This window comes from Labrus mixtus, chromosome 11 (genome assembly GCF_963584025.1).
Source record: "Labrus mixtus chromosome 11, fLabMix1.1, whole genome shotgun sequence".
Taxonomy (NCBI): Eukaryota; Metazoa; Chordata; class Actinopteri; order Labriformes; family Labridae; genus Labrus; species Labrus mixtus.
In genome coordinates this window covers 21,075,285-21,214,170 of record NC_083622.1, presented here as the reverse complement: position 1 = coordinate 21,214,170, position 138,886 = coordinate 21,075,285, and the positions used below count along the sequence as shown (strand labels likewise).

Sequence of the window (138,886 nt, the reverse complement as noted above, 5' to 3'; positions counted from 1 at the left end):
TTGAATATAGCCTAAATGTTTTAAACTGAGACTTAAGGGGAGCACACATTAAAGGTGCACTATGGAGCTTTGGGAGTGAAATTTGAAAGTTGGAGAAGTGAAACAATTCTATTCTATATTTTAAGTAAATACACAAACTTTATTCAAAGGAAAAAAATGGTTCCTTTCCTGGAACACTGTTTAGAGCTTAAAAGCTACCAGGAGAGTTGCAGTTTAACTGTTGCAGACCCACCACCATAACTTCCCACGTAGCATTTTATTTTCAAACAGTGATCCAGGGACCAAATTTTCCTCTGAGGAAAGTTTGTGTATAGAGTTATGAACTTATGCCACAGAATCTGTACCCTTCTCCAACTGTCACATTTCTCTACCAAACCTCCACAGTGCACCTTTAACTGTCTCCCATTAGCAGATGAATTTAAAACAGATTTTTAATATGAAATACTTTAGGGTTTGTGTATGAGACCCAAGGGTCCAAAACTGAACGTATAGCTTTGCTGCTCACATGCATTTTTAGGAAAGCTTTAAGTTGAGTTACCTTTTGTGTTTTATGAAACAGAAAACTCCAACGATAATAATGAGGATCACAAGTGCAGCAACGGGCACACAGATGGTCGTATACATTTGTAGTGAATTATTCTCTGCAGGAGCTGCGAATGAGTCAATGAAATAAAGGAACTTCATTACCATTTGTAATATAAAATATGAGCCTGAAACTGCCTGAAAAACAAACTGTGAACAATAAACATACTTGGTGTTGTATCGGCTTCTGATGACGTGTTATTCCTATCTGAAAAACAAATACATCTGTGACAGTTTTCTTTAGATGCATTTCACCTTGTGGTACTTTGGTTGATCTAAATACATTTGTATTTTGGAGGATAAAATACATCCTGCTAGAAAAGTTAGGCACAGAAACAAATCATATAAATGTGAATGGGATTAAAACTTAAATATATTCTACTGTAAGAGAGAATGGCATTATTTTACATTTTTTCAAGCACACAATTACAAACTCCAAATAATGAAATGTTTCACTGAATGACTTACCAACCACACGAATAGCGACTTTGTTATTGTAGAAACTGTATTGCTCAGACGGTGTGATAATTCTCACATAAAGTTCTGAATCATTTTCCGTGACATTTTTGATCTCCAGGGAGCAGTCTCCACTGCCTTCATTTTTGAGCTCTGTCCTTCCTCTGTATTTCTCCAGCACATATGTATCATTCTTGTGATAAATAAATGCATATTTGTCATTGTCTTTGGTATTAAAGCTGCTCATCTGAAACTTCTTCCAGTAAACTTCAACCTTGCCATCGCATTGAGTAGATGGACATTTAAACGTACAATCTATGGTCACACTTGAGCCTCTTCCTACTTCAATGTGATCATTGACATTTACTGTCCAGTTTCCGATACCTGTGTCCAAAACAAAACAACATTTCATTTATTAAAATGTTCACTATGAGGCCAAACAAACACATTAAGTAAAATGATGACCCACCTTCTGCACAAGAGGTCAGGATCAATAAGAAAGTGAGTTCAATCAGGCCACTTAGCTTCATCTAAAAAAACAACAACAACAACAACTTAGTTTTATCAACATAATAATCGTTTGTAAATTGTCAGTAATCTATTATTGTACAACAGATTACTGGATGCTGCCTGTTTTCTGACATTTGCTGTGAAAAGTAAATACTCACTGTGAGAGAGATCTAGGTGAGCTTGTAGAGCTTCGTTGTACTTTGTTAATATGTCATAGATCTCAACAATGATGTGAAGTTTTTGGGTGTGTTTCCTGTTATCAGGGGCAGTACATTCAAAGAAATAAGGAAGTTAGGACAGAGAAGAGAACACTGACCACATTATGACCTTCTCATTTAGTTTGAGAGTACATTTCTCAGGCCTACATGCATCGAGAATGTTGAGGGAAAACACTGTGACTGACCCTTATGCTCTGTATCACATCAGCTGTACAAATACTGTACAAGGGTTATTTTACACCTCTCTCTAGCAACAATAGCTCAGAAGTGTGAACAGAGGAAGTCTTTTTTAGCGAGTTCTGGTGTCACATTAAAGTTGCAGAATATGAGTAAATTTCTGTTGTCTACTCCATGCCAACAAATAATGAAGAGCATGTTGAATATATTGGCATAGAGGCTGTGTTGAAGCAGCCCAGTGGATTGTCAATGTCTGACACTCTGGAGCGCCCTCCTCAGACAACATTGAGATCACCTCTGTAAAATTGAAGGGTTAGTGTGTCGTGACCTGAGAGTAACTGTCTCTTGTTCAACAAAAGGCTAAAAAAAATCCTCAAACTGTGCTTTTTTTGTGCTGCAACTTATTTCAACGATTAAGCCTTAATTTCTTTATTTTTACAGTGAACTCAGTTTGACAGGGAAGAGTGCATGATGTCTGCATGTTGTTGTTCATAGGACAAGGACATATGTTGGAACTTTTCTTCTAGGATGTTAAAGTTAAACTTTTAATTTTACGTCAAAATGGAAAATTCAAAAGTTTTAGAAAGATGTATTATAAGTTTTACCACTCACGACGTAGTTTAATAAGGCATGTTTTTTTAGGTAACGACTCATTAAATGGACCATCACATATCCTTGCTCCCTTTCAAAGGTATTCATGCATGCAGGAAATTACTAGTAATTATAACTACTAACTGAACAAGCACCACGTTGTAAAAAAAAGAGTAATCCCTAAAATAAAAGCTACTCTTAAATTGAAATTAGATATTTGTTCATTAATCATCTACCTCGGCAACCTTCATCCCCTTATTGTTTGTTTGCCAGCGTTTAGGCAAATGTAGAATCTTTTGTTCCCCTTGCGATGACAAAAAAAGGCTCTATGTTACACGGAAGAATTCAAAGGTGGTAAACTACATGAACAAAGTTTTCCAAATACAGACATATCTTATTATACAGCCCAGTTCTGTTCATAGTAGAAAGTATTAGAGAAGTATTATGACATTAGAGTCCAAAGAAATTTCATAATTTAATGAAAATAATAAAGAAGACTAAAAAACAAGTAGGCCTGCCTCAAACTAATTATCCTTGTTCTTATGGATCTGTTATTGAGACAAATATTATGTTAAGGTTGGAAATTGGAGAAATTAATTATCCAATTGTAAGGTAAGGCTTCTCTGGTTAAAATAAAAGTTTGAAAAGCTAGATTTCTACAATGGATCATTTTAAGAGTTAAGGGTGGTTACCTCCAACTACAGAAAGTATCAGCTTGAAATTGCACATGGGTGCTTACCTATTAATGAGTGTGTGTGTGTGTGTGTGTGTGTGTGTGTGTGTGTGTGTGTGTGTGTGTGTGTGTGTGTGTGTGTGTGTGTGCTGTAAAATTGAACCACTAGGTGGAGCGAGACATGCTCCCAAATCCAATAGTGGTGAACTTTAGCACTGAAATCCAGACTCCACCTGGAATGTGGGCCAAACTCGGATCTGAGGGTGCAGTCATATGACTCCCAGACGGCTGAATGAGAGTCAACACGGCTGGAGTTGGTTCACTGAAACGTATTCAACATAGTTTTTCATCTTGGACGATTTGTTGTAAGTAATCGCTCGTGGCTGGTTTGAACTCCAGTCCGCACAGGGAGATGGGAAGCGACGCGTTGTTTTGGCAGCTGTAGTCTGCAGGAGGATGACAGCTTGTTGTTGTTGTCTGTTGAGGATTTGTGGATGCAGCTCTTCTTCACCTGTGGAGGTGATCGCGTACTCTGCAGGTTCAAATGGAAGAACTTAGGAATTGGCGTCCACTGCAGACAGCAGGAGAAGGGACGAGCTCCACAGATCGTCAGCAGTCACATGGCGGCTTCCAGAGACAAGTAGCAGTGGTCAATTCCCCTGCTCTGTCCGCCGCACGACTCACCTTACCTGGAGTCATGGACGCCGAGGGGAGGGTGGACGAGTCAAGACTAAGGATGCATATCTTCAAAAACGGTATCTATCTATCTATCTATCCATCTATCTATCTATCTATCTATCTATCTATCTATCTATCTATCTATCTATCTATCTATCTATCTCTGTCTACAAATGATCTATGCCAGCTTTGCACATCAGCAAGTTCAAGTTTTTTCCCCTAAATACAAAGAACAGTGGAGTATTTAGATAGCTTGACTTTACATGAGCATCATTGTAAAATTACAACTTGCATTTGTACTTGTTTGTGGCACACTTTTAATGTAATGCAGTAGAAACTGTAGAAACAGTTCCTGAGGTAGAAACAGGCAATCCAGAAATCTTAAATAATCTTATAATGCCCATTCAGAAATATGATCCAGTGAATTCATGTTTGAAAGATTAGTATTTCAGCATGGTATGACAAAGAAGTCCTATGTTGTTGTTTTAACACTGAACACTGTTTTGATGAGGCCCTATACTGTAACTGAACTTTATTTTTTTCCACATTTGTTAGAAAATGTGTTTTTCATTTAATCTTTTAAGAAATTTATCCTAGTGGATAAAAGGGATTTAACTTGACTGAAAATGAACATGTGCCTCAGGTTTCTAGAAACGGCATGCCCATAGATGCAATACTTTACTTTCTGGTCAATAATTCAACACATATAATATGTTGTGATGCATCAAAGCCATCAATGAATAGAGACCATTCCTACAAGCTAAACAGAAAGTCCAGTGATGCTCTGCTGCAGGACATGAGCAACAGTCAAAACAAGAACGTTTCATTGGGCAGCACAACGCCTTGAGCAAAGAACTCCAGCGTGACTTCTGAGATAAAACAACAGATACTATTTGAGAGTTGGTAAGATTCCTAAGAAGCTGAATACAATCACATGAGATTCATTAGTCAGAAGAGAAAAAGATATTCCATTTCGTGTGCTAAGAAATGAGAATTATCTGACTGTATGCTTCAGAAGTATGTCCTAAAACACAGTCCTCAAAAGATTGTTTATCATGGCCTGGTACTGTAGGCTTTTCTTTATATAGCTGACAATTCTTAAGGTTTCAGCAGTGAACATCTACACACAGGGCCTCTCGGGGGTAAAATGTCTCACTAAATTTGATCTTTGACCTGGAAACCAATCGTTAAAGACCCTACAGTACTGCGGAAATACTTACATAAGACATCCCAAATCCTCATCTCAAATTCCAGGAGATACAGAGTAAAGGTGACCAATTTTTACATAAGATGTCCAGTTTCTCAGCTGCAAAGCTAATTTTTCTTGCATGTGTTCTATTCTATAACGGTTGGGTTTTTTTTGGTCCTGCAGTGATGGGTTTGACTGAATGATAACCTCTTGTCTTGAAACACTGGTAAGTCAGATAATTGACTTCTCAATGATCGAAAGGCCTTTAATCTTTTATAGGTGGCGTGTCTCCATCTGAACGTGGCCTTGTGTGGCGTTTCCTGTTTGGGATGTACCCGTGCAGCTCGACAGCCTTAGAGCGCTCACTTCTGCAGGAGCAGCTGGTTGTACGTTACAGTGTCATGAAAAGAAAGTGGCAGCAGCTCCTTCCTGCAGCTGTGCACATTCACCTCAACGGCACTGATGGTAAACTCCAACAACACATGCACAAACTTTTCTCTCTCCTTTTCTTATTGCAATTTGTTATTTTATCGATAACAAAATATCAATGACCATACCATGACCTTTTATACATTCAAGCTGAGTTAGTGGCAGCAGTCCGTTACTTTGACCAGAGGCAGGCACGGGCCCAACAACAGACCCAGGACCAGTCTGGGGAGGTCTGGGAAAGACTGGCTTTCTTGGAACTTCAAGCACAGGTTAGATAAGTTTTGTCTATTAAAGAGAAAGGATTTACTGATTAATGTATGAGCTGTGCAGTATGTTTAGGAAAATTACAACAGGATCTACTTTTGTTAAACAAACTTTTATTTACACATGACATCATTTTACCTGTTTGCACTAGCTGAAGTGTTCAGCACCTCTGTCAGGCGGCCATGTGTACCTAGGAAAACCTGTTTAAATTGTACATTCTAGTGAGACTTGACAAGCAGCTTTAACAGAATCATGCTACTAGATTCAAGATTCAAGTTTTTTATTTGTCACATGCTCATACAGATGTGCAGTGAAATGTAAAGACTGTTCCACAAGGCCATGCAATAAACACTCAAAAAATTACTAATACACATATATACAGTAATGTAGAAATATAAAGTACAATTAAAAAAGAAATATTTAAATATACAAAAATGTAGAAAATGTAAACAGTGTAAAGTGTCAGTGTGTAAAGTGTAAAGTGTCCTGGGTGTCAAAGTGCAATGTGCAGATTGGAATGTGTGGTGTGTGTGCATCATGTAGTCACAGTTCTGTTGTTTTTGTTGTTTTTTTGTACTTAAACTACTCAGGCTAGTTTACATCTTAAACAGTGCTCGTGCAAATTCTGTGAAGGAGAAGGATAGAATTCAAATGGATTTACAAATTTAGGGACTCTTCATATCCAGTTAAAAGTTAAACCCAAACAATATTGGTCAAATATCTTTGTCTTTACATTTTATTCTCCTCACCAGATACTGTTTGAGCGAGCCACATTTGACCAGGAGGAGCTGCGGGAAGCAATACGAATCATTGACAAGGATGTGCCGAGAACTAACAGAGACCTGAGCTATTACCAGTGAGTGACTGGGAGCCATTGTTATGGGTTTATTTTGCCACACTTAGGATATGAGTCAACATATGTGTGTCAACAGACGGAGTGTGGAATTTGATCGGTGATCCATGAAATTAAGTTGGTTCGAGTAAACATCCATACATTTAGTCGTCTTCCCCTCAGTTGACCCAGAAATTGTAACAAAACAAGAGCTTGGATTGGATTATTTTACAAAACATCAGAATTCACTCTAGAGCTACATCAACCTTTTAATATTCACAAGAAACAACTTCAATCGGCATATGATTGATTGGTGGTTAGCGTCAATTTCAAGATAGTGTCTTTTTAAAAATAATTTACCATGATCTGTTTAAAGATTATCAGATAGCTGTGAACATAAGGAAATTATTTTATTCAAAGATTAAATCTAGGTAGCTGGATTGCTCATTTCGGACAACCTGATTTAGAGTATTGGCTTTAAATTTACCTTTAAACTGGACCAGACTAAACTTGATTTGGACCTACCAAGATATTTTTCTCTTGCTGCTCTGGGCTTCAACCTGTTTGAATGCTACTTATTAATAAAGCTGTGATGGTACAATATGGAAATAAATCATGTCTATTAAAAAGCAAACAAAGATGAGCTAAAAATGAACATTTTGGTTGGAAACTATGAAATGTCTGCACATATCTGTTCCTTAAAACAATATATTAATCAACTGAAAGTAGATTACTGAGTCAAAGCCATTCCACTAAAATTACATTACTAATTTAGTGTTTTTAATGAATTCAAATATATAGAATATCTAAATTCATTGTAACCTGCTCTTCGACAAACTGATCATATATGTTCTATAACTGACCAGGCAAATTATCACTTATGGGGTTGCCAACTTGAAAGAGCACATCAAATAAGCTTTTGGACTGACTCTGATCACTTTGTGTTTGCAGGGGCGAAGGTTCAGCCAATCTGCTGGTGTTAAGAGATATCCTCATCACATATGCTGCTTTTCACCCAGGTACTGTGAACAACCAACAATAAGCCCTTTGTATTCTTATTGACACTGACTTGATCAGAAAAGCATCAGAGGCTGTGTGTGATGGGAGACACTAAATGTTTGTGTGTGCATTACTTATCTTGATTGTTGACCCAGAGGTCAGTTACGCTCAAGGCATGAACGACCTGTGCAGCCGATTCCTTGAGGTTCTTGACTCGGAGGTGGACACTTTCTGGAGTTTTTCCTGCTACATGGAGAAATTCTCCAAGGACTTCAGGGCTGATGGTCTTCACAGAAAAATAGGTACGATTAGCAAACAGAGATGTTACTTGATGTATATGTTTCATAAAGAGGATAACAAATATATATGATGTGACATCACTAATAAGATTGCCAACTATGATGAGAACATCAAATAAGCTTTTGCAGTGTTGAACTCACCCTGCTCACTGATCTGTTAGCAGCGACCAAGTTTCTGCCAATCTTAAATGTAACTGTAAAAGAGTTAAGAGACATCTAGTGGTAAAACAAGGGTATTGAATTCCTTTTGCAAGCAATCTGGTAGATGCAATCAACTGTAACATTACACATTCAAATGTTGAGAGTATATTTAATTGTTGTGTATTGATCTGATAAGATTACTAAGAAATGTAAGGTATGTTTTTTTGAATTTCCAATGTGATGAAGTTTGATGCTGGGTAATGAATGAAGACAAAACAAATAAAATAGAAATAATATCACTTAACACAAACAAAACAAACCAAAAACTTCTACATAAAAAAAGAGAATCCCAAACTCATTGGGGATCAAATGCTAGGTGTCATATTTCACAAGTATATTTTCTTTTTATAGAAAATTGTACTTTCTATCTTTCAGAGTTGGAGGCAGCGCTGCTGAAAGAACTGGATCCTCAGCTATATGCTCATTTAGTCACAGACAGTATGGAGAGCTTCACCTTCTGCCACAGGTAAATCTGCACAAATCCTCTACATTTATCCTCTAGACTTCTTTTAGGTCTGTATGTGTTTTAGTCCACATGTAGATTTCATTTGTGTGTATGCATGTGTTGTTCCTCATTTAAGGTGGCTGCTGCTGGGTTTCCAGAGGGAGTTTGAACACAGCGACGCTTTACGTTTGTTTGAGATCCTGAGTTGTGACCACCTCGAGCTCATCTCCCAACAAGTAGACCGAGCCCGTTATCAGGAGAGACTGGCACGAAAATACAGCACAGGTAAAAACAAGAATAAAAAGGCAGAATATGTAGAGATACTATATGTTTATGTTTATGATTTGTTAAATACTGTTTGGCTTGTGGTTTATGCAGAGGAGAATTCAGAGTCAAATCTTCAGGCCATCAACACTGACTTCACCTTTGAGCTCTTCATCTGTGCGGCCATCCTGTTGGAGAACAGAGACGCTCTGCTCAAGTGTCGAGATGATGTACAACTTATCCAGTTTACTAGCAGGTGTGTCTGTATGCTGAGAAAAGATCATCTCAGTACTAATCAGTTGATCCTGTATGTATCATTCTGTGTGAATGTCTTGGTTCAGCCTTTTGACTTCTTTTTGACAGCCTTCAGGGAACACTGGACCTGAACAGCACGCTGAAGAAAGCAGAGCATCATCTGTACAACTACTGCAAGCGCTGTGCTTGGGACTATATGAACGGGCACTGCAGAACACACAAGAGCAAAGAAGAGGACTTTCTTTGTCAGCTGCGGAGTTTACTTGTTTTAAAGTGATGGTTACTATTTGAATATCTGACATCAAAGACTGCTATGATACTGTAATTTCTAGCGGGACATAAAATCCCTATTTTTTAATTTGATGGAACATATTTTTTGTCTTAGTTTTTATTGCTGAGGGAAACACACTACTGTAGTGATTGCTGCTGACCTTAAGTTTGATCAGTAACTGCTGGTCATTTCAAATGTACAGTATTTATTATGTGAAAGCCTACAAACACCAACTGTGACAATTTTTGGTTTTGAGTAGGTCAGAGTCAGCACTTTTAAGGACTTGTTTTCCAAGTTATGAAATATTCAACTTCTTAAAAAACCCACCACTGAATACTGATCTGGTGTCGCAACAGGTGGTGTCTGAAACGAAACACAGTTATATGTAATGCCAGATGGCCTATGTGTCAGAGAGGCCTATGTAACAAGAATAGATATGTCCAGTTCTTGGGCTCTGGCAGAGGGACCATGCACGAAGGGGAATGATGACTGCACAACTGTGTCTTGAAAAGAGAATGAAATTTCACAATAGTTGTCATGAAAACGATACCTCAATAAAACCACTGATGATTGTTTACTATGTGGTGTATTTTATATCTAGATTTGGTTTTTGCGTGTTCCTCAAATGATGTATGAGATCAAGATTAGTCAGGTTATTGGCAAACCGTTGCAAGCAGGTAATCGGATCAACTGGAAAAACATAAAACACTGAATTTGAAATGTAAGATTGCAGAAGAAAAAAGTTCATTTTGAAAAAAGACACCTCAAAAATACACAAAAGTTTACAACATGGTCCATTTGAAGTTGTTCTGTACCCTCAGAAGTTAAATACAGAGCATATTCTCTAAAGCCATTAGTGTGGGCAGATTAACTGCTCTATGTCCTGAGCTGAATACATTATGTACATGCCCATGTATTGCAAAAGTCAGTTAATAGAGTAGATTTTTCTATTACGGCTTTAACACTGCAAATGGCTTTTCTTTTTAGTTTAACATTTTTTTGGACTAAGTTTACGCTGCTTGCTGATGTGATTATGATTCCTGGAATTTAGAGTATTACAGAGATGTTTTTAAAATGTTTAAATACATTTGAATAAATCTAACCTGTATCACTGTGCGTTGTTCACTGTCCCAGCCATGTGAACAACATGATCCACATACATGATCTGGAGAATCTTTTGTTTCATTCATCTTTTGCTCCACTAGCATATGGCTACTGAGGAAACTAAAGCACACTTTCAATGAAGTCCATTCCATGTTTAGACACATGGGCCTAGAACTTTCCTTGATGGAGTCACCTGACACCCTGTTGGCTCTCCCTGCAGGGCTCTATATACTCTCAGGAGTAGAGTCACTCGCCCTCTTAGTCCGCCTGCCAGGAGAGGGTGAGGAGCGTTGTGTGCAAGGCGAAGGCTTGCACAACTTTAACTCAGTAAACTCTCAAGTCTTGAACATCTGACGGCTCAAGGTAACCCCTTCCATAAGTAGCATTGCACTCAGCCTGGCTTCATAGAATGTCTTGATTGCTGCTTTTAAAACCTACTACCAAATGTGAAAAGTATTTCCATATAAGGGAAGCTTGCATGGTTACTGTTGAAAATGGCATGACAAGCAGAAGAGTAGACTGACCCCACAGACAAACACCGTTCAGTGAATGTCTTGCAAATAAAACAATACAAGCAAATTCTTTCCACATTACAACAGTGTCAGGTCGATGGTCTTGCCTCTTAAAGAACAACTTAATAGCATTAACTATTCAGTATGGCTTTGGTGGATTCTGATATTTAAAAAAATCCTCTATGAACCCTGTCGTGCTGTTATTATCAAGTTCAAAGATGTTTTTTTCCAAACTTAACATGCTTGCAGGAAAGCTTCTATGGGTGTAGGACAGGCAGTGAAGCAACAGAGCTATGTCAACATGTTCTGCTCAGTGTTACACAACTTGATAAAAACTGAGAAGTAAATCTTCTGCAGTTGAAGCAGTGCTGGGTTGAAATAAACAAAGTTTGCACTTCCTCTGTAGCCATATAGAAGAAGATCATTTTAGTCTTTAACTTTTAGTCAAAGCAGTGATCTACTCTATGATTTAATGGAACAAGTTACCGTTTTTTCCTCTGACTCTAAAGAAGTTTTATTAACTGCACCACTGTGCTTGTTTTGTCTGCTGCTCACAGTCCAATGCAATAAGAGGCTTTTGCTCAGTTCACTTCTCACATTAGCTCGTTACGACACCTGATACTTTATTTTCTCTGCAGGTTTTTGGTGAATAAGCCTCTTTTAATTTGAAACAGGCAATGCTTGCCCACTTAGCATTGTTTAATGATCACTTAGTTTATAGCCACCTTCCATTCATTGCTATGTAGATACGTTGAATCTTATTATAGTAACTGTAGGCTATTTGAAACCAGCTGTCGGAAAATAGACCCTCCAATCACTACTCCTGGATCAGTACATCATATTTCATCAGCCTGACTGACACACTGTTGAATCATGTTTCCATGGGAGGGAGAGAGAGGCAATGTGCAGAGGAATGAAAGGAGAGTGTGATATAGTACAGTATTTTGGTCTTTAGTCACTACATCACAAATGGCAACTGCACAAATGGCAGCCACATATTGCCATGGCCCGTGCTTCTGGACCTGGGTAGTCAACAGGTAAAGGCAAACCTTTGTAGAAACACCTGCAGAAGGTGTGTGTGGGACAAAATAGTATGCAGGTGCATGCACATTGTTGAAATGATAATAAGAAACTTTTAAAAAGTATGAGTACAAACATGGCCAACCATGACTATCAGACAGAATATAAATCCTTTATCAAGTGTGAGAAGGCAGTATACCAGGATTACTTTCCAAAATCAAAAGGAATTTTTCTCATCTGCTCCTTCTTTCGTCTTAGATGTCTAAAGGACCAGCAGTAGGCATTGATCTGGGTACCACATATTCCTGTGTGGGCATCTTCCAGCATGGCAAAGTTGAGATCATTGCCAATGACCAAGGAAACAGGACCACACCCAGCTATGTAGCCTTCACAGACACTGAGAGACTGATTGGAGATGCTGCCAAGAACCAGGTTGCCATGAACCCTGCTAACACCGTATTTGGTAAGGACCACAACACCTAACAGACAACAGGCTTAAAATCAGTCATCCTATGTTATTATTCTCTCACATTTCATTTGCAGGAAAGGAAACAAATGTAAACATATTGTTCGCATTGCCCTTACATTTATCCTTAAATCCTTTTCAGATGCTAAGCGTCTCATTGGTCGAAAGTTTGACGACACTGTAGTGCAGTCAGACATGAAGTACTGGCCCTTCACTGTTGTGAATGACTCGACTAAACCCAAGGTGGAGGTCGAATACAAGGGTGAGAGGAAGACCTTCTATCCTGAAGAGATTTCCTCCATGGTCCTCACCAAGATGAAGGAGATCTCTGAGGCTTATCTTGGCAAGGTAGACGACAAATATTGTACAACACTTCAATTTGCTTTCAAGCAGAAAACATGGCTACAAATAGTACATCAGGGAGCTAGTCTTAACACCTGCTACATTTCTCAAACCCTTATCTTAAATCTAGCACCTTGGAGTTGTAGCAAGCTGTAGCAAGCTGTAGCAAGCACCTTGTGGCCTCAAACTAATTTTTTCTTGACAGTGATCTGACAGATTGTGCTTTGTGGCTGCACGCTGTACACCAGGGAACTAGTCTTAACGCCTGCAACACTTCTCAAAACCATATCTTAAATCTAACACCTCAGAGTTGTTGCAAGCACTGTGCTGTGTGACCTCGAACTACTAAACAGTGCTCAGACAGAAATTAAAAGCAGAACTGTTTTAAAACATTTTTTGTTATGACTCTATGTCTGATTTCCTTTACAGCCTGTGACCAATGCAGTTATCACGGTTCCTGCTTACTTCAATGACTCCCAGCGTCAAGCCACAAAAGATGCTGGAACCATTGCTGGGCTTAATGTGCTGCGCATCATCAATGAGCCCACGGCTGCAGCCATTGCCTATGGCCTGGACAAAAAGGTTACTGTCTAATAAAATCAAAATCAACCATATGAATGAACCATATGTATACAAAAAAAACAGCTTTTAACTTCCTGTAAGTAATTAACACCATTTATTTCAGGTTGGTGGTGAACGTAATGTCCTGATCTTTGACCTTGGAGGTGGTACTTTTGATGTGTCAATTCTGACCATTGAAGATGGCATCTTTGAGGTTAAGTCCACAGCTGGGGACACTCACTTGGGTGGGGAAGACTTTGACAACCGCATGGTTAACCATTTCATTGCTGAGTTCAAGCGCAAGTTCAAAAAAGAAATCAACAACAACAAGCGAGCTGTGCGTCGTCTGCGCACAGCCTGTGAACGTGCCAAGCGCACCCTCTCAAGCAGCACACAGGCCAGCATTGAGATTGATTCACTCTATGAGGGCGCAGATTTCTACACTTCCATCACCAGGGCTCGTTTTGAAGAGCTCAATGCAGACCTGTTTCGTGGAACACTTGAGCCTGTTGAGAAAGCCCTGAGAGATGCCAAGATAGATAAGTCCCAGATTCATGACGTTGTCCTGGTGGGTGGCTCCACACGTATCCCCAAGATTCAAAAGTTGTTGCAAGACTTCTTCAATGGCCGTGAACTCAACAAGAGCATCAACCCTGATGAGGCTGTAGCCTATGGTGCAGGTGGGTTTTTCTACTTCAAGTTTATGTCATATTATTGTTTGGAGTATAAAATCACTTCTTTCAAATGGTTCGTATTTGTGCTGCCTTGTTGTCATGGTATTGGTTTCAACAAATGAATCTCTTCACAGCTGTGCAAGCAGCCATCTTGGCTGGTGATAAGTCTGAGAATGTACAGGACCTGCTCCTGTTGGATGTCACGCCCCTCTCCCTGGGAATTGAAACTGCTGGGGGAGTAATGACTGTCCTTATCAAAAGGAACACCACTATCCCAACCAAGCAAACCCAGACCTTTACCACCTATTCAGACAACCAGCCTGGTGTGCTCATTCAGGTACAGAAACCCCTAAAGTAAAGTTTTAGACAAACAGTAGTCCACTTACTATATTGCCAATGTATCAAAATAAGTCCAGAATGAATTTAATATTGTATCAGAAAATTATAAGCATTATTGCATTGCTATTTTCAGGTTTATGAAGGTGAGAGAGCCATGACCAAGGACAATAATATCCTGGGCAAGTTTGAGCTGACCGGTATCCCACCCGCTCCAAGAGGGGTTCCTCAGATAGAGGTGACCTTTGACATTGATGCCAATGGTATTCTTAATGTGTCTGCAGCAGACAAAAGCACCGGAAAGGAGAACAAGATCACTATCACCAATGACAAAGGTATATTACTGTATTAAATACTAATCAAATAACAAGCTTTCAAAGGCCATTCAGAGAACCTTTCAACCCCTGTCAGGTGGATTTCACCTTTTGTTTGTCTTGTTTTTATGAGAGCTTGCTTAAATCGTTAAATAATTTTCACAAGGCAAACTGAGCTTTGTCTTTTATCCCCTCTAGGACGATTGAGCAAAGAGGACATTGAGCAAATGGTGCAAGAAGCAGAGCAGTTCAGGGCTGAGGATGATGCCCAGAGAGAAAAGGTCACAGCCAAGAACTCCCTTGAGTCTCTGGCCTTCAACATGAAGAGCACTGTGGAAGACGAAAAGCTCCAAGACAAGATAAGCCCAGAGGACAAGAAGACCATCGTGGACAAGTGCAACGATGTCATTTCCTGGCTGGACAGAAACCAGGTAAATATCTATCGCCAAAGGTGCCTGTTAGACTCATGTTCTGAAATCAGAGTGGTAGCCTTCTGAACATATACAGTGTTTATAATGTGATTCAATTTTCCTTCCTTTCCTATCAAAAAAACTGCTCTGTTTCTTGTGTTACACAGACAGCAGAGAAGGAAGAGTATGATCACCAGCAGAAGGAACTAGAAAAAGTTTGCAACCCCATCATCTCCAAGCTATACCAAGGTGGTATGCCAGGAGGGATGCCTGGAGGAATGCCGGGAGGAATGCCTGGTGGCTTCCCTGGTGGAGCTGGAGGTGGCTCCTCCTCCGGTCCCACTATTGAAGAAGTTGACTAAAGCTTTCTTCAACAGCATCTTTAGCTCAGACCCCAACATTCACATACCGTCTTTAATAACTTAACCAGAATACATATCCAAGTTACATAAATACACATGTTTATTTAGATTTTAATTCTAGCTATATTGTTTCTGTCAAAATGTGGTGTCTGCAACCTTGGGTAAAACCACAATAGCAAAATTATTTTTAAAGTATATAGAGAATAAAGAAAAAAGTGCCAATGACAAAAAATGTATTTTAAAAGCAGACTCCCATAACTTTAAGATTTCAATATTTAACAAATGTGAGAAACAAATGTATATTCTGTCTAATAAGACTCAATCAAAGCGTTCTTGTTGTCTGTTTAATGTCTTATTATCTATCTTCCCAGGGATTATTTGCATAAACGATAAAAGGTAATCTTGCTTAATCTGTGTCAAAACATTAAATCAATAAAGCTCACCGATGAGATTCTGATTCTCAAATTGTACGTGTCATTTTTTTGTGTGATGGTTATTGTTTGATGCTGCAACAGCAGCTGCAGCTATTGAAACTTGTAGATAAAACTAGTTCCTGTTTGCGCACCTCAACGGTTTAGAGCAATATCATTTCCCCTGCAGTCACAGAAAAAAAGGGTCTTGTAGTACAAACATGCTAGAAAAGGATAGCTAGCTTGACATATTCAATATGGTGCAAATCCTCAACATTTGGTCAAAACTTATGGAGGGTTAAAACATTGAAAGTAAATGATCCTTTTTTTAATGATAACAAGGGGTAGTACTGTTACTTTTTAGAAATGGAATAAATGCCAACAGCCCTGACCCTTGTGCAAAAGAACACGTAGCACGCTAAATGGATGAATTTTCCAGGTATGTACAGTAAGTCAGTAAGTGCTTATCAACAGATGGTCTGCTCCCAGACGTATCAAAGCACATTGATTCACGTGTGTGTGTGTGTGTGTGTGTGTGTGTGTGTGTGTGTGCTTGTGTGTGTGTGAACATTGGGAGCACCTGCAATATGGAGTGCTGTACTCAGGGTTGCGTGTGTGACACATATAAACCAACTCGTTTGAGCCCTCAGGGAAGACTATCATTGTTGAGACCTGACCATGTTCTTGCTTGTCAGTTGTTTTGCTCTTGTGGCCTCCACATTGGGTGAGTGACTTGTGGTTGACCTGAATATGATGCATTTATCAGTTGTAAATCTATCAGTGGTTACATTTTTTGATATCCTTCTGAATGTTTTGATAAATAAGAAACAAAAAATAAATAAATATATATACAGGAACCTTCCTTAGTGAATAGCCATACTTTAGGTCAAGCAGATTTTCTTATTGCATGATTTGGATGCAGGCTGTGGAGTACCTGCTATCAAGCCCCAAGTAAACGGATACAACAAGATTGTCAATGGGCATAATGCTGTATCTGGGTCCTGGCCCTGGCAGGTGTCACTTCAGGTAGGTTGAGTACTCTCCACGCCCATAGTAACTTTGATACAATTTGAATGATATTGTGTAATTAAGATTTAAAAATAACTTACTAGGAAGGGTCTCTTAATATTCAAATTCTCACTTGTAGGATGGTCGTGGATTTCACTTCTGTGGAGGATCCCTGATCAGCCAGTACTGGGTTGTCACCGCTGCTCATTGCCGTGTGTCGTAAGTCATTTTTAAACTGTCCCACACCAACCCATGAATAATCTAAACATTTCTATCAAATTATTTCTGTCTGTTTTTATTCACACCAGTCCAAGAAGCCATCGTGTTATCCTTGGAGAGCACGACCGTCAGTACAATAGTGAGCAAATTCAGGTCAAGTCAATTAGCAGGGTAAGTAAGAAAAACATTACAGTTTCCTGTTTTCCATTAAACTGTTTGTATGCCATTGAAATTCAATTATTGATTTACAAATACAATCACCTCTCTGTCCAGGCCATCACTCACCCCTACTACAACAGCCAGAACTTCAACAATGACATCACCCTCCTGAAGCTATCCTCCCCAGCACAGATGACATCCCGTATCTCTCCTGTGTGCCTGGCCTCCTCCAGCACCAGCATTCCATCTGGAACCACATGTGTGACCAGTGGATGGGGCAAAACCGGCCAAACCTGTAAGTGAGAGGGTTTTACAGACAGTTTTATATCTATGAAGGGAGATTATAAACGAAGGATTAAATATCCACCATACCTCAGCAAGAATGACGATGAACGTTTATGTTGCTATCTCCATCTCCAATTTTCTTAAATTCCAGCAAGCCCTCGCTACCTCCAGCAGACTGCCCTGCCTCTGCTCAGCCCTGATCAGTGCAAGCAGTACTGGGGTTATAACAGAATCACTGATGCCATGATCTGCGCTGGTGCTTCTGGAGTGTCTTCTTGTCAGGTAAAGTGTTTCTGATGCTGAATCGTAAGGCGTTTGAAAAAAGTGCCCACCTGTTGCGAGTCAGTATTTCATGATTGTTCATGAGGCACTAATAATTATGATGTTTACAAACCTCAGTTACAGTTGTTGGAGTATATTTCATAAATGTAGGTAATCTTTTAAGCTTTGGAAAATGATTCACAAATACTTTACAGGATACTTGAATTAAGGTTTGTTGATAACAACTGATGGATGAATAAACTGTTAGAAATAAGTGTTTATAAACAATTTGTAAATAAATACTTTTATTCTTAAATATTTAACACTTATCCTAACTGACAGCTAATTATTTCTTATTCCGAGTATCTCAACAGGTAATGTCTACTGGCCGAGCCATTAAGAATTTAAAAAAAAACAAAAAAACTACTGACTCAAAACATAACTGACTAAAGCTCTGTAGATAAAGCTAAAAGCTCGTACTCAAAAATGAACTGCTGCATATCTGGTTTCCTGTTTTTGAGTTTTATGAAACTAACCAGCACTCTAACCAACATCCTTTGTGTAACCTGATTGCATAGCTTTGTGAGCTGCAGTAGCTCCGTCTGTAGGGACTTGGGTTGAGAACCAGAGGGTCTCTCTGGATCATGTCCCAGTGTAGACCAAGTCTTGAACTTGGTCCGGGAGCTGGGGGGTCGCCAGTTCACTTCCGGAGCACTGCAGAGGTGCCCTTGAGTAAGGGACAGACCCCCACATAACCAGCTGAAAAGCCCTCACTCGGGCATGTGTGTGTATTTCAGTCTACGTGTGTGTAGCATGTTTAACAACAGAGCGTAAAATTTCCCCTTGCAGGTATAATAAAGTATAAATTATTGAAATCAGTATTCAATTAAAATCAATTTCTGTCAACTATAATGTCATATTTTACTAATTTCAGGGTGACTCTGGTGGCCCTCTGGTCTGTGAGAACAGTGGAGTGTGGTCCCTTGTGGGTATTGTGTCTTGGGGAACCTCTAACTGCAACGTGCGCACCCCTGCTGTGTATGCCCGTGTGTCCTACCTGCGCAGATGGATCGACCAGACTGTTGCTTCAAACTAACATGCAGACACACTGATCCTGATTCCGACTTTGATCATTGAGTGATGCATGCATAGTCAACGTCAGCGAACACCAAGACGTTACCATTTCTGTTGACTCTGTACAGCAGCAAAAGCTCTCTGTACTTTGTTTGGTGCGTTTGTGAGAAATCATGCATAAAATATAAACTCTTAAAACCTCAAATGTTGGTTGTCACATGTTACACTATTTTCAGACGAGACTGTGTGTGGTGTGTATGTGCAGGAGAAGAAAGTGTGATTACAATGAGTGGGATGATGAGTGTATTTTTGAAAAAAAAAAAAAGCATTTCATTCTGTGTAGAATTAGAGGAAACGTTTAGGTAACAGAGGCTTTTAGAAATATATTAATAAAGTCAGATTTAAAACACAAGACTAGCAAACACACTGCAATAAATACTGCACTAGTGAAACTGTTTTTTTCTGATGACTGTATGAGTAATTTTGATGCAGCTCAAGATATTTGAAGATTACTCAGGACAGTGTGATTGCGTTTTTTTCTATTGTGATTTTTGTTCACTCCCTGTGAATGTCTGAAAATAAAAAGCAGTAGCAGAAGTAGTGTCTCACTGGTAACTAATAGGAGGAGTAACCGAGTGACACAATGAGTGAAGGCAGGACCAGATAGAGACAGATGAACTAAGACATCACATCGGAAACATGGGGACCGGTAAGACACCTAAAATACATTCTCCATCCCTTTTATATTAAATGTAATGTAAGGTGTTCTACTTTCTTTTCAAGCTAATCTGAAAATAGGCATGCAAAGATATTTATTTCAGGCATGTTTTACACATCAGAATAGAAATAGAAAGAAGTGGCTGCAAAGGTATGCTTGCACTTCACTATAGAGTATTTTGGAACTACTTTAACTGCTGGTAATCTGAGAGGCAGTGTTGCATTGACCTAGGAGAGAACATAGATTGTAAATAATAAACAGTCTATGAGACAGACAGAGGCATTGTGTATTACAAAAGATACATCTAAGAATTGAAATACAAAAGGTTATAATTACCATTATTTCACATGTTAAAAATGTGAAAATAATGTTTCCTCTGTGTATAATGAAGATGGTATTAGTAACTAATCTCTAACATTTTTTTTTATTAGCTTCCAATTCTACTGGTGGTCAACCATCCATGGGTGAAATTCTCAAAATTTTGAATATAGCCTCCCTTGTCATCTACAGTATCGTATTCATCCTGGGGGTTTTGGGCAATAGCCTGGTCATCTATGTGACTGGCTTCAGGATGAAGAGAACAGTCAACTCCGTTTGGTTTCTCAACTTGGCCCTTGCTGACTTCCTCTTTCTGGCCTTCCTGGTTGTCTCTATCATCTCTGTTTCTAAGAATAATGAATGGCAATTTGGGTTGTTCATGTGCAAGCTCAACAACTTTGTTAGTGTTGTCAACATGTTTGCCAGCATCTTTCTTCTGACAGCCATAAGTCTGGATCGTTGCTTGTCAATCTGGGTGGTGGTGTGGGCACAAAACAAACGCACAGTCTGCAAGGCTCAGGTCACATGTGTTGTCATCTGGGTGACAGCTGTGGTCTGCAGTATACCTTATGCCACTTTTCGTGATCTTCGGGAGTCGATGGGGAAGACATTCTGCAGTTACACAGAATCTTTCACAAAGGAGAAACATTATATACTCATGATTTTCCGCTTTGTTATGGGCTTTCTCATCCCATTTCTTGTAATATTTGTCTCCTATGTGGCCATTGGTGTTAGGGCAGGGCGTCTACAGAGGACAAGGAGAAAGAAATCCCGCAAAATCATTTTCTCCATCATTCTTGCATTCTTCATCTGCTGGTTGCCACTCCATGTTATGCAGTTTTTGCAGTCCAGTAATACCCAAGGTCACAAGATTATTGTAAAAATTGGAGGACAACTGTCAGTGTGTCTGGCTTATCTCAACAGCTGCCTGAACCCCATTCTCTATGTGTTCATGTGTGAGGAATTCAAGAAGAAGCTCAATCGCTCCATATGCTTTGTCCTAGAGAGTGCCCTGGCAGAGGACCATTTGTCATTCATGTCCTCTCGCTCACTGTCATCACAACTTTCTCGGATTAGCCGGAAGTCTGATGCTGCTGCACCTTTGGAGGAGAAAGCTGTAGCCACTAGCTTGAAATACACAGAGTGCACCGTGTTCAGCATTGAAGACAGAGAGTCTGAGCACTGATAATAACTGCCATACCTGACAGGAAATGTAACACGAATGAAAATGATGTGCTTAACTGGTTTGTAAATGTGTTCATATTATAATAAATATTTGATTGAAGGGTTTAGTTTTTTAAGTTCGATTGTATTTTATTTTTATTGATGACTGAACATTCCCTTGTAACAATTTGCTTTTTTTATTGCTTGTTTTAACCTGTTATTCTAAAAAAATGTATTGTGTGTAGTTTAATCACTCCTGATATGTTGTGTGATTAGAAATAATTCATAAAACAAACTGTTTGCTGATTATCAACAAATGTTTTGCATTTAACATTTAACCTAAAATGTAATTAATTAAAGGACAAGTTAAATAATTGAATCTGATCTGAATTTTCTTTCTTTCTGACATCAATGATTGATTGTTGTTCTATGCTAATGTCTCATTTTTTGAGAAAAACTTCAAGTTGGGTTAAACAAATATTCACTTTTTTGTAACATTTCTAAAGCTGCATACAGAAAGTGCCACCTTGACTACTTGAATAAGCATCTTAATAGTGAAGGGCTCAGGTTGCATTAGAATAAGTGCAATCTGTCGTGTTTTCACAAATGTCCATTAGAGGATAATGCTGCTTGTTACCCAAATATGATTTTGCATTCTAAGCATCTAAAAAGCTTTTGATCCATTGAAAACTATTCACTGCCCAAGTCTGTCTTATGTCAGCAAAACTGATCTGCCAGTAACTAATGCATACACACAAGGATGAGCCATAGCCACACAGTAATGACTTGAAAATATAAACCTTAGGATAGACATAGATGCATTCTTACCCAGTTCATCATTTGTATAGTTTGACAAATGAGTTATCCATTTAATGATTATTTGATTCTTGATTTAATACAATCTAAATATTATATAACTATAAATATAATGCCTGTTTGAACCATTGCTAACTGTTTTTCTTTAGTTTACTTTATTTTAGTAAGAGCAACCACTTTCTAGTCAACAATTACATTTTTAACTTGACTTTAAATTTTAAGTGTAATTCAAGTTGTTTCAGACAATATTTGTGTTGGACATTCGGAGAGTAAACAAGTAAAAAAACATGAGGTTTTAATCCCTCACGTTAAGGATGAAAGGTTCATGATGTGTTGAAAAAATACAACTAATGAGATGAATCATTTTAATACAAGAAAATCATTTACAAATCCCAGTAGGTTTGCCAGTGCAAAATACATTGCAGCAAACCCAAACATCCTTCAATATGAATTGTATCAAACAGTGGATAGAACATGTGATTTTGCTTAAGGCTCAAGGTTCTGTTAATGCTTTCCTATGAGACTTATTATGAATATGGCAGTTGTTTTATACTTTGACTTGTTTGCCATGGCAGCTTTCCAAGTCCATTCTGTGGTAGAGAAGAGCTGTGAGCCAGTCAGTGATCATAAAGCTCCTTCATCTCCTTAAGGATCTTAATACTCTCGCTGTATCTCAACTGGTTCTTGTTAGAGCACTCCTTCCATCTGAAAGAAAAAATACCAATATGGGTCACCACAACTTATTCCAAACTAAAAGATGTTTCAGTGGTTGAAGCTGAAACTTACAAATCAACTCGTGCTGAAAACACTTCCCTCTTACTCAATATGCGTATGTTCCTATCTGTGTCTATCTGAGACACAAAAACAAACATGGTCTACAAGGCGGGTTAAGTGCAACCTTATCTTGCAAGAGAAAACTTACTTCTGTCTTATCTTTTTCCATCGTTCCATGTGGTCAAATATGAGAGAACCTGGTACAGGAACTGGCTCTGTTAACTGTGCAAAGAAAATATTAAGGTTGAGCTACGATTATATTAATCAGCTTTAATTAATTCATAGATTTTTCAAATTAAATGCATAATAGATCATAACAACATACAAGTATGAATAGTAAAAAAGTGTTATAAACACATTATACAGAACCTTTGTAACAGTGGGTTTTTCTGTCTGCGGGATCCTGAGATTGATGAGTTCACCAGTTGGGCTTAACGGACAGGAGGTTGGAGGAGGGAGTCTGAACACATTCTGATCTTTACCATTGATCAAGTCTGTAACCTGGCAAAGAAAAAAAATATTAAGTTATAAATAACATGTTGGACAAAAGATGCTACATTTATAAACAGTAAGGGTGTGATCCTAACAGCAGATAGAAAGTAGCAGTAAAGGTTTAAGACAAGGGTCGGCAACCTCTTATTATCAAAAGAGCTATTTTTGTCATCTGTCAACAGCTCTCTCACTCCTCCGTGCAAACGGGTATCAGTGAGTTACTTTGGTTACCCCTCTATGTTTGTCAATTTTTTTCTGACACCTTTACTAAAAAAGAAAAAGAAAATCAAGATTCCAAAAAAACTTAAATATGGTAACTTCTTCACCACATGACCATGTGAAAGAAATAAATCACATTCTGGAATGTTTAAATTTGTATATTCAAAACTAAAAGGAAAACTGAAGTAAATCCAAGATTTCATACAAAACTGCATATGGACTATACATAAGGGTACTTTTATACAGCTCAGTGCAGAAACACAACAACTATAAATGTCAATAAGTATAAAAATGGATGGATTAATCATTGATGTGAAAATGATCCTGAATAACTTCAAATCCTGAATTCAAAAGACTTGATCATGATAATAATTTGCACGCACATTTTAAGTGAAATTTAAACATGTTATACATTTTTGTACATCATCGTCTTCAGTAGGCACTGGGACAACAGCACATACTCCTTCCTGTCTTGATGGAATGTCTAATTTTGCTTAGCCCCATGGGAGCACCTTTATGTCATAGAGACACTTTTCTTTTAAAATGTTATCCATCCAATTCCCAGACAATTGTGCTGAGCGTCTAACAAAGACCTTGTCCATATTTTTGTGGCACCGGTAATAGGTGTGTTTTATATTAACAATATTGCCGAGCCTAAAATAGTTGCAGTCTACTATTTACTGTTTGTTCGGTTTGATAAATTTTAATTACAAATCAGTACAAAGTTGCTTCCCTGCAAAGTATGATTCCAATTCAGGTTGACACTCTTATCCATAATATTTTACACCACAGTAAGGGTGGCTGTACTACTTAGCAAACGAACAAAAAAGAAGATTTTTAAAGTCACTATTGTAGTCTACAAGGGAAAGTATATTATTTTTGGAGATTCATTATTATTGTTTTAAGAGTGGATACTTAAAATAAAATGTAAGTTATTTAACAGAACTGTGTAGCCTCTTACCTCTTCCTCTATCATGCTGTGTGGGGGGCTCGGAGAAGAAAGTGGCTCTCGAACAGAAGGATTGTTTCTCATCCAGGCACGGCAGATAGGATACAGAGGGGTGCTGGTGTTAAATTGAGCCAGATCAACACTGCGATCAAACAACTTAATAATGTAAGAGTCTAGAAAAATGGAAAATACAGAAAAAAGCAAGAAGGCATTAGGTGACAGGGAAAGTGATCACACAAAATGTCAAGGAAAGTACCATGATGTTATTAGTTATAGTTATCTAGCTGAAATATTATAAAACATTAGCATTTAGTTTACTTTGTTTATGCTGGTTGGTTTCTGGTATGCCCTCATCCATCTCTTTCCGTTTCTTCCTCCGATGCTGTGGGAAGCGAGCTGATGGCCTGGAAAAATCAGATCAAGGACAGGGACTTTATAGCATACTGAGAAAATTCACCAAAGTTATTGCATTTCATTTCTGTTATAGTGTTCAGACATCAAACAAGTCAATGTGTAATTTTTTATTTAATGACATGGCAGGCCTTATGTGAGGCTTTTTCCAGCCATTATGGTATGAAAAACACAATATATGGAATTGTTTATTGTTGGCATCTGGTGGAAAAAAAGAGACACTTGCCTTTTTCCAGCAGATGATGGAGACAAATCCCTACAGAAAACAAGTAGTACATGGAATATGAAACACGCTTTTACAGTATATAATGGTTGCTGAAATTAACCGGCAGGTTTTAAATAACGTCACCGCACGATTATATCGCACAATTTCCAAATTATGTAGAGATACATACTTGTTTAAAGAGTCTGTTGAGATTTTTCCAGTGTCGCTCTCGTTTTGCTCCCTGCTCAATATACAATGATATTAGTATGACCGGAGAGTGACCATATTTACATAGATTTGAAAAACATTTTAATTTCACAAACCTCTCATTTTCAGTCCTTTCAACCAGTCCCTTCAAAACAGCATCCAATCTACTACGTGCACCAGCCCCTTCCATATCTGCAGTGGTCACAACAGAAAATAAATAAATGGGTGTTTTGTTGAAAGAATAATTTATGACAAACTTAAAATAGAATAGAATGTCTTTATTGTCATTATACAATATGTACAACGAAATTATTTGGCTTCACCTTAAAGTGCACACACATACAAGCATCCACAGCTAAAAACAACAAAAGAAAAAAAAAAAAAAAAGAACTCTCATTCAGGTAAGATGGGCAATGGTAGGAGTTATTTACAGGTAGTAGCATAACAGAATATAAATAGATACTGCAGAAACATAAAATAAATATTGCACAGTATGAAATGTAAAATATTGCAGAAATATAAAATAAATATTGCACAGTATGAAATGTAAAATATTACAAAAATATAAAATAAATATTGCACAGTATGAAATGTAAAATATAGCAGAAATATAAAATAAATATACACAGTATGAAATGTAAAATATTGCAGAAATACAAAACAAATATACACAGTATGAAATGTAAAATACTGCAGAAATATAAAATAAATATACACAGTATGAAATGTAAAATACTGCAGAAATATAAAACAAATATACACAGCATGAAATGTAAAATACTGCAGAAATATAAAATAAATATACACAGTATGAAATGTAAAATATTGCAGAAATATAAAATAAATATACACAGTATGAAATGTAAAATACTGCAGAAATAGAAAACAAATATACACAGCATGAAATGTAAAATACTGCAGAAATATAAAATAAATATACACAGTATGAAATGTAAAATATTGCAGAAATATAAAATAAATATACACAGTATGAAATGTAAAATACTGCAGAAATATAAAATAAATATACACAGCATGAAATGTAAAATATTGCAGAAATATAAAATAAATATACACAGTATGAAATGTAAAATACTGCAGAAATATAAAACAAATATACACAGCATGAAATGTAAAATACTGCAGAAATATAAAATAAATATACACAGTATGAAATGTAAAATATTGCAGAAATATAAAATAAATATACACAGTATGAAATGTAAAATACTGCAGAAATATAAAACAAATATACACAGTATGAAATGTAAAATACTGCAGAAATATAAAATAAATATACACAGTATGAAATGTAAAATATTGCAGAAATATAAAATAAATATACACAGTATGAAATGTAAAATATTGCAGAAATATAAAATAAATATACACAGTATGAAAAACTTAAGTCTACAGTACGGAGTTCATTAAAGGCAGATTATATTTTCAAACTGTGTTAATGAATTTCAGATGTGTAAATATACCAAATGCAATGTGCTATGTGTTAAGATTCTATAAATCATAGTGTAAGACTTTAAGGTTAAATCATCTTACCTGGTCTTTCCGTCTTGATTTTGACCTGGTGCATTATCTCCACTTTTTATGTTTATACAACGGGGAAAAACACCAGGTCGTTCAACTATACGCTCACCGTCGAAGAAACAGACCGAGAATCCAGGTTGTGTGTTTGATATGGAGAGCTGACTGGAGCTGAAGCTGACTGAAGAAGGCTGAAGCTGAAGCTGACTGAAGCTGACTGGAGCTGAAGCTGAAGCTGACTGGAGCTGGAGCTGAAGCTGAAGCTGACTGGAGCTGAAGCTGACTGGAGCAGGCTGAAGCTGACTGAAGAAGGCTGAAGCTGAAGCTGACTGAAGCAGGCTGGAGCTGACTGAAGCTGACTGAAGAAGGCTGAAGCTGACTGAAGCTGGAGCTGACTGAAGCTGAAGCAGGCTGAAGTCTAACACGACCGGGCTGGTAGCTAAACGTTAGCTTGCTAACTGTGGTAAGCTTATGGCGGTTGGCAAGCTATGCGTTTAATAACGTTAATACTACTTTATGAGAACAACCTAATTGGTCTATTTGCCAACTAAGAACTCACCCTAATGTTTTTCAAAAATGGATAGGGGAATAGCTCTCTAGACTGAGCGTTAAAATATTGTTAAGCTTAAGTGACGGTTGCTTAGCTAGCTTATTTTGACCATCGGTCTTTCCTCTTCCGCGCGCTGACGCGTCACTATAACCTGATTGGCTCTTGTGTAGGGAGGTCCTTCTACGTGATTGGGTTCAACACATGTCAATCATATTTTACTTGCTTCCTATTGGCTGCATGTGTTGGTGTAAATAACGATCGCCAGAACAGTTTGTGGCTTGCTTCTGGTTTAGTCGATAATGGTGTATTTATAAAAAAAAAAGAGCAAGGTAATTGTGTTTCATTGACTAAGTTGAAATGTCGAGTAAGTAGATCCGTAAAATCCCTACCGTAGGAGCTTAATTAGCTTTTTCAAAGACAAATTATGCCGAATTGGCGTTTAGTACCATAGTAACTTTCTTTTGTTGACATGCCAAGTCAAACTCACTAAATCAACCTCTGCTGCGTATCCTCCCGTGTTCTGTATAAACCACATGTGGTGTTCTAAAGCTGTAATGAAATCCAGGTAAGATCGTATGGACAACATTTTGATAGCACCCTTAAAAAAATGTACGGCTGGTGAAAATGTATTGTTTTTACAGTGGTCCCGTCTTCACAAGGCAGAATCCCTTTGAACAAGCATCCAAAGTGGTGAAGACAAACTACCACCCAGCATCCAACAAGTCCCTGTCACAGAAAGAGAAGCAAACTGTAAGTACACGCTACATCAGGGATGGGCAACTTTGGTCACAGCAAGGGCCACATTCATTTAATTCTCACTGCCAGGGGGCCAAATTGTAGAATACAAAAACGATTACAGTCAATTTTGTCTTCAATTTAACTCAACATGTGCCAGTGATCAAATATTATTATGGACATACTTCTGGTTTTCATGATTTCATGGCAGATTTAGTCAGGTTTTCTTCATGTTCCCGATTAATTGATGTGTAAAAATTGACCTGAGGGCCACGTTGAGGGTTGATGGGGGCCGCATGTTGCCCACCCCTGCTCTACATATACTATAAGGCATGTTTTACTATGCATTTCTAAGTCCATGCAAACACTTTGTCATTCGTTTTACAGACTTTCAGTCCAGAACGTTTTAGCAAGCGATCCAGTGCACAGTTTAACACTCTGAGGCCAGAGGACCAAGGGCTTACTGAGAAACAAGACAGCTGTTTTACTGCCACGGAGGGACATCCTGTTTTTGAAGAGTCATGGCCATCCTCTGACTGTGGATCATCTCCAGCCAGTATTTTAACCTCATCTAACATGGTGTCACCCAAACAGTCTGCAAGAGCAGGAAAACACTCGACTTCCTTAGAACCAGGAGTTCAGCAGGATTCAGTGCTGTCAAAGTAGGTTGAAATTTAATTTGGTTTAGACCAAACCCTCTAACGTAATAGCTATGTCTTGCAGCTGGTATTCCAGTTAATTAGAGCGGTAACATATTATCACTTAAACAAAAGGATCAATATGTGAAGGAGTCACTAAACATAACAGTAGTGATTCTGCTTAGAAGCCTCAAAGATAGAGAAGCAGGTCAGTGGTTTTGTATCCTGATACTGGAATTACTAGTCATAGGAAACGCCAACCTTTTTTGTAACAGGTATATAGAGCGCTTTCGCCATGGCCGACCGCAAAGTCGTGAGGAGCGCCAGCAGATGGCTTCTTCCGTCAGAGAGAAATCGGTGCCTTTTTGGTGGATAACATCCTCAACTTTTCCCCCCAGCTCAACACCAACTAAAACAACAGACAAAGGTACTTATGGTCACTTATTGCAGACTTACTGACTTTTGATATATGATCCTACATTTCAATGAAGAAATCAAGCCTTTTTTGTGTGAAATGTAACAGTGAAATCCTTTGCATTCAACAGATGTTACCCAGCCTCTAAAAGATGCCCATGGAGCTTTCATTTACAGTCCTGTACAGTATCAACGTGACAGATCCCTCTCCCCATGTAGAAGATCCCTAAGTGTGAGTGCATTCATGAGTTTATGAAAACCACCAGATACTACTCCAGTTTAATGTTTTTGCACATGTGTTTATAATGGGTTGTTGGGGTTGCAACCTGCTGCGGTTTATGCCAGGTTTCTCTGACTGCAGGAGAGAAATCATCCAACTACCTACCGTAAAATATTAACACTTTATCAAAACACCACATGTCTGTTTGAAAACCTCTAGTCTGTTTACTAAGTGCCAAGTAAGCTTTGGTTTGGCAGCCATGTTTAGAAATATGGCTGGCTCTGCCTTTTGTCAAATGAGTTGCCCTAATTAAAGTATGGAAAAACTTCAGTACATAAGAGCAATATAAGACTCAAATGCAGCCATTTTTTTTCATTTAGTTTTATTCATTCACACCACATTGTGAGTGTTGTACCCTTTTAATCTTCTACCTGTCCATTTTTTGTTTCAGATTTTGTCAGACACATCCCAGGGGGAATATGACGACACTGAGATACTACAACTTCAAGATCGGGCCAACAGACTTCTGCTGAGAGAGTATGAAAACCATCAAAGTAACATGAATGATAAATGAAAAAGAAATACTCCAGTTGAAAGTGAACTTTTTCTTTGTAACAGTGAAACTCTGAATGATGGATATATCCACGTCAGCTCCGAGGGTCTCGGATGCTCAGATTTCTCTTCTCCATGCAGCATAGAGGAGCCAGTGAGAAGACCTGTGATTCCTGGAGTAACAATGTCTGCTGCTGGTAATGTAACAGCATGGACTTCTGTAGAATTTTGTTGATGTTTTCTTGAAATTTAAACTTGCTTAATCATTTTCCTGTATATGCAACATGTCAAAGAAGGTTCTTATTTTTTATGCTTCTGAAAACTTTTGTTTGTCTCAAAATGGACAGAAATGGCCAGCTCAGACTCAATTCAAGCCCATCTCTCCCAAAACCCCTCTGTCGTTTCTTCACTGGAGCCCCCCACTCGACCGGAAGATGACATCTTGTTCCAGTGGCGTTTAAGGAGAAAGATTGAGCAGGCCAGGGAGTGGCCCCAGAAACACTCAGGTTTTTATGGTCTAACCACTAACAGGCAGGCCCAGAGTTTAAGCCAGACCTCAGCTAGTGGACAGGCCTATAAGGTTGGTATAATAATAGTGTATGTATATCACAGTTTATTTTTATTTTTCCAAAATCCCCAGGATAATTATTATGTCCTCTTTCTTGCAACAGGGACGTGTTCAACCTCCAGAATTCTCAGAAAAAGTGATACATCCTGAGATTGCTGGTGCCAGGCTAGAACCCAAAGTAACTCCTGGATCATTTAGCCCATCTTCAGGTCCAGCTCCGTTACCTGCCTTTGTTGTCTCTGGTTCTTCAGTTTCTCAACCCCATGTTCCTGCCCACATGCATTTTCTTTGTGATGTCTTGCCATGTCCCAGCCAGACATTTCATGCTAGTACACATGACAACATTTTCCAAAGTAGGGATGAGTCTCGGACTAAAATAGTTTTTGAAAAGGCACAAGCTGAAAACAAGATGAACACAGCCCCAGATGATCCTTTTCTCGAACATATTCCAACCCCATCAAATGCTTCATCTGGAGCTACAAAAGGGGAAAGGCCATCCAACCACAAAAGATTAGAGAGGAACAAGAGGGAGAAAGCTCAGACAAAAGAGTCAGAGAACAAGAAGAAGGAGACAGTGATGTATTTCAGAAAGCAGAAGAAATCAACAAGGTCAAGTATTGAAACATGCTCATTGTATGGAAGACCATACAACAAATTCTAATTATACATATTGACTTATTTTTGCAGGCATACTGTGGAAAAGGAACACAGTGATGGCCCTGGCTCTACAAATAGGAGTTCTTCACATCAAAGGTATCCTGAAAGGATCTTGCCATTGGCCAAGGAGAAGCAGCAACAAGAGGGACGTTTCTCCAGCCAGAGCTCTACTGATGATCATGCACCACCACATTCTCCAATACACAGTGCCTTAGGACAGGTCAGCATTTACACAAGCTGTAGAGTGTTTTTATATTCTCAACCGTTCCCATGTTATTTTCTTTACTCTTTCTCACTTTATGAAGTTGGTTAAAGCAGGCAACCAATGAAGCCAGTGAAGCTGTTTGCATATTATTCACAATGTTATTCTTGATGTTATATTTTGATAGCCTGCAGGTAGCATAACCTGCAAAACAAGCCATGATCCTTCCAAATGATAAGGTGATTGGACTTTATGTCAGATTTTGTTGTATAAGAACATTGGTGTTTGACAGGCTTTAGTTTCTAAACATGGTGGCATGAGATGGAAAAATATTGAAATGTAAAAAATATATATATTGACATTCCACCCCGCCACCTAATTTTTATTGAGACTAAAAAAAGTTGATTTTTCTTCAGCGGTTGGTTTATTTCACTTCTTAACAAAAGCATATCGATCTCCTCAGAAGAATATTTCAGGGGAAAGTACAGCATTTTTGAGCCCAAAATAGCTCTTCATGGTATCAAAATGGCTCAAGTAGGTCTGCACAATGAATCACCATTTAACTGTTATCGCAACGTGAGAATTTGGGATAAACACAAAATTCTAGATTTATTGCACTAAGTAAGAGAACTTATTTTATGTGCTTTCTCAGTCGTCACTATAACATTTGACCTTAAGGATGGAGGCTTGAGTATATTTGCCGTGCATCCACACACTTTTGATACATTCAGGCGAAGCTCAAGGTAGTGATCTGCTACCATCAGGTTAATTGGTGCCAACTTAGTGGTTAAAATGTATTTTAGGATATATTTAGAATTGAAAAGGGACATGTTACAAACACAGGTATCATGCACAACATGAAAAACAGCAAGTGGACAAAAAACTGTTAGCTATAGCTTATTACGCCCTCTAATATTTGTATTTAAATTTCTCTTTATATCGTTATCACACATCCCATAATTTTCTCATATCCTGCAGGCCTAGTGGTTGGTATTAAAAATATACACTTTAACATTTGTAAAAGATATTAAGTCAGGAATGCAACAATGTATTCAAAATCACAAATTACTAAATGAACCCTGAACCCACTTTTGTCAATTGATTGCGCATTGTAACTTTTTTTGTTCAAATCTATTTTGTTTTTTTAATTACAAATAGCATAATCTAATGTTAAGCGTAGATGTCATTATGGGGATAAAAAGCGTAATTATCCAGTAAAGTGTTGTTGTTTGACATTGACAGGTAGTCTCCGAGGTCTTGTTCCCTATGACGGAATCGTCTCCTGCTCCGAGGATGCCAGTCTCCTCCTCTCCCTCCTGCACTTCTGCAGCTCGGACACAATCCTCAGTTCTTCTCTGTGATGAACAGAACTCTGTTGAGGTCATATCACAGCTGCTGCAAGAGGCTGAAGGTGAGTGTACGGCAGCAAAGAGCACCAACCTTTACCCTGTAGTTAATTGTGGAAAATCTATTTCTTTGAATAGCTTTCACTCCCAGCATTCCAAAACCTTTTAGGTATTTCTTTCTGTGAGCTTGCTGTTAGTTTGTTAAGCTGGTATAATTTGTAATGCATGAGGAATTTGTTGTGCATACCATTTGAGTCCCATAACCTAAATAATTCAGGTTTTTTATTTTTCAGATTCAGATGAGAAAGAGTTTGAAGATGATGCTTTATTAAAAGTCCTTCGCAAACAGAGAAAATGGGTAAAGGAACAGATCAGGTAAAATAATAAGCTATGACTTAAATTGCTCAATGTAAGCCAAATTGATTATAAAAAATGATATACATGTTAATGTAAGGCTGTTAATCTTCAAATCCAATTAAATGTAGCACTTGTTATAAATCATTGAATGATGTTAAGATATGTGAATCAAATCTAAGAACAGTCTTCTACTGTGATTTTCTTTTTTCAGTGAAGTTGACTTTTTGTTGAATGGCTTTCTGGACGAGCAACATGCTACCTGAAGATGAAGAAGAAGAGACACTTGACTCAGTAGTTTTTATTTTTTATGAAGAAATAAAGTTTATTTGTTCTCGAAATATTTTCCACATTAAAGAGCTTAGAGATATGTTAGTGTGCATCATTAATCACAAACATTACACAGTGCATTTTACAAAAGTTGCACAAAAAAGTCAGCACAGTGAGCTGTCATTGCAGAATATTTACAAAGAATGATTCTGTGAAACATTACTGTATGTAAGAATCATGAGTTACAGTCAGAGCAGTATATACAAACCTCAGAGAGCAGGGAATATTAAACAGTGCCAGGAACTAAACAAACCAATGTTTTGGCACATGCTGAATGTTGCTATGACTGGATGGGGAAAAAGTGTTTTCCTTGTGAGTGCATAAAAGTTTATGTTGTATTTGTTATAGTTCAAAGTGAGGATAACAGAAATTGAGTGTTGGATATTGAATCCATTAGTTAAGGATTCTGGTTTGCACAATTGGTGCAGCTATGATAAGAATGCCATCTGGAGAGACCGCTGACTCCAAAGCCATGGTGTCTACCCCCTTTGGGATTCGGTAGCGACGGTTAAACTGCCGTGTGGTCAATCCTGGACCATTCTTCTACAAAAACAAAGACGTGAGTACAAGTTTAGAGGATGACAGAGATCACAACTTTTGAATAGAACCTAAAGAATACTGCTAGTTTCTGTTATAATACCAACCTTTTTCTCTTCATGCTTTCCTTGAACTTCTACAAAGTCTCCGATCACTTTCACCATTAGGTCCCGTGGGTTGAAGTCCTTTACATCTACTTGAACTGTGAAACCCCTGTCATCACAGTTGACCTGCCGTAATCAAATAAAACTGTATATTATTTCATAGAAACAACATATCCACAATCACTGCAAAAAGCTCACCAAAAAATATATGACAGCATGCTCTTAACACGATACATATCATATGTAATATTTGCTAGTTAAAACACACTCCTGTGTTGAAATAGTAGTTAGTAGATAGTTTTTTTTAGCTTTCAAATGCATCTTTATTTGCTGAAGAAGACTTAGATGTTGGCTTCTGGGTTGACCATGAATTACATCAAATACTTAAGGGGAAAACTTTTATTCTATAGAGTCCCAGCTATCTAACAAGTTTCTATTCTGTTAACCTGCATTTTCACAGAGCCAAAACAAAAGCAAATCATCAATTTAGTTTTTTCAAAACCTGGTTACAATAACTCAAAACGACCTACCTCAGCAGAGCTGGTATTATCAGTCTCTGGAATAAGTAATTTAGGAGACCAATTATATTGTCCATAAGTCCCATTCAGGCGAGGAATAAGAGGTTGCAAAATTTTCTCCCATTGGATATCCCCAGCTGGCAGAGTGGGTGGCAGGATGAAGTCCATCTATTAACAGTAGAAATAAGGAAAACAAATTAATATTATTATAAGAACTGGAGTCAGAGCAGTTGAGGCTACAACATACTAGACCACAAAACATAAAACGCAAGTCACTACTTACCTCTTCCCAAATTCCTTGACCAAATAAGTGTGTGAAAGGGAAGAGAGCCCTGTTGAACAGCTTGTTTGAGGTCCTGAGAGAGGCACAGGGAGTACCTATGATTTACTGGTACACCGGCCTGACTGACTCTGAGTGACTCACTGACTGAGTCTCCAGTAGCTGCCTGACATGAGTGACTGTTGTGGTGTGTGTGTTTTATAGGCTTCTGGGGTTGCATAATGAGTTGGGGAATTCATTGTGGGGCACCTTGCTTCTGTTATGATCCGGACTAATGCGTATACCCTTGAGTGTTCAGGCAGCGCCATATAGGATAAGAGTGTATTGTTATTGGAGTGACGCAGCTGTCTCGGGATTGTGACAATAACGTGTCAATTAGTCATTACCAATTGATCCCTTGTATTGATGGCGCCGATACAAAGAGACTGGTTACTAATAAGAGTCGTTTTTAAGTAACACTTAAAGGCTGTTGTCAGGGAAGGTCCGTCCAAAAATAAGTTCAAAAGACGATGTTGACCCTCGTGGGCTGATGCCGAACAGACGGTGACAGCAGGGACGTGCTAAACACATGCCAGAGCACGTGCACTGCCAACAAGCCTCAACTGTCAGAGAGGAACACACTACTCAGATCAATTATCAAAGTCACAGATGCAGTACACCTTCATGTTAAAATAAACCATTAGGTTACAAGTAAACTCTTGATATTAGTACAGAACAAATGAATAGACTATTATCGTCCTCAGACAAATGTTTTCTCTTTGTGAAGTCTTAATTGTAATGCATTGGTAATAAACGTATATTTAATGCCTGAGAGGTCTAGCTAGAGCTAATAAATGTATGTTGGTTTTGTATACAATAGGCATATAGCCTATATTTTTGTAGCCTAGTTGGTTAAAGTTTCTACTATTATTTTATAAAATCTTTATTAGTAGTTACATGCTGACATAACTTGAGAAGTAGCCTATACCGTATTGTATTTGCCATTTAAATGTAGCAAAATATAAAGTACTATGATAGTAGCCTACTTGAGTAAATGCATCATGCCCTTTCCAACACACTCAAAATACACATGTAAAATACTACACACTTCTAAACAAGGTGCAATGTCCATAAAAGGACTCCTTGTATTCACTCCCAATAAATCAGATTTATTAAGTGGCCCTGTGTTGTTCACAGTACAGATTGTGCTGATACTTCTGGCATGTTCTTGGCACACTATGGTGAAGTCAGCAGTTAATACAGGGTGCACATGTTCTCCCCGTTAGTTATGTGAATCCTGTGACTTAAGCTTTAACTGGTGTGACTAAAAATGGCTCTGATTATGTTATGACTCATATAGGAGACAGGGAAGTTGGGACATTGGTGGGATTAAGCTATTGGGTTTCATTACAGGCGCCAGTCAATGTCCAGCCTTTAGGGGACTACTATAACAATGCCAAATATTGGTAGTATGTAGAGAGAAAATAGTTCAGGGATGGGTCACCAAACTAAAAGCCCACACAGACCTATAAACATTGGATGAATAATGATGTTCCAACACAAACATAAAATGTTGACTCACGTACAGTACATGGAGTAACAAGTGTCAGAAGGTAGCTTTGTGACTTTTTTTATTCATCATATACAAGTACAAAATACTTTTTGGGTGCACAATCATACAGAATTATTGAGATTTTTTAGTCAGGAAAAAAAGGTTGCCTGGAGTATTGTTCAGTGAACTAACCTGAATGCACATTAATAGATAACATTGTCAGCAGGGTTGATTAGCTTACACTTCAACCAAAGGATATTCTCAAATTCCTTGAAAGCAGGAATTTCTAAAGCATGCATCTTTGAAGAACATGGCTTTTGATTTCTATGTTTACTGTATTTACCAAAGTCTTACACTGTAGTTAAAAAAGGAACATTTCTTTTTGCCTATTAGTAGATCATTGTTTTCAAAAGATCTGCTGTCAAAAAATGTCTCAAGGAATGCCCAGTGGAATCGTAAAAGAGAGGTAATCTCCCACCTCTCCCCACTCTGCTCTGAAATGCTGGAAAATAGTAATCCACGTTGTGAGAACTGCCGTCCAAAGCAGTAACCCCAATGCTGACCGCTTCACATCTGGAATTAAAGACAAATACAAACAATGGTCATTAAATATTTTGTTTTTTCACACAGAAATAATGAGGTAAAATAACAGGGTAGTGGAAAATGTCTGTTACTTTCAACTGGCCTGACAGATGCAATAAATATTATGATATCTGGATATATACAGTGGATATAAAAAGTCTACACACCCATGTCAAATTGTTAGTTTTTGTGACACAAAAAATTAGACCAAGAAAGATAATTTCATATTACCTGTGCAATTCCATTGAAAAAAAATCTTAATGGTAAAAAAATAATCGATGAAAACTAAAATAATGTGGTTGCACAAGTATACACACCCTTGAGTTTTTCTTATCGTCTTTCCATCAATTTTTGAGGGACGTCCTGTTCTTGGTAGTGTCACTGTTGTGCCATATTTTCTTCACTTGCAGGTGACTGTTTTCAATATATTCCATGATAAAAACTAATGCTTTGGAAACATCTGTTTACCCTGGTTCTGATCACTACCTTTCAACAATGAGATCCCGCTGGTGCTTGGTTAAGATTTTTGTGGACCATGACTTTTGCTATAAGATTAAGCTCAGTGTATGTCAGGAAAATCCTACCAGAACAGCTTCATCTTATTTGCAGTTAATAAATTAATTGAATTGATGGTAGGTGTGTACTGACTATTATTTAACAATTTTAATGTGATTGGTTAAGTCTGAATGCAGCCTCATCCCCAATAGTTAGAAGGTGTGCATACTTACGCAACTACATTTTTTAGTTTTCATTCATTATTTTTCCCGGTAAAAGATTTATTTCTTTTTTTTTTTTAAATGGAATTGCACAGGTAATAGGTCACACTAAAGGTGGGAACGTTTTGAAATTATCTTTCTTGGTCTTATTTTTCTACATCACAAAAACTAACATTTTAACAAGGGTGCGTAGACGTTTTATATCCACTGGTTATTAATAGTACATCATTATGTGAAACATATTTTCTCCAGTATTCCAAATCACAAATTGGGTCAAAATTTCAAATGCTGTCCTCATGTTAGAGGAATTATATTTACACAGTTAATCTAGAAAAGGTAAAGTAGATAATTTTCAATCAATCAATGAATTGAGTCCTACAGGCTAGAACCATAGCACTGGTTGAAATTCAAACACATATTTTTAACGTATGTTTATGAATAAATATCATATAACTCGTTTTTTTAAGTGCAAAAATGTTTTTGTAAAATCCCTGGTATTAAAATACCACTTTGACACTTACAGGTCTTAATCTGGAGCTGTTCGTTGTAGACTGGCTTTACAAAAGCCTCACGGAAAAACCAAACGACATTGACGAGCCACAGAAATGGGAGAAATGCAAAACCCCCTGAGACACAAGACAGAAAAACATAATCAATGACAATTTATTTAAATTCATATTAAGACTGACCCACTCAAGATAGGAAAAAAAATGCATTTCTTTTCTCGTACTAAACTGGTCAGCAGCTTTACTGCTCATGAGTCATGGCAATTTGACTAAACCATTTGAATACATGTGATATATTGAATACATTCAATGACGTGCCCAGTGTTTACAACGAAAACACAGGGAAGTATGATTGAAGAGGTTTGTCCCATGAATACTTGCAACTCTCACCTAGATAATATTTCCTGCATAGGCTGAGTTTCTCCTCATTCGGAAGCCGTTCGAGGTTCATCTTAACCCTGGATCCTGATACTGAAACAAACAAAAAGACTTTAAACACGACTTAAGAATGTCTTCAAACTCTCTCTTCAAACCTTATAAGCTGGTACAAATGTCGATTGCTTAGTCCTGCTTTAAGATACCATCGTCTACTGGCCCGGACATATCTTTATTTTAATACAAATATGTCAAATTCTGTAACCAAAGTAATCTTCAGTAGCTTGGTGATGTTGTCTATTGTCATATGACTCTGGACTCCTCAGGCTAATTGTAGCATTTCGTTAGCTTGGCAGTGTAACGTGATGTCGTTCAGACTACTATGACAAGCCGTATTGATGAGTTACATCAATTAATATCTCATGCGAGGAGTTTATTTTAAGTAAACTGTATGAAAGACTGGAACATTAAGTATTATACAATTACAATTTACCTGATATTTAAGACCTAATCGTCGCTAGTTAGCAAACTAGGAAATGGTTGAACAACAAAACACTTCCCTCTTCGGATTTCTTCTTCGTCTCCTTTGGTCTTTCTCTCTTTGTTATTTGAGGCAAGAACGTTGACTATCGTGCTCCATATCGCCGCCTACTGAGCCGGAGTATATGTCGTCCTGATTTTTGTAAAGACAGGTACTGATCCTGAAAAGTTGGTGGTATTTTGTCTCAAATAGACATATATGAATTAATTCGAAATTTTTGAAGGGGCCTTCCATAAAATATGTTGTTAATGCTACCAGTTACTTTAACAGAGGTCGAAACTAAACAATAACGCCTCATCCCCCCCAGGTGCAAAACAGAGCGCTTCAGGTGCTCATTTGTGCCCACTGCCATCAGACTGTACAACAGCAGCCTATGACAACAATAACAGTCCGTCCTTGACACTAAACTTCACCCCCATAAAACACTACCCACATGACCTGCTTCATTATTATCATTACTAACATTGTATTATTATTATTATTATTATTATGATTATTATTATTATTATTTAGCATCAATATATATATATATATATATATATATATACATATATACTGTACATTCTTTATATTTTATTATATTAGTCTATATTATATAACATTTAATTATATTACACTATATTGTTCATATTGCACTATATTATATTATATTATACTACATTATATTATATAACTGCACTCTCCATTACTGTGGTACAATACTGCCTCTCTTCTCTGCTGTTTACATTACTTGCTGCTATTTATTATACCAAGTCACTTTAATCATCACTTGTCACTTTATCTTATCATTCTCTGCAAATACTCTCTCAATTCCCTGCATAGTTAACTTCATCATTCATTTTGTACTTGTATATACCCCCTGTTTCTATTTTTATTTATCTTATCTATCTGTTTAATGTGTATTTTGAGCTTTCTTGTCTGTGCTGCTGCAACGCCCGAATTTCCCCTCTGGGGATCAAAAAAGTATTATCCTATCCTATCCTATAATAATCCTACTCCTCCTACACTCAAAGTAAATTATAGTGTAGGCTTTTGCTAAGCATTTCTGCTTCTTCTGAGGAAACCAACATTACGTTTAACAGCAAATAATATTTTAGAGGAATATTGATAAACTTGAAATACGATTTGTTATGTGTTTGTTTGATGTGATTGTTCTATTGTAGTAGCCTGGTGTGTTTCCAAATAATCATCGAGGGCGTATTAAAGCCTACGCGCCCCCTAGCGTGTAAAGACGTGAGGCACCACTATAGGTCACAAGCGCTTAGTACATATTCTTTTATATGCTTTGCATTAGCCCCAAATATCGACATCGCCTTATAGAAGTCAAGAAGTAGGCTACACCATGTTATTTCCTAACTGTTTCCCATGTGCAACCGGTGTCCAAAAGTGTAGGCTAGTTGTTTTCTGCGAACATCCAAATTAAATTACCTGTTATTGCAGGTTTTATTTGTTTTAAATGGTAGTTTTCTGTATCCTCGTTGGTTATAAACTATTACAAGATCAGGGTTTTTTAATCTATAATTGTAATACCAAAAATAAAAGCTAGTTAAGCTTGTTGTGTTACCAATTTTGGCTCTAAAACGTTTAAAAGAAGAAAAATCTACTATCACAATGCCTTATGGAAAAAAAACCGCAATTTTTGTACCTTCTATTGTGTTTGACTCTGAAAAGGTATGGTGTTTTAATGCACTTTAAACAAAGAGTTTTTTTTTATAAAATCATACATTCGATATAATACCTGGCTATTGACCAAACATATGGGGTTAGTGTTTGGTATTTTGCTTTTCAAACAGCAGATAATAAAATCAATCTGCATCACAAGATGCATAGCTATTCTGCTTTAATTAAAGCTGACTCTGTGATCCCTCATCAGACATCTTTTTTTGAGTCATTTATGGGGGAGTTTTATTCTTATGTTTAAGTCAGTGGGTTAAAGTCATGATGTAGTGTCTATTTACGGGAAAGTATTTTACTGTTACGTTAGGTTAGGCCTACTTACTGACAGCCTTTACATTTTGATATGATAGATTTACAGACTTTGAGGATGTTCATTTAATTAGTATTGCTATCTGTCTGGAATTGGATGTAACATTTCTTGAATGGAGTTCGGAAGTAACCTACTATCACCACAAGAGGTCAAACGACCCGCTTTCCTCCATTGACTGTTTCCCCTACTGAGGGCTTCACCGAAAGAAAAAAAAACTCAGTTTCCCTTGAGGCATTGCGGCTCCCCCCCTCCCATCTCGCGCCTTCCCTCTTGTTTCTCCTCAAACTGCTAGCCGTCGGAGTGTGTTGTTGTTGAAGCAATGATGGCGGCAGCGGGATGCGGATCAGCAACCGCGGCTGCCGTAGGAGGCCAAGGTGGAACCGCGACGGCCAGAGGTCGTTTCCCCGGTCGTCCTTGGTCGTCACGCAGTCGATTGCGCTCCGAGAAGCGGTGGCAACTTGGACGATCAGGCTCAGAAGCTGATGATGTGACTAACGGAGGGCCAAGGCCCGCAAACCTGGTTCTATCGTTAAACGAAGACCAGTCTCACTTGCGCTTACTCGGGCTAGAGGCGAGCCACAGGATCCTCGGTCAGTCTGGATACAGCTCTAGTGGGAGTGAAGAGGTGAGGTCCCAAACCGACCCAGGAGTTAGTATCTTTATTTCATTTTTTTCTCATTTGTGTGTCCATTAAATGTGCGAGAATGAGTGCTGTTCACAGCAGTGTGACTGGTTAGTGACTTGGAGAAATGTCAACATCCCTTCGTTACGCTAACGATAACTAGCTCGGTAAGCTAACATTACATGCTAACCTATGTTAGCACTGTGCAGCTTTCCTTGACATGTAATGGACAGTCGCAACACGAACACCGCTTCAAAACATTAGCAGTGCACTTCATTTTACCCCACACTGTGTCCTAATTGTAAACAAGTAGTTTAAACTATTATAATAAAAGTAAATGATAGTATAAATATTCAGTGAATGAGTATGCTTATTTGTTATCAGGTAATGATGTTATTCATGGCCCGCTCTGTAACAGGCCAGAGGAGCAGCCAACTTATAGTATCCAACACAAAGAACGGGAAGGCTAGCACCTCCTTAGCCTACACATGCTAATGTCTGTTTTCATACGGTGTCCAGATGCGGGCTGAGCTGTCCTGCTAGCTGCTTAAATAAGACAGCAAACTCAAATCTTGCAGGAGCCTACTTGTAGTTACACTGCAATATAAACACTCGTATTTTCTTATACTGGGTTAGGCTAAATAGCAGAAGTGGGCTAACTCCTCTAGAGAGGAGGGGATGGCTAATTGTTAGCTTGTGTTACAAAGCACGACAGGTTTAAATGGTGGTGCAGTGTGCCAAAGCCAGTGGCACCCTTGTTGGTAGAACTAAGAAAGCACATTAGTAATAACGTAAACCACACACCTGCAGGCTCGTATGTCTAACCGTGTTATAATATAGCAGAGCTGTTTGTAAATGAGAAAGATGTGCAATAACCTTACTTGGAGGGAAGAGAATTACTGCTGTTTTTAATTCAGTGTAGGTGTTAAGCCAACAGTCCAAGTATGATTCAAGCAAAGACCGTAGATTTTATGAGATGGTGAATCATCCACACATATAAAAACTTTTAAACATTTAAAGTTTAGTAGGGTTTCCCAATCGTCTAATGCCAGTTGTATTCATTAAAACTGAAAATATCTGGTTTGAATGTGGATAAATGAAAGCAATTGTCCATTGTCTGTCATTGTTATTTTTGTGCCTAAACCTAAACATTTTTTTGCTGGTCTTGTTTTATTAAACAGATATTGATCATATGCGCTAATATTATCATGCATTGCTATTATAAGTGTTTTGGAAAATCATCATAATGCTGGACATGTTTCTGTTCCTTAAAGTAATTTTAAGAGACAATATTCGATTGCTATTCAAAAAATTGATTTAGTGCATATAACGTAACATGGATTGAACCTCAACATGAGTGCTTTACCAACTAAAATAACATTTTAGTTATTGTCTTGCTGATGTTGTTACAGACTCCAGCAGAATTGTGTTCAAATGCTTCAGGTGTTAATTGCTTCTTCTTTTTTCAAGGGTGATGACTTTAGAGGATTTGAAGCTGAGAGAAAAAGCTCAAAAGGACCTGTGAGGTCACGACAAAACCCTTCCAAAGGTATACAACTGGACATTATTGACTACATTACATAGTTGGTGTAATTTATAAACAAAACTTATGTTTTACTCTGAATTAAGCATGTTACAACATAAAAAAAGGAGGAATGTTTTCTATCACAGATTTGCACTTAACTGGCGATCAATGGATTTCATTTTTTTTTTTAAAGGTGATGCTCTCAACACGAAATCCAAACGACACAGTGAGAAGCTACCACTTAAAACACCAGCAATGGAAGCAGCTATCACCCCTCCTGACCCTTTAAAAGATGTTAAACCTTTGGAAGAAACACAAGGCTTATCTCCAGAAGGAGAGCCCGCACAGGATTGCAGGAAAGGTCCAAAAGGAAAAAACACCATGGTTCGTCAGTCTTCTAAAAGTGGAGCTTCATCAGCATCACCAAGGATTACTATAAAGTTGGTGGCCAAAAAGAAGATGAAAACTTTGAAGGAGTCCCATGTAAAATCTTCAAGGAAATCAAAGAAAAAGGGAATTCAGGATCAGTCTAATGCCAAGGACATTCAGGGTGACCAGATTTCAAGTGCTCGCGTCAAATTAAAAACTGAACCACCTGAGGATAATGCTGGCAACGAGGATAAGGGAGGAAGGACTGTACCTGCTAGAAGGCGTGGAAGATCTGCTTTAAAGACTGAGCCTGTTTGCCAGTCAAACGCCAAAGTTTTGGTGGATGAACAAAGAGAGTCAAAAGAGAGAAAATCAGCGGATCAAATCGAACCCGTTAAAGACAGCGAGGCTGTCGAGCCAAAAAGGAATGCAAAGATGTTAAAGCAGAGGGACATTGTGACAGAGCAAGCTCCTGATGTAAATCAACCAGTGATTCGTAGGAGCCGTAGAGTCAGTCACCCACTCTCTGAAAAGATCTCAGACTGTGCAGCTGAGCCACAAAGTCTGAGTAAAAGTGATAACATTTTGACAGAGTCAATGGCAGAAGTTTCTAATGCAGTTGAGGCCAAACCACCTGCAAAAAGTGAAAGACGAAGGCAAAGCAAGAGGCTGAATAAGGATGTTACAGCGCCAGAGAACCAAGGTTCATCATCCACAGAGACTGATAATGTAACCAGTGATGGTTTGCCTTTAAAGAAAGAGGAAATGATGGTCCCAAGTTTAAAGTTGATGAAGATCAGAAACCCAAAATATGATGTGCAGGCCAGTGGGAAGAACTCGACTCGGAAGAAAAAGCGGAGAAAATTTATATGGACTCTAACATTAGTAAAGGGGAAAAGTCAAAGACAAGATGCTATAATCACTGTTAAAGGAAAGGACAAACCTGTCTGTGAAGTGGATGAGTTGACATCATGTGACATCGGTATCAACAGGAATTTAAAGGGGGTGGATAAAAAATCTAAACTGGATAACACTGCCCTACAAGAGTGTAAAAGCATGGACAATAAGGAGAAGGATTTCCAAAACAAGGCTGATGGGTCATTTGAGGAAAAGTTATCTTCACAGGTGGAAAATGAAGTGCAACACATAAATGAAACACCTCCACAAGAAATGTCAAAAACTGATTGCGGGAAAGTTCCACCACTGCAGATCAAAAAGGTCTCCTCTCCTGGTAAACATAAAAGCTCAAAGCCATCCTTTTTGATTCAGCAGGTCAGTCCTGTGACTGAAAAGAAGGAGGATTTTCTGAAAGATCCCGGTGAAGATAATGAGGAACCAACATTAACTCCTGATATTGAGGTCACACCGACTAGGAGTTTAAGAAGGAGGACACCAAGCTTGGATTCGCCACAGAAAAAATCAGTAATTCAAAAATCAGAGACCACTCCGAAACGGAGGCTTAGAAAGAGTCCACTGGATGAAGTGACTCCACAGGTGCATGCTGAAGATCCTTCTCAGGCTACAACCGAAGATATCTGCTCACATGGTCTTCCTGAAAACTCTGATCAGCTTTTGGCTGAGGACCCTTTACTGGTGACAAGCTTGACCTCCTCTAAAGTTCCTGATAAGGACTCCTCTGAGATCGCTGAGGAGGCCTCACAGGTGCCTGTTGAAGTGTCTCCACAGAAAGTGGAGAATGAGGTTGAACCGCAGATCAAAGAGGCTAAAACATTGCCTGTACCATCCAAACCTAGAAGATGTAGAAATAATAAATTAGGTAAAAAGAGGTCTGTTCAAAGGAAGAAGCCTGCTGTCTCTCCTAAAACTGCTGTAGACACTGAGTTGACAACAATTGAAACTACTCTCACTGAATCTGTGCTAAAGGAAGATACTCTTCCTTTAGAAGATATTCTTCCTTTAGTAACAGAGGGGAGTCAGTCTCTAACACCAGATTGCACACAGCCTGAAGAAAAACAGGACACTGTGTCAGTGGAAGAAGAGCAGATACAGCCGCCAGTTAAAGAGGAAACAGATATCCAGTTGATAGATAGTCAGCCATTGGTGTGTCCAACAGAGTGTCCAACAAGTGATCCAAAAACATTGTGCCTACAAAAGAAATCTCACAAGAAAGTAAAAAAGAGGCGTAAAAGTTTGATTGGGCAGCGGCAGAAACACAAACACAGGGCAAGAGATGGAAAGTTTGCTCCACTCAAAGGATCTGAAAACAGTCAAAAAATTGTTGAAGGGGATGATGACATTTCTACTCCATTGGCAGCTAACCCACAGACCCAAAGCTCCAAACTGATTGGAATACAGAAAATGTATAAAAAGAGACAGACAGGTCTTCATTTTATTGGGTCTAAAAGGCCCAAACCACAAGCAAAAATTATTTCTAAGCTGTTAGAAATTGGGCTGGACAAAGAAAGTTTCAAGGAAGAGGAAACGGACACATTAGTGGACATTGGACGACCAGATGTTGTAGAAGCCCATCCTGTTAAATCAAGCAAGTTTGTAAAAAACATCAAACACTTCATCATGCCTGTTGTAAGTGCCAGATCCTCGCGGGTGATCAAGACCCCTCAAAGGTTTATGGATGATGCTGGGATGTCTGTCTTGCCTCGAAGAAACTCCCCGAAGAAGGGTTTACAGCTCGGCTTGCAAATGCGTCCTGGAAAGAGGCGAGAAGATGGGACGTGCAGATCAATATCTCCTATCCTACCTGTTGATGAGGAGGACCTATTGAGTGAAGCTCAATTGGACGTGGATTTGTTTTCAGCTCAGGATCTGGATGATGACATCGATTTAACTGACAGCCTTCTATCTGAGAGAAAGAGCAGCAATGTTGAAAAGAAGAAGCCTTTCCTGAAGAACTCCAGTTTCAGTTGGCACGTGCCTGAAGAGTCTAGTGATGAAATGTTTTCACTTGACCAAACTCTAGATAGTGAATGTGAGGATCTGTTTTTATCCACACCAGTTGATAAGCCCACAGAACTACCTGCTGACCCGTTGGATCCCCAGAAAAAGAAAAGCACCCCTAAGATTAATAAACAAATGGCCCACCTTAAGATCTATCAAAGGCTGAATAAGAACCACACGGGACTTCCCAAAAGCAAAACCCCAACAGAGACTGATTGTGTTAGCAAACCTGCTCAAGCTCCCGTAGATTTGGCTGAAGGGCTTGATGATGAGGCCATGAGCATCAGCCTGAGGCAGAGGAATACAAACACAGAGAGGAGCAAATCCAAGCTCAAGATAGAAGACCTTGATTCCCCTGGAGTGGTGAGAAAGGTTTCTGTGAGTGTAAGAGCAACTAAATCCAAGTCCATTACCATTCAGCAAAGTAAAGACGAGGATGTAGCAGGAAAAGACACTGACGAACTTCCTTCAGGTAAGAAAATCTTTCAAAGAATACTTTATTCTTAAATACCAAGCAACACAGGCCTTTAATGACATATTTGGGAATATATATATATATATATAAATATGTTTATTACATGATTTGTATTTGTGACTATATCAACAGAAGAGCTGCAGTCATTACAGATCTCTGGTGCAGGAGAAGCTGATTATCTTGGATCCATGGAGAAGGGAGCATCACAAAGAGCGCGCCTCACTGGTGCTAATAAAAGAATGTTCAATCTGCTCAAGAAAGCCAAGGTCCAGCTCATTAAGATTGACCAGCAGAAACAGCTCAAGTCATCGGGGGTAAGATCATCATTACAAGTACATCCTCTCAGTTGTTATTATATCATTTTGATTCTTCATGTGAAGATCTGTCATAACTGAGAAAATCCTTGTTTGAACACGTAATTACAAAAAAAAAGCATTTTGACCGATCCAGGGTGTTTGTAGCGTCCTATCACCGTGTCTTAACAACACGCAAGCGTTAGATACGGCGTTGCAACGCGCATGATCGCATGCTGGCTGCCCACACTGCATCTGTTACATATTTCATTCTTGGCTCTGTGAATTTCAGTACGATATTTAGTGCTTTTGTTTAGAATGTGGACAAATGGCTGTGTGGTGCTTTGTGACTACAAGCTGTTGACTCAATTCACAGCACTCAAAGGCTCTTCAATAAACAAAAGTTTTTTCTCCGGTGTTGACACAAGTCAAAGCTCAACATTTCCATCACAGATGTAGTTATTATTAATCTACCACTATCTCCACTCCACTGTAAAACAAGCTAACACGCTCTGTTAAGTGAGAAAAGTGAGTGCCAGCACCTTTTAAAGCCCCCTCCTTCCTTGTTTCTCACACGTCTATATGAGCGACAGAGAGGAAAGTAGAAACGGGACGCCAGGGTAAAAACGGCGCATTGGATCACACTGCGCATCTCGTTGGCAGTTAGGACACTCCGATAGGAAACAATAGAATCAAGCTGATTTTGTCGCTGACACTCACATGCTGTTGGGACAAGTTGTAAGGTTTATATTCATGCCATGATTTTGCCTTTTCATCCTGCAGCTGTTATCTGGCCCAAGTGGTGCCAGGTCCCGGGATGTAAGCTCTAAGAGACAAAGGAGGAAGCAGAGGGTTCCACTTGATGCTAATGTTCCTGTGAAGACTGAGCCGCCTCAGGGACCAGTGAGTGTAAAAACCTATGGGTCCAACATGCAAATCAGTTAAAATAACATGTTAAAGTTTTTACTATTGTTTACTATTTTTTATATTTAATCATGTGCTTAAAGCAAAACTTAGCAGAAGGGAAATCTCTGTTCAGACTGTTTATGTCGTCTTTTTTACATCGGTGTCTCTATCTTGATATTTAAAAAAAGAAATCCTTCTTTCCACAGCAGGTCATCTCTCCCCTCTGCCAGGAGTTCCGTAGAGCAGGAGGTCCACGCATCAAGCACGTGTGTCGTGCTGCATCTGTTGTGCTGGGGCAGCCTCGAGCCTTAGTACCAGATGACATTCCCAGGCTTAGCGCCTTGCCTCTGCATGAAAGAACTGGCATTTCCCCCTCAGATGTCGCTAAAGGTAAGTTTATGCTGATCAGTGGACTCATCGGGAGTTGCTGTCTTTAGATAAACTTATTAAATTTATTGATTTGAATGTAGTAATTTTGATCACTTTATTTGTAGAATGCATATATATTGACTCCACAATAAATAGCATCTGATAATCAGTCCTATTTACAATGATTGTTTATTAAACAGCTAAAAGATTGAATTTACAATTGGCTTAATGCCAAAACTGCTTTCCTATAAATCCTGATATTCCACAAATTTGAGTTATTGTGAACTTCTGTGATTTTTTTTAAACGTGTATAATCTTTTAAAAACATTTTAGAAGTATTATTTACTCAATGGTCACACTAGACAAGTGCTTCCCAAAAACGAACTGTGTCTTTAGCTGCATCTTGATTTCTGATCAAACCATTTAACTGACTGACGGACGAATGTCTCCTGATGTTGATACAGATGTTGGGTCTCCCTCTGAGTCGGATAGTCCCGGACTGTCTGATGCAAAGGTCACCAAGGTCAAGAAGCCGTCAAATTTTGTGAAGCGCAAAGGACTCGGGCCGTTTGGGTATCGCTCACGCAGGTGCGGAATTTGCAAAGGCTGCAACCACGAGGACGATTGTGGCAGGTGCATGAACTGCCTTGACAAGCCTAAGTTTGGTGGTCCCAATACCAAGCGGCAATGTTGTGTGTAAGTTTACCCACTCTTAATCCTTTGTATTATTTGAGTACATCACTGATTCAAAAATAATAAAGTGCCCTTTTTTTAAACTCAAGGTACAAGAGATGCGATCAAATTGAAGAGAGAAAAGCTCGAAGACTGAGTGGAAGAACAGCGCCCAAAGGTCATTTTTCATTGAAGCATGCCAGTGTCATTTTCCTGTGTTACTTTCTTAAAATTAGGCCTGTCAGCTACTTACCTCTTGTTTGTTTTTTTTAGGCTCCTCTAAGCGACGGCGATCCTCTCCAAGTGGGGGTCATTCAAGTAATGACGAAGGGAACGATGGTGCTGCGGACTCACCATCTGGTCTCCATGGTGATGGCAGCAGTCCATCAGTGCGTAAACAGCCAAAGCGTGTTGTGAAGCCCCGCGTCTACTTTGACTTGGTGGACTACGACTCTGATCTAGACGACAAAGCTGTCCCAAACTCTGCCTCACCAGCCAGGAAAAGAGGTGCAGGGCCCCGCTTAAGTCAAGGTAGATTATCATTTGAGGAACCAGATAAAATTGTTGTTACATTTACAAATTGCTCTAGTATTGTAACACCACAAATATAGGTATCTGTTTACATATGATTATAAACACATTTTTATATGGATTTAAATATTTAGTATACGTATATAGTATCTATCACTTGAGGCATCTGTATATACTGTATGTATATATAATATTGTTTTTCCTGTCTTCCTTAGACTTTGTGTCATTAGATGGATTCCTTGGAGACATTTCAGATGAGGATATCAGGCAAAGAAAATCCAGCTCACACCGTGTACCATCTGGCCGACGTAAACCTGAGAAGGTGGTTAATTAAAAATTTTTTTTACCCATGCTAACAACCTCATTCACCTACACATATTTCTTTTGTGTCAGTATGCTACACTTGATGTGCTCCATCACACTGTGAATGCTAAGGCTTTGTAAAAAGGTCTGTTGGTAAGCATTTGCACAGCGTTTGTTTAACCCAATTAATGACATATTCTCACCAACCGGAAACACAAATCTGCCAATTTTGTCTTGGGTGACATCCCAACTGTAGTTTTGTTTATATGCTGCCAACCGAGGTTTTGGCATGGTGTAGCTTACAAGCTACCTCATTCCTTCAGTTTCTTTTGCAAAGGTTTGGACACGAGGTCAATTACTGTTACAGTATTTATCCAAAATAACAGTCTGCTTTCTGGAAGCCAGTCCTTTCAGTTCTTCTTTAGGCTCTGTTTAACTAAGGTGTGTAATACTGTGGTGGCCTCCCTATAACTGAGACATATCTAAAGCCTGGTGCACACTGGGAAATTGTGTTGTTTCAACATTTATGTGATGGATGTCTCTCAGGGTCCTTTGGAGCAGACTCCCCCCAGTGTCCTGGCTGCCTTGGCCCATGGATTTGAGCAAAGAGAAGTTGAGTCTTCTAAACCTAGTCACAAAATCAGGGTTGACTTCAAGGTATGTCACTCAGCAAAGAACATGAAACATATTGTGATATTAACATACTTATCATGAGATGATGTTCATTCATTGAAAAAAATCTCTTTGGTGAAACACTTTCTATAAATGATCACATTGTTGTGATGTGATAGGGGTTCAGAACTATAACATATTTTAATTCTTGTTACTGTTTAAATTCCTAACCTTTTTCTCAGGCTGCTATAAATGATAATACAAGGACACACATGTTCATAAAGGCTGTAGTTCACTACTTGTATGTTTTATCCACTAGAGGTCCCTGTTATTCTTTTAAACATCAATGTACTTGTACGTGTGGATGGGTTAATGAGGAATGTAACTGGATGGACCACAACTTTGACATGAAGTAAACTTACGCTAAACTCTAAATCCTTTGTTTGTTTGTTTTTCATATCTTCTCAGTAGTTAAGGCATTATGATGGTAACCTCAGTAAGAATTCTCAGTTGTTAATTGTGTAAACGGTCTTTTCAGGAGGACTGTTCTTTGGAGAATGTCTGGAATATGGGTGGTTTAAGTATATTGACCTCTGCGCCGCTGATGCCCCCCTATGTCTGCCTTCTTTGTGCCAGTAAAGGGCAACATGAGGTAACTACATCATTACTGTTTCTCTTCATTTAATACTTATGCTGTATCTGATTCCTTAGTTCTTTTTTTGAAGGTCCTTACATGTGTGTTGTACTAAGACATATTACTTAATGATCCAGATAAAACATTTTTGAATGTTTATTATTTCACTACATCTTAAATTTGGTGAACCCTTTTTCATTATCCTAAATTTCCTTTTGCAGATGCTATATTGCCAAGTGTGTTGTGAGCCCTTCCACCAGTTTTGCCTGGAACCAGCAGAGCGTCCCTCAGAGGAGAATAAGGAAAACTGGTGCTGTCGTCGCTGCAAATTTTGCCACGTGTGTGGTCGGAAAAACAAGCAATTAAAGGTACAACCTGCTTATTTAGCATGTTTTGCTGTATTTATTTCTCTGTGCTGTGGTTCAATTTATAAGTTTTACTTGTTTCATGTGTCTCAGCCATTGTTAGAGTGTGAGAGATGCCAGAACTGTTATCACACCTCCTGTCTGGGACCAAACTATCCAAAACAAAACAAGAAGAGGAAAGCTTGGGTTGGTTCAGATTTCTTAAAAACAAAACTAAATTTTTTTTAACTTCAAGTGTGCCAATATTGCATTTCATGGATTGCTGGTCCTAACTCGAGAATGTCTGTGCAGGTTTGTATGACGTGCATCAGGTGTAAAAGTTGTGGTGTCACACCGGGGAAGAGTTGGGACACTGACTGGAACCACGACAAAGCACTCTGTCCTGACTGTTCAAAGCTTTATGAACTGGGTAAGAATACAGCCTTTGATACATTTCATGTCCTTTTTCATCTACCAGCATTGTCGGTCTATTCTCAACCCCTCCTTCTTTTATTAGGTAACTACTGCCCAATCTGCTTCAAGTGCTACGAGGACAATGACTATGACAGTCAGATGATGCAGTGTGGCACCTGTAACCATTGGGTACACGCCAAGTGCGAGGACCTAACAGGTGATTTTTATATTTGATTCTTAGAAGATAGAAGTACCTAGAGAGAAAGCCCCGCCCCTTCACTCATCAACACTATAAAACCATGTCCAACTTGCTTGCATCTTGAAATGGTATCTTCTCAAGTTGTTGTTTGTTTGAGTTTGTGTTAAATAGCCAAATAACTGAGGGATATCTAATAATTTATTACATGTTATTTTCTTTGCATTAAGCTCTTCGTAAAGCATACAGGAATCAGTAAGATCTTGTAAAGATACTTTGTTTGTGGCTTCTTTCAACAAAGTAATGCTGTAGTCACTTGCATGCATGTTGGTTTAGAATCTATTTCACTGCTAAATTCCTGTCTCCTGTTTAATCCTTCCAGATGAGCTGTATGAGATCTTGTCCAGCTTGCCTGAGAGCGTGGTATATTCATGTCGGCCCTGTAGTGTGACCCAGCCCAGTGCCTGGAGAGAGCTGCTCTATATAGAGCTCAGGTCTGGGGTGGAAAAGGTGCTCGCTTGCTTGCTTTCCTCCACTCTCACCCAGCACCTTGTTACCTGCTCACAGGTAATGACAATCAAAGTGTTAGGTGTTTATTCCAGCCATCTGCAGAATTACATTTCTTAGATACAATTACTTGACGCTGGAATTTATGTTTGGTTTGTACTCGTATTGACTGCAGTTTCTCAAATGTGTTTTGGTTTCTGCTCCAGTGTGAAAAGTTGGCTGATCCTGAAGGTGGAATGGAAGGACAGCCAGCCTGTGACCTCCGAGCTGTTGGCAAGAAGTTTGACAAAGGCCTTTATACCACTTTGGTAAGTTTACAACCTCAGATTTACTGTCTAAAAACTACATAATGTATGTCCACCAAGATGTGTAAAAAATTGAGTCTGTACAAAATCCAATCATTGCTTGAAACAAATCATCAGTTTTCCCATTGCTAAACGTCACGTCTTAAAATTGCTTATTTTGCAAAACAAACAGGACAGAATATAAGACTTTTTTTAAACCACAAATGACACTAAACATACAATCCTTCCTTCAAACTGGCTTGAATCTGCACATGTTTGACCAGTTTGCTTGCTTATTGATTATCAAAGTAATTGTCAAATCATTCTCTTTAAAATATCTCTTAAAGTTCTGCAACTTTTTGTTGTTTGTCATTGCGTCGTAAGGGAAACATCACAAATGAAATCTGAACAGATACTGAGAAAAGTTTGTTTTCATACAGAAAATGTTCCATGAAGATGTGGTTCAGGTGGTACGAAAGAGGCTTGAGCAAGAGGAGGATCTACCAGAGGAGCAGAGACCCACTGCTCTTGCACGCTCTTACTACTTAAAGGTGCTGTATGAATGAGAAGAGTTAGAGTATCTTAAGTCATATGTTGCTAATGGGAATTTGAGTTACTACCAAATAAAGCTTTGAAAACATTTTTAAATGCAGGTGAGCTATAAATTTATAATAGATTGATGTGATTTTCCTCTTTAGCTCCTGGAGGAGGTATTTAATTGGTTTAACAGCCAAGACCCAAAGGTGTGGAACTCTTGTACCAAAGACTTGCCCATGTAAGTGATTTTTATTGATTTCTTTACAAGTAAACATTATTTTGAAATAACTTTTAGCATGCATGTCTAAAATTAATAATAATAAAATAATAACGTGCAGAAATTCTTGAATGCATCTTTCTTAAATAGGGGGATGCTCTCTAATGCCATTGAACCTCCTACGACGGAGCACATTTACGCACAGTGGCAGGAGAGGGAGGAGCTCACATCGATGGCTCCACTAGGGCTCCTTCAGGAGGACAACGGTCAAAGCTTAGATGTCAAGGAAGAAGAAGCTGTTTCTCCAATGTCTGGGGAGCCAATAAGCCGCACCCACTTCAATACCAGCAGGGCTGTGAGGCTCAAGTTCAAAGGTAATGTTCTCAACGGAAGGGGAGGGTGAAAAAATGAGCTCTTTTTTTTATTTTATTTTTTTTATCTTTGAGCACCCTAAGTCTTGACTTTGTACGTTTTATATAGGGAGACGAGGCCGTCTTTCAAAAGCTGATCTAGACACTGGATGGTCTAAGGATGATGAGAGGCAGTGCTCGTTGTGCCAGAAATATGGAGACCTTAAACCAAACGTAAGTTCACAATGTAGATTCTAAATTCTCAAACTACAAGGTGAACTTCATGTAAATCATATACAAACATCATTAATTGAATTCTTTTGAGGTTAACAAAATACTTTGTTTTTGCTTTACAGGAAGCTGGCAGATTGCTCTTTTTGGGCCAGAATGAATGGGCTCATGTCAACTGCTGTCTGTGGTCAGCTGAGGTGTTTGAAGAGGACAACGGGTCTCTACTACATGTACACAGTGCTGTCACAAGAGGCCGCTTAATGGTTGGTCATTAATCTTCCATATATATTAATTAACCTGTTAGTTCCTAACGACAAGGCATCTGAGTTTTATTAACGTAAAATATTTATATTATATATATTTGATAACAGGAGATCAGTCAGCCCTGCTCTCATTTAAATATTTGTTCTCAAAGTTTTCTGTCTTGTTTCTTGAATGCCCCTGACACTTTGAATCCAAACTCTCTCTGTAGCGATGTGAACGCTGCAACCACACAGGTGCCACAGTGGGCTGCTGCCTGACATCTTGTCAGAGCAACTACCACTTCATGTGTGCCCGCTCCCGTCACTGTGTGTTCCAGGATGATAAGAAAGTTTACTGCTACAAACACCGGCATCTCATCAGCGGCAGGGTAAATTCTACTCTTCTACATGTGTCTTATTTGAGTGGCTTAAAGGTTAGTCATTCTGGATGGTAATATTGCCCTTTTTCCTTTATCCTCCAGATGATTACTGGTCAAGAATTTGAAGTAAACCGTAGGGTGTACGTGGACTTTGAGGGGATCAGCCTCCGCAGAAAGTTCTTGACTGGACTTGAACCAGAACTAATCAACATGATGATCGGTAAGCGCCTTTTTTGTAGCTGGTTTTTTACTCACTGCTCAACTTTAACTCACCTGAACTTTTCATGTGTAATCAATAAGTGGTATCCACATTGTCTCTGCGTAGGTTCCCTTCAGATTGACAAACTGGGAATGCTGACTGAACTTTCTGCATTTAAAGGAAGACTGTGTCCTGTGGGCTTTCAGTAAGTTGTAATCTATCTTTAAACTCTATAAAAATGACATTTATCAAACGATGATATTATCAGTGTGAAACCATCACTTTAAAATCCTTGTTTATCTCCTAAGGTGTTCTCGTTGGTACTGGAGTACAGTTAATCCATTGCGTCGATGCAAATATACATGCACTGTCCGAGAGGTCCAGCCAGTTGTCCCTGAGAAGCCTGTCGAGGAGATGCCTGACCGAGGAGACAATCACACCATCGCTCACAGCCCCTGTCCAGTGCTTGGTGTGTATACAAGACAAAAAACTGTAGTAGATTATGATTTACTTTAAATAGATAGACAAAGGTAGAAGTCGTTCTATATAAATATGTTTTATGACTCTGCAGAATCTGAAGCCCAAGAGACTGATGTAATAGAGTCCCAAACCCTGATGGAGGAAACCTTTGTGCCAGGACCTCCAGCCAAATCAGATCATGGTGCAAGGCCAAAGATCCCCAGCTATCCCCAAACCAGGAGACCAGCTGGGGGAATGTCCCGACCACTGCCATCCCCAGGTAGAATATAATTTAAGTTCATATTTTAGTAAGAATTATCTAAATTCTCTGATTAAAAAAATGTGATCCAATCAAAAGGGCTCAAGTGTTAATCTATTTTTATTGTTTTGATTTCTTCTTAGGACTAAACCAGGCAAAACCCCATCACATTTTAACCATAAGTGATCTGGAGGAGACTCGACGGGTTCTTCGCCCACACTCCCAGACCACAGGCCCCCGCAGTCACATGTCCCCCCCTCATCTAGGTCCCCTGAGTGGACCAATCACCCTCCGAGCTGGAAAATCTTCCCTGCCGACCTCCCCACTGTTCCCACTTAATGCTGCAGACAACGTGATAAATCCTCCATCGACCCGCCAAGTTGCAGGTAGAAGTGCTTCCTCGGTCCGATCCTCTGGAAATGCAATGACCTCGTCGTTCTTCTCTCAGTCAGGCTGGCAGGACAGTGCAGGAGGCATTTCCGCTCCAAGTCTGTCTTTCTCCTCATCCGTACACCTACCCAGAAACCGCCTGTCATTTGATCTCAGCCAGCCAGACTCAGTGGAGGTGCCGCACAACTTCTTAGCTTCCCCAGAACCTGAAGACGTCTCTCCAGCAAATGGGACATCACCCCAAGAGGACTTGAACCAACAAAAAGGTGACAAAGACTTCCCTTATGGTTTGTTCCACAAGGATCCCAGCATCAGCCTAGGACAGGAGATGCGGACAGAACTTGAGATTGAAGAGACTCTTCTCAATGAAGGTGTGGCAATGAACTGTGGCGGGCAGATTGTGCTGGAAGGGGATGATCAAGAGGAATTTTGGCCAAAACCCCCAGAGGTACACAAGAGGAAGAGTCTTGTTGCAAACTTGCCACGCTCTGCAGCATCAGCCAGGGATGACTTGGGCAACTCCTCCGATGATGATATGGAGCACTATTTTGACTTCTCAAGGACCATAGTCACCTGTCCCAGTTCAAAAGATCGCTCCAAGTCTCCCTCCTCCCCCTCGTCCCGACCTTTGGCTCAGCTGGACGGCATAGATGATGGCACCGAGAGCGATGCAAGTATGGTCACCAATGATGATGCTCAGAAAGTTGAGGGTTCTGGTCAAGCTCAGATACAAGCCAAGAGCCTGAAAAACAAAAATGTCCCTGAGTTGGAAACACTAAATGGCAAACAGGCAGTTCCGAGTCTATCCCCCGAGGCATCATCAAATGATAAAATCTCAGCTGCAAGCAAAAAACCTACAGATAGTTCACCTCAAGACCCTCCTAAGTCCATAAATTCTCCACTTCTAGAGCAAAGACTCAACCATCCTGTGGTGAATCAGGAAAATGTGCTTCCTACTCCAGTTCATTTACTCACAAAGGTGCCTGAGAAATCTTTGTCAGAGGAGCTATTCCAAGAATCCAGTTTAGGATTCACTTCTGGAACATCTCTTGTTCTTGAGAGTTGTGAGTCTGGTTCACATGTGACAGAGATGGTTTCTTTGTTAGAGGGAACGCCTCTTGAGCCCCAACAGTCTGATGGTAAACCTCTGAATTTAGAGCCCAGCAGTAGCAACTTTGTGTCATCGACTGAGGGGTCTACTATAATGAACCATGTAACGGCTAATGCAGAGATACCCTCATTAGCAAACTCTGCTGAGAACTGTCAGGGCTCCCTCCTGGATCTTCTTCAGCCTTCCCCTTTAGTGTCTACAGATGGACAAAACCCCTCTCAAGGCAATGGAGACTCGCTGCAGATGTTTTCTTGTATACCAGGAATAAGTCAGCCTCCCCTTACAGGTATAACACTTCAGCCTGTAACATCCTTAGATGACTCGACAACCTTCCCATCCACAGGGTCACTGTCTGCTAAACTAACCACCCTCAGACCAGTTGGAGATCTGACACAAACGTTGCTAAATTCCGCCCCACCGAACGATCCAGTGTTATCAGCTACGCCAGGCACGTGTCCCCCTGCAGGGGTTTGTCGAACCGTCTCTTTACCTATCCTCTCCACACAAACGCAGCCATTGGGTCCTACAGGTGTCACCATTGTGTCTTCATCTGCATCAATATCCTCTCTTTCTGGACTCTCAACACAGTTTTCAACAGCTCAAACACCCCTCCAAACCACCTCAGCCCCTGTGATCCTGAATGGTTTCAACTCTTCATCGGTGGCTTCTTCTGGACACACTATCTCCATCAACTTTTCCACCCCTAGGCCCGCTTTAGAACCACAGCAGCCAGTTGTTCACCCGGGTTTGCCTGGACATGCTATCCTTACTGTGAAGGAGGTGGGAGGACCAAATGTTGATCCTACGCCTCATGTCCTGCTTGTGAACCGTCTTGGACAGATCTTTGTGAAGAACCCAGAGAGCAACACCTTCCAGCTGCCCACTCCCAACTCCCCTTCCTACAACTGTGTCACTCAGATCGCCAACTTGTTGCAAAGCAATGCACTGTCTGCCACACTAGCGGCAGCTGGTAATATGAGCGCGCCACTCCCCGGGCCCAATGTGGCAGCAGCGGGTCCTCAGTCAGTTACACCTGCAGTTCAGAATCCACTCACGATAACACAGCTGCTTTCTAACAACAGCAACGATGTGGTGGCTTCAGTTAATGCGAAGAAGCAGAGAAAAAACTCTAAAACACCAAAAGATGGAACTGTTCCAGAGATGAAAAAGACAAAGAAAAAGAAAGAGCCCAGTACATCCAAAAAATCCAAGACCTCAGGGCAGCCTGCGCCATCTGCTGAGAATCCTCCCACCACTCCAGCTCAAAGTGCTCAAGCAATTATCAATCAAGCAATGGCAAGTAACTACACACCCAAGTGGAGCGGGCTTCAAACACTAAGTCCTTCCTCACTGGTTCTGCCACCCGGCCTGTTGATTGAACCAGAGCCCCCGGTGTCGCCTCGATGTCCTTCACCGACACCAGCACAGGCTCCAGCTTCTCGCCCTCGCACCCACGTCCGTATGAAGAGAGTGTCTTCGCTTTCAGACCGCATTGTCACAAAGAAGTCTAAGGTTGACTTCCTCAAACCAGAGCCCATCAGTGAGGATGAAGAACGTCGTAGACCAACCTTCCCAAGCATCTCCAGCAGGGCTTCAGGAGTCCGCATCAAGACCCCGACAGTGAAAGGTGTGCTGAACCTAGACGAGTTAAAGAAGGAGCACATAAGCGATTCTGAGAGCTCAGGGTAAGATTTGTCTCATCTATATTTTATGGTTGTTTCATTACTGATTCATTGACGGATACGAGCAATAAATCTTCACATTCAAGATGCTGGAATCAGCCGATTGTTGGCATTTTAATTTGAAGGGTACTACTACAGTAAAAACTTAGTCAAGTCAAGAAATTAAATAAAGAAATTATTGGAGATAATAATAAGAGCACATTAGTTGGAGTCGTTAAAGTGAAGTTAACTTGTCTATATACAAGTTTTTGTTTTTGTTAGTTTTTTCACAATTGTGTTACAAAAGTTTTGATTGAAAACCTTGAATTCCCTTTTCTTCCTCAGGTCAGAGCCTTGGGATTTCATGTCTCAGGGTGAACAGGGCAATCAGCAAGCGTGGGAAACAGTGGGGCACAGTGCTCTCTCTGACTGGAAGAAATACTCAGGTAGTTGTAACTGCATATTCTAAACGATTTCTTTAACTTTAAACATAACATAAAGGTCTGCCACATACTGTATAACACTTCTGAATAGTTGTATTGTATTGTATAAATTGTGTCTTTTCAGGTGCTGCTTCTACATCTGATGATGAACCACTGTCCCCAGATGAAGATGAGGAATATCAAACTAATAAAGACCTGCCACACTTGAGATTTGCGATAACCAGCGACGATGGTTTCAGTGTAGAGGCAGACAGTATCGAGGGTAAGCTTTATTTTTATTTTTTCAAGAAAGCCTCAAATTATCTAATATGTTCTTAATGAATAGTCAGACTTTCTTTAAAGGTATTGGTGTAGTATTGTATCTTCATTCTTTTTCCTCCTTTCAGTGGCCTGGAAAGCAGTGATAGAGGGAGTGCAGGAGGCACGAGCTATTGCCCGGTTAAGACCACTGACCTTTCAGAGGATCACTGGAGGCCGCATGTTCGGTCTGGTCCACGATGCAGTGGTGTTTTTGCTGGAGCAACTTCAGGGAGCCCATCGTTGTCAACGGCATACTTTCCGTTTCTTCAAACAGTTCAGCCAGGAGGACGACCTCCCTGTCAATCCCAGCGGGTGTGCACGCTCTGAGCTCTACCTTAGGTATGTGCACCAATTTGACTTCAAAGTGTACAAGCTTCACAGTTTACTCTAGCCAATATCTTTATTGCTGGTGGTAATCCATAGGAGAGGATTTAACAGCAATGTGATTCTTAATGACCTCATAAAACAGACACCAGTCACTGAAATAATCTTTACTCATCAGTTCTGCATTTTAATGAATGCTCTTTTTTCCATACATATTCATAAAACGACTAGAAAATAATCAATATTGAATTAGTATTTCACTTTGTGAGTGTGTGAATTGATGCACTTCTATACATCATAACCTAATTTAATTTTCTCCTTCTCTCTACAGGAAATCCACCTTTGACATATTTAACTTCCTGGCTTCTCAGCATAGACAGCTTCCTGATGACATTGGGCCTTATGATGATGAGGAAGATGAGGTTCTTTTGAAGTCGACAAGGTGAGGCTTCACCCATTTAGTTAAATGTTTTTTTTTCGGGTTAAAATATAGTCAACTCTTTCAAAGCACATTGCTGTAAACAAATTGAATACATATTTAAACCATTCTGGCCTTTTTCTTGTACAGTATAGCTAAATATTTGTTGCTCAATGTTTTTGTGAACTATCATGTGCTCTTCATCTTAGACGGGCTACTAGTTTGGAGTTACCCATGGCTATGCGCTTCAGACATCTGGAAAGAACCTCCAAGGAGGCTGTGGGCGTGTACAGGTAAGCACAGGACTACACTTGCACTTTGTATGTTATGCATGCAGAGATTTCAGTTGCATCTTTATCTTTAGGTGGAAACATTAGGGGATTCAAACTTTACTTTACTTTTACTTTACTTACAATTGTAAAGATTTGTGATACTTTATGGAGGCACTGCAACAAAAAAAGATACAGCCAACATTTGTTTTCATCAGTACATCAATACATTAAATGGATTAAACATGTCCTTAAATTTTCTCAAACATTCCTGTTATAACAACGGCCTCCACACTTCTAGATGTCGCTGTTTGGCAAGTTGCCTGGCTCCTTGGTCCTAAAACAGCTGCTAGTAAGAGAGTAGAGAGCAGCAGTGATCAAGTAGCATAGAGATAAAGTGAAGCGAGCAAACGGCTTATATAATCTATATATGATAAAGTGGTAAAAGAAAGGAAAAAATAAGTTATTTTAGAATATTCACATCACCGCACAAAAGGACTGTTTTGCATGCAGATCTTTTCAGCACAACGAGCCTCCTTAAGGATAAATACCAACATTTATCTGACATGTCAATGTATAGAATAGGTATTTAAGTTTACTAAGATCACAGAACAATTCATATGAGCATGAAAACAACAGAGAAAATGCAGGACCAGCAACCCTTTGGTTCGGAATTGACAGAAAGTCAAAGACATTATACAAGAGAGATCTGAATCCAGTTTATCAAATGTAGGTCTTTGAAGAGTAAAAACAAATTAAAGTTGTGTAGGCTGTGTGGTGATCTAGTCAGCATGTGAACTCTATCAACGACACAAACAAGATATAGCTAATGCAACGCAGCTAATCTGATAATCTCAGAGAAGCCTCTGGTATGTCTCGAGAAACCAGACTTCTTTGTTGAGATGATAAGAAATGACTAATAACAACTGTTGAAAGTTAAATGATGAGAAAAACCAAGACCTCTACAATGAAACTGTGAGACCAGACTTTATCCTGCTGTCTATTTCTTCTTTTATCCTGCTGCAACCTTGTCTTTGGCCATTTCAATTCTGTTAACTTTACCCTTATTCATGTCATAAGCACCACCACAAGGAGTCATGAGCAAGTGACAGTCAGTCATATTTGCAGGGAAATATATTTAGAGCGCCATATTTTTCACATTAAAATATCAACATTGGGCACTAGTGATTTGATAATTGTATCATATCAGTCAGTACTGTGATATTTTGTCAATATTTTGTCCCAACCCTACGGAGAAACATGCTCAAGTGAAAAATGACATCATGCTCCCAATTAAACCTCGTAACAAGTTGGTATCTGGAAGGTAAAACTTTAACTCTAGTAATCATTGTAGCTTAGCATGCTTAAAACGCTGATCTATTCAGCACTGAAGAAGAACAAGTAGAGCTGTGGCTGACGGAAATGTCAATAGTTTAGCAGGTGTTTGATAGTAATGATGGGCAGATGAGTGTTTTTCTCCTTGACAAGTTAAAACCAACCTAAAACTACTTTTAAAAATATCAATATTGGATTTGTTGATGTTCTAGCCCACTTTTTTAATAGACTGAAATATATGTATTAGGGCGGCTGTGGCTCAGTTGGTAGAGTCGTCGCCTCTCAACCGGAAGGTCAAGGGTTCAATCCCCAGCTGGGCAACATGTCCGATGTGTCCTTGGGCAAGACACTTAACCCCAAGTTGCTCCCGCTGCTTCGGTGGCAGTGTATGAATGAGATTAGTTACTTCTGATGGATGATACTACATAGCGATCACTACCATCAGTGTGTGAAAGGGTATGAATGGGTGGGTGTGACCTGCGGTGTAAAAGCGCTTTGAGTAGTCGGAAAACTAGAAAAGCGCTATATAAGCTCAAGTCCATTTACCATCCATTTACTTATTCAAATGACTCCAGTTGATACTCGTCTTTCAGCCCATTTAAATTCTTTAGCAGAAAAGAAATACATGAAAATCACATCCACAAAGTGCCCCAAGTCTACATCTCATTATGACCCCAGCAAAAGAACAAGTTCAGAGCTGACCTGTGTGTGTTGTGTGTTGTGTTTTGTCAGGTCTGCTATCCATGGGCGCGGCCTGTTCTGTAAGAGGAACATTGAAGCAGGGGAGATGGTGATTGAATACGCAGGCATCGTCATCCGAGCAGTGCTCACTGACAAAAGAGAGAAGTACTACGATGGCAAGGTCTGTCTGGTTTCTTTTTTAAAAGTCTCTTTCATTCTCATATAAGCCCGTTTTCTGCTGTATGTTAAAGTTGTACTAGGTCAGAAGATGTATCAATAGGGTGTTCTTTTTTTCTGCCTCCTCAGGGCATTGGCTGCTACATGTTTCGTATTGATGACTTTGACGTGGTGGATGCGACCATGCACGGCAATGCGGCAAGATTCATCAACCACTCCTGTGAACCTAACTGCTACTCCCGAGTGATCAACGTGGAGGGTCGAAAGCACATCGTCATCTTTGCCCTGAGGAAGATCTACAGAGGGGAGGAGCTAACCTATGATTACAAGTTCCCCATTGAGGACGCCAGCAACAAACTCAATTGCAACTGTGGGGCCCGACGCTGTCGCCGTTTCCTAAACTGAGACATCTCTTTCTCTTTTTTTTTTTAAGAAAAAGAGGAGCAACGTGTTTACTAGTAAGCCTTAAATCAAGGTGGCACTGGATTGGGCTTGGGGAGGCAGTGTGCAGTTGTACAGAAGGGGGAAAAGCCACTATGTGACCGGTCAGGAATATTTGCTGGTGAAAAAATTGATATGTGGACATTTTTTGGAATTTGAAACAAGAAGAGGAGGATGACAACCTGCAGAGATCATGCATTAACTGTTGAGATAGTGTCTTATCTGGTATATGTGTTCACAAGGTACTTCTAGAGAGTTCAGATGTGCAGCTGGCACAGCATCGCCACCATGACAGAGGAAGTGGTTTTGATGTTCATGAGAACAAGACATTTAAAACCACTATTTAAAATTGAAGGGGCTTCTGGATCAATATGGACGATACCAACAGAATTTATTTGATTAACACGTCAAGCCTTATCTGTTCAAATCATTGCTGAAAACCTATAGCTGGACTTCAAGAGATTCCTAAGATGTTTAATTCATTTCTGGGGAGGGGATCTCTGTCTGTAACGATGATTGCTCCATCCTCCAGTCCATAACGTAACAGCCCCCTACGTGCGGTTCAGAGGTCAGTTCTTGAGCCATACATTCATCCAAATCTTCATTTGTGTTTCCTCTTACATCTTACATTTCTCATGTTGTAGATATTTTTTTTCTTTGTAGACTTTTATATCTCGTGAATAACGAATTAACCATGGTGCTAAGCTTTGAAAACATCTTTAAAGTCATAAGTAAATCAGGAATTATTTAGCTGTTAATTCACCTTAATGAGGCCATTTATCTTAAATTCATGCACGCAAGCAGTACTCTAATCATCGGATCATAAAGTGTCTTCTTAGTTTCACATCATGATATGCTATTCATACCTATGCTCTTCCTGTTGAGGTTTAAGGGAGAATTCACACCTATGCTCTTCCTGTTCAGATGTTAAGGGAGTTTTGAAAAGTAACCGTTAAAGTCGATAACAGTGTGTCATATTTATAAAGACAGAGACATGTCTTTAACACGTGTTTGTTTCTTGATGTACAGTTTATGTAGCAAACACTACCTAAGCCAAAAGTAAAGAGTTGTGGTGAATATCAGTTTTTAAAATATATATTTTATAACTGTCATGGCCGATGCTGATTACCTATTGCAATAAGACTTTGCTAACCTACACTTGCACATAAATCACTATCAGACATTGAAATTATTTCCATCTTTGTGAAACCTTCTTCAGTTTATCTTAATCAGGGAAAGCACTGGTAAAAAAGCATCGCCACTGTGTGGGTGTTCAGCTCCGGCTGCAGTCACATTTCTCCAGATGTTGCTGTTCAGTCTAAAAACGGGGGCTGAGAGACGCACTCAGCACCTTAAAAATGATCTTTCGTGTTGTTCTTAGTTGATGTTCAGTGCTGTCGTTGATGAGGCTAATCTGATCCACACTGTTCAAATTGGTAGTTCTATTTATTCATGTTTTGATTTATTTTTAATGGTTAAAGGTTGTGCTCTGTATAAAAGGTGGGGGTCCAGTGTATTACGTGATCTCCCCCAAATGTATCCTTTTTTTTATTATTTTAATTTTTTCACTTTTTTTATTTTAATGATGTCCTTTGTTTCACCACCTTACTTGAATTTTCTGTTGGGCAGTCTTGTCATGCATTAAGCCTTAATGACAAATTGTTCTAAAGCAGGTATTTTTAAAGAATCCGTTTTATTCATTTTTTGTTGTTATGGCGTAATATTGACGGTCTTAGAATCAGCCACAGGAGTTAAGTGAGCACTGTTTGCCTCTCCAAGCCCATGATCATCTTTTTTTTCTTCTTTTTTTTCTTTTCAAACCCATTGTAACAATGTTCATCATGTTGAGTTTTCATCTTAATCCTCTTTCCTTCTTGCATGTCCAATCACTGGGATGGAACCCAGATTAACTTGTCAATCACCCACCTGACAACAAGAGCAGAGTCACTCCCAACTCCTTGCAAGGATTCTACCTCAGCTGTTTACACAGATGTTTGGGAATACTGATGCAAAAAGAGAGGATGATAATTTAAGAGTAGTTTGGTTTTACAGTCCTGCAGAACTAGTGTGTGTGAGTGTGTGAGTGTGAGTGAGCGAGTGAGCAAGCGAGCGCACGCACGTGCGTGTGTGTTTTTGGGTGCGTCTGTTGGTCATTTTGTGTGTTTGCAATGAAGGATGCAAAGCACTAGTCAAAACCTTAAGTTATCATGACCATCTCTCCCAGAATCTGTTAAGAAAGCTGTATGTTATATAACACACATATATATAAATAAATATATATATATATAAAGTAGGGTTATTTTAAAGTAAGTGTATAAAAGACATAAAAATGAGAAAATATGTGATCTTTAAATTTACGTCTTTGTTACAATGTACAAATAAACATTGCGTTTGTAAATATTTGTATACATATTTCTAAACCTGTTTAATTTTTCTATGCACTTTTTTTATTTATAATGTTATTTGCTTAATAAAGATGTTAAGATGTTTGAACAATTTCATTTTTTTTATTTGAAAAGTTTGCATGTTAAATGGCTTTTTTTTACATTTCAACTTTTTTAAAAACAGTAATTGTTCTTCATGTTCATTTGTTGTAAAAAAAAAAAAAATGAAAAAAAGCAGGTACAAATGATACACAAATATATAGTTCTAAAAGCAGTCGTGAATTTTCAATGCCTCCAAAGTAAAAAAGAGGTTCAATACAGCGGTGATACATTTCTTAATCTGTTTGTGTAAAATCATTTGAAAGCCTGAAGGATCCGTGTGCTTTTGTTCTTTCAGTCATCATGTAAACCTCTAAAGCTACTCAAAGAATGGACTGACCTCACTTCTACTCTTGTATTTGATGGGTTCCAAAAACACTGAATCCTACACTTCCCATAAGGCAACTTGAAAGACTCTTTCATTAAGACCTTCTGCTTGAAGTTGTGTCTGAAGTCACAACCTACTCACTAAATAGAAGAATCAGCTGCCCTCGTGAGTTCACAACTGTGTTAAGACTCTTTGGTTATGAACAGCTACTGTTAGCATCAAACTAACCCCTACCTAACATTACTACTGACGTGCTCACATTAACATTAGCTCTGTTATGTTTTGTAACTGTCACTTGGTATTTTTAGGTATACAGTGTGTGGTTGAAAGTTGTTAACAACTGAAGGATTATCAAACATGTTTTGCCTTGAATATGTCATGATGTCCCTCCTTATTTTCACTAAGAAGTGGGATAATGATCAGTTGTTAGCTTAGGTTCATATGATTTTCAAACCTGAATCAAAGCAGTTTATCATTAGTTTGTGAGCTTCCCACCATGAGCATCATATTGGAAGAATTTGGCTGCCTTTGTGCCTGAACGAGGGAGGGATTTTCAGTCTTGGCTTTTTAAATGTAAGTTGTTTTTTTCATGAGCTTTCTGTTGAAAATATGGAGCCAAGCCAGAGCTAACTGCCCACTTTGAGTGGAAGTTGTTATAGCTGTCCTAACTTTGGCAAGCTAATCCAGAGCCACATCATTGTGTAGTATCTTTTTTTAACCTCTTTCTTCATCAAACCAGGACCCCTTCATTTGTCCTTTGAATTACTTCTGATTTTTTCAGTAAGTGCACATGTATATGTGATTTGGTAAACATCGACTGTTTTAAATCTCACAGAACTGATCAGAGAAAATAAAACGTGCAAGCAGAGTCTTTACAGGTGGAAACATTGCTACACGTCCATCTCACTCAGTCTGACTTTGGCGAGGACAGCGATGGCATCGTTGCGGTCCATCTGTCTGAGCAGCTTGGCGAGGTGCCCCACAGTCCAGTCAGGGTGCCTGCTGGTGACCCCCTCCAACACAGCTTTCAGAGGGCTCTTGCTGTCCTTCATTGAGTAGGTGTAAGTGATCCAGGTGGAGGTGAAGGAGCAATGAGAAGCCAGGTGTTTGGTGTTTTTCACTCCATGGCTTTCTGGATCCAACAAAATCATCAGATCTTCCAAAACATCCAGGTTGTCCAGGACCGTCTGTAACGGTGCTGACAGGACATTAGGACCTACAAGAGAAAAATGTGAGTGGTTAAAAAGCATCTGTCAGTTTAAGAAAGTCTTATTTAAATGTTGCTATAATATTATATATGTATATATATATATATGTGCACAGATTTTGGTAAGAAGACATCTATTATTACATAGTAAGACTTTTATTGTTGACTTAACTGTCACTGTTAAATGGTGTGTAGATTTCACTTCACTCACATTTCCCTGCTTATTTAAATATTGTTACTGAACATTAAGAAACTTCTTTTCTATAAAGTTCTGCTCCTTTTAAGAACAAATGCTATGTTTAACTCCCTATATTTACATGCTTGTGTGACGGTTTAAAAAAATAAAACTTCAGACACCGCCCATTCCAAACCCTTTTTCTTGGCCACATCCACTCAACGCGCCTTAAAACCCCTACCTGTCTAACATGTTTCTTCACTTTGTTTTGTTTATTTTCATTTTATTTCGGTGCCTTACATACAGCATGACCTGTAACCATTGAGTTTTGTGCCTCCTTCTGCCTCAGCTGCCACCATTGAACCTCAACTAAGGACCAGGCTCATTAGATGTTCCTTCACTCTGGAGACGAGGTCCCCTGTTTACATCACAGCGTTGTGAAAAAGCTGCGAGGAGGAGGCCAACAAGTATCCTGCTACTGGCATTAGCATTAGACTTGGTGTTTGACACAGTGAGTTTTTATTTACTACTTTATTTTATATTTTGCTGGTAGCATTGGCCCATTCAGTTTACACTAATCTGACATTAGTTTCATTACTTAACATGTTATAGATGGATGCTCCTGTACATAACAACATTTGAATATAAATGTTGTTTACTTCACTATTAACTGTCCATGTGTGAATAGTTTCCCCTTCTGGCCTGGCTGGTCTGTGTCTAAATACTCACTAGATGGCAGAAGAGTGCTGTTTCTTCATTGACGACTGTTTTTCTCTCTTTTCATATTAAAGCATTTTATAACAAGAAAAACAATCTTATAAATATGTAGTGCGTTATTCTATATCATTTACTGACACCAAACATGTCAGCTTGTTTACTCTTAACTTCCTGAAGCCAAACACACATTTCAAAGCTCCTACTATTTCTTTTTTCATTTCTATAACTTTATTGAGTTCTTAGTGCTTCTCTTAGTTCTCTTTTCAACATGTCATGATGTGGGTTTTGAGACACAGCCCTGCAATCTCATTTCCTATGGGCGTTGGAGGCATGTTTACTTACGTACTGTCTACTTCTTTGGAAGAGGCTTGCACACTAATGACGTTTAAACTCACCAACAGATGCAAACAATGTAGGAAGTGAGACCAAATGTGATAAGATACTATAAGATAACTACCAAATGTAACAGAAAAAGGTCCTTTCATGGGAAACTGCTCTTATCTGTTACCAATACCTCTGGTACAAAGTTAAGATTTATTTCATATAAAGAGACATTTCTCATTTCCACTCACTCAGAACATCCTTCAGATCATTGTTTACAGCTTCGGCAGAAAGTGGAGTGAAGCCTGCTTTAATGTATGATGATCTTCTGCTGTAATTCATGACTGTGTTCTGACCTGTGATGAACCCAAACACAAGAGACACACATATCTTGACATAATTACAAGTTATAGTAAACCCACCCATGCCCTACTCTAGTATTACATTACAGAAAAATAACATGTTTGCTCTAAAAAAAAAAAAAGACAGTGGTCAGCCTGTATGCAGTTTCTCAGTCTAGGAGCTCCACATTAAAATACTTTTCCCACTGTTTCATGTTTTAGCGGTTACTTTAAAGAACTGCTTGTGTTTGTTCCCATGCTGTGTTATTGTCATGATTTGTCCATGTTGCGTTATGTTGTATGTGTTTATTATTGTCTTTGGCTGCTATCTTGGCCAGGTCTCTCTCGTAAAGGACAATTTAATCTCAATGGGACAAAATAAAGTTAAAAAACATACTTACCTTTTTTCCGCTTCATGTAAAAGATGTAAGCAGAAAACACTACAACCGTAACAAGGATAGCCAATGGGGCTGTCCCTGCAAATGTAAAATGTCAGGGTTAGATGAAGATAATGAAAATACATGTCTTATTCCATAAACAATTGTTTATTTTGCTTACATAATGCACTATGAAAAGATGGAACTTGATGAGATGTTGCATTTGGTGATGAAGTGGATCCTTGACTTGTCTGATTCTGAAATGGAAAAAGAGTGAACTTCTTGTGACAGTAGGTTACATGCTGTTATGTTGTTTCTGTTTTATTGTATGCTCTCAACTGTCACCAAAAAACATGTAGTCTACATAGGCTAATATATGTGTGCTATTTGGTATTTTTTACCAGAAGCTATCCTTTAAAAAAAAGGAAGTTTCAGTGACAGAATAAATAAATGAAAAAGCATTGGGATACTTCTTCCACATTGAAAATATGGATTTTATGTGTTGAAGAAATTATTAAGACTTGACTCCATATAATAAGACTCAGTTGACTCAGATGGCTTCTCATCAGATGAATACTCGAGGAGACATGATTCAACATCACACTTCTGTACTCGTGTCTTGCTCAATCACATCTGCAGAACTTGTCGAAAGGCATCGCATATATCCAAAAAGACATTATCATTATCAGGGTCACATTGACCCACCTAGATTAACTGTGACGTCAATAACACTGGAGCAGACAACAAGTCTACCAAACATCCTTGCAGATATCAGGAAGAACAGTTGACACTCTCTAAGCTGTACTTGGTGTATTAATAACAACTGAACTCTGTCAGGTCTGACTGACATTTTATTGAGTCTTCATTTCCTCTACTTGTAGCCTAACTAAGCCCTGACGTCATAGGTCATCTTAGTCATTATTGGCCATGTATGTAGCCTAAATAATGACTTTAACATTGAACTGCTGAAAAATGTCGGGGGCTGAGACGGTTTAGATTCCTAAAGAGATGCTATAGACCTAAACAAGTTTCCAATCTCCATATTTAGCCAACACATTCTTGTACAAAGACTTGTCTACTTGACAAATCCCGAAGCGTTTCCACATACTAGACTACTCACATTGACTGGAACTTCGGTCCCCGGGTGTCTGTAGAAAATCAGAAAACACCCAACACGTTTGACTTTATAACACAAAATTACACCAAAACAACTCGACACTGATGATGTTTACAGATCGACCTGTCTTTGTCAAGGACAGGGCAATTCTTTCACATTCTTACCTTGTTTCTTCGCACTTGGTGTCGATAGTTGAGTTGCATGGGCTTGAAATAATAAAACCAAGGGGGCATAATGCACAAGGTTTACAGTACGCACTGCTGCCATCATTAAACGTATCGGGTTTGCACGATGTGGTAGGGGGAACGTGTCTCCCTCCTTTATCATCATAGCCACAATTAGGGGTGACTTCATGTCCTGTAATGTAATATAAGTCACTTTAGTCATTATAATAACGATAATAATATATAAAGTAGCCTATAAGCTGATATAATATTATATAGGCTAATAAACATAATATAATGTAATGTAATATAATATAATATAGGCTAATATAATCCTACCTGGCTTCCGACGACATGGCACACACTCCATCAAAAGCCTGTCCCATCGTGTTTTCAGATCGGGGCATTTATCAGAGAGCCCCATCGTGTCTAAACTACGGAAGAGGGACAAGTAGACTATTGATGTTGGAAGACAACACGTACCACGGAAAACTGCGGTCAAGACCAGCCGGTCCTCGCTTTTACATGGTGAAGTGAGCCGCCCCTAAACTTGAAGTGCACACGTATTCTGATCTTTATGGTAAATGCTCCGGACTGCAGAGCGAGCAGAGAGAGAGAGAGAGAGAGCGATTTTGACCCGTTATTAATCTCCTTTTCCAGACAAAAGTGATAAATGCCGAAGTCTTACCTTAAAACTGACTATGAGATACACGTGTATAAAACGGGAGCAAACAAAATACTGTTCAGGGAATAGCTTCGGAGGTCGGTGAAATTAGTTTGAGAATAATACTGCGAGTCTGCGGTAACTTCCGTTTTTCAAAATAAGGTGTTTTCCTGGGGAAAAAAATATAAAAATATATGTTCTTCCATAAGTAGAAAATTATTCTGATATGGTTGGACTTAGTACTTCCTAGACTACATGCACAAGTAATATGAAGTACTTTTACTGTGTACTTTTTGAAAAATCCACTGTCAAAGACCATAATAAATCACAATAATGAGTCTTTTTTATGACTTTGATGTCTTGTAAAAAGAAATCATTCCATAAGTACACCATGATTCTGATATGGTTAGACTTAGTACTTGTTAGACTACATGCACAGGTACTATGAAATACTATTACTGCACTTTTTGTGAAATCCACTTTCAAAGTCCATTATATGTCATATTGTTGAGTCTTATTTTTCTGACTTTGATGTCATATAAAAACAAAATCTTCCATAAGTACATTTAGGTACTTTTACTGTGTACTTTCTGAGATGATACAGCACAATAATGAGCCTGTTATTTTCTCAAACCCTGAGGCCCTTTTCAAAAAACTGTTAATTCATCAAAAATTGTTTTACACATTTATATAGGCCTACCTTTAACTTCATAAATACATGTCCTTTAACCTATTATTCGCCACCATAACCCACAACATTACAATGTGTATTAATTATAACGATTTTATATTTTAACAATAATTAAACTTATAAATAGACATCAGTTTTACCCTATATGTTCTGTTTAGCTTTTGAGTGTGTGGGTTTGTTTTTACACTTATTTTACCTTGACCCTTATGTTTACCTTGACAATCAGAAAGCGTTAAAGTCATAAACCCGCCTCTTCCTCTCCTTGTTGACGCGTTGAGAATGTGGAATCAACGATGACAAATCGTCAAGGGCAAGTTTATTCTAAATAGTTGATGTTAATGTTCAACAGAGTAGCAGATGACAGTTGTATGCTAACGCTTTTTTCACTTTTCAAAAACCAATGCTGACATATTTCTTGTCTTTTTGTATCCTATAGAGGCAACATAACATATTAATGAAATGTTTCCAGTATACTACATATCTTTGAAAGATATGTTACAATGTATTTAGCTAAGTGTGAAGCTAGGGCCCCCATTGCGGGTGCTAAGGCGAACGCCATTTTAACGCAACGGCTTGCTCCGAAAATTTAGGGAAGCCATTGCATTCGTCAAAGGAAAATAATCATGAGACACATGACCAGGGGAAACTATTTTGGTCATCAAATGCATGATGTGTCTGTCTTTATTGTCCTACACGTAAAACCAGCAGGACATTCTGAAGTTGTCATCTGCGGTTAATATGCCTGCATCCCTTGAGAGTCGACAAAGATGTAAAAAAAAAAAATCCAATCCAATAAATGTTTATTTAAGCTTTATGGCATTGAACTTTTTCAACAAAGTTCTCATGCACTGCTGTGCATTCCTGCAACAAGTCCAGTGAGCTGTCACATAACTCACTGACCCAATGATAAGCTCATAATAATCTTATGTAGCCTATTGTTATTTGAACTTTTACTCGACTTGCAGGAATTCTATTTGGCCAGTGCATGCACTGAAGTGCCTGCTATGGATGAGTTTGATTTGAATCATGTCAAAGATGATGGTCTCAATCCTAGCTCACCCTAGCTGTTTATTATTAGCCCTTTATGAATGTATACCTTCTAGGTTAATGGTTCTTTGTGTAGGTACATGTCTGACTCTTCTAAAAAAATGTAAGTCGGCTTTGTCAGTATTTAAGTGGATGAAGGTTTCTTGGCCTATCAGTATCACAATTTCACTAATCATTTCTGGACCATGTTGTTAATACTTTGACTATTTTCGGCCAACTGAAGAATATTGCATTCACTGGAACTAGGCTTCAGCATTTCGTTAACAAAATGTAACATGAAGAATTTCATCTTTTAAGCATTCTTTTTGATTTACTGATTCACTTTGTTCACAGGTTGTTTTCTTTCTCAACATTTGGGAAGGTGAGTGCTATTTTAATACTTGATATGTAAAAAAAAGTCGATACAGCTCTCATGCTCTTTGTCATTTACATATTACAAGTATAACAATACTTTGATTTTGATTTTTTTCAATTAGAAAAGTCCAAGTTATTCTTGTGAAACACAATAAAGATGAAACGCTTCATTTTATGTGTTGGTGTAGATGGCAAAGGCCGTGATGGAGGCCTTTCCGGCATTGCCAGTTATGTCCTTTGGGACATCCAAGGAGGAGATGGCATTTGAGAGGACAAAGCTTGCACTATCTTTACTCAGTGGTTCAGGTAAGAAAGTAATTTCCCCTTTAAATGATATTAAAGGTTTGAGTTTTTTTGTATAACTGATAAACTTATTTTAATCAAATTCAATCTAACACATCTAAACAAACTACAGCCTCTGAAAATGAGTTCACAAAATGCAGCTTTTCATAGTCCCCAGGATCATTGATTTCTTAATCTTAATCTTAATGAATCATTGATTTCTGTATGCATGGAAGCTGATGGGAAACTGAGTGACAGACAGATGGCTAGGAGCAGGGGGAGTCTGAGGCTATCTGCTGAGTGGATAGGATGATCAGAGTTCAATTGTGGCATCATCAGAATTGTTTTTCATCACCATGTATGTATTTACAAATAAAATGTTTTCAATTGTGTTTGTTAGATGACAGTACAAATAAATAATATCAGAAATATGAAAAGAATATGCATTTCTGCTATTGTAGAAAAAAAGATTTGCAATAATTGGGAGAATAGAAATCAGGCTTGTTGTAGACTGTTTCTTGCAGTTATTTGTGATGAGTATACAGTATGTCAATACTAAGTCTTCAGATAGGTCCTAGATACCGCTGCACAATACACATTCAGTACCTTGGAGTTGATTTAGTCAGTCCAATGGATATTGACAACTGAATATATCTGCAATTCATAAATAAAAAGAAAACCAACATTCAAGATGTTCCTTCATTTATCTCTAAATATAAAGAAAACATGTAAAATAACAAACATGCTCTCAAGACCGAAGCCTTAACGCTGTTTCAATGTCCTCTCTCCTTTGAATCCATGGATTTAGTGTTGATTGTTTCCCATGTTGATAATGAATTTCAGAGGAGCCTCGACAGCATAAAAGTACTGCTGAGTCAGCAGCAGGAGGGAGCTCAGCTGCAGCCAGAGCAGATGTTAAGTTCTGCTTATTTAGTAGAATCACATGCCTTTTAGAGAAGCTTGCCTTTGAACCTGAAACCCTCAAAACCTTCTTCCTGTTTTCTGTTCTCTCAGTGTTTGAAGTACTTTTACAGAGCGTTAGTTCATGTAGCCTAAGTGCTCATCTTGTCAGATTTAACAAAACCTGTGTCTCTCCTGTCTCTTCTGTCCTTATGTCTTTAATCAATGGAAGAACCCAAATGCTATTTTGCAACAGCATTGACATTTTTTTTTCTTTTTTTGTCCAAGTTGGCTTAAAAGTTGAGAGTGAAAGTTCAAGGAAAACAGATGATGACAACAATATTTCACTGGAGAAAAAGAGTAAAAATATATTAAACCATGGCGTACTGTTTTTTTTAATTTTTATAATGCATTCAGATCCGGTCCAGCAAGGCTGAGACAAAGTCTTTTGTCTAGACTTATCCTGTAGGAGGCCTCTTCCTGTTCTGGAAATCATGCCAGGTACTTTTCCAGAGCTTTCAACAGCCAGGAGGAAACAGAAAAAGATGTGAAGCAGAGATGGTCACACAGTGCACATTTCCTAGCCTATACCTTCTTTTTTTTTTTGTTTGCAATTCATGCCTTTATTGTAGAGACAGGACAGTTGATAGAGTTGGAAATCAGGGAGAGATGGAGTGGGGAATGATATGCAGGAAAGGCGCCTTAGGTTGGCTTCAAACCCACTTCAAGGACAACATCCTCTGTACATTAGGCATGCAAACTAACCACTCGGCCAGTGACACCCCATGAATGGAATTTTGTGTGTGGAAATTTTGAATGGAAAGTTTCCAAAGTTTCTCCAGAAATCCGGTTTTTACTGAAATATTTTCTTACGAAATATTCGTTGGCTCTACCTGCTACTACCTGTGATTTAAACACTTCTCTGGCTAAAGCATGATACTCAGTTATATGCTTATTCCACCCAGGCCTCATTATCATATTTGTATGCATGTATTGCTTTACAAAGAGATTAGTACAGTATTCCATTAGATAGAGAAGAGATCACTCCTATGCTCCACATTGTAACAATTTACATCACTACACCTAACAGCATCAGACAAATGCTAGGCAAGTTTTTTTTGCCTTAAACCTCTGTGGTCCTCAAGATTCCAGTTTCAGGGCCTTAAAGCCTTATCTCCATTCTTTCTTTGCATATTAGGTAAAAAAAAAAAAACCTTGAATAAGAAAGAAAGCAAGTGGCATAAATATCAATTGTGAAATTGGATTAGGAACATATTTTGTACAATTTGTTTACTGGTCTGCATCTTGCCTGTTTGGGTTTTATTGTTGGGACGTTGTCTATCCATTCAGATCACATTTGTCAATTACTTTGTGTTTATTTCAGTTTTTGAAGGACTGGAAAAGACATATGATGTCAACAACATTTAAATTCGTTGAAGAAGAAAATGTCGAGGAAGTGAAGCCACTAGGCTTTCTTCAGGCACACTGAAACAAGGATAAAGTTAAAATACTTTCATCAATAATCAGGTCATGTTTCTTATTAAAAACAAAAAACAAGCCTTTCTATGAGATATGGCTAAACTGAAACCTGCAGCCCTGAGCAAAAATATTTCAGTCAGAAAACTCACACTTATATTTGTTTAATATATTTTTTGAGGCAGCAGAACATAGTTTGTGTTTGGCATCTAGGCTCCACCTAATCACTCTTCGCTGTTCTTTTTACATCCAGAGATTTGAGGAGTGATGGGATGATATCTGAAACCCCTAGGGCCTAGTGGTTGATGAGCTGAGCAACAGTGCAGTACTGCTGCAGGTCAGAGCTGGCAATTAAAGAAAGGCAGAAATCGGAAATCATGCAGCTTAAATTGACCGCCGATTGGAAGGAGGTGTCTGTGGACAATGACGCATGTCAAGTGTGAAATCGGTGCAGCTTGAGATGTCTGCCTGAACCAGCTAGCAGGCATCGCCTCATTTCATTGCGTGATCTTTTGCTGAGTAGCAATAAAGGAGCAAAAATACTAGATTAATTTATTCCTTTCCTCCTTCCATCCTGTTGCACCTTTAACGCACATTTACAAAGAAAGGAACTGTGGTGGAATTTCTGTAGTTATTGAGATTATAATGTACAGATGTCATTAGGGTTATTCACTGTTCTCTAATGTCAGTCAGACCTGACAGAGTTCAGTTGTTATTAATACACCAAGTACAGCTTAGAGAGTTTCAACTGTTCTTCCTGATATCTGCAAGGATGTTTGGTAGACTTGTTGTCTGCTCCAGTGTAATAGACGTCACAGTTTAGTCTAGGTGGGTCAATGTGACCCTGATAATGATAATGTCTTTTTGGATATATGCGATGCCTTTCGAGAAGTTCTGCAGATGTGATTGAGCAAGACACGAGTACAGAAGTGTGATGTTGAAGCATGTCTCCTCGAGTATTCATCTGATGAATAAACTTTCATCAACGTAAGCCATCTGAGTCAACTGAGTCTTATCAAGTCTTAGTAATTTCTTCAACAGTAACGACAATTGTTTGGTTCATAGCTGTTGTGTAAAATGCTGGAGACACACAAAGATAGTCAGAATGACTTCACGAAAAAAGGCATCAGATATTTTATTTGAGCTCTTGTAACATAAGGTTTGACATGTTTGGTCCCGAAGCCCAGGGTCCATGTACACAATTCAGCAATGGACAGAGTGGAAAAAAAGGCTGGATTTCATGTTTGCTACTGCTGCTCATGGTTGCACAATCATTCACAAAGTCTTAGCAAAAAAAACAGATGATTGTTATGAGACCAACAAAAAAGGTATGGTTTGAAATATCTGTCTTTAGGTGCTGAGAATTCCTTTAAAAAAACATTTTAAAAGATATCGGAGGTGCAGAAAAAAACAGATTAACATCATGAGTACAATGAGTAAGGCATCAGGCAGGTGCAGAATAAATATTGGATGTTTGGATATGTACACACGGTCATCGCATATCTAGGCTTGTTTGTCTCCGAGGTAGAGAATGTCCATGACAACACAACAGCTAAAGTGACCAGTTGTTCGTTAAATTCAAAGATTATATATACCAGTTATGATAAGGATTTGTTACCCTTTATATCATGTAGTTGTCCCTTTCTCAGTTTTAGTAGTAAAATGTAATATATCCAGTGAAAACATGGGCAACATTGTCAAAATGTATCAACATTCTGATAATATCTTTGCATAAACAATGTTTACACAACTTCTAGAAGCACTTGCAATTAAGGCAATGACTTTATTAATTGCAAAAAGTGTGACCAGCACTGAATGTGAACGGTAAGACTGGGATACAGAAATCTCCAGAACCAGCCCTGATCACATTAGAGGCTGTGCCGGTCTAAATGTATGTGTGGAGTCTGTAGTGTGGGTGTCACCACAGTGTCGGACTCTCCATGTGATTAAAGTTGGTCTCCTTCCTCAGCTCCCAGTATGTGTTGTTGCTCACCCAGGTATCATCCTTTGACTTCCTATCGGGGTTTAAGAACAGTAAACAAGTGGTAAATATAGGGAGAGATGGAAATGTGTTGAAACTGATGTTATAATAGAGGCTGCTCTTATAATGTCAAAAATGTGAATAACACAAATAAGAGCAAATTTATTTCCCATAAATTAAGATCTATGTGAGAAACTAATACATCTGGATATTTAGGCTACCTGAAGAATTTAGGCTGATGTGCACTGTTGCTCTCCTCCAGGAGTCTCCGTCTTTCTCTCTGCAGCTGTTCAATCCTCTGTTTATGCTCTTCCGCGGCCTCCAAGTTCCCCTCCTCCAGCAGTCTGCCAGCCGGACAAAGACATACTCATTTTTGCAAACATGAGACAAAAATTCCACTACATGGTAAAATATGATGATACCTCAAAATTAAAACTTTGAATGTTGAACTTCGAATCACATTGATTCACTTCTTGCATCATAGAAAGATAACATAACTGTGTATTTACAGGACAACACATCATTTGTGATATTTTTGGGCTAGAACTGTCTATTTTCATAGTGAAAATAGACAGTTCCTCTTCAGTTCCTCTTCTATGTTGTAGCAGAGTGCAGTTTAAAGTCTTGGGAGCTAAAATCCTCAACAGTTACTCATGTGTTAAGACAGTGTGTCAAGAGGAAATGATTAAGATCTATGACATCAGATTGTTAAAAAAAGAAGTGTGTGTGTGTGTGTGTGGGGGGGGGGGGGGGGGGTGGGGGACTCTCCACTGTTCTCTTATGTTATATAAAAGTCAGATGACAGATACTTCTGGTTTGTGTCTATGTCGGGCCCCCCTAAGGACAAAATAGCAAGTCTTAATACTCTGCTGATTTTGTCCCGTACAGTTGGATGTTGGGTTTTATGAAGAAAAATCTTGACCTGCTTTCTATTAAAAATCACTCACTGTGAATTTTTCTCTTTGCTTCTTTGGTGTGCTGTTAATTGCCTAATCTGGCACCTGATGAATATCAGGCATTACAATTAACATTGAAGAAATAATCAACCTTTATGCTGATGGACACGTGTGCTTTTGTAGGTCATAAAGAGGCATCACTATTCATTTCAGTCTGTTTCTCAACCAACGTTAAACATTCCTCACATGAGCTTTAAATCTTTGACTGAAAAAAAAAACGTGTTAAATACATAAAATATTCACAACTACAGGACTTTAATCGCATTGGCATTTTGTGTGTTTTTTCTCTTACCGTTGGTCCACGCGTAGTCTGGTGTCTGTGGGCGGTAGCAGCTGTTTAAGGGATGGGTCGAGCTCATTCAATTCGATAGCAAACTTGGTGAAACCAAAGTACTGCTCGTGGTCTACTGGCATTGCATCTAAATAACATACAAATAACATTCACTTTGTGTTTTTTAAAATACCTTTCTCGGCACTCTTTTTGAAAGACATTTGTCATACTTGCTCTCCAGACGCATGTGGCTGAAGGCGGGTCTCCACAGAAAACTGATTCATGCCACTTTCCAAAGAGCCTTCGGGTGACCTTCCCTTTATTATCTGTGATAGTTCCTTCAATCTCATTCACACTTGAATTCCAGTACTTGGCCTGTAAAAAGAAGGTCAGTTTGATTATATAATACACACTAACAGTATTAAACAATAGGAGCACAGTGTTCAATCATTACATGGTAACTGAATAAAGCACAGGTTATTGTAGTGTTCTCTAAAGACCAGCAGATGTTGCTGTTGCATAAACTACCGTGTGGATTGCTGGGCTGTGTTGAATGAGAGGGAAGGATGTGTAATGGCTTCTGACATGTTTGGACTTGCCATCCTGCATAGCTTCAGGGGGTTGTTGAAATGAGCACACACTACTGCAATTGACCCCCCAAGAGAAATGGACTGACAGAGAAATTAAAGAAGATTCATCTGCAGTACGACCTGTAATATTACAAGTCGAACTAAAGAAAGTTTGATCTGCTCTCCTGTATCCTTAATGAATGATTATGAAGTAATAATGGAGGCCATTACAGCCCGGCATATATAGCTACTAAACGGAATCTGTCCCATTAAAGGTATTTTTAACATGTTGGGCTCACCTTAACAAACGTGATCTTGCATTGACAAATGTCACTGGCAGAGTTTCTGATGGAGATCTCTCCATAGTGCTCAATCCAGCGTTGTCCACTAAGAATGTTGTGGATGCAGGACGTCACCTTGTTCCACTCGTAGTGGTCTCCAGTTCTAGAAAAAGAAAGAAAAGATATCCATCTTAAGGGTATGTGTTTGAACATCTTATGCATATGTGTGTCAGAGTAAATGAGGCCAAAGAGACTCACCCTGGTAGAGCTACATGAATGGTACCAACAGGAACAATCTCCATTGACTTTCCCCAGAATTTGTTCTTGCACCTCACGTCTTTGAGATCAATCAGAAAACACAAATTGTACATATTCTGGAGATTCAATCTGGACAACCAGCCACTATCGTAAAAGCTGAATGGCTTATTTCTGTATTACACTACCTTGCCAATAGATGAAGTTTTTAGACTCTGCGTGGCAGGCTGAGATTGGTGGATGATGGCTGACCTTATAATGATAATAGGAGAAAACAGCCACGTTAGAAGATTTGATTACAAAAAATGATTTCAGTGTTTTATTATGAGATCGTTGAGTTGTTGATAGTGCAGAAATGTGTTCATACCTGCTCTGCAACAAATCGAAAGCCTTTATCAGGCCGGTCACATTCATATGTTTCTCCCAAGATGGGGTTGAAAGGTTTCCCCCCAGTCCTGTAGTAGCTGGATGCATAGCCTGATACTACAAATGTAGCTATGTATACCTAAAAAAGAGAAAATAAAACAGTTGTTGGTGATTTTTAATTTATTTTATAAAGAAATAATGGCTCATCTTCCCTAAGCTGATTCAGGCATAAAACTATCCATATGACAACCAAAAAGGATTAACAACAGAGCAGTGAACTTCCTAAGCTGCATCAGTAGGTTAAGCTACCCTGTATCATTGGATCTTAATGCGTGTCAAATCTTATTCTGATTCTCAGTTGTTCTACTTCTCTCTCCAGTTCACTGTAATGTGCCAGGTAACTACCAAATTGTTGCAATACGCTAAAAGAGCACTGAAATAATTCCAACTCATAATGGGAGGCCACAGATAGTAGCTCACTCTTACTTCACTTCACTTTTACATCAATAAAGTTTGTGTTAAATGCACATTTTTCATGTATAACTTGGCAACTCAACAGGATATAGGCTACATCTATGCACCTTGACCCCAAAAGTGTACAAACTTAAGCACCCTTCAATCCAAAGTAAGTCAATGCAAATTCAGCACAAGCAAAGCACTGGAAAAGACGGTGTAATGCAATCTGCCTGATGGAAACCTACAGACAGAGGTAAGGGTTTACCTCAGGGCTCACAATGCCAAACCTCTGCCAGCAGGCTGATAGATTCCCTGCTCTATGGCCACTTAGAAGTGCATTAGCCTGCAACGGTTGTCAAATAAAGCTTGTAAAACATTATTTTATTTAATCAATTAACCTTTTAGGGCTTATTATACACTATCAAAAACGTGTTTTTAAATATCCTTATTTGCTTTCATGTCAAGACTTCCATGTGAAGAGTGAAAACAATCATACTGTATGTCTTTATGCTAGAAGTTCAACAAGCAGCAACCTCCAGAGTTAAAGAAAAATTAAGTAAACGAGGAGGCATTGAAAAATAGAGTTAATCCCCATATATGCAATATTTAAATGTAAAACGTTACAGCAGACAGATTGGTTCAATGATGTTGAAGCATTGGTCACAATATTATCACGCATGACAACCGACATGAATCTTTAACACTTTAATGATATCTATTTGTCATACTTAAAGTTATAGATACGTGGGGGATTGGTTGCTTTGAGGGACTGCTAGTTGTCCCCTCAGCTAATTCCAGCCACTGAACTACTATCTTGGATGTGTCTGTGGTGTTTGTGTCGTCTGGGAATGTTTCATTTGAATTTCCCTCGGGATCAATAAAGTATTTATCTATCTATCTATCTATCTATCTATCAATCTATCTATCTATCTATCTATCTATCTATCTATCTATGCAAATATTGTAGTAAGTAATATGGCTCTCTGTTTCCAATCCCATCCAATAAATCTGTTCTTCAGCTTTTTTGGTGAGTGAAATTTAAGTGTTGTTTTTATTCATATGTATGCCTCGGCCCATCTTTAAGTTAAGTTTAAGCTCAATCATTCCACATGTTATCTTTTTGTGTCTAAATAACTAACATATATGGTGCACTACCCCCATAATCACAAAAGCACTATGTAAGAAACCCTGTCATTAACTTCAATTTTAGCCTTCTAATGAATTAACCTTTGGCATAAGTTTGATAACTTGGCATTTGACAATCCCTAACTCCAATCCAGCTCCACCCACTTGTCCCAATATGATCACTTCTTGCTACAAAGAACAAGGTGGTGAAAGCCATAGGCAATGTGTTGCTCTGTCCATTCTAATTTACAGTCTAAGAGCTGGAGCAAGGATTCTAACCCTGGCTCTTTAAATTGATTTAAAAATCAGCTTGTTTCGGATGTAAACTAACATGAACAAACATGCAAATTAGTCATTTTAAAGTGGCCAGCAGAAGTATTGTTAACATTAGAAGTAGTCATGCTGCCCTGTTTCAAGTTGTATTGCTAAGCTAAACTAAGCTAAGCTAAGTTACGCTCCTGACTCCAGATTCATACTTACTCTTCTCAGTAACTCTGTTTAAGTTAGAGTTAGAGTGTCATTAAATAAATTGAGGAAACCAAGTTAAACATTCTCCTCTTTGCTATGTGAACCCCTAACACACTATTTTTTCTCATTTAACATCTACATATCACATGTTAAACAGTAAATTTGCAATCCTACCATACGTTCAAAGGGGTCGTGTGTGTTGGCAGCCCTGTCGAGAAGTTCACTGTACTCCAGCTCCTCACACAGTCTCTGCAGGGTGTTGAGCGGCTCATTAAGTTGGACGGGCATGGCCACCTTAGAAAGGTCTTTGCCTATATTGTTCCTCAGGATGTTCCACAGGCTGATGGTGCTATTGTTGGGGCAAGGTGAGGGCAGACAGGATCTACGCTGACAAAGGCCTGCAAGAAAATGTTACAAGAGGTAAGACAGTTCAAACAACTAGCTATGTGACTGTGATACTGGTAAGCTAGTGTGAAAATGCCCATATCGCCAAAGCTTACCTGAGTTTGGTCTCTCACTTTCTGTCTCGTTGCTGAAGTTGTCAATGGAAATATTGTCACTAATGTCACTTATATTTGAGTCATCTTCTGATGCCTAAAAAACAAACAAACAAACATCCAAACTTTAGCTAAACGATAGATAGATAGATAGATAGATAGATAGATAAATATATAGATAGATAGATAGATAGATAGATAGATAGATAGATAGATAAATATATAGATAGATAGATAGATAGATAGATAGATAGATAGATAGATAGATAGATAGATAAATATATAGATAGATAGATAGATAGATAGATAGATAGATAGATAGATAAATATATAGATAGATAGATAGATAGATAGATAGATAGATAGATAGATAGATAGATAGATAAATATATAGATAGATAGATAGATAGATAGATAGATAGATAGATAGATAGACAGATACTTTATTGATCCTGAGGGAAATTCAAAGATAACCCTTTAATACCCTTTAATACGATAACCCTCCTTTAATACCTCCTGCAGGAGGGGATTGGTCAGGTCTCTTTCAATATCACATCTGCAGAATATCTAATGGGCTAGAAATAATTTGTCCAATGGGACCTGGTGGCCAATTTGCACTTCTACTTGCTGTATTTATAAGAAAGTAATTATCTCTCATTTTTACATTGCTTTCGCTCCAGCTGCTATCTGATCAGGCATGTCGCAGACTGATGTTACGACCAATCTATTACAAAATGTACCATTAAGACTTTAACTTGCTGCTGGCACTGAATTGTCACTATGCTTCAAAGGTTAACACAATCCATAGACTGAGAATGGAGGATATGTGAGGTGTTGTATCTTAAGTAGTACTTATTTTCAGACAAAACTGTCTGGATTTTTTTATACTAGTAAACTGAGTTGAAGCTCTACTGAAAAACCTGAATTTCTTCTCTTCTGCAAAACGCAAAATGAATCCAAACTTTAAGTGTAAGTTTAAGCTACAAAATGATTCCAAGTTAACAGCACAGACCGTGTAAAGAAAGGACAGCACAAGAGCCCCTGAAGAGTGAAGCCAAAAGATTTTGAGCTCCCCCTGCTGACTGGATGCAGTATAAGTTACAAAACCCCCTCCTCCTCCTCACTGTTAAAATACAGAACATGAAACAAACTTTCCAAAACATGGTTTCTGTCATCATAGTTAGTTATCATGATGATTTATGTCCTAGTGTTTATTTATCTGAGTAGTTTAGTTTTAATTAGTTATTTGATGTGAAAAGAGCAGCTGTTATGTCATGACTGACTGCTTCACTAGAGAAGCAGAGTAAAGAAGGAACAACAAGAGAAAACATAACCAAAACATACTTTCCAGTCTTTGAACTTCCCATAAACTTGAGTATCGGCTTTAAATCAACACAATAATCGCTTTATGTGTAAGTTAAATGTGTGCTTCAGTTAGGGGAGTAAGTGTGGAGTCATTTCTGTGGCTCCACCAGCCAGATCCATTTTGCTCGTCTTGGCACCAAATGGTGTCACTAGCGCAATATGTCAGCGCCCTTTGCAGGAGATTTTGGCTTCAATTTGGTACAACAGAGATGGAGACACATTGTCGACATTTATATTCAGTCTATGCTTAACAGTAACATCAGTAAAATCTCTGCTATTGACAGTTTACCTGTCACACTTACCTCATTTTCAGAAGAACTAGCAGACAACAGAACCTCGTGTGCATCAAAGAACTCAGACAAAGACTCTGTGATTGAAGCTCTGCTCTCATTGGACACTTGGTGTACGAGGGGATGGGATTCGTCCACGGAGTCTTGTTTCTAAGAGACACAGAGCCCACATCTATAATTAAGGACAAGAGAAGGGCAACACTGTGACAGCTAGGCTGGGTGGAAATTACAGGGCAATTCGGAGTACAATATGATTGTGGGATAATGAGACCATCACAACACGCAAAACTGGACATTCAATATATTGAAATACAGTCATCTATAAAACATTCAGAACTTCACTGTTCATTTATTTCACTTTGAGTTGAGTTTAAAGATATAGACAACTGAGGAAACATTCACACTTGTTCTCTTTAAGACGTGGCAACATGTGTGTAGAGTTTGCCATAAACCGGCAGTATGCTGAACTTCTAAAATCTAAATTGAAATAAGAAAGGGTTTTGTTACAGGTACAGTCCAATTTCACAATCAATTTAGATGAATATGGATACATCAAATTTAGATCTAGACTGTATATCAATAAGTGACTGCATGATTTATGAAGAGTAAGTCAGAAGTGCAAGCATGCAACAAATGTGCACAAACTCCGTCAGATATGTTGTTGTTGTTAAGTTAAAACAAGGTGCACATTCAAAATGAAATCAAAGCATTCAAAAAAAATCCTTCAGAAAAAGAACACAAAAAATGAAATGAATCACACTGATGAGGTATTAGAACCACACATGCAAGTGAGCATGTCCCTCTACCCTGTGCTAAAACCAGCACTTATTAATTAGCCCCGAGATAATCTCAGTGGCGTAGCATTATCTCTGCACTGTGTGTTCACCAAGTTTCCAAGAGGAAAATTGAGCAGATCAGCTCACACTCTCTGGTCAGTAAATCGGATTAAGTGAGCAAAGAGCTTCCTTATGAGACAATCATTTGTCAGGTGGTTAGAAGTCCTCTTCTTGAGCTGTGTGATAGTGAGGCACAGCAAATAACTGAGAGGGAGCAAGGAAGCACTGAGCAAAGACAGAAACCAGGGGGAAAGTGTTCACTGAGAGGTGTATAGCTAAGTAGATTTATTGACTCTTTCTTTGGTCATTATAAATCAAAGTGAGTCAAATAAGAGGAGGAAAGCAACATTTGTTATCTGGATGAGAAAGGAAGGACAGCTCATTCATTCTGTGGCAAATTGTAGCTCAGGTGGGATGAACATAAAGACAGACAATTTTTAACCATCATGATGGTGTGGGGAAAGGTAGCATAGTGACTGCAGTCCTGCAACCCACCTGCAAAGGGGCAGTGAGATTTATTAGTGTGGGTTCTACGATGTTGGACTCAGCGTGAATCTTGCCCAGGCGCTCTCTCAGCTCAGAGTTCTGGGCTAAAGCCTGGAAAAGTAACCAGTTTACACACTGTTTATACCACAAACCCAACCAAATAAGCTTGGATTCAATCTTCCATACTTTTAACCTCTTTGCCTTTAAAGAAAATGGAGCCATGTGTTGCCACTGCAGACATCTGACAGAAAGCAACAAGAGTCCAAACTACAACACTCACCACATTTCAGACTCCGTGCGAGGTAGAAGCTGAGTAATCAGGAAGGAAGGCTAACACCAATCAGGTTATTCTTAAATTCTAAAATAATGTGTTGCCGTGAAGAGCACAGGAGTAAAGTGGTAAAAGAAGTCAGCAAAACAATGACTGTGTGTAACCAGAAAACAGAAATGAGAAACGCCATCTGAGTGGGAGGCAGCAGCCACAGGAAAACACGACCGATGAACATGCTTTTTGTTCAGGTGGGCAGACACAAGCAGCCAGTAAACCCTCTTAAAGGCTCGTGGATGTGTCACACCTGACGAGTGGTGTGGGAGGACACGACATCTGAGAGGAGTGTGCTTATTGAATGATAACGTTTTGGTGTGTGTGTGTGTGTGTGTGTGTGCTCGTGTGCTGGTGTTTTCAGACATGCACCAAATGCCTGAAACTTTCCTGGCGTGAGCTGAATGTCTGAACGCAAAACAGCCACATCTTTATTCTTCCTGATAACCCCCGAGTCATGTTTTAGCATGACGTTGGGGTGAGCTGATGTGTGAATGCAGCAGAAAATATTCAGGAAAATTCCCCACAAGTTAATGATGACGTTTATATCACGAGGTCGAAGTGCTCTTCATGCATTTAACGATGCCGCTTCATACTTTTTCTTATCGCCATTATATTCTTTTCCACTTGTTGGTTTAAACTCTGAATACGTCCTTTTACACGTAGCATTGATTTAAAGTAAAACACTATCATTACAGTGTCTGACCCTGTCACTTTGTCCACCATCTTGGATTTCCGCAGGATCTTTTTAATGTCATGTCTCTTGAGAACGTCCCCCACTCTCCCTTCAGACAGGGAGAGGTTCATGCTGTGAGCGACATGTGTCAATAATCAACTCAAGAAGATTTCAGGGGCAGCCAGTCCTGAAATTTTCCAGAAAATGTTCATGATTGAATGTGTGAAAACAGTTTATACGTGTGTGTGTGTGTGTGTGTGTGTGTGTGTGTGTGTGTGTGTGTGTGTGTGTGTGTGTGTGTGTGTGTGTGTGCTTCACTTACTGATGACAGTGCGTTCTTCAAACCAACAACCTGCGGGGAGGTAGGGGGACATGTTTCATGGTCCAGACATTGTTTTAGTCTCTCTCTCTCAGATGTTAGTGAACTCAGAGCAGACGTCATGGTCGCATGCACTGCAGAAACAAGAGGAACAGAAGTGAAGGAGCTGCACACTGCAAACCAATTTTGCATACAATTTAGAACAATGTAGAGTCACAGAATCACATTCTTGTGTGTATGCCTCTGCAGGTATGTCAAAGCACTTTGTTAACCTGTGGTATTAAAAGTGCTATATACATAACTAAAGTTGTTATTATTATTCTGTACTGCAATCATTCTCATTATGCCACGTGGAGCTTCAATATAAATCTTGATGAGTGGCAAAAACTAATCACGAATCAACTGTCCTAGCTTTGTGGGCAAGTAATTGTAAACAATGCACTCAGTAAAAGCTAGAGGAACTGCTAGAGGCTTCCTCTGAATCCTAATAAATGAAAACTGACTTTATCAGTAATGAGCAGCTGCATCGGCTCACTTTAATTTCTGTAAACAAAACACCATGTCAATACTATCGTACATGCAAATTAAACAGCAGACACACCAATTTCCTAAAACTAAACAACTGAGGTTTCAGAAAAATAACTCTTCCAATCTTGTATGGAATTGGCAAGACATCCTGAACACAGTATTGGTTGTAAGCTCAAAACATTTTACCCACAATTAGTGGCAACACGGCAGAAGTCCTCCTGCAGCTTGGCAACATCAAAAGTGGAATCCAGGGATTCAGTGTCGACCTTGTCATTGCCCATCGCGGCGCTGGAGAGGTTTGGGTTAGAGGCATGAAGGCGAATAGAGCCAGAGGAGATGCAGCTGGGTACCTGCAGTAAAGTAAAGGATGAGTAAAGCTTGGAGGGACATTAACAAAAAAAAAAGATCAAGCCTGATCAGCCGTCATTTTCATGTGATTACCTGCAGAGTTGTTTTGACGTCTTTGTTGTAGTTTTTAGTGAGCCATTTCTTTGGAAGTCTCTTTTCCTTCTTTGGGCTGTCATATGTTGATGCCTAGTGATCATTATGAATGGTAGAGCGTAGTTTTATTTTTGGAAAAGCTTTTTATAGAACATACTTTCAGAACTGGGAGTCTATTTAAAGTAGCAACTGACTGGAGGTCAACAAAAGAAGTCCATGGAGAGAAATTAAAAAAGCTCTTGTATGCATAAAATTCTGTCGACTTGTGTTTTTATCTACTAATTATTTATATTTATATAAATAGAAAGTTTATGCACTAGCAAGTGTCTCAAACTTAATATTTACCTCAAATGATTAAACAAACATGCTTTTAATACCAAGGTTATAGATTTTAGAAGTAAAGTGTTGACCTGCAGCGCTTGGATTGATGGAGCAGAATAGGTGCGGTGAAGGATCTCCATACTTTGAAGCAGGTGGTTGAGCTCCAGCAGATGGGCCTCACAGACCGACAAATCTTTGCAGTGTAAAGATCCACATTGATTAGGATGTTATGAAATTGTAACAGATAAAAAGATGAGATGAAAAGGGGCTGTCCACAAAAATTTGCATTTGCTAGTTTGGCCAATATGAATAATAGAGCCATCAACCTCAAACCGTTATGGGTTTATAGAACACTTCTGAGGCATGTCATGAACATTAAAAAGAAAGAAGGCTAGAGCTCCTGTCTGTCTTTTACTGTCATTTGTGATGTAAATGTAATTTGTAGGCAAATCACTGAACGATCCTCGACTGACAGGAAGCAACCATTTATTTACACATTTTGTCATTTTTAATATGGTTCACATCCAACTTGAATTCAAAATGTCTCACTTTTCAAATAGCAAAAGATAGATATTATAACTTAAAGGTCCTGTGAGGAGTTTTTAGCTGGTTATGAATTTGACTGAAATGTATTATAAGGCCTCTTTATGAGCTTCAAAAGCAAACAATACCTTCAGCTACATGATTAATGATTTCTATAGTGTTCGTTTTTTATGCCAGAAACCACTGCCGCAGGGTAGATGTCAGACAGGGCGATTAACGACACACTGCAGAACGAACCCTTTAACGCTTTTTCACAGTGAATATTCACAATGAGTGATTCATTTGACTCTAAAGAGAAAGCATGGTGAGATTTCTGTTAGAAAACGCCTTCATGTACAGGACAAAACAAGTATATTGATACAAGTTCTCTCAACACCTACTGAAAGTTCTTCATAGGCTTTCTGTGCATTCAATGGAGAGATAGGACAGTGGATAGAGCTGCAAATCAGGGAGAGAGAGTAGGGAATGACATGCGGGAAAGGAGCCACAGGCTGGACTTGAACCTGGGCCGCCCGCTTGGAAGACTACAGCCTCCATACATGAGGCGCGCGCACTAACCACTGCGCCACCAGCGCCCCAAATCTTAACACTTTATCATCCTGCTACAAAACCAAAAAACATAAGGGAAGTCACATATAGTCGCAAAACAAGCCATAGAAATTAGAAGGACATCAGTGATTAATGCGTGTTAGAAACTCCAGAAAATCTGAAGTGACAACTCTGTCATCTCACCTTTTGAGCACTTGTCCATGTCATTAGACGACTGCAGCCATGCTGTGACCTTGGCCTGGCTGCTGCAGCTTAAAGCGACGGCTCCTGCTGAAGGCACAGTGGACTGCCTTCGTACAGATATGCACTGCGAAAGCAAACAGACCCAAGTCAGTACAATAATAATTTGCTTCCTCTAAAATATTCTTCTGTCAGGGGGCTTTGACCTTAGTAGATAGTGTGGAAGAAATAATTGACATTCCTGAACAGAAACACAGCAGAAAGCATCAAGAGAGAAAGCAATGTCAACACTGCATAGTTTTCATTAACAGTATGCGGTGTGTGGCACAGGTATACCTTCCTGACAGAGGCACTCTCAGGCATGCCTGGTGAGATGGGGGAGGGGTAGTGGGGATAGTAGAAGGACTTCTCGTTTGAGTACATGGCAATCTCATTTTGCCGATAGAGACGATGGTGACGTAGCTTTGACACCCATTCATCAAACAGCTCCGGTGACTTAATCTGCAGAGCAGATACCACAGTCAGTAACCAACACAAGGACAAGAAGGAGGCGTGAAGGTGGAAAAACACGCAGCTACTGCAACCCCCTCTTATTCACATAAACAGCACATAAGGTCATTTTAAAGTCAATTTAATGTTAGCATCACAGGAATCAAAAGGGAATAGCCTTAATTATACATTTTTACTTCAATCTGTGTTAAAAAATATGAAAAATGAATGACAGCCATTGGCACTGCAGTCTACCTTCAGGTGATAGATGTTTTCCTCTGCATCAAGATCGATACATTTGGATTTCTTCTTGATTGCCATGACTGACAGACCTACGTCAATGCAGCCATGCAGTTTCCCTTTCTCAATCTGCAAAAGTCAACACACAACATTATGATAATATCCGACTGATGACAATAACAATGCAACAAGATTCTGTCTTAAAGCTCCAGTGAGGAGTTTTTATCTGGTATTGAAACGGACTGAAATGAACACTGATGCCTCTATGGAACTACTAAATGAAAAAAGACTGTGGTACAATGATATATATTATATTTGATCTGATATATCTATGATCATTTTTTTTTTTTTTTTTTTTAAGTCTGGAGCACTCTGAGATCTGCTTCGGATGAAAAGTGAGTTACAAATACAATATGTTATTCATACCACATTATTCCTGACAAATTAGCAGAAAGTGCTTTGTCTAGAGGGGGCGCCGAAATTGACACAAAAGAAAGGTTCAACATATTGCGATGTGTATGAAGCTCATGGCCTGGTCAACTAGTGTTTGGGCCTTTGAATGGCTGATGTTGAATTATGTGAGATTGGCAGGTAAAATGCACTTTGTGACGCCTATCAGTGATAATGAGATTGTGAGGGATTTAGGGCTTTTTGTTACTACAGACACAGATAGATATTCTGGGAAACACAGGAGCAGTACAGCCAGAACACCGAGTCTTTTTTTTTGTAATCCTCTGTAACTGAAAAGACCACACAGCATACAGCCCTTTGTACTCACATCGGTACTGCACTTTCCATATTTCAGGATGCCCTTGTCCAGGAAAAAGTATCTCTGCAGGCATAAGGGAGGACAATAAAGGAATGAGATACAGCTGGAATGATATGCAACATCCCTCACAACAAAAGTCACTGGTATGACTCAGTGATCACGACATGCATCTTGATAATGTATGTTGCTAATGTCTGATGCACTCAGATGTTTGTCATCCTTGCATTGTGTCTTCCATTATTACAATCACCCCGTTGCAATGCTACTCCTGCACTCTCTTTGTAAATGTGATTCTGGCTGCTCTTACTGTACATCACCCGAATCTGAGTTTTGAAAGTACAAAGCTCTGACTGTAAGTCAATACTAAATCCATACAGCTCTATTAACCAACAGGCCATCAGCTAATGCATCGGAAAGAAACACCAAGATGTCTCGAGTGTATCATCCCAGTGAAAGCTTTTAGGCCGAGCATGAAGAGACACTGACCCACGTCACATGTGACTCCTCTGTGGTTGAAACCATCCACACAATAAGCCCCTTTCAATTAGTTTAAAACACACACTGAGTCATGTCAGCAGTTTTTTTTTTTTTTTTTTGTGAAAGAGAAGCTGGAAAGCTTAGAGCACAACCAGGAAATGGAGATGATGTTCAGCTGTCAGGTACGCCTTTAAAATAAATTATGAAGTCTGTCTCTGTGACGGATGAGCAGGGTGAGGTAATATGGGTCGTTTAAGGACCTCACAAGTGTTGGATTATACCTTATGCCAGCCTTTCATGGGCCATTTTCTCTTCTTTAGCAGATAGCCCTCCTGTTTCTGTGGCTCCAGGACAGAGCTTAAGCCTCCACGCAGGCCCTCCACTATTTCCCAGCTGTCCTGTGGGCAGAGAACAGACAGAGGAGATGAGGGACCAAGGTTAGCAGACACTCAACTAGTTGCAAGGAGATTTAGTAACATGCAATAAAATAAAAAATGGCGGTAAGAGTGAAACACATTTTTGTAATGGTTTGCTTTCTATGTGTTGTCAGCTGAGAGGAAAATGCAGCCCTATTAGGTTTGATGTCCTGTGTTAGGCTTTACAGACCTCTTTCACCTCACGGTCACATTATAAAATTAGCTTACCGTTCTAATCTCACTCTTCACAATAATCATTTCCTGACTGAGATTAGAGCGCTCAAATATAAATCCCCCTCAAATACAGAGATTGAGATGATTTTTCATCATAAACCAAACCAGATCGGCATGTACCTTCCTGGTAGGAAAATATCAGTTACATATCAGTAACAGTTAGTGAATACATTTGTATAATGAACAGGACATACACCAAGTTAACATTTAAAATCAATCACCAAAGGGACACATGTGCACATAGTTCGGGTTACTTGTTGAAACCAGCACTATTTATCAACAGTTAAAACATTGTATAATGCCTTTTGTGGCTCTTTGTTGATGTTAGCAAATCATCATTTTTCAACAGTTTTACGAGACGGGAGGTAAGATTGAGTAAAATGTACTATTCCACATTCATCATGATTACAACAGAAATGACTGGAATGCATTCTTTATAAGATTTTACTGTGGGTGTGTCTGGTAAATAACTCATTATGCAATATTTTTGGATGCGGTGTACCATGAGATGGAGTCACGTTGAAATTTTCACTTTACAGTGTTTTGGTCACATTTTTGTTTTGTTAAATGGGGATAAAATATATAAAGGAACCAATATGGAATTAAATCAGGAAAGAGGTTTTATTGTTAATTTGTTTACCCAAACTCAGATGGGAGTGAGGTTGTCAAAATTTCCAATACGTCGATGATTTCGATAACACATGTTTTAAAACTAGACAATCTCTGTTATTAAAATAAATAAATCTCTGTTACAAAAAACAAAAGCTGTAATGGGCGAAATAATGGGATCCGCTGTGATCAAATTACAGGTCAAATGTTTCTCAAGCCTTTCAGGTGTCTCATAAAGAGACAATAGTTATGTTTATGTTACAAACGGACTGAGAGCAGAGGAGGTGACGGTCAAAGCATTTCAGTACCGAACGTAGATGTAGATGTAGATGTAGACCGTGTTCAGGAGATTTTTCTGGCAGTTTAAGGTAATAACAACAATACATCTATTACGTTGTATTTTTGTTGCTGTGGTATCAAAAAAGGTATGGATACTGTTAGTTTTTTACTGGTGCTGCAATTAGATTGGATGAAATCTTTTATTAAGGGTGACCCACATTAAAGGAAGTGCAATTGCAAACTTCTGGAGTCATTTGTGGACTACACAAGCAAAACATTTACTGGTTCCAACTATAACAACAAAAGGCCCAGCGTTATTATGAGGGGCATATTGTACCACTTTTTTTTTTTAAACTAAAGACAAATTATCTGATGATAGAAATGATCACAAAATGTGCAGCTGCTTCTATTGTGTTAAATTATAAGACAAGTAATAGAGTATTTTAAGATTTATAACTTAAATGAATCCTACTGAGACAAAAAAACTAAAACACAAATGAATTTCACGTCACAGCTCAACACAGGGACTCTGGGATGAGCTGTGAGGTCGGAGATGACTCTGTGTTTGTTTTCAGAGTGTCCCTGACTGTTCCAGCTTACAGTACAACAGTTCAGGGAAAACAAACAGGATCAGTCAGAGAGGATGGACTGCTGGAGGTGAGACCGTCTAAAATAAATGATTATTTTTGAAGGGGGGTTGGTGGATGGAGAGGGCGGGGCTTGTTGGTTCTTTCTCTTTCCCTGAAAGCTCATCACAGGGACACACACATGGACTCAGTCACCCAATGAGTCATTGTCATACACTGCCTTAGCACTTTTCTTCAAGGTCGCAAGAAGCATTCAGAGTCAAAGCAGTGACATGACAGACAAGGAAACATGTTTACAGGGATGGCTATCAGCAAAAGGAAACACAAATCAAAAATGTTCCCCAAACCAATTACATGTATCTCCTGCTGAAGCTTGCAGACAGTTTGTGCAAAGACTGAATCATATCCTTCCAAAATGTGAAACTATATACACCAACCAGTGCCCATTACTCAGGTCTAACATAAAAAATAACAATTAATTAATGTAGCTTGATGTTATTATTAAGTTATAACAAGTGGTATAGTAGTTTATATTAGCCTCAAGTCTAGAAACAGGGACACTGATATGGTATTTTTGGGCCGATACCAATATCAATATTGGGGAGGAAAAAAAATCTGATACCAATATATCAGCCAATATCTTTTTTAGATCTAAGTTCTATCCGTAGAGATAAATATAGATATACAAATTTATTGTGTTGATCCCTCAAATGTAGTTATCAAACACTTGTGGTATGTACGTCACCGCTTGACACTGGAGAGTGATAATGCCTGTTGTAATCCATAAAGCGCACTCTGCTAGTGTAATACATTTAAACTCAAATGAAATGCTATGTTACTGGTGAATAAATCTATTATTTGGCCGTATATATGTGAAAAAATGTGTCGATACCAATAGTGACTTAATACGCAGTTATTCGGGTGCAAAAGAGCTTCCATTGGGAAACTGTTGCAAAACTGCCTCTGAGTAATTAAACTGCTCTTTACATTTTTTGCTGCAGGCAGTGGTCTGAGACTGAGACAGTGGTGGACATTCTCTGTAAGAAAGTCTGACTTGTGCTCACAGCTTTCTTTGTCCTTGCTGCTAATGAAATAAAATGCAGAGAGAAGCCCAAATGATTTTTTTTTATAGCCTGGGAGCTAGATCAGCTGAAGAAACCACAGGATCTTTCAGCAGAAGTTTGTGTGGTGAGGCATTTACTGTTAGGTCCTTCTCCTCCCACGACACAGAGGAATCCCTGTGGACTGGCAGTAGCTGTGATTACTCTTTTATCAAGACAATAAGAATGTGGAGAGACCAATAGTTTAAACTTAGGGACAAGGGAAAGAATCTGTAAATGCAATGTGATGACAGAGACTTTTTTGAAAAGCAGCAACAGTGCACGATGGAGACACATGATTAGTTGGAGACCTGTAACAAGTCCTGATAGGTCCACAGCTGGTGTGTGGGTGTGTGTTACCTGTCGGCTGTCGTGTTTGGACGAGGAGCTGCTGTTGCTGCGTGACACTGAAGATATCTTCTGTGACATTGCTGAACTGCGCTCCTCTGAGCCCATCTTGCTGCAGACTGGCCTGTGCAGGCTATGACTTGAGTGTCAGGCACATTCCTCTGCTGAGAGAAGAAGGGGTGGAGATTAGGGCGTGGTCTCACTGGAGAGTCAAGCCATTTAAAAGCCATTTAAATCATCTCACTGAAAAATGCATAAGGATGTTGAGGGATTCCATTTCCCATGAGGGTGAAGCACAATATTGCATGCATTGAGAAAAGCTACGCATAAATGTTCTCAATATCAGCAAAATAAATTGACAGACAAGACTTAAGGACATACTGTAAATTGGGTGTCTAAAAGTGAGGAGACTGCAGCTTTGAATCATTCATGTCTTCCACTTACAGAAAGAGAGGCAGATTGTCAGCATTAAAGGATCATATGTATCTAAAGCAACTACTAGACGTATATTCATACAACAGTGTTTGAAGATGTAGTCAGACTAAAAGTAGAGGACACAAAGTTAATGCTGTACAAGCAAAAGTCTATACAATGTTTACTCGGGGAAAACTACAGCACCATAATCAGTAAACTCTTTTAAGAGTAGAATTATTTTTAAGGTGCTTAAATGTTGAAAAAGTTTTAAACAATCCATCTAGAAGGTGATGTACAGAAATATTATTCCTCACCTTTTTATCAAACCTAAATACAAAACACTGGAAAAAATGGACCTTAAATTTGTACATGCTATAATAGATTGTAAATGTTAAGTACAACGTGTATTGTACCTTACGTTAAATAAATGAAATACTTTACTAATAAATAGTATATAAGTATTAATGTTGTAGTAATGTACAAGCAATCTGTACTTAAGTTTCTTGAAATAAGACACTGTATCTTCTTTCAAGAAACTTCAGTTCATTTTGCCAGCTATAGATGCAGCTATATTTACTCATTACAGCCATTCAGTCAGGCCAACCTTTAAATAAGATGTTTATCTGTACTCATCGGGTGAATGTGGCTTATATTACTAATAACATATTTGTAGCTAGAAATGAGAAGAACCCACTTGGTAAGAAGTCATTTTTGCAGGGTACATATGGTTCCTCTCAGTGAGTGTCAGCTCTATGTGAAGCTGAAGTTTTGAATAGATGTCACTGAGTGACAGCTGATGAAGACAGGCAGTGACATCATCAAACAAACGTAATATCATCACTTCCAGTGAGTGTGAAAATAATCAAGCCTTTTTAAGAAATAGCAACCTCCAGTCTACTGCCACAATTCATACAGATTAATAAACATTATGTGCCTGCTCTATCACATCAGCACACAGAACCACATCACACTAATGCACTGTGAGCGACAGGATGTCTACAGTGGAAATTCCCGACCAGGCACGATGTGTTTGTGTAAATCATAATGGCACACATGGAAGAGGTGGTCACTCTGGGGGATCTAGTGTGGTTTTTGTATCATTCATTGCAGATTCATTGCTGTTTAAAAGAACATCTGCATGATTCTAAGAGACGAAGCCATGAACACATTGCTGTCTTCATTTGTCTTTGGATTAGAGCATTGACTATGTTTTCACAGAGTGGTCGTTTGGTAAAATAAGGAAATGCTTCTCCAAATGAATTAGGGAAGATGTTTGAACATTAATATTTTGTGAATTTGCATCTAGATATGTCAAATGACATTCCACATCAAGTAATAATACTGATATCTAATAGGGCTACTTATTATTATTTTCAATAAAAGATGAATAATTTTTTTATTCAATTAATTTATAAATCATTTAATCTACAAACTGAAGAACAGATTCCGATATCAAGTTTCAATGCCCAAGGTGAAACAAGAGCCTTAAAAATACTTTATTAACAATAAGATAAAATACAATAAATAACAGCAGAATTTTGCCGTATTGGAGAAACTATAATACATTTTTGCATTTTTGCTTGATTTCATGGATTTCTTCTTCGATAAAGTATGCTACAGTTTGATACGGCTTCCAGAGCTGCATACAATTAGCTGCGTCCATGACGGTTAAAACAAATAAATTGAAACAATAGAAACACTATACACTGTAACACTAACAGTGAAATCATCAATTGATGAATACTGTGACACAAGTTTACCTCATTGTAGTTTTTTTATGAACAATTTTCTTTCTACCAGTAAAACTAGTAGCTGGCCACACCCACAGCATCTCCTGCTAGTTAAAACTCAATGAGACATGCCATTTGTTGACAACCACTCTGAGGCAGCAGCAAGGTTAATCACATTACCTGCTCTGCATCCACACACTTTGTGCTGCATAATGGCCATAGGCTTTTGTGTTAGAGAGAGACAAAGGCAGAGTTATCTGAAACCTCCATCCTTCAGCTCGGCCTACATTTGGACTTCAGGCTTTCACTGACAGACCATGCTGCATTAAATGTAGCCACAACAATAGATCAAAGCCGGGAAAACAAAAAGTACAGCCCATCAGTAGGAGAGCACACTTTTTTTTGTAACCTCAAATGTTTCTGAATGCAATTTACTACAAGTGAGATAAGGACAACGATGATTTATGAAACACAAAATGTGTGTAAATCAGGGCTGTCAGCGTTAACTAGTTAATCACAATTTATCAAGGTCTGAAATTAATGCATGAATTATTTTAAACAAGCTTAATCGTATGCTTTTAGTCCCTTTAGGTGTACCATGGATTAGCCTCTGTTGTGTCTCCCTGTAGTCACAGTGATGGAAAAGAAAGACACTGCTGCAGTGTTTGACGTTAAAAACACCTAGACAGCTCAGTTGACGAGTCAAAAGTAATAACCTTCGATCCATCAGAAGGCCCTTACTGTATTTCAAAATAAAAGCAGGGTTGATTTTAAACAGAAATTGAAGTACTCTCACCTTAAGAGACAGTAAAAAATATTCAAAATAAAAGCCTAACAATTCTTTTTTTTTTAAATTCAAAATAATCACATTTTGAGCGTGCATGTCTGACAGTCCTAGTGTAAATCTATCTACAGTATGTATCCAATGCTTCTTCCATGATTCATTCTTCCACTGACAGGGTGCCCCCCCCCTCATGAACAGACAGCTTTTCATCTGATACAACACCACTTCTCACTTCTCAAATTTCCCTAGCAATCTGACTCACCACATCGCTTCTTCATGACTCCTCGTGTTGGAGCTAAGATGAATGAGGTATAACATGAACAAAAGATTAGTGGACTAACGTCAGATGGCGGTGAAGAGTTTTTAGAGATGAAGCTTGATTAGGTGTGAAATTAACATTAATCCTGGGTTTTACCTTTTAAGAAGACCTCTGTATCTTTCAATGAAATCAGATACTGTTATGTATCATTATATAATTGTCTTGCAAACTATTTTAATGAAGGCAGGATTATTACTTTGGCTCATGTATCACAAAATGTATCGTCTTGTATCATATCGTAAGTGTCCCTGCGATTCCCCCCCTACTCATGAACCTAGCCTAACCTAATAATATTTTTTTAATAAAAAGCTATGTTCACATTTAGAACACAGATACTGTACAGATCAGGTCCAACAACCTTCCACACAGTTGCATAAATATCAGACAGTCATTTCTGTATTCCTGCTGACATAAAAACATACTCCCTGGAGGTATGAGTTTAATGTATAGTTTTGCAAATTAACTATACATGTCTGCATGTAGTAGACAAAAACATCTTAGTATGGATCACAAAGTCTGATAGTTTTAGCTGTTTCAGGCGTACCAGAGAACTGTCATCAAATCCTACTGCAGCTATGTATCTCGGTTGAAGTTACAGATGGTTTAATGTCCTTTTAAGCTGAACTAATGTATTTACAAAGGCTGAAAGCCCTCTATTACATTGTGCAGTTCATGTTGCAGATGTTCTTCTGTCCTTCCACTGACTCAAGAGTCTGCTAAAGAGTTGTAAAGCCTGACAGGCTTTCAGGGATCATCAGGATGTGACTCATCAGAATAAATGTGGCTTGGATTATCTCCCACAGTGAAGCTTTCTGAGGGAAAAGTTGTCATTTTTGTGTGAAAATGACAGCACACACTGATGCACCACAGTTATTCAAGAAATTCATTTAGAAAAGAGTTTAAACCGCCTCCCACCACCCAGAAACAGGAAGTGAAAGTAGTGAGTGGTAAACTTCTTTTAGGAGTGAAACAAATACGTTGGCGCTTACAAACGACAGAAAAAACGTTCCCTCTAAAGCTGTTCAAGAGAGGCAGACATGGCCTTAGAAGAGGAACGAGTCAACTATTGAAAACATATACAATGTCTTATAACATTTCATCTGTAAAATCCTGTAATGAGAGATCAATTATATCACAATTTCAAGGTTATATTTTGTTGCTTTTTCATAGATTTATTTTATAACATATATTATACTTTTTCTGCCTTTCATGTAGAGACAGGACAATGGATAGAGTCGAGAGAGAGAGAATGGGGAACAGCATACGGAAAATGTGCCACAGGTTGAACATGAACCCGGGCCGCCTGCTTGGAGGACCACAGCATCTGTACATGGGGCGTACCAGCCAACTAACAGGCCACCAGCTCGCGCCAAGTTTGGTTGCTTTTTTAATCCTCAATTCAATCTAAATTGAAAGCCTCTGAGGTTTGGCCTGCGGGTTTGATCAAATATAATTATCCAAAATGAAGTATATCCCGGTCGATTTTCTCCTGGAGACAAAAGCTGCCTTTAAGGTCCACTTAACTCTGGAACAAATGCCCTCATTTTGACAAAACCAACGGCCTGTGGGTTCATCAAACACCTAACCTCGTGTTGTGTCAACCAGACAGTCACTGACAGATCGTTTCTCTTTACACTGAGCTCTCTAATCAAGGAGCAAATTGTGATGAGACAAATAGAGGAACCTTTTACCTTTCCTCTACGCTGCGATCAATCCATCTGGATAAAATCCAAATAACACCGCCACTTACTTTTGATTGTCTTTAGATTTTCGTCTGTAGGATCAACCTATCACAAGCTGCACATAATTCTCCCTGTTTGCTTTTTTTTTTTTTTTTTATAGCCCCTCACAAATGAGACACACAGGGCTGCATCGAAAACTTGCCACTTTAATAACTGTAATTGTATTACATCTGTGCATTACCCTGCTTAGATGATACCACTTAGTCTTTGTTATTTCATTATTGAATTGCAGAACAACTCTTCCTTACAAGCCTGACCTTACAGGCTCAAGGGAAAGGGTGGGATCAAAAATGAGCAGAAAACAATTATTATCATACTGCTCTGAAAAGTAGTGTGATTACACACTACACTATGTTTTTTATTAGTCTACATTTCTTTATTGAGGGCAGTAACAAGCCAAGCTCACGTGTCTATAGAGTTAAAAAATACAAATGAATCAACATGCCAAAATGTTGCTCAGCTTAACCAACGCGGTGACGACATGCCCGTGATATCGGAAAACAGGTTGCCTCAACCATTCGGCCAAATAACTGTGACAGAAGACAATAAATTATTACACAAACTCAGTTTCATTGAATGAGCAACATTGATAAAGATCAATCTAATTACTTCACTACCAAACTGAACCATTGAACCCTCCTCAAACTGCTTTCAATGGTGTCTCGTAATTTTCAGTACGCAACTTCAGGAAATGATGATAGCATCATTAGCTGTAGCATCATTAGCTCATAGCTGTGTACTGACTGGAGATAACAGAAGTGGGACAGACATGCAATTGAAAAATTAAAGTAATAACTCAGATTTTGCCATCATAACTGATGTGATCAGAGCTCATGTCAGGTCCTTCAACGTGCACTGCAATCACAGGAAGAACAATTTTGTCTCAACTTGTCAACCTATGAAGGGTTTTCAGAAATAGTACAACACAATAACACAATAACCCATGGTCTGGAAAGTCTCTTTCTTTTTCCCGGGGAAAAAAATCAGGGAAAATATATTGTACAACCCATATCACAGGTCAGCTGTTAGCAACAGGAAGCCATTAGTCCAAAGGATCAAAATGCTTCATCTTAATAAGAGATCTATTATTCATACATCTCTTGATCAAGCAGGATAATGTTTGCTATCCCACGTCTCATGTGTGTGCAGAGACACCTTCTCTGAGAGAGACAAACAGATGGTGACGCCTGCTCCTGATCTGCTTAAGATGTTTTGATGAAAGGTTGCCAAGGCTAGGGAGAGCGGCTCCAAAAAGCATGCAGGCTGGGCTTAAAGCAGGGAGAGTATCTCTCTGCTTCCAGTTATCTCAGTGTTAACGTAATGTTCAGCATCAGTTCAAAACCCATGACTTTAAAAAGGACAAAAAAACAGCAACACCTACCATTTAAGATGCTGACACCGATTATGATTTCTTAATAGGGAATCAGGATAACAATACCCTCAACTCACAAAAAGATACCAAGCCTATCATGATATTATTGGGTTCACAAAAAGATTTGACCAAGATTTTTTTTCCTTTAAAAAAAAAAAAGAGATTGAGTGAAGCTATGAATACATTGGATTCTTTAAAAAAATGCAATAATGTTTTTCTTTGTGCTATTAAAGGTGACATTTGTAATATTTTACCAAAAAAATACAACTTTTATTTTAGAGTAAAAGGAATTCTTATTCGTCCTCTTATTTAAGTTTTCATTCACGGTTTTGAAAAATTGGGTCATTACAACTGGCTCTTACTTCTTAATCAGTCCAAATTCTAAAACACCAATGCAAGTAGTAATCTCTATCACTCTTGCACTCGTTAAGGCGAGCGGCGTTCCAAATCCACTTCCGTGTGTATGTCATTAAGTTCTGGTGTCTCGAGCCTGGCAGTGTCACCATTTGTTCTGCATCATGTCGGGGGGTTGTGGTATTAGTGTATGTATATGTAGTATATCATCCTATTGCACACTCTTTTTGCTTTGTCCATTTTCTGATCACCATCATACACTCACATTGAAATGAGACATATATTTTACACCTGAGGTTAGAAGATGGTTAAAAAAAGTATTACTACATATTTTTCTGTCCTATCGATTTAAATTGTCCACATTTGTATTGATTTTTGAATTGTGTGGCAAGGTCGTTACATCCCTATTGCCTAACATTTTTATTATAAAATCCCTACAACCATTCAAGTGCATCAAACTACAGCACTCAATCTTTCTATGAATTAATCTGTAGTTTAAAGCCCTCTAGTCATCGTTTACCCTTTGATAAAACATTTTCTGACTTAGCCTTATCTCTATCGTCCCCACCACAGAGGACATCTTTTCATTCACAAACTGGCAAACATACGATAGGCTAAGCACACAGTCTAAAAAAGAGGCCACAATGCATCCTGTTAATCTACCATATCCTTGAAATGCTCCCTTTCCTCCCACACCCCGTCCTCCCTCTCTTTATCTCACTTCTTTTCTCTGGTCTGCTACGAGAGTGACAGAGGTCCCCTCTTTTGTTAAATTCACAGTGTGGGGGATCCTGACAGCCTCATAACTCAACACCATCTCATTAGGACGCAGAGTGGAGTCACAGTTTATTTCTACACTCCCTGTAAGAACTGGTGGGGGGAAAAAATTACGAACGCACTGGACTTTACTGCGGCAAATTGCGTGACAGAGCGATCATGCTTTTTCTCTCCAAAATGAAGGATTACTGTACTTAAAACTCAACCCCTGTTCTGATTAAGATGAAACAGCAACATCTCAACGGCAATTTTCATATCAAGTCACAGATGTGTTGACAGAAAGCAGAGGGTGGTGACATTGAGAGGGTACAAGGACATGGCCCCCCCCAAAGTAGGCCAAAAAAACAAGACATTGACAAAAACTTGACAAAAATTCTGTACTGCCAGAAGCAATCTCTAAGTCTCTGGAGTGCAGATAAATTTAGACATGGCATCGTCTTTCATTACCTTCCATGTATGAACAGAAAGAGATAAACTGCCTGACTGCAAAGAGTTACCAAATCTTCAAAGATTTACTTCACGCCTAAACTCTGTCAGCATTCCTAACTCACTGTGACAAAAAGACAGCAGCTGACTAGCTTGTGTGTTTGTGGTTTGACTGAATATTTGCAGTGTGTTGTTCATGTTGCAGTTTGATCACATCTCATCCACAGTTCTTTGATGTTGGTCTTTTATTTCTATTTGTAGACTTTTATTGACCTAATTGTCGGCTCGATTAATATACTGCAGGGAATGCATCATGCCAGAGTGAACTCTCCACTAAAACATAACGAGATAAACGGTTTATCTTTCTACTGATTTTACTGACTTATTACTAAAAGATTCTTTAACCCCTTCACCTAACCAACATTATGACTGAAATGGGCTGACAAGCTGACAGTTTCATGTCTGAGAATTTCTTTTCAATAATGAAACCATGAAAGCTATCACTGTATTACAACAACACTAAATGTCTACAGCTCCATGAAAGTGTACATATTTATCAAAACGATTGCCTTTAAAGCACACTAACAAACTCAAAGTGACAATGCTACATGATGTTGAGTATCAGGATTGGCTCATCATCAAAGTTTAATCCATAAGGATGCTAACATCGATACACGTTGCACTAAACACGTGCAGGAGAAGTTGAAAGACATGTTATTACTTTTCCGAGACTTTAAAAAATACAAAAGAATAAAATAAAAAAGGGAATCAAAAGGATTGTGCTTTAATATTTGGCCATATTAAAGTGCTCTTCTAGATAAAAGTGTAGGGTTCTCTAGAGTCATTAGGATTCGTCCTCCAGGGGACAATTTACAAATGCACAAATATGCATTAAAATCCACATAGATGTTAAAATATCTGGTAACTACAGGACAGGCTAACATTGCATCTTTTAGCTTCTAGCATGACTAAGCATGCTAATGCTATGTATTCAAGATGAGGCTGACTTCCCTGTTAATTCATTTCTAAAATGTAAGCAGAGACAGTATTAGCTGAACAAAATATTTACAGTTGTTCCTCAATCATTTTGGCTCATTTTTTGAAACAGTCCTAACATTCTCTAAACTGTAGTGCAATTGTCACAGTTTCATGGTACAGCTAAACTCTGTTGCGTGTTTGCAAAAGGAAGTTAATCCCCTCAAAAGTTACATTTACGTTTTAAAACCTAAGGTTGTGTCAGTTTATTGGCCACTGCCACCAAAATGAAAAAGTTGTCTTGGTCAAAATCTTTTGGCTTTTTTTCATCTTTGTGATGTTTTCGTCACCACGTCAGTCAGCCCTTGAAAAGTTTCTTATATTAAATCTCCATTTCTTGCTTACTGTAGGTACAATTATTTATTCGACTCACTTAATGCTACTTTATTCTGTATCATACTGAACATTTTAGATTTAGATTTCAACATTAGGTAAAAGTTTACTGGGACAGATCCAGACTGTACAACACAGCAGTAAGGATCAGTACATCTGTGCAGTTAATCTGTTTGTGTAACAATTTGTTACGTCCTGTATATAAAAAAAATCTAACTTTGGTCTTCCATATAAAGTCATATACAGAAGATTTGACACAAAATGACACCCATGTGTTTCCTAGTACCTACTTACTGTCAGATCATTTGCCAATTTAGCAGACACCACAAACATCCCATGTTATAAATATTTATGGAGTATGTCTGTCTGACCCATTTTGATGACTGAATGGACAGTTATTGTGATGGCTCAAATCATGAAAGAAAATGTAAAGGTTGTGAAGAGTTTGACATTTTAACTGAGAATCAGCTGATCCGTTCTGATCAGTGAGCCATAAACAAAGGACATCTGTGCAGATTTGTAGAGAATTGTAATTACTCTTTTGCACACATGTACCAAAACGATGCAATTTGCCTGAATGAGTGAGAAATTCTAATCTGTTGTGAGGGAGAAACTAATTGTTCAGAGGTTTGAGCTGAATGTTTTGAAAATACTTTTCTTATTTGAAAAATGAGCCGATGAGAAAAACGGTCATACCTGAAGCCTACATTATTTAAGTACACCAGAGCTGGCATCCTTTAAGATGGTTAATATGTGCAATTATTTATTCCCTAACCAAACAAATGACCAAGACTGTATGGAGGAGTTCAGTGAAAACATGCATTCTTTTTTATCTCTTTTTAAAAGTATCTGCTTGTGTCGCCTTTTGTTATAATTTCATGCTGATAACTGGCAACTGAAATCAGCCCTCATGTTTCCTTCAGCCTCTCTGGCTCCTAATTAGTCTCTCTCTCTCTCTCTCTCCTAGAGGAGGCTGAGGACAAGAGCAGAAACCTGCCACTAAATAAATGATTCTAACAAGACAGTCCAAGTCACTTTGAAAGGAAAATAATCAAACAACACATCTAACTACTTTTGATCCTATTAATCTGATACAAGTGTAACTCTTTTATTATGTTGAACAGTTCCTTCAAGTTGAAAATTAAATTGTAAGAAAATGGTCATGTTCCAATAGTGTACTTTCGGTATTACTAACTTCCTGAATTATTACTAAAGTCAAACCACATCTGTTTAGTTAAACCACGTAAATTATTTATGGTGGCCTATACTGCAAAATGAGGCGACACCTTCCATTTACATGAGATGCTCACAACAGCTGTTCTGCAGGTCCTATTTATTAACTTCCTGCAGTATTCACTTGTTGCTGAGAGCAAAGAGCCAAGAGCAATGTGTCACATGTTGCTGCATGATTTATAATACTACTTTATGTGATGGATATAGCCTTCAACATGTTGACGTACAGCTCTATCCTACATCCTCTGTCTCTGTGGTGTTACCACAATCAAGTGTTTGTTGGTAGATAGATAGATAGATATATAGATGATAGATTGATAGATAGATAGATAGATAGATGATAGATAGATATATAGATAGATAGATAGATAGATAGATGATAGATTGATAGATAGATAGATGATAGATAGATAGATAGATTCTATGTTGGACTAGAATCCCTGAACTGGGTGTGATAGGAACAAAAACCCTCACAAGCCACAAGAGTCCCAATCTGCCACTGCAAGTGAAAACAGCTGTGACAATGGAAAAAAACAGGAACATTTGCAGCATACTCTCTAAAGGGTATTTCAACAACTTTAACATTTTCTCCACTGTTTTCATGTATTTCCCCTTTTCCTTTTAAACCAATATGAGGCAAGATGTGCCTCATGACAGGCTTTTCTAAAGGATCTCTCAGTAGCCCCTATTCAGCCTCACCCACTTTTCCAAAACACACATAGCCCAAGCAGAGTGAAAAGCCTCCTCTGTCGCACTGTTGACACAACAACCAAGAGAACTGAGATAACACTGTGTGAATCCCTGAATCATGGCAACATTGCATGTGAGCCATAGCATTTCTTATTCAACAAAATCACTTAGACTCAAGCTGATATTTAAGGATTAGGATAGACATCTGCCTGGAAAGTTTTTCCACAAGCCCAGTAATTAGGCTACAATTAGAATAACTTTGAGTTACATAGGCTAGAATTTTAGCATACTGTGCTGAAAATTGGCATTCAAAATGTCTAACATCTAACATCTGTATAGTGAAAGACATGTTAAAATTCCTCTTTTTTGATTGCTCCAAACACTGTGTAGTGGGTAAGATGCGATGTAGAGCTGCTTCGATCTGAAAAAGGATCCAGTCTGTGGTCTGACACGCAGCGGTGTTTACAGCCACTCGTAAAGGCACTCTGTTCACGATTTTTTTAGCTTGTGGTCAAACTAAAAGCTTTCTATGCAGCATTGCAGAGGCCTGTCAAAGTTTTCAATTGCAAACAGATGACTTACCCTACTAAACTCGTTTCTGCTTGTCTAGAGAGGAAGAGGAAAGGGGTTCAGAGTTTCCATGGAGACTGATATGCCACCATATTATAAAAGAGAGTTTCACCCAGTGTCTAAAGTGGTTTTAAATGCTTTTAAATGTTTCACTTTTAATATTTACACCGAGCACTCTAACAGCTTACTATTTAACTGCTGCACAGTGTTTCAGTAGTGTAGGCTACTGCTGCCTCAGAGAACAGGAAAACAACCTCTACAGTGCAACTTTGAAATGCACATTACTTAATAAAATGACAAGATTTCCAAGGGCAAACGCCTCAGATGGTTTAAAAAAAAAAGAAAAAAGTACTATCTTGTATAGACCCCTATATTTGAACAACGAAAGAGAAAAATCCGCACTCACCTTGACCGAGTTACACGTCAATCCCAGGTGATGATTGCCGAGATGTTTGGTAACAGTTTGTTTCTTTCACCCAAAGGGGCTCGTAAAAACACCCTCAAGCTATTGAACATGCAGCCTGTCCTCCCCAGCCTGACATGCACACACACGCACCCTCCGCATTCAGCCCGTGTGTAAAGCATCAGCTTCCACCGCTGTACGGAGGAGGGAGGCTGTGCGTGACTGACTGAATCGAACACCAATTAAAATGCAGGACAGAGCACTGTGACGCCCCGGTGGGGCGGAGTTTGTGTCATTGACCGCATCTTTTCCATGACGCGTTTTGGAGGTCCCCAAAAGCAAGGACATGAACTGTTCATACTTTCAGTCTCATCACAACGCACGTGACTCTTTAAGGTATGGGCTTTTTTTTTTTTTATTGCGTTAACGTATTTACGTAAGCTATTAAATCCTCGTGTCCAGCGAGGAAATGGAGTCGAATAATTATTGTTTATTTATAAATGAATGAAATACATGATGTCGAAATCATCCAAGTGACCACAAAACCTTTTATCAGAAACGAATCCAGAGTCAATCATGACAGATTTTACATTGATGATCTACCACCACCTGCTGGACAACTTTATGAATCACAGCTTTTCTTATTTTCAAAATGAGAAATTGAGCTTGTAGGCCTAGTGAAAGAGATAAATCATCTGTTGCATTACATTCTGATTCAGCAACTTAGCATATGGTCTACAGCATGGATTGGTAATTGACCTTGAAGGCAACACAAGTGCACGTTTTTCATTTATACTTTTTGGCTTTACATCAACAGTGGCATAAAATAAACAAAATAAACATATTCTTTCACCGACTTGGTTTCCTTTCAGAAGTGTCTGCATCACAAATTCAGATGTTTTTCTGCAATATTCATGGAGAAATAGTACCAGTACATTCAGCTGTTAAACCAACATCATTGGCTTTTTTTCTAGAACCCTGAATGAGGCTTTTATACATCTCAAGGCTGCAGGCTTGCCGCTCAAGGACTCGCTGTAACAAAAACACTTTTCACAGAGTCAGCCTGCCTGCAACAGATTATGTGAGAAGAAGAGCATTTTTTCCTTTCACAGGGGCGACCTAGATGGTTACTGCAGCACGGATAACACAGAGATGGATTCCATAACACAGCAAGCACAATGTTCTGTGATGAACTCTGTGTCACATCTGGAGAGGGGAAGAATCATCTTCATACAAATGTTCCCCTCTGTAAAATTGAAATGGTTACACTGAAGACCAAAGTATTCATCTGTGCTGCCTTCTGAATTTCCTGCTGCTGAATATTCTTTGTGAACTGTGCGGGCATAGTGAACTCACAGAAGTGAGCTTTGAAGGCCGAGTCTTTTATTTTACCCTCACAATCAGCTGTGGCTTATGGGAGCCTTATATAAGGCTTTTATTGTATAATTCATCCAGAGCTCTAATGAATTTTGCAAATGAAAAGCATAGAACCAAAGAGAACAATATTTGCAAATTAGCTCAACGGTTTTCTTCTACAATATTGAGCAAACACAAAGTCAAATTACCAGTTTAAAATGTTGTTGGGCATAAAATATGAATCACTGTCTAATATCATGAGCATACTAGAAGTCTTACAGCCTTCCCAGTCACTCTTTTGTTCTTGTGCCGACCAGTTTAAAGAGCCTTAGTAATAAAAATATCTGTAAAACTAAACATCTCATTAACCATGACTGCATAGCTAATGTTATATTACTTCTTAGTTACTTCTGATGGATGATTCTACATAGCGATCACTACCATCAGTGTATGAAAGGGTGTGAATGGGTGGGTGTGACGCGGAGGCCAGCGCGTCACACCCACTATGTCTTGTCTATAAACAAATGAATTCATGAAAGACTACACAGAGTGTCTCACATCTTTCCCATAAGTAGCTGTTACTACGCTCAATAATTGTAAGTAAAAGATAAAAATGTCCCCAAATACTGCTGCAGTGTTACTTATGAAAGGACTATATCAAGTCAAATTTCAGTCAAATAAATCAGTTTGAAAATACCTCAAAACAAGTTAAAGCTCTGAATTCAAAAGCCTTTTTATGAGTGTTTAAATATCAGTTTAGATCATCAGATTATCTATTTTGTTTCAATATTACGGCTGCTTTTATGTACATGTTGCATTTTACTGCTGTGGATGCTTCAGGTTACATAAAATTGATATCATGTGAATGAAAATGACCTGAAATGTACAAGAACAGTCCCTGAGTGAATTTAGAGAGATCACCTTGCCCAGCCTCCACCATCACACTGTGCCGTCATCATTCATGCACTTCCTGCTCCGACCTCCACCTCAGCGGCGAGGAAGTGTGGACATCAGGAACGTGAAGAATACAAAGGAGAAATCCTTCCTGCATATTATCCCGTAAGCTCTTTTGTAAAGCGTCTCTAGACAACACTTGTTATGAATTGGCGCTTTACAAATACTGATTGATTGATTTTATTTTCACCATAAATATCAAGAAAAAACAGTAAGAGAAATACCTTCTAGATATTTTATTAGACACAATGATAAACACTCAACTTCCAGAAGCAGAAAAAGTTGACACTAACATTCTCACTGTGACCACATTATAAACATGTGCTATAAACACCTCGCTAAAGGCAGTCTGACACAAGAAATAATGTGGTTATCTTACAGTTAGTCATACAAGGTGATCATTAACACTGTAGGGTTAAAAATATGATTTTGGTAATGTAAAGATTTGTTTGTTTTGACAAATCAGAAATAAGTTGACTTTGTCTTATGTGCACATAAAAAAACAATAAATATTCATATTAAACAAAGTGTAATCATCCTGTAATATGAACAGATTGTTTCCTGCATTTCTAATGACAAAAAAACAACACTGGATATTTCACACTAGACAGACAGATAGATTGATATACATAGGAGAATAGGATACTTCTCTGACACCTAATAATTAAAATAAAATATTTTTAATTCAAACCAATCTCACATGCAGGCTTTAAAATAGTCATGTACCCTGATATTAATTCAAAAATACCCCCAAACATGAACAAATACATTTCTGTTGTATGAAAAGTTCTATACAAATAAAGTCTGATTTGAAAATGAACAATGCCGACTTTTAAAATAAACTACATTACAAATATTCACAATGAGAATGTATGGACTACGATATGATTGAAGGAAACGTTTCAGACTTTATATGAATAAAGAAACCATGAAAGAGTCAAACAAAGAGGATTATCTGTCACTGTCAGCAGGAGAGAAATATAAAACACTGACATTTATTCCAGTCGTGCTTAATAATCAAATGAAATAATATTAATTTTACAGTTAAAAACAGTGTAAAGGTAACGTTAATGTTACCGACAACAAATAAACTATCATTCAAAAGGTTTCACAATATAAATGAGGATTATTAATAAAGTTATTGAAAACATTATCCATACTTACGTCTCATAAGATGGACTTTTTGACAGAGTCATGACAAAAAGGTGATAAAATGTCGAGCTAACGGAGTTCTCTTAACTTTCTGATGAAGACGCTGCACTGACTGTCAGACTGTCACTCAAACCTTAAGAAACGGGGTCTCCTTACCTTTACCAAAAGGGGGAAACAGCGCCCCCAAAATCTCCATAGTGGCCAAAATTTAGTAGTAGTAGTAGTAGTAGTATTAAACTCTAATATTCAGACTTAGCAATTATACTTCTTTTTAATTATAATTCTTCTTCCATACTCGTATTTCAGGCAGATCAGATGCTTGTATCACATGTCTGCAGAAAATAACCTCATGGTCCTAACATCTTTTTCAATGTTGATGTATTTGACCAATCCAATCCGAGCAAACTGCTTCTTTTTTTTTTTACTGTTTTAAAAAAAATGCAATTTGACCAACTCTACATCTTAAAGCTCCTGTAAGTAACTTTCGCTTTGTGTCTGCTTTAGCGACCCCTGTGGCCAAAGTGGTAGCTCTTATATCTTTGCTAAATTGTTCTATGCATGTGAGAGTAATGTTTTTTTTCCATAAAATATGTAAAATTAATAAATAAAAGGTTGATGATGTCGCAGAGTTTAGCCGCATTAAAAATTCCTGAATAGAAACAGTCAATCCTTTTGTAGCTCAATATGAATTTCAGTCAATTTCATTACCAGCTAAAAACTCCTCACAGAGGCCATCCAAAAATAGCAAAAACAAATACACAAATAAATAAAGCTAATAAACAGGTAAATAAGACCCAAACATCAATACAAAATCTATCAATAAAAATCAGGTAAAGAAGTGTTAAGAAAAAGACAATCGATAGAAGTGAGTTCTAAGAAGAGATTTGAAGAGGACACTGAGTTTGCCTCTCTGTCAGCTCCAAGCAGGAAGTTTCACAACCGTGGGGCACGAACTGATACGGCTCAGTCACCCTTTGTGACCAGTCGAGTTTTAGGAACCGCTGGTAGGGCCCTGCTGGAGGATCTCAGGTAGCGGTCAGGCTCATAGGGAGTTAGCAAATAGGGTGGGGCCTTGCCATTGAAGGCTTTAAAAACAAGCAATAAGATGATAAAAATCTTAAATCTCACGGTTAGTCAGTGAAGGGAGGAAAGGACAGGTGTAATGTGGTCATTTAGTTAGTTATTTAGTTAGCAGCAATTCAAATTCTTCATTAGGATATGAATAGTTTTACAGTAAGGTATTAACTTGCCTCTAAGCGTCAAATGAATATGGCTCATTTTGCCTCCATGATGTCAGACTTTCATCCATTGGGTTTATCCATGCAGGTAGTAACAGTTAATCCCATGGAAGACGTGTTTTTTCCCCGTGGCCACATTATCCCTCAGGTTTACAGCAGCATGTGTGATGGAGTTGTTAAAGTTGTGATGGGCTGCAGTCCTACTGAATGAATTTTGAAGATCCAGTAGACTGAGAGTCCCCAGTCTGCCCTCGGGGAGAAAATCGGGTTGGACAGAAGGCCTCGGCAGGATGCAGGGGTTACAGATACTGTGTGGAATGACACTGCTTTTTCCCAGTTTCTCCTGTTCTGAAGACCTACAGAATATCTCTGACTCTGTACCTGCTAGATCTTTGGTTCCAGCTGAGTGACCCAGACTGGATACATTTCTGCTTACTCTAAATCCCTTATTTTCACTACATGATTCATCTTTAACACACAGGTTTTCCTCTGTTTTGACCTCTGTCTCTCTCTGGTAAAGTTGGCGGTGGTGCAGGTCCAGGAGTCGCTCTGTGTCAGCGTTAGCCTCTTGGCAGCTCTGCAACACACTTTCATTAAACTGGACTCTGCTGTTTTCTCTCTCCCTGCCCTTGTGCGCAGAGCTATCTTTTTCAGTTTGTTGTTTGTCAAAGACCTCCTGGGATGGCTCAGCACTCTGTGCCCCTGTGGAACCTGAGCTGTTCTTTGATTGGCTGTGAACCCTTTGGTTCGGATCTGGGGCCATATTATGCTCAGCTGTGATCGCCAGTAGCCTTGGCTGGTTTATATTATCTGAAGCAATGCTTTGGTTTGGAGATGGAGATAGATTTGGGGGTTCGGAGCCAAAAGGACTGTAGGTGTTTCTTCCTAAACAGCTCCTTTGTCTTCTTCTACATCCTTTTGTCGGTTTCAAGGGAACAAACACAGGGAAGGAGCGTTCTCTCTGTCGGGAAAGAAAGGATTAGGATTTTTTTTTTTATGGCACACTGTGAATACTACTGTACAAAAGGCAAAATGTGCATTGCTCTAAGGGTTTTACCAGTGGGGCTTTAAGTGAATTCATCCCAGTGAGGTCGCTCATTTTTTCTCTGAAGTCATCAATCTTTAAAGGGTTTGCTGGCCCTGATCCTGAAAAAGAATCAAACTTCAAATAATAAATAACAAAATTTACATCACGTATCGTGGCTTCATTATCACCCCTTACTTAGAGGACTCATACATCATTTTGATAATATAAAACAATTACAAGTGACAAGAGACTGTACTTTTCTTGTGTGTTTCTAAAATATGGTGTAAGTTTCAGTACCAATAATATCTTTACAGTCCCTAACAGTGTTAAGGCACCTTCACCTGTGTAGTGCATTTGGTAAGAGGTGAGCCAGTGTGTCCTCTCTAAATTTTTCAGCATGTTGCTCGTCCGCTCAGATAATGTCAAATCCCAGTCTCGTAGTCTTTGGTTGGGCAGCACAGTCCTTGGAGGACTGGGGTAGAAAAGCTGCTTCTCTCCCCTCAGTGGCTTTGAATGCTGGATTAAGATGTCATACATTGAGAAAATCATCCAGACAGTTGTCATTCTTAACATATTTGATCATGTCAAAAATATATAGCCAACTACTTTAACACTATTTCAGTACTCACATCTAAGAAGCCATGTTCACCAGTCCACAGAACAGCTTTATTATCGTTTTTAACAGGGGAATCCAAAACCTCAAGCCGATATGGATTTCCTGTGCAATGGAAAATAAAGACATCTTTGACCTGTCAGGAAACTAAATATTCCATCTTATACGTTGCCCTCTTACCTTTAGTTTTTCTCAGCAGAGTGACATCAGGTGCTCTGTTTGGGATCAGCGGGTTGAGGACAAGTTTGGAAGTTGCTCTGACTCCTGTTTCCAGATCATCTGGAGAGCAGAATGACGGGAACATTGCAAACTGGGAGATGTGGGATGAATAGGGATGCTGCTTTGGAGTCGCAATCTTTATCATTTTCTCCCTATTACAGAAACAGGGAAATAAGATGAATGTAAAGTTTATATGCAAGTAGAGAGAAACTAACTCTATTCTGTCCATGATTTAACAGAAGAAGTATACTCACGCCATATTTATATCAGTCGGTTTTGGTACGCTGAAAATGCAAAGAAAATGTGTGCATTCGTTTCACTACATTTTATCCTGCTATAATTAAATGTTTTATTTTTTGAATGAAAATATAGACCCATGGCTACTCACAGCTGGTCATTGAGGCGAACTTTACTTTTCTTTCTGCCAGTATTGTAATAGCAACGTTGACTGATGATAGGCCTGTAAAGGTAAAACACTTAAAAACGTTTAATCCCGCAACTATGTTTGACTTTCTGAACAAGTTCTGTGTTTAAACTCACTTATTTATGACGTTTCCTCCGTAACCAAGGTGATAATTGCCACCTAAACCAGGTGAGATGCTGTGGTGTATTGATGACTTGGGATCCATCTCGCTGCTCTGACACAAAATACAGGATGGTGGGGAGAGGGTGAAAGGTAAAGGGAGTGAAATGTTTGTATAAGTAAAGAGAGAGGAATATGAATCAGGAGGATAGGTGCTATGGCCAGATTATGTTTAACTATCTCGCTATGCTACAATACTCTGCCACAATATCCATTAAATAATTATATATAAAATCAAATACAAGAAAATAAATATAAAAAGATAACATTTTAAAAAACACTTACCAGACAATGGTCCAGAAGAAATCAAATCACTTTCTCCTTTTTCAATATTACCTCGTTAGCTTTCTACTTGTATCTTATTTTTTGTCTTTATCTCTCCTTTAATGCCTTGCTGGGAAACCAATCGCACTTCTGGGAAAATTAAGTTGAAGTTGAGTTGAGATAGCCAATAAGTGTGTAATATTCCCCTGGTGTAGATACGTATAGGAAGCAGCCCTCTTCGTCTGAAATAGATACCAGTGAGGCTTGCGTCGATAGGACTGGACTCTCTTGTGTTCTTGTAAGCAGTGAGGTGGGTTTGAATTCCTTGGACAGCCAGAGTTACAACAAACAAAAGGATCAGAGTGAATGACACCCGACCTAGCCCACAGCACACTGTGAGTGAGCAGAGTGTTGCTATGAAAACATTTGAGACATGCTGAAGCGACATCATAACTATGTTGATTTGCTTGAACAAAAACTAAAATCAACCAAAACCTTTTGAAAATGTGTTACTCTTTATCTTTTTGGGGCTAACAGCTGTAAAACTGGGGTTTAAATTGTGCTGAATTTTCATATATTGTCGATAATTTGATATATAGTGCGCAATCACTGATCAGAATGTCCATCATCCAGTTATCAAAGGCGTCATAATAATCTGATAATATTAAATGTTCACAGTCTGGTGATCTCACAGAGCTAAGCAGAATGAAAATCAAGCAGGGTCCAGTTTACAAGCTCTGAAACCAGATACAAGCTCTGTGTGTGTGTGTGTGTGTGTGTGTGTGTGTGTGTGTGTGTGAGAGAGGTGTGTGTGTGTGTGTGTCTGTGTGTGTGTGTGTGTGTGTGTGTGTGTGTGAGAGAGGTGTGTGTGTGTGTGTGTGTGTGTGTGTGTGTGTGTGTGTGTGTGCATGTGAGTGTGTGCGTGTGTGTGAGTGAGAGGTGTGTGTGTTTGTGCGTGTGTGTGTGTGTGTGTGCGTGCGTGTGTGTGTGAGAGGTGTGTGTGTTTGTGCGTGTGTGTGTGTGTGTGTGTGAGAGGTGTGTGTGTGTGTGCGTGCGTGTGTGTGTGTGAGAGGTGTGTGTGTGTGTGTGAAAGGTGTGCGTGTGTGTGTGTGAGAGGTGTGTTGTTACAGGAGTCAGGTTTTCATTGTCTGCATTCCTATGCAACATGGAAACAGTTAAACGGTTATGCAATCAAATTTTCTTCTGCCATTCTACTATTTCATTTAGCAGACACTTTTGTCCGAAGTGACGTACATCTGGGAGTAAGTGCATCACAAGCAAGGACCTAGAGAGGAGGAAACAACGTCAGTAAGTGCTAAGGAACAGCTTTAAGTCTGATCCTAACACGTCTGTATTCCGATGCAACACTGAAGCAGTTGAAAGTAGTAACAGGCACCTTTATAGTTTATTGAGGAATTGTGTGATTTTTTTAGTTAATATATTTCCTGAGGATTTAGTGGAGGGTAAAACTGCGCTGTCCATGGTGCTGGTATTCTGCCTCGGCCGAGCCTGCATACATGGAGCTTGCATTTCACTCAGGACTACACACGAGAGTCTGGTGCAAGTTTAAGAACACAAAAAGGAACTGTAATGCACATGGCTTTACCCATTTTATCATGTGTTACATATCAAAGGACTCAGTAAATCTATGAGGATCAAGGTGCCATGTTAAAAATGCGTTGGAGTTATGAGCTTTTTACTTTGTCCTCAAAATTCTGTCTTTTTCATTTATGTTTCCTTCTTTCATTTTTGAAAGAAGTCACGCTTCTGATTTTTCAAACCTAAAAGTCACCTAGATGTTTCAAATGTGGCCTTCTTCAAGAGATCGCTATTTCCACCAAACACCATGATGAGATTTTGTCCCCGTTAAGGAACCTTGACTATTGTGTCAGCCCTTGGTGAGTGCTCTCAACTGCTGTTCACCTTTAGTATGAAAAAGTTAAAACTCCTGGTGAGTGAACAAAGGTGCATTTAAATCATCCCAGTCTGGCAAGCCTATAAGAAGAAGCTTGATTGTCTCTTGTCTGCATTACGACTGAATTGTTGTTATTGTTGTTGTTGTTTTACAGTAATTGAAACAACATCACTGACATTAAAGCCCCTCAGAATTTGGTTTTATTCATCAAGTATGTGCATGGATTATCTTACTGATTCACTGAGAAAAACTAATGCAGAAATCTCTCCTTTGCAATCTCCAAAACATTTTATCATCAGAACACACTACCTACCCCTTTTCATACATTTTCAGGGCCTTTAAAATAGGACAGCACACCTGATCTGCCATCCCATTCTTTCAACAATCAATTACCTGAAAAACTGCACCAAAACACACGTATTCAATCCGCTCACAGCCAAGACTGATAATCAATGCAAGCTGCCTCTCCTTTGACATGTCATGTTTCCGAGCAGTAAGGTTTACCTTGTTTGTTGGCCCTCAGAGGACCCATATTCTGCATTCTGCGTTTTAATTGGGATTCCCAAGAGACCTTGTCCAAAGGCTCAGTCCAAGACTTATCAAGCAGCCTAAGCTAAGTCCAGTAACCAATTACCCTGCTCTGCCCCTGCGGAACCAGCGGATTACATTTCCTGCTACTGCATTGTAAATGCCCCTCAGACTGCAGTGATTCCACTAAACAGTGAAACGTATTGTGCAGATGCAGGATGATGCTTAAACCCTACAGAGTTGAACACACCAACAGAATGAATTGTATAGCCATAACCTCTGAAACACACTGGGAAATTAATTCAGCTTGTGATACAGGAAAAAAAAAAAAAAAAGATTTGGTATTATATTCTAAACGTACATTGCAAACTGCCAGTTTAATCCCACAGTTTAAAAAAAAAAAAGCTGCAACCCAAAACTTTCCTTTTGGCCCCTACTGACTTCGAAACAATAAATGCTCCTGAAGTTTGCTGTGTATCTTTTGATTTTTGGTGCATCACTCTGTACTGGTCCAAACTGAAGGATTTGCAATATGAACTTCACATTTTTTTTATTTTTTTTAATTAGATTTCGACATATCCTTGTCAGAAAGTCTCATAATGTCATGAAGTACTTTAGCCTGAAATCAATCAATCTATTCCAATTAAAAATGTATGCTTGAATGGAGGCGTACTGTTTTAATTACTTCTTAATCTCCATTAGTTCATATCCCTCAACATCAATCAGTCCATTCATTTACATATACAGTATTTCTTTGTTGACTTGAACTGCCCCTTTCAAACACTCCAACTACACACTGCATTGTGAGAAACGGTGTCTTGCCTGCACGTTTTCAATGTAGATGATACATTAAATCGTTTCTCGGTTCTGATTGGATCCCTGCACAGAGTGTCTCTGGTGGTATAGAATAAAGAGAGCGAGAGAACAGCCTGCCCTGCAGTTTTTCAATTTGCAGGGAGAATATGTATGCGCCTTTCTTTTCTACACCTCTGCATAGTGTTCCTCAGAAATCTCCAGAGACCCCGCTCAATCTCTGCTGATTGACTGACAGCTGTATGCTGTCGCTCTCTCAGGCGTCATCCCTTCGGTCTGAAACAAACTGAGTCCATTTGACCACTTCTGCTCGATCAGGGAAGAAAACTGCCTCGAGCAGGGGACGGATAAATAAATGTTTTGAGGACTACACTTCCCTGAGAAGCTCGGCTGCATCACCGCTTATCTTACTCTTCTTCTATTATATTCGAGTGTCTCTAAAGCAGCTTTACACGATGACAACATTTGATTTCTCGGATATAGAGGCGTTTTTGGATCTCCATCCAGATCTTTTCGAGGAGTACCTCATTCGAAAGGCGAAGTGTGATCAGGTGAGCAGATGGCTAAAAGAGCACCCGCCTTCCAAAGTCACTACAGCCGAGGAGAAGCGCGGCGCAGCCAGGGACCCGCTTTGGCCGACCAACCCGGACGGGCTCCGTCGCAGATCGTCCCACATGGAGCTGCGACGAAACTTTGCTCGCTCCAAAGCCACTACCGCACACCGGACCTACGACGAACATGTGAGCCTGAGCGAGCATGACTCCCAGTCTAGCATGAGGCGCCGCGCGCTCCTGCGTAAAGCCAGCTCCCTTCCTCCGACCACAGCGCACATCCTGAGCGCGTTGCTGGAGTCCAGGGTCAACGTGCCCCAGTACGCGTCCAGCGCCATCGATTACAAATACAGACTCAAGGAAACCAACGAGAGGGAGTTTTTTCTGGAGTTGGTGAAGGATATTTCCAATGATTTGGACCTGACAAACCTCAGTTATAAGATCCTGATAAATGTGTGTATCCTGGTGGATGCAGACAGGTGTTCGCTGTTCCTTGTGGAGGGACCCGCGCACAAGAGGACGCTTGTGTCCAAATTTTTTGATGTGCACTCGGGTACCACAGTCAGGCCATCTTCAAGCACCCTGAACTCAAATGAGGTACAGGTTCCGTGGGGAAAAGGAATCATTGGATATGTTGCAGAGCACGGGGAAACTGTAAACATACCAAACGCATATGAGGTAAATGAGCCATTTTATTACACTGAGACAAAAGTTAATGCAGATTTAGTCACAGTTAGGGAAGCTATGTTTATAGATGTATGACTGGTCTGTAAACAGGATCACCCTTGGGAGTAAATTGATCACAATGTTTTCACAAGCTGTTTGTAAAGTTCATTGAAGGGGTCGCTTATCCCGGGGAAACGGAGGATGTAGGTAATAACCTCAAAGATGTCTCAGAAAAATGCTTGCCCCCGATAATAGTAAAAAAAAAAAAAAAAAAAAAAAGACAGAAAAGTAATCGTAATAATAGTTCTCATTGCTTCCCACAAGCCAGTTCTTGTGTTACACACTCGACCAGTTGCCTTCTACATCATTATATCTTGGCCCTGGGCTGCTTGGGAGGCTAAGGCAACATGACAATGCGGACCCCCCTGAGGTCTGTCACTGCAATCGAGTTGTTGTGTGTCAGCGAGTCTTTTTCTGTTATGGTATAAAACAAAAATATGAATATATAAATAAAAACAGAGATACAGTAGCACCGTACAGGGCGTCAGAGTATTGAACTCGAGGCGCACGTAAAAGCCAAAATGTTGCAGAGAGTGTGGCTGAACTGGTATCATCTTTACACAACCAAGTGTACAGTATATGATACGTGTGTACATGTGTGGATATGTATGAATGATATACAAGCAATCATCTCTCCCCAGGACCACCGCTTCAGTGATGAGATCGACAAGTTAACAGGCTACAAGACTCAGTCCATCCTCTGCATGGCCATCTGTAACAGCGATGGAGAAGTCGTTGGTGTTGTACAAGCAATCAACAAAAATCCCATGGGCACACCCTTCACTGAGGATGATGAGAAGGTGAGGCTGATTGTGACTAATGGAACATTCATCAGAAGGATTATTTCACATTATCATCATTGTATTGCCTCTTTAACACTATTCCACTTTGTTTGACCAGTTAGAGCATTTTCGAGATGGAGATAAAATTGGATTCTTGTGGTATATAGTGAATCACCCCCCTCCACTCCACTCACACACACACATGTGCGCACACACACATGCACACACACACTTCACTGCAGAGGCTCTTGAGCCATAAAGCTGAAAACTGTTTTTACAGTGAATCCCTTTTTAATGGCTGTGGAGAAAGGGGAATGTGTTCCCTCACAAGAGAAATGAAGAGAGGAGGTCAACCTCTTTCTCATGCAGCATTAAATATATCTGGCTGTGCAATACAAATGCATTATAGAAAACACTTTTGAGTGGATGCACTTTCAATTGCTCCCTCGGCAATGCACTTGATGTGCGTTCACAATAATCTGCATGTTTAAGCTTAATTTATGGTTCAACAGTTTACGCATACAATTTCATTCTCCCAGTTTGTTGATACAAAAGTAAATTTGTGTATAGCACTTCTGTGAAAAGTAATGGTTCCTTGTAGAAGTGTGTTGCCAGGCAATAAAAAAAAATCAAGGTGGTAATTTCACTCAAGCTGGATAAATACATTATTAAACTCAAGAGGGAGGGGCAGGACAATGCAACAAAACTACAACACCAGAACATTAAACCAGTTTTAAAAAACTATTTACTATTTATTTATCACTTGGGGGGGGGGGGGGGTTGCACTCCTTAAACTGGCAGGGTCCTGCAAAATGAGGGTCTGGGGGCTGCTGTTGCGGGATATGACAAACGGTGCCATCAGCCTCCCCAGCCTCGTCCTCCATAGCCTCATATCATATCACCTGGAGTGGACCTTTGACCCCAAAACTCCTGCTGCAGCCCCTTAACCCCGCAACATAAACATGACACAAACCCTCACACCGTTCACACACCAACATAAATACACACATCAACACATTTATAGATGAAAACTCACACACATAAACACCTTTCTCTCTTCTTTGCCCTGCTTATACCTTTTTTTCTTTATTATGATTTCCTATTGTTTTGTAATGTCTTTGTTTGTTGAAGTCTATACTAGTTGATGTCTGAATATTTTGCGGTTTGTCTAAACTGTCCTCCTACTCTATGTTTTGTATGCGCTGTTTTGTATTTTCTTCACATTTGCACAATAAAAAATAAAAATAAACAAACAAGACAACCAAATTCAGAGAGCACTAGTGCAGCAATCATCTAACCATTTTTTTTCACCAATTTCCATAGTTCACCAAGATGCAACTTTTTGTCCACAAGATGGCAGAATAAAGTTGTAGGAATAAGCTTTATACGTATGATCTCCAGCCACTTCATCAAAGGAATCAGCTTTAAACAAAGTGATGAGTCTGCAGAAGTTTCAGCATTTCAAGGATTGCTGCTGTGTGTGACTCTAAAGAGAACTCAAAATGAAGTGAAAGCAAAGCTCTGCCTTTTAATACTTTTAAACAACAAAGGCACTAAAAATAGAAAAGAAATGTCTTGATCTGTCAGCTTATTTAGACATTTAAGGCCTCTGATGTCTCACTAAATGCCTTTTTGCTTCTGAATCAATACTTCATTAACCGGCAATCTATTTGAGAGAAACTTGTGCAGCGAGGCAGCTAACCCTGTCATGACTTTCCACCCTTACATAATGTCTTTTTCTACTACCCGGTTAAATGCCTAAGTAAAAACACAAATTACGTATTGATATATAATGCATGTATATAATGCATGCATCTTATCTTTGTTTCTATTTTGTTTTTTTTTACCAAGGTACTGCAGATGTATCTTCCTTTCTGTGGAATATCTATTTCCAATGCCAAGCTTTTTTCAGAGTCTCGCAAGGAGTATGAGAGGAGTAGGGTAAGAGAATGTGAGCTGTGTATCTGCAAAAAGATTTTGGATGGTTTTATTACAACTGGAGACTTACTCTAACAATTATGTTTGTTGCAACAATTCTTTACCCCAAATCCTTCAATTAGAAATGTTTTAAAACGGTGTCCTTGTTTTTGCCACAGACTCTGCTGGAGGTGGTAAATGACCTGTTTGAGGAGCAGACAGACCTGGAGAAGATTGTGAGAAAGATCATGCAGCGAGCGCTGACGCTCCTGCAGTGTGAACGCTGCTCTGTGCTTCTTCTTGAAGACATCGACTCACCTGTGAGACCTCAGCTCGGCCCCTTTATCAGCCATGGAGTTTCTTTCTGCCTAACGGATATATATATTTTCCCGTTATTTGTATCGAATGATGTAACATTCCTTGTGCAAATGTCTTTTACCTTTGTTGCTAAAAGATATTGCTGCTGTTTGTGATGGATGCATGTTTTTTTTCTATAGGTTGTAAAGTTCTCCAAGACGTTTGAGCTCATGTCTCCTTTGTGCAACGTGGACCGTGACATCGGGTGAGATGAATAGCATCAATATGCTTCTAACATAGGGGGGTTTCAAGTGGCATAACTCAATCAATATTTACTTCTGTTGTGTCACATATTTAAGTCCCTTTCCCTGACTGTTGTTTCCTGTTTGTGTTATTGTCCACATAAGCATGGAGAAGCTATCCTGTTCTGATTGGCTGATCAATAACAGTATTGCTGAGCTTGTGGCTTCCACAGGACTGCCTGTCAACATCAGCGATGTGTGTCAGGACCCACGCTTTGATGCCGAGGTGTGGACACAGTTGTATCTCGATTAGACCTATTAAAGCCCACACAAAAACACAGACACATTCTACAACCTTTAACTGATCAATAATATAGAATCATTTCAGCTGTGACATAGATTGATCCGTCAACATAACAGAACTATGTAGGTTAATGTTTTTAAGCCACATACATTGTATTGTATTATTTTTATTTTGTTTTATGGGTATTATTTTATAGTTTTCTAGTCAAAATTAAAATGTTGGGCCTTGTAGATCCTAGAAAATAGAGTTCTCAAACAAAAAGTCTTTCTCTGTTGTTACTGTTTCATCTCATTGCAGGCGGATCAGGCATCAGGGTTTCACATCAGATCAGTCTTGTGTGTCCCTATCTGGAATCGGACTCATCAGATAATTGGTATATTAACTTGAAATAATCATTTTGTCCTCACCGGGAAATAGTTCTCATGATACTGTTAACAAAATGTACATGTTTCCAACAGGTGTTGCTCAAATACTGAATCGCTTGGACAGGAAGACCTTCAGTGATGCAGATCAGAGACTGTTTGAGGTAAGTTGTATTTCAAACTTTGATTACAGTGGACTGGACAAAAGTGTAATTGTTATTAGTTAGATTAGTTAGATTTAAAAGTGACATGTTTCTATGCGTTTTCTCTGCCTTTCTCTTTGTGTACAGGCATTTGTGATATTCTGTGGACTGGGAATTAATAATACGATGATGTACAATCAAGTGAAGAAGACGTGGGCCAAGCAGTCTGTTGCACTGGATGTACGTACTGCATCTAATCAGCTGAAACAACACCGCTTTTAGTTTCCTCCACCAATTAAGAAACCTAAGACTGATTTATTTGTATGGATTTCTTTCCTTCTCCTTTTCTTTTCTTTTCACATGATTTATGTTTCTTTCAAATTTGAGAAATCTACTTAGCTCTACCCCAAAAGAATTTCAAATTGTTAAAATTTAAAAAATAAACTTACAAATAAAACCTTGATTAGATTGAGAGATGCTACAAATTCACTGACATTCACAGAACTGGATAACAACCATTAATAGCATACCAAAACAAAAAGATGTATTAGCTGTATAGCTTTACAATTTTTTACTGTTTTTGGTATATATATAATTGAAACGTAAAATGGCGTCACTGACTAATGCTAATCCTTACAGAATCTCTTCATACTCATTAGTGTCACCATCTGCGCTCTGCTCCACTGCCCCGTATCTAACCTGAGCACTCACATTATCCTGAGCAAACATGGTTCTCCTCAGATATAAATATTTCAGCTTTTTTCAATAATTAATGATAAATGCATGTGCCAGTCTGCTCACCTTTCATCAAAGGCAACACACACACACACACACACACACACACACACACACACACACACACACACACACACACACACACTAGTATTTCCATCACATACTCTTTACTGTTTCTCTTAAACACCTGATGGATTTCTTTCTCTCAGGCAACAAAAACATGGCAACATGTTGGTTTTGAAAGAAGAGCTGTACTTTCTTTGATCTTGAATACATAACAAGTAGGAGAGGTGGATTGCATGAAAATTCTGAAGAGCAATGATTGTCTTGATTTTGCTTTAGGGTTTCATCATTAGCATTCTTCTTCTCACAGTGAAAACAATACTTTGATTTCAGATGTTGTCCTATCATGGTACCTGCTCCAAAGTGGAAGTTGACAGACTCAAGGTATTCATTAAGAAAAACAAATTCATACATGAACATTATCACTATACTTTGTGCAATGTATGAAAACTGATGCTTGTTAGAGGTTGAAGGTGATTTGTCATTTCAAAACAAAAAGGTTCCTGTTGCTTGCATACTTCTTTGATTGACAGCTTTGTCCTCTTCCTCTAAGGCAGCGAAGATCCCTCTGAGCAGTGAGTTGGGCATAGACGAGTTCCACTTCAATGACTTCTCCTTGGACAATGACGCCATGATAACTGCTTCTCTTCGGATGTTTCTGGAGCTTGGAGTCGTCCAAAAGTTTAAAATCGACTATGAGGTGAGGCTGTGGGACAGGCGCTAGAGACCATGCTGTTACTTTTTTTAATGTATGTAACCTGTGTGTCTGGCTTCCTGTAGGTTTTGTGTCGCTGGCTTCTGACTGTGAGGAAAAACTACCGAACTGTGGCATATCATAACTGGAGACATGCCTTCAATGTGTCGCAGTGCATGTTTGTTATGATCACAGTAAGTTTCAACATATTAACTTTGATTAAGTCAGATTGATGTGCAATGTCTTTAGCCAGCGTCTTATGCCATACTGTCTCCATCCTGAGTCATTTAGCACCATCTTTGCTTCTATAGTACTTCATTCTGTCAGACTGTCTAATACAATAAAGGACATCTCCACCAAAATAAACCAACTTAGACCCTAAAAAACAATAGTGTTATTTTTAAAGCCTGTAATGAAAAGAGTAGGTATACATGCTGTGTGACGACCACAGAATCACAAGTGACTGAACTCACAAGCAAGGCACAGTCTGAGAAGTGAGTACTGTCTTTGCAAAAGGAAATAACTACATCACAAGCAGAGAAATAAAAAAAGTCAAAATCTAGACAACAGTGCAATCCAAAACATAATCTAAGAGGCAGAGCTGAACACGACATGTGGATCTTAAGCAAATCAGCAATCGGTCACAAAGAGATTAGTAGGATGAAATTAATCACTTGACAAACATAATTTAGAGAAAATTCAAAGGAGGAGTCTTTGAGTTATGCGTCAAACAGAATGATAAATTTTCAGGTTGACCACGTTTGTTAAGAACATGCAAACATGAAATGCCTCTTCTGATAAAAAAAAGTCCCATACAATCCAATTCTATCATTTACTTCTCCTCTACCATCTTAACCTTTCCTATCCCACTTCTACAGATAAGAATAAATCCAAAAACATCTCATCCTCTCCCAATCTGTCCTACCCTTTTTGCTCCCATGCTATCCAATCCTATCCTATCCCATTTCATCCCACCCAATACTATTCCAATCAATCCCATCCCATTCTATCCCATCTTACCCTATCGCCTATCCTATACTGTCCTGTCCTGTCCTATTCTCTCCTCTCCAGTCACATCACAATTTATCCCATTCCTACAAATCCCAACCAAAACAGTTCCACTTTATGACTGACTTGTCTGAGTGGATGAGTAGGTTCATGGCTATCTGCTTTACTTTTGTCAGACAGCCAGCTTCCAGCTGTCAGATGCCGAGATACTGGCACTGATGGTTGGCTGTCTGTGTCATGACTTGGACCACCGAGGCACCAACAATGCATTTCAAGCCAAGTAGGTGACCCATGCCTATTTTTTTGAAAAACAGGTGTCTAACATTTGCAACGACTTCTTAACACTCAGTTTATTTCTTTCAGGACAGGTTCTGCTCTGGCTCTTCTCTACGGGACATCAGCCACCTTGGAGCATCATCACTTCAACCATGCTGTCATGATTCTGCAAAGTGAGGTCAGACCAATTTTATCCAATTGAAATGCTCAAGTTATTCTGAGGTTTGTGGGATATGATGGTTTTGGATTTACCTGTAGTTAGTGGTTTTAATTGACAAATAGCTACTTTAGCTGATGTTAGACAAACAGTCAATTTTTTACTGTAACATCATTTGAAAGGCTACCAAAATAACACAAACACCTGACCTAATAAAACGCCTACAGTCATTCATGATGAAATGTTTGATCCTTATTGGAACATTTTGAAATTTTTGACACGTGTTTAAGCATATTTGTTAAAGCCCTCGTGGTCTTTACCAGAAAGCATGGTCTATGCAGTTTGCACTTTGGGACACTGCTGGGCACAAACTGCTTGTGGGTAGGCGGCAGTAGTGACCAATAGGGACGTTATGAGGCTGCTTCTTCTCAGGTGTTGATCAGTTTGATCATTAAGAACTGTTTCTTTATTGATTTATTTTAAAAGAGGTCTGGGAAAGTCCATATACATTGCTAATTAACATTGATAATGGGGGCTTTGTTTGACAGTGAGCAATGACTTTACCAATGCATTGGCTGGAAAAAGACATTCTAGCCGCTATTATTCATCCTTGCCTGCTTTGGTGTGAGTGTGTACTGTATGTGCTATTATTTTTTCTCACAGGGTCACAATATCTTTGCAAACCTCTGCTCTAAGGAGTACAGCAACATGATGCAACTATTGAAGCAGGCTATTCTCTCCACAGACCTTACTTTGCACTTTGAGTAAGTTGTCTTTTTTATATATTCAATGTTCAAATTGAAAATGAAAAATTATCACAGATTCTGAGTGTAAATTCTTATGCTGAATAAGAAGAATTACCGTTTAGATTTTTTTTGGCTAAGATGGATTTTTCATGTGGTAAAAAAACTGCTTTGGAATGTTTTCTTTTGCCTTTTAACATTTGCTGCATCCTTGAATTTCTCACTGCATTGTAAGGCGCAGAACCAAATTCTTTGACTGTGTTCTCTCTGGAGAATTTGTCTGGACAGATGAAGGACACAGAGAAGTCCTCAGGTTTGTGCTACATCGATAACATTTTTTACTTTGCCCAAATCTCTTTTAACTGCAACTTGCAAAAACAAATTGCTAGTATTGAGCTTGAATTGATGTCGTTGACAGGTCAATGTTGATGACCGCATGCGATCTTGGTGCTGTGACTCGTCCTTGGAAGATATCCAAACAGGTGTTAGCAACTGGGATAATTTCTCATATCTATGCTTTCATGTTTTAAGATGTGAATGTATATGTGGTATTTGATGGTATCTGAAAAAAATCAATGTTTTTAGTATAGTTTTAAGCAAAAGAAAATGTGCATGCTCTCTATCTTACTTGCTATATTTATACTTTAACTAAAGCGCTCAAATTGTTTTATCCTGTTTGATTAAAATAACAAATGATGATGGGTGGCATTTATGTCATAAGGTTGCAGAGCTGGTGACGAGTGAATTCTTTGAACAAGGTGACAGAGAGAGGTCTGAGCTTAAGTTGACCCCAGCGGTAAGCAAGAAAGCTCTCAAGTCAGCATACACTCAAACCATGTCCTTGACTTGGTGAGTTTTTTTGTCTAATATTTTTGTTAAACGCCTTTGGTCACTGACGGCAGAATTGTATCACCCTCTGTAGGCTATATTTGACCGCAACCGCAAAGATGAATTACCTGCTCTTCAGATGGAGTGGATCGATGGGATATGCAAACCCCTTTATCTGGTACCCATGAAGTCTCCAGTTTAACATTTATTGGGGCACAGTTTAACTATGGAAAAAATCAACTCTGAACTCTCCTGTGTTGTTCCCAGGCACTGCTGAAGCTCAACAGGAAGCTGCAGCCAATGGTCGATGGAATTGATGCCAATAGAAAGAAATGGCAGGATCTGTGCTCGTCCGATCAGGAAACACACAGAGTCTCAGTGCCCAGTCTGTGTCATGAATCGGATCAGACTCCTGATCCCCAAAAAGACACTGAACCTAATGAACAACAAGACTCCACAGGTACTTTGAAGCCAGTTGAAAACACCATATTTGGAACAAAGTCCAACTGCAGTCAGGATCAGAGGTGCAGAGTGAACAAGGGATCTTGTGATGATTAAATAGAACCAGCTTTTAACATATCATCTGCAGCAAAGAAATAAAGCAAGCTAAACATTGAGGGGTTTGTCAACTTAATAGCTCACATGGGACCCTTCTTATTCTGTGTGATTTTCTAACAAATGCACTACACTTTTTGCAGATTATCTGCTGAGCACACTACTCCCAAGTGTCACTGTGTTGAACTCAGGACAGGGAAGAATTCCTGTAAGACAAACTATACTAAAAAGGCAGTTCCCCATATCTACCTATCTATCTACTTATTGACCTAACTAAAAGCTTAAGAATGAGACACTACTGATGAAACCAAAGAAGGCACTGTAATGTTTTCGTAATGGAACTGCCTCCAAACCACCTTAATTAAATATAGGCTAAATGAATCACTGTGATTTCTGTCAGTCACATGAATTGCCATTATGAATGTACAACGGAGCATGATCTTGTTCCTGAATGTTCCTTACATACAGGCTCTCTTACCTCAGTTGCAAATCTTTATGGCTGCATGGCATTATTTTAACGCTAGTAGGTTTGCTGAGCCTCAGGCCATGTATTGCATGCATATGTATCATATCAGTAAATGTACATGCACATTGACACATTTGTAGAGATCCCGAACATGTCTGGTTAAGGAATGAAGCGGAAGAGTGTGAAAGGCCAAATGCTAGTGTTTTGGTTTTATAGTGAAAGTCACTGTTCAAAATTATAACTCCTCAGGCCAATTGTGCGTGTGTGTGTGTGTGTGTGTGTGTGTGCGCGTGTGTGTAGATATATGTGCTGCTCATGTTTGTATTCAACCTCGCAATTCCCATGAAAGTAACTGCCTGTAAATGTAGGCCTTTAGCATTTTTCTTTTGGAATATTTAAAGTTCATGCAAATTATTTTCATTCTTTATCTACTGAGTGAAAGAAACACATGTCCGTCTAAGATTAGGCAGGTATGTGAGTGATAAGTCCATACTTTTGCATTATCTTAGCAAAATAAGCCAATGTAATTTCTCAGTTTATATTTTTTTATGCTTTACACAGGCATTAAAAACATGATTTAGCTTGTTGGCTACGAAGGTGAAAATCTGCACAAACTGAACTTTGCCTTTAGAGAACCTCCGTGTTTTAAATACAGGATATAAAATGTCTAATAGAAGTTTTGATTTTCCCATGAAGCAGATTGCGTTGTGAGGTTAATTCTATTTGTAGCTTGGACTGGTTCAGCATGATGAAGATGTTTAAAATGCATGTATCATGTTTGATGTTGGTATTTTTGGACATTTTCTTGATGCCTTTGACTGCCCTATGAGATTTGCTTTGCATGAATTTACTGTCAGAGAAATATTAAGTGTTGTTATGTAACAATATCGTTGCTGCACTTTTGATGTGGAGAACAGATAAAGATTTCTATTTTCGATCACAGACTGTACCAAAATTAAACGTTCATTATTTTCATACACTGGACTCTATATTTATGCAAGATGTAGAATTGGCAGTTTTTCTTCTACTTATACTCTGGCCACTAAAAATACATTGTGAGAGAAGACAAGAAAGTGCTTCAATTCAGATCAAAGGGAGTGAATCTATCTCCAGCTGTTTTGTGAATAAAGTGCTGTGGCATGGAAACTGGTCATGTGTTGTGGTTTATGCATCACTGTACAAAAGGTAAACGGTAAAGGGACTTGTATAGCATTTCTATAGTCTACTTGAAGAGCTTTTAACATTACAGGTCTCACTTACCCATTCGCACTCCGTTCCCCCACTTTTGGCAGAGGCTGCTATGTTAGGTGTCCATCAGACATGTGCTGCAGGAGCTGGGGATCGAACCCGCCGAACTTCAGGTTGAGAGACAACCGACTGAGCCTCTGCTTAGTTATAAATTATCTCATTTAACAAAAGCTACAGGTACGATGGGAGCTTCACAATAGCACAGAAAAAACATATTAACAAAATTAGACCACACCAAACAAAAACTATCAGTAACAAAAAGCTGCTGAAATAGATACGGCCTATCTACAGAAATTAACTAAATAAAGCCACAGTGCTGGAATGAATGTATTTTCTATCACACTTGTTTGACTTAAATAACCTCTCAGCCTCTCAATATCTGTGCTCTCCAAAGCCCCTCGACAGATTTTTAGAATCCGATAGTCTGTTTAGTTTGGCTTGACTGACACAATGAAAGAGCTCTATTTAATCTATTTTCATGAAGAACTGTTCAAATTGTCAACAATAGTGCTTGAGCTTTTGTCTTTGTGTACAGAGGAGGATGCTCTTTCTGTTGTGCACAGGAAGGTGAACAAAACAACAACGGAACAACAGCCCCATCAAAGTGAAGCCAAGCGATCTAGAGCTCCCCCTACTGAGTGGATGCAGTATAGATCATAAACCTGTGTCTCTCCATGTTAACAGATGGGACATGGGGTGAAATTATACCTGGATTCTTTCGTTATGGTTCATAATTATCACACTGATTTATGATTAAAAGTAACATTTTTTCAAAACTTTGATTAGTTTACTGATGTTTCTGAAGTAAAGAAGAGTGGATGTGACATCATGATTCTCTGTTGACAAATGCAGCATTCTTTACCAGATTAGCAGCAGTTAGACAGTCCATAAGGGTGAGTGTCTTCTTGAAACCCCCACAAGAATCTTCTCTGCTGTTGACCGAAACCAACCTGAGGGATCATTGCAGTTTTATTGGTACGTTTTCCAAACTTCCCAATGAAAAAAATCAAAGCCCACTGGTGAATAAAAAAATTTCCAGTAAAAAAAATCTAACTTGTCACTATAAAGTGATACTAAAGGGTTACTGTAACTAATCCATGAAACGGAGAGTCCAACTCAGCTACATCCGTGTACAGTAAGCACATTGTGGAAACAATCTTTACATATTCATACAGTCTCTTTTAAATTTCATTTTATTCATCTGTGGAGAGTGTTTGATGTTGATTTTAATAAGGCAATGAGGTGAGGCAACAGTAGCAGCAGTAGAAGTGTGTAAAACAGCAGCAGTTCAACGTGAATGCAGCCTGCCAGCTGCCGAGCCAAAGTCAGAGCTGGGCCTTAATCTATAATTTAACATGGATTGGTTTTATTCTCCTCAGGGTGGATGATCAGGGGAGAGCACGATGGAGAGAGGAGGGAGAATCTTCCAACCTCATTTTTGATACAGGGCCTTGCTCTTTCATAGTCTTTGATCTGCCTCTCTTTCTCTTCTCTCTTGTTTTTTCCCCTCTTTTATCTCCCTCAAACACAGACAGACACCATGTATTTCATGCCTTCTCAGGCTGTCCTACTTCACTCTATATGTACACAGTGACAAAAGGATTCAAAGCACTAAATAACTGGACGAAAAACAAACATCCTTAAGACACTTAATATTGCCTCACATGTTCATACACCTTGTTTGAATCCTGAGTCATTCCTCGAAATAGAATCAAAACTATCTGTGGTAACCTCTGGGAATGAGTTAGAGTGAAGGTATTAAACTCTGTATGTGTAAACATAATCTCGGTAATGAGAATGCTCTTTACTGCTGCTTTGAAACTCTGGAGGAAATGTCCTATATCCATTTTTAGAAAACCAGGTCGTGGCAATCAAAGCGCTGCAAATGGAATAGTGTGAAGTAGACTATAAATATTTATACCCTCAATACTAATGGTAATGTACCAGGAATAACTGTTGGCCTCATGACTGATCATTATATTGTTTGCATCTATCTTTTATGGAGCAATACTGAAACTTAATGCCGTTGTTTTTTCAAGAAGGCAGTCATCCATGTGATGGATTCAATGATGATGTAGAAACCTTCATGTGATACGATCGAGACTTGTGTGAAGTTAACAGAAAACTCCAGGGCAGATTAAAAATACAAACTCCCACTAAATTGTTGTGAATAAAAAACACTTCAAGAAGCCCTAACTTATTTACTTCCATAAAAGCAAATGTATAAGTTACTGCGGAGACTGATAGAATGTCTTGCCTTGCCTTTTAGGTTGGCCGTGCTTCCCATAAAGCTGTAAACATCTGTTTGTTTGCTTGTTTGTTTCAAAACTTTAAGATCCTTTGAAGAAATGTTAGTTTGTGTGGATTTTGGCAAACCGAATCGTGTGGAGTAGACAAACCTCTGATCACTTTTCTGATCTTGTCCTTTGCATGTTTAATAGGCTACATGTTTTCTGAACAATACAATCTCATCTTGCTTTAGATTGTGAAGCACTGTGCTGTGACTTACTTTGCAATTGTTATATAGAAAAAAATCATTCTTGGTACTGATGGTCTTGTTTCTATGTACGCAGAATAAAAGCATCGACATTTTCCATCATTTCATAACAGCTGAAACTCCTCACAGGAGCTTTAAAAAGATGAATATAATCAAGGCTTATTTGCACAGTTCCTTTTTGATAGATCATTTCCAACAGGCCATGTTGTGATTCACAATATTAGTTTGTTTTCTCAGGGTGCATTCACTAAAGAGCTGTTTGGTGCGGTAGAAAAAAACTGATCTCTGGTCCGCTTGACAATGGGCGTCTCAGTTTGGCTTCCAAGTGCACCAGAGTTCGGTTTCGCCATAGGTGAGAACGCAATCCAAATCAAACAAGGGAAGTGAACCAAAAAGCAGTGAATTGTGGGGTGAATTTGGCCTGACACTTCAGAATCAACAGCAAATGTCAAAATAGGTTTTCCGAGGGTGGCTAGCTTTAGCATTGTTAACAACAAGCCTTCAGTCCTCCTTGATGGTTAACGTCCACATGCCTGTGCTAAATGTGGTTACACGTGGCTCCGGTCGATATGCCAGGTTAACCTGACACAGCCGAACTATAACTTTATCTCCATTGTATGAATCGAAATAGTGTAATAGTAATGTAACGTATGTAATAGTAGAACTGCACCGTGCTACCAGATGTCATTATTCCACTGTCCTGCATGCTGTTCATTTCGGGGTCATATTGCAGCATGTGTTCGGAGGGCAGCAGCCACTGACCTGGAGCTACAGCCCCAACTAGTGGCAGGTAACTACGGTACACAACATTTGACAGACTTTGGTGCACTTCACAAAGTGCAGTGTGAACACAAACCGAATCAAATAGAAAATGCAACAATGTTGCTACTTCACCCCTGAATCGCAACGAGTGCACCATGCCTCACTATGTGAAAGTGAACTCAATTAAACATTTTCATTAAGAGGCTATAGTGTTCAGTTTTTATGTAAGAAACAAACCAGAGCAGGCAGGGGGGCTTTCATTATAACTCCAATGACAGGGGGATACAAACACAGTACAATCACTGGGCCCCAGATGGTGTTTTTGCAAGGCCAAACCATAGCAGAAAATGTACAAAAGACATGAAGGACACACTGTCATTATGAAGTATGGCAAGTTTTACCCTCATGATTTACCGTGGACTAGAAGAGAACTGTTCTTCATCCCTGAGTCACTTAAAGCCTTTGAACATTTACAGCTCGTCGTTATTTCAGTCTTTCTCTGACCTCAGGTCATGAGATAAGTTGTGCAGAACAGATGCTTGTGGTAGATTACTCTGACATGTAAATCCAGATGTACTGTACTGTTCAACCTTTTGACAAACCCCTGTAGTCAATCATCAGCATCTATAGCACCACAGAATCCTGATTGGTCGAGCTATAGGGGAGCTTGATTGTTTATTGCAAGCGCAAAAGATTTTTGATAAAACTAAATTAACCAAATAAAAAAAACCGAAAAACTGCATTCATATATATATAGTATATATGTGAAATGCATGTTGCTAAATGTTCAATGCAAGCATCAAAGCAACTTCTGTAATACCTATGAACAAAATAAATGTATACTATTGAATCCATCAAGGATGAAAAAAATAACTATCCAAATCAAAGTCACCGAAAAAGCAACATGTGGGTTTACATCATACCTGCCAGCTGTGGCTAACTTATCAGGAGGCACACAGCACATGATAGAAATAGGTTCCATTTGTTAACATTGGGCATTTTTGTGAATTTCCCTCTTGATCAATTCAGTGTCTATCTATCTATTTAAACTACGCAGCCCAGCCTGACCAGACAGTCTTCTTCACAGTCTACCTCATAGTTCTCATGACTCTCCAAAAGCAGCAACAATGTCTCCAGCACTCTACTATCCTCCTGAAATGATCAATCTGTGATTGTTTTTCGAACATCATCCACTCTCCATTGATTCCATTAAATAACAAAAGTTATATGAAATGATCAGCCACGTAGCGCAAACCAATTATGTTTCCTCAAAGCAATTAGTGAATTTTAGACACACACCTCAGAGTTATCTAAGTTTAAGTTGCACACACATTCAATCAGACTTGCAGCAAAACCAATACATTGCACTACAAGCTACAAAGGTCAAGTGTCTGACACTGTCACTTAAAAAATATAATCCAGATCAATGTCTCCATAAATGTTACAGCTTTAAATACATACCTTGGTTGAGCTTCCTGCAAGCATGGGTCTGTTATCACAACTGCCTTGGAAAAGCTTGTAAGAGATGAAACGTGACAGGAAACCTAAGCAAAGAAGAATATATATTTGTGCTCTTCTGTGTGCCCTGAAGTGACCAGCTCATCATGAGTGTCACACACTTAGACATTCACTTAGTTGGGTAGAAAAGATTTGTGTTGAGTCCCAAAATGCTTGGGGCTGTTTTTAAAATCAAGAGTGCAGCAAAGACAAACACCTTATCTGAAGGTGATCTCTCTCAGTGGTAGCATAAAAAAAAGCCACATGGCTCTGAGGAGATTGGTGTGTGTTTTCACTCTGACATTTAGTACACTGCCTTGTCTGGCTGTCTGTTATAATCAAAGCCTCTTCAGTGTTATGACATGGAGATGAATAATTGATTCATGCAAGGCGGCTCGCTGGTTATGTAATAGTAGAACCAGTAAAGCATCAGACAGAGCTGTAGTCTGACACAGTGCTGCAGCTTGTAGATGTTTGTTTTGTAGACTTTAAAATAATATATGTGTGAGTAGCACACATAAGAAATAAAGAGATGTTAAAGACACAGCAGTAAAAGGGTTGTTCCTTTAGTTAGAACGGCAACTACTACTCATAAAGATGCAACTTCAGGGATCATGTAGGAAGTGTTTTAAGCAAACACGCCTCATGAGCAACTGCAAGCAATATCTCACGCCAGATTTTACTCAGATATCCAATTAGAACTGAAAATTATACATAAACAAACTATTATTACAATTCTATTATTTTACTACACATTCACATTATAAGATTAAATAAATTGTTGAAACAAGAAATAAAATCAATTATCGAAGTATGTTATTGGAGATAAAAAGGAGTATGAGATTTATTAATCATTTTAGGACCAAAAATGAATTGGATAAAGATTTGTTGCCTTTTCTCACTTTGTGTCATTGTGCAGTGAATATGTTTTTGCTTTTAACTGTTTTTTAAGTTATAAGCCTTCATACAGATTTTTAACTGTAATGGTCAGTTTTGATCTTTTTTAGGGTAAACAGACAAACATTTAATTTATTGTAATTTTTGTCCAACTGACTTACATTTTTTACCTTAATTGAAGTGTTGCAAAAACAGACTTTCAGTCATGCTGCTTCTTGACTCTTGGGTTTAGTTTTGTCTCCCTCATGTGGTGAATATGAGCAATGACATTCTTAGGAAGCAAGTGAACGTCTCCTGTGAAAAGTTAAAGCAGAAATTGAAAGTAATAAAGCCTTAAATGCCGGCTGTGGTTCAGTTGGTAGAGTCGTCGCCTCTCAAGGTCAAGGGTTCGATCTCCAGCTGGGCAACATGTCCGATGTGTCCTTTATGGAGATAGAATAAATAAATAAATAATCAAAAAGATTTATACATATCGAAATGATATGTATAAATATGCATACATTTATAAATATACAAATACAAATGTACAAATATAAAAACGTGACATACAAATAAATAAACTAATTTGTATAAATAAACATGCATTTGTAAATATATTTTCGAGATTTGAAAATAAATATGCTTGACTTTGTGTGTGGATCGCTTTTGGGCTTTTTCTCGATGACGTAAATTTGAGACATTCTTACCGCACACTGCAATCCACAAATAAATACCCCCGAATTCGAATGCGAACACACCCTCCCCTGAACAACCAGTAGATGGCAGTGTTGTGCAGCCATCGCTGGTTATGGTTATGTTATGGTTATGTTATGGTTATGGTTATGGTTATGTTATGGTTATGGTTATGGTTATGTTATGGTTATGTTATGGTTATGGTTATGGTTATGGTTATGTTATGGTTATGGTTATGGTTATGTTATGGTTATGGTTATGGTTATGTTATGGTTATGGTTATGGTTATGGTTAGGTATTTGGCAGAGGCTTTTATCCAAATTTACCATCTATGACTGCTGTACTGCTGCAGGATCAACAACATGGAAGCGAACAGTGGACTAACTGGATGGCTAAGTAATAACTAGTGATAACTGTTTCTTGTGGGTTGTAGTGCCATTTTTTTAATCTACTAGACAGTATGCATGAGTCCACTTAGTCAGTGTACAGACAGATGTTACTGATGTTGACATGACGTCTGCGAACGTTAGCCAGCTAGCAGCTAGTTCTAAGTCTACTGTTAAGCCACAGTCAATTAGAGGTAAAGAAATAAACAAGAATGATTATTTGTTTTCAACACAGTAGTATGATTGTTACTTGATGGACGTTCGCAGACGTCATGTCAACATTAGTAACATCTGACAGTGACATTTGTCTGTACACTGACTAAGTGGACTCATGTATACGGTCTAGTAGATAAAAAATGGCACTATGACCCACAAAACAATTAATTTACCCGCTGACAACACATTAATTTGAAAAATTGCTTTTATGAAACGTGAGGGGCGATTGTGCTCTTGACCAATGCCGTGGATTTATCAAAAGGCACACACATAAAAAGGGGTGGTACCCTGAGCTTCTCCTGTCCTGCTGACAGCTGGGAACGCCCCTCTGTGTTGACAGGCCAGAGCTGGATTCCTTCAACGAAAAAGACCCTTTGATTGTTGGCAGGATCTCCTCTGGTTTGGCTGAATGGCTGTCATCTCTGTCAGGGTGATGGACGGGCTGGTGTTTCACCATGACAGAAAACAAGCCCCTCCAGTGAGCTGCTAACTCTCTCAGAGCAGGACCTCTGCCATTCAACTTCTAGCCTCATCCCAAACAGATGGAAAAAAAAAAAAACTGAGAAGAACAAACGTAGAAGTGGTTCAAAGTCATCCAATGATTGATAGTAAGAGAAACAAGAAAGTGGCAAAACAGTTTTAAATCAAGGCTGATTTTTGTCTTGTAAATTGGATTTTTTTGTCGAGAATTTATATTCTGTTATATCAAGCTACAGAGATAAAGCAAACTTTGAGTTCCTTGAAGACTTTAAAGAAAATCATTCAATCTTTCAACAAAGCCACAGACTTTTGTGTTTGCTTTGTGTTCTTTGTTCATTGAATTAAAACTTTTTTCACATGCTTGATTTTGTAGGAAGTTATGTTTATCACAAAAAACTGAAGAAACTTGTTAAGATATCCAAATTAGGTTGAAAGTTTTCTGGCTCTGGCATCACTTGTCTTTCATAGCCCAGTTGCTTCTGTAGTGTTAAGCTCAAGCTGTAGCCCCTGAACGCACCATTTTCAGTATGTGTTCCATGACCAGCCCCACATGAGAGCCAAAATAAAGCTACTCACGAGGTCCTGAATCATCACTGTTTGCCGTTGATCAGAAAAAATAAACACTGCAAACATGTACACTGAGCTCAAATCCCAGCTCGGTCAGACAGCAGTATTTTTCTTTTCTCTCTCTTTATCCCGCTCAAAGTCACATACATGCCGCCAGAACAGAAAGCTGTAATAGTTTATACTGACATAAACTTAGTCCTGAGCTCCACAGCATGAATCTTTCCTCGGTGTGACAGGCAGACCCTCACACAGAGGTGGTCCTAAACATCTATGAGTTTGTGTGGGAATCCAGCCAGCTCTGACCTTCAACCATGCGAAGGTACTATAGCTATAGCACATTCCTTTTTGCTTGGTAATATGTAGGTATTTCCATATTTATGTAAATGTATTCTTACCA

At 38.8% G+C, this 138,886-nt stretch overlaps 13 protein-coding genes and 2 long non-coding RNA genes across 20 annotated transcripts in view; 8 read left to right on the top strand and 7 right to left on the bottom strand.

Annotated features, from left to right (window-relative positions):
* Positions 1–1,797, bottom strand: part of LOC132984136 (uncharacterized) — a 2,918-nt gene extending 1,121 nt beyond the window's left edge. The window contains exons 1-5 of one of the 2 annotated variants that reach the window (XM_061050820.1): positions 1,707–1,797; positions 1,508–1,568; positions 1,051–1,422; positions 752–790; positions 539–650 (exon numbers count right to left, since the gene is read on the bottom strand). In XM_061050820.1, the coding sequence (XP_060906803.1) occupies positions 539–650; positions 752–790; positions 1,051–1,422; positions 1,508–1,568 (584 nt within the window). In that variant the 5' untranslated portion in view covers positions 1,707–1,797. The remainder of the gene's footprint in view (positions 1–538; positions 651–751; positions 791–1,050; positions 1,423–1,507; positions 1,569–1,706) is intronic. The other variant, XM_061050821.1, reaches the window with a different exon arrangement.
* Positions 1,798–3,424: 1,627 nt separating this feature from the next.
* On the top strand, positions 3,425–9,908 carry si:dkey-238d18.4 (TBC1 domain family member 15). The gene is made up of 10 exons (XM_061050819.1): positions 3,425–3,962; positions 5,354–5,539; positions 5,654–5,772; positions 6,520–6,623; positions 7,551–7,618; positions 7,754–7,900; positions 8,474–8,564; positions 8,680–8,828; positions 8,922–9,063; positions 9,171–9,908. Exons 1-10 carry the CDS (start codon positions 3,752–3,754, stop codon positions 9,337–9,339), a joined length of 1,386 nt encoding a protein of 461 aa, XP_060906802.1. The 5' UTR covers positions 3,425–3,751; the 3' UTR covers positions 9,340–9,908.
* Positions 9,909–10,640: 732 nt separating this feature from the next.
* On the top strand, positions 10,641–15,891 carry hsc70 (heat shock cognate 70). The gene is made up of 9 exons (XM_061050818.1): positions 10,641–10,800; positions 12,228–12,432; positions 12,578–12,783; positions 13,207–13,359; positions 13,463–14,018; positions 14,147–14,349; positions 14,485–14,683; positions 14,861–15,093; positions 15,240–15,891. The coding sequence occupies exons 2-9, from the start codon at positions 12,228–12,230 to the stop codon at positions 15,432–15,434; spliced, it is 1,950 nt and encodes a 649-aa protein (XP_060906801.1). The 5' UTR covers positions 10,641–10,800; the 3' UTR covers positions 15,435–15,891.
* Positions 15,892–16,426: 535 nt separating this feature from the next.
* LOC132984133 (chymotrypsin-like protease CTRL-1) lies at positions 16,427–19,055 on the top strand. Its single transcript, XM_061050817.1, has 7 exons — positions 16,427–16,568; positions 16,767–16,870; positions 16,992–17,071; positions 17,161–17,242; positions 17,345–17,525; positions 17,667–17,797; positions 18,711–19,055. The coding sequence occupies exons 1-7, from the start codon at positions 16,523–16,525 to the stop codon at positions 18,870–18,872; spliced, it is 786 nt and encodes a 261-aa protein (XP_060906800.1). The 5' UTR covers positions 16,427–16,522; the 3' UTR covers positions 18,873–19,055.
* Positions 19,056–19,200: 145 nt separating this feature from the next.
* Positions 19,201–21,429, top strand: LOC132984132 (chemerin-like receptor 1). The gene is made up of 2 exons (XM_061050816.1): positions 19,201–19,559; positions 20,000–21,429. Exons 1-2 carry the CDS (start codon positions 19,550–19,552, stop codon positions 21,070–21,072), a joined length of 1,083 nt encoding a protein of 360 aa, XP_060906799.1. The 5' UTR covers positions 19,201–19,549; the 3' UTR covers positions 21,073–21,429.
* Positions 21,430–22,217: 788 nt separating this feature from the next.
* lin37 (lin-37 DREAM MuvB core complex component) lies at positions 22,218–27,340 on the bottom strand. Its single transcript, XM_061050814.1, has 10 exons — positions 27,086–27,340; positions 26,678–26,839; positions 25,240–25,315; positions 25,107–25,157; positions 24,932–24,967; positions 24,619–24,704; positions 24,313–24,473; positions 23,010–23,141; positions 22,789–22,862; positions 22,218–22,571 (listed from the first exon to the last, which is right to left on the bottom strand). The coding sequence occupies exons 2-10, from the start codon at positions 26,709–26,711 to the stop codon at positions 22,484–22,486; spliced, it is 738 nt and encodes a 245-aa protein (XP_060906797.1). The 5' UTR covers positions 26,712–26,839; positions 27,086–27,340; the 3' UTR covers positions 22,218–22,483.
* Positions 27,341–27,381: 41 nt separating this feature from the next.
* Positions 27,382–33,268, top strand: proser3 (proline and serine rich 3). 2 transcript variants are annotated; one of them, XM_061050811.1, is made up of 14 exons: positions 27,382–27,541; positions 27,762–27,777; positions 27,854–27,962; positions 28,335–28,609; positions 28,861–29,012; positions 29,131–29,231; positions 29,671–29,756; positions 29,838–29,968; positions 30,119–30,351; positions 30,443–30,948; positions 31,027–31,216; positions 32,441–32,609; positions 32,838–32,919; positions 33,113–33,268. In XM_061050811.1, the coding sequence occupies exons 2-14, from the start codon at positions 27,767–27,769 to the stop codon at positions 33,162–33,164; spliced, it is 2,097 nt and encodes a 698-aa protein (XP_060906794.1). In that variant the 5' UTR covers positions 27,382–27,541; positions 27,762–27,766; the 3' UTR covers positions 33,165–33,268. The 2 variants fall into 2 exon arrangements, with proteins under 2 accessions (XP_060906794.1, XP_060906793.1); XM_061050810.1 differs by having other exon boundaries at positions 27,389–27,777.
* hspb6 (heat shock protein, alpha-crystallin-related, b6) lies at positions 33,185–34,829 on the bottom strand. Its single transcript, XM_061050812.1, has 4 exons — positions 34,671–34,829; positions 34,400–34,555; positions 33,873–33,995; positions 33,185–33,771 (listed from the first exon to the last, which is right to left on the bottom strand). The coding sequence occupies exons 2-4, from the start codon at positions 34,553–34,555 to the stop codon at positions 33,622–33,624; spliced, it is 429 nt and encodes a 142-aa protein (XP_060906795.1). The 5' UTR covers positions 34,671–34,829; the 3' UTR covers positions 33,185–33,621.
* A 1,431-nt stretch (positions 34,830–36,260) lies between these two features.
* psenen (presenilin enhancer, gamma-secretase subunit) lies at positions 36,261–39,007 on the bottom strand. Its single transcript, XM_061050813.1, has 4 exons — positions 38,871–39,007; positions 38,393–38,473; positions 38,018–38,122; positions 36,261–36,771 (listed from the first exon to the last, which is right to left on the bottom strand). The coding sequence occupies exons 2-4, from the start codon at positions 38,451–38,453 to the stop codon at positions 36,632–36,634; spliced, it is 306 nt and encodes a 101-aa protein (XP_060906796.1). The 5' UTR covers positions 38,454–38,473; positions 38,871–39,007; the 3' UTR covers positions 36,261–36,631.
* A 2,198-nt stretch (positions 39,008–41,205) lies between these two features.
* kmt2bb (lysine (K)-specific methyltransferase 2Bb) lies at positions 41,206–63,285 on the top strand. Its single transcript, XM_061050803.1, has 36 exons — positions 41,206–41,554; positions 42,998–43,076; positions 43,246–46,809; positions 46,945–47,126; positions 47,889–48,008; positions 48,218–48,401; positions 48,845–49,076; positions 49,163–49,230; positions 49,326–49,583; positions 49,799–49,905; positions 50,433–50,543; positions 51,037–51,150; positions 51,354–51,500; positions 51,591–51,683; positions 51,789–51,906; positions 51,994–52,107; positions 52,469–52,653; positions 52,800–52,901; positions 53,318–53,428; positions 53,576–53,652; positions 53,782–54,005; positions 54,112–54,215; positions 54,338–54,475; positions 54,685–54,843; positions 54,937–55,054; positions 55,160–55,238; positions 55,342–55,502; positions 55,605–55,772; positions 55,895–58,937; positions 59,259–59,359; positions 59,481–59,618; positions 59,743–59,995; positions 60,312–60,422; positions 60,608–60,691; positions 62,735–62,864; positions 62,990–63,285. Exons 1-36 carry the CDS (start codon positions 41,225–41,227, stop codon positions 63,263–63,265), a joined length of 11,583 nt encoding a protein of 3,860 aa, XP_060906786.1. The 5' UTR covers positions 41,206–41,224; the 3' UTR covers positions 63,266–63,285.
* A 2,501-nt stretch (positions 63,286–65,786) lies between these two features.
* Positions 65,787–71,029, bottom strand: igflr1 (IGF-like family receptor 1). Of its 3 annotated transcripts, none has more exons than XM_061050804.1 (7): positions 70,871–71,029; positions 70,532–70,724; positions 70,371–70,398; positions 69,432–69,507; positions 69,275–69,349; positions 68,784–68,888; positions 65,787–67,328 (listed from the first exon to the last, which is right to left on the bottom strand). In XM_061050804.1, the coding sequence occupies exons 1-7, from the start codon at positions 70,953–70,955 to the stop codon at positions 67,003–67,005; spliced, it is 888 nt and encodes a 295-aa protein (XP_060906787.1). In that variant the 5' UTR covers positions 70,956–71,029; the 3' UTR covers positions 65,787–67,002. The 3 variants fall into 3 exon arrangements, with proteins under 3 accessions (XP_060906787.1, XP_060906788.1, XP_060906789.1); XM_061050805.1 differs by having other exon boundaries at positions 69,275–69,343; positions 69,441–69,507; positions 70,871–71,028; XM_061050806.1 differs by lacking the exon at positions 69,432–69,507 and having other exon boundaries at positions 70,871–71,010.
* A 4,323-nt stretch (positions 71,030–75,352) lies between these two features.
* LOC132983123 (uncharacterized) lies at positions 75,353–76,891 on the bottom strand. Its single transcript, XR_009674786.1, has 2 exons — positions 76,762–76,891; positions 75,353–75,552 (listed from the first exon to the last, which is right to left on the bottom strand). It is a non-coding gene; the product is annotated as an uncharacterized LOC132983123 (long non-coding RNA).
* Positions 76,892–77,051: 160 nt separating this feature from the next.
* Positions 77,052–107,910, bottom strand: osbpl3b (oxysterol binding protein-like 3b). Of its 2 annotated transcripts, XM_061050807.1 has the most exons (23): positions 107,760–107,910; positions 95,587–95,738; positions 92,283–92,399; positions 91,534–91,587; positions 90,771–90,884; positions 90,363–90,527; positions 90,030–90,153; positions 88,844–88,947; positions 88,434–88,526; positions 88,183–88,342; positions 87,468–87,598; positions 86,157–86,258; positions 84,838–84,975; positions 83,174–83,267; positions 82,848–83,071; positions 80,626–80,763; positions 80,447–80,510; positions 80,262–80,340; positions 80,022–80,166; positions 79,384–79,528; positions 79,175–79,301; positions 78,148–78,270; positions 77,052–77,960 (listed from the first exon to the last, which is right to left on the bottom strand). In XM_061050807.1, the coding sequence occupies exons 2-23, from the start codon at positions 95,680–95,682 to the stop codon at positions 77,864–77,866; spliced, it is 2,634 nt and encodes an 877-aa protein (XP_060906790.1). In that variant the 5' UTR covers positions 95,683–95,738; positions 107,760–107,910; the 3' UTR covers positions 77,052–77,863. The 2 variants fall into 2 exon arrangements, with proteins under 2 accessions (XP_060906790.1, XP_060906792.1); XM_061050809.1 differs by lacking the exon at positions 86,157–86,258 and having other exon boundaries at positions 107,760–107,909.
* Positions 107,911–107,962: 52 nt separating this feature from the next.
* Positions 107,963–109,029, top strand: LOC132984131 (uncharacterized). The gene is made up of 2 exons (XR_009674900.1): positions 107,963–108,152; positions 108,869–109,029. It is a non-coding gene; the product is annotated as an uncharacterized LOC132984131 (long non-coding RNA).
* A 9,500-nt stretch (positions 109,030–118,529) lies between these two features.
* pde11al (phosphodiesterase 11a, like) lies at positions 118,530–129,715 on the top strand. The gene is made up of 20 exons (XM_061050802.1): positions 118,530–119,647; positions 120,337–120,495; positions 122,329–122,418; positions 122,574–122,714; positions 122,892–122,956; positions 123,099–123,219; positions 123,535–123,610; positions 123,696–123,763; positions 123,890–123,982; positions 124,874–124,924; positions 125,094–125,240; positions 125,321–125,428; positions 126,419–126,522; positions 126,606–126,696; positions 127,339–127,439; positions 127,654–127,731; positions 127,837–127,900; positions 128,140–128,214; positions 128,341–128,424; positions 128,514–129,715. The coding sequence occupies exons 1-20, from the start codon at positions 118,874–118,876 to the stop codon at positions 128,802–128,804; spliced, it is 2,781 nt and encodes a 926-aa protein (XP_060906785.1). The 5' UTR covers positions 118,530–118,873; the 3' UTR covers positions 128,805–129,715.
* The last annotated feature ends 9,171 nt before the right edge of the window (positions 129,716–138,886 follow it).

What these genes read in the sequence shown, in the direction of transcription:
- hspb6 (XM_061050812.1), bottom strand. Translation starts at nt 34,555, where the DNA reads ATGGACTTCATCCTGCCACCCACTCTGCCAGCTGGGGATATCCAATGG. An exon ending in ATAATACCAGCTCTGCTGAG is followed by an intron (nt 33,996 to 34,399) that starts GTAGGTCGTTTT and finishes TGATTACGGCAG; the next exon opens with GTCAACTGTGATGACAGGGG. An exon ending in GAAAGCATGAAGAGAAAAAG is followed by an intron (nt 33,772 to 33,872) that starts GTTGGTATTATA and finishes TTGTTTTTGTAG; the next exon opens with AAGAATGGTCCAGGATTGAC.
- osbpl3b (XM_061050807.1), bottom strand. Translation starts at nt 95,682, where the DNA reads ATGGGCTCAGAGGAGCGCAGTTCAGCAATGTCACAGAAGATATCTTCA. An exon ending in AGAGTGCCTCTGTCAGGAAG is followed by an intron (nt 90,154 to 90,362) that starts GTATACCTGTGC and finishes TTGCTTTCGCAG; the next exon opens with TGCATATCTGTACGAAGGCA. An exon ending in ATTCATGTAGCTCTACCAGG is followed by an intron (nt 80,167 to 80,261) that starts GTGAGTCTCTTT and finishes TTCTTTTTCTAG; the next exon opens with AACTGGAGACCACTACGAGT.
- lin37 (XM_061050814.1), bottom strand. Translation starts at nt 26,711, where the DNA reads ATGCACCAGGTCAAAATCAAGACGGAAAGACCAG. An exon ending in TCAACAGACTCTTTAAACAA is followed by an intron (nt 24,968 to 25,106) that starts GTATGTATCTCT and finishes TGTTTTCTGTAG; the next exon opens with GGATTTGTCTCCATCATCTG. An exon ending in AACCAACCAGCATAAACAAA is followed by an intron (nt 24,474 to 24,618) that starts GTAAACTAAATG and finishes CCATTTTTCTAG; the next exon opens with ACTCTTACATTATTAAGTTG.
- kmt2bb (XM_061050803.1), top strand. Translation starts at nt 41,225, where the DNA reads ATGATGGCGGCAGCGGGATGCGGATCAGCAACCGCGGCTGCCGTAGGA. An exon ending in TGGAAGAACAGCGCCCAAAG is followed by an intron (nt 49,231 to 49,325) that starts GTCATTTTTCAT and finishes TGTTTTTTTTAG; the next exon opens with GCTCCTCTAAGCGACGGCGA. An exon ending in AGGGCCCCGCTTAAGTCAAG is followed by an intron (nt 49,584 to 49,798) that starts GTAGATTATCAT and finishes TGTCTTCCTTAG; the next exon opens with ACTTTGTGTCATTAGATGGA.
- pde11al (XM_061050802.1), top strand. Translation starts at nt 118,874, where the DNA reads ATGACAACATTTGATTTCTCGGATATAGAGGCGTTTTTGGATCTCCAT. An exon ending in ACATACCAAACGCATATGAG is followed by an intron (nt 119,648 to 120,336) that starts GTAAATGAGCCA and finishes ATCTCTCCCCAG; the next exon opens with GACCACCGCTTCAGTGATGA. An exon ending in AGTTTAAAATCGACTATGAG is followed by an intron (nt 125,241 to 125,320) that starts GTGAGGCTGTGG and finishes GGCTTCCTGTAG; the next exon opens with GTTTTGTGTCGCTGGCTTCT.
- LOC132984133 (XM_061050817.1), top strand. Translation starts at nt 16,523, where the DNA reads ATGTTCTTGCTTGTCAGTTGTTTTGCTCTTGTGGCCTCCACATTGG. An exon ending in TCTTGTGGCCTCCACATTGG is followed by an intron (nt 16,569 to 16,766) that starts GTGAGTGACTTG and finishes ATTTGGATGCAG; the next exon opens with GCTGTGGAGTACCTGCTATC. An exon ending in GGGCAAAACCGGCCAAACCT is followed by an intron (nt 17,526 to 17,666) that starts GTAAGTGAGAGG and finishes CTTAAATTCCAG; the next exon opens with CAAGCCCTCGCTACCTCCAG.
- proser3 (XM_061050810.1), top strand. Translation starts at nt 27,746, where the DNA reads ATGTGGTGTTCTAAAGCTGTAATGAAATCCAG. An exon ending in CACAGAAAGAGAAGCAAACT is followed by an intron (nt 27,963 to 28,334) that starts GTAAGTACACGC and finishes TTCGTTTTACAG; the next exon opens with ACTTTCAGTCCAGAACGTTT. An exon ending in CATGTAGAAGATCCCTAAGT is followed by an intron (nt 29,232 to 29,670) that starts GTGAGTGCATTC and finishes TTTTTGTTTCAG; the next exon opens with ATTTTGTCAGACACATCCCA.
- hsc70 (XM_061050818.1), top strand. Translation starts at nt 12,228, where the DNA reads ATGTCTAAAGGACCAGCAGTAGGCATTGATCTGGGTACCACATATTCC. An exon ending in CCTATGGCCTGGACAAAAAG is followed by an intron (nt 13,360 to 13,462) that starts GTTACTGTCTAA and finishes CATTTATTTCAG; the next exon opens with GTTGGTGGTGAACGTAATGT. An exon ending in AGCCTGGTGTGCTCATTCAG is followed by an intron (nt 14,350 to 14,484) that starts GTACAGAAACCC and finishes TGCTATTTTCAG; the next exon opens with GTTTATGAAGGTGAGAGAGC.
- si:dkey-238d18.4 (XM_061050819.1), top strand. Translation starts at nt 3,752, where the DNA reads ATGGAAGAACTTAGGAATTGGCGTCCACTGCAGACAGCAGGAGAAGGG. An exon ending in TCTTGGAACTTCAAGCACAG is followed by an intron (nt 5,773 to 6,519) that starts GTTAGATAAGTT and finishes TCTCCTCACCAG; the next exon opens with ATACTGTTTGAGCGAGCCAC. An exon ending in ATATGCTGCTTTTCACCCAG is followed by an intron (nt 7,619 to 7,753) that starts GTACTGTGAACA and finishes TTGTTGACCCAG; the next exon opens with AGGTCAGTTACGCTCAAGGC.
- psenen (XM_061050813.1), bottom strand. Translation starts at nt 38,453, where the DNA reads ATGAACCTCGAACGGCTTCCGAATGAGGAGAAACTCAGCCTATGCAGG. An exon ending in ATGCAGGAAATATTATCTAG is followed by an intron (nt 38,123 to 38,392) that starts GTGAGAGTTGCA and finishes CTTGTGTCTCAG; the next exon opens with GGGGTTTTGCATTTCTCCCA. An exon ending in ACAGCTCCAGATTAAGACCT is followed by an intron (nt 36,772 to 38,017) that starts GTAAGTGTCAAA and finishes CTTTAATTCCAG; the next exon opens with ATGTGAAGCGGTCAGCATTG.
- igflr1 (XM_061050804.1), bottom strand. Translation starts at nt 70,955, where the DNA reads ATGGGGCTCTCTGATAAATGCCCCGATCTGAAAACACGATGGGACAGG. An exon ending in GCCATGTCGTCGGAAGCCAG is followed by an intron (nt 70,725 to 70,870) that starts GTAGGATTATAT and finishes ATTACATTACAG; the next exon opens with GACATGAAGTCACCCCTAAT. An exon ending in TGATCTGAAGGATGTTCTGA is followed by an intron (nt 67,329 to 68,783) that starts GTGAGTGGAAAT and finishes TTTCTCTTGTAG; the next exon opens with GTCCTAATGTCCTGTCAGCA.